The 144,179-nt window shown below is 37.3% G+C and overlaps 3 protein-coding genes and 1 long non-coding RNA gene across 4 annotated transcripts in view; 3 read left to right on the plus strand and 1 right to left on the minus strand.

The window, feature by feature from the left end:
* Positions 1-29,156: 29,156 nt before the first annotated feature.
* LOC140227057 (uncharacterized protein CXorf65 homolog) lies at positions 29,157-35,447 on the plus strand. Its single transcript, XM_072307490.1, has 4 exons — positions 29,157-29,239; positions 33,055-33,177; positions 33,837-33,914; positions 34,932-35,447. Exons 1-4 carry the CDS (start codon positions 29,224-29,226, stop codon positions 35,075-35,077), a joined length of 363 nt encoding a protein of 120 aa, XP_072163591.1. The 5' UTR covers positions 29,157-29,223; the 3' UTR covers positions 35,078-35,447.
* Positions 35,448-45,577: 10,130 nt separating this feature from the next.
* LOC140227769 (mitochondrial sodium/calcium exchanger protein-like) lies at positions 45,578-113,365 on the minus strand. Its single transcript, XM_072308166.1, has 17 exons — positions 113,069-113,365; positions 111,697-111,849; positions 74,938-74,990; positions 72,439-72,496; positions 64,259-64,370; positions 63,455-63,622; positions 61,033-61,218; positions 57,833-57,952; positions 56,147-56,263; positions 54,197-54,333; positions 52,925-53,057; positions 50,999-51,120; positions 49,504-49,581; positions 48,221-48,296; positions 47,429-47,509; positions 46,542-46,606; positions 45,578-45,763 (listed from the first exon to the last, which is right to left on the minus strand). The coding sequence occupies exons 1-17, from the start codon at positions 113,363-113,365 to the stop codon at positions 45,578-45,580; spliced, it is 2,142 nt and encodes a 713-aa protein (XP_072164267.1).
* On the plus strand, positions 81,111-85,009 carry LOC140227241 (uncharacterized). The gene is made up of 3 exons (XR_011901028.1): positions 81,111-81,278; positions 84,307-84,404; positions 84,865-85,009. It is a non-coding gene; the product is annotated as an uncharacterized lncRNA (long non-coding RNA).
* An 11,749-nt stretch (positions 113,366-125,114) lies between the features above and the next one.
* The window catches only part of LOC140227059 (membrane-associated transporter protein-like), a 42,229-nt gene continuing 23,164 nt past the window's right edge, over positions 125,115-144,179 (plus strand). The window contains exons 1-2 of the mRNA XM_072307492.1: positions 125,115-126,400; positions 128,386-129,140. Coding sequence (XP_072163593.1) covers positions 125,466-126,400; positions 128,386-129,140 — 1,690 coding nt within the window. The 5' untranslated portion in view covers positions 125,115-125,465. The remainder of the gene's footprint in view (positions 126,401-128,385; positions 129,141-144,179) is intronic.

Raw genomic sequence — 144,179 nt, forward strand, 5'->3', positions numbered from 1 at the left:
CATTTGTCAATTCATACCACAAATAATCTCACTTCAACATAGATAACTCGATTATAGACCAACCCTACTAACAATCTCTTCACGAGAAAGTTTTGACATGTAGGGCCCGACCAAATCTATATTCCTTGAATATATTGGTTTGGATCATGTAACACCTTCTTACTTACAAGGGCATAAAAAAAAAAACACAAATACATTACACGAATGTAGAATGAAATCAGTCATAAAAAACCCGACCACCCCCTCCCCTCCTCATCCGAAACTTGATAGGGCCTACATCTATCCTAAATATTAAATCCTACCAACATCTGTCATACCATTTATAACTATCCTTCTTCAAATCCAATCCCCAACCCACCAACCCCTGATTAAACAAAACCTAAATCATCCCACACCCACATTCACCAACCCAAATACATACACACACACACACACACACACACACACGAAGGTTCCGTTATTCCGAAGTTTCGTTTTTTTCCGAGGCTTCATTTTAATATCCGAAACACACAATTCCCTATACCTAGAGGTTCGTTGATCCAAAAATGAAATTCGAAATAACGAACCTTCGGAATAATGAGCCTTCGGACGAATGAGCCTTCGGACGAATGAGCCTTCAGAGTAACAAACTTTTGCAATAACGAAATGTAACCCCCCTCCCACATACCGACGCACACCCGAACCGATACCACATTCCTTCCTGATGAAACGATTTCCCAATGTTGATAAATAAGACATAATGGACCGTGTGCAGAAAAGCAGCATCTGCCCGCACGCAAGCTCCACTCCGAATTCATAATTACACAAATCTGCCAAACAAACTAATCAAATTCAAAGCTGCTGATAAAATCAATATCAACGTTTATGCCAGCAACAGCTTACTAGTTATCCCTCCCCACGCGCAGCTAGAAAACATAATAAACACATTCTTCCATCACACACACACACACACGCACAAACGGACACTAAATTATCATGTGCACGCGCACATACACACTTCCTTGAAACCTCACCATGACTTTTTACATGGCATGTTTGCATGGATGTAGCCATGTAAGTTATGTGTTAGTATTTAAATGATTATGTCCAGAACGATATTACCCAGCAAAATGTGCTTCGAGGGCGGGCGACAATCCGTGTAGGGGGCGACAATCCGTGCCGTCAACGCCCGTCACGGATTGTCGCCCCGAGCAGGAGGCGACAATCCGTGTCGCAACACAGACTTTTTAACTTGTCCATGAAATTTTACCAACTTAGAAAGGAACGTAACAAAATTACCCAAGTACTGGTAAGAAATACCCAGGCTTAACGTGCAAAATAATGTTGGTAAAAGGCGAATTTCTCCCCAAGTATCAGTTGCCCGAAAAAACTTACCCAACACGCAAAGGGAATGCGTCACTTACACAACAGCGGGGCAAAAAGTACCCAACTCTCCATTACCAATTCTGTTGGTAAATATTCGCCCAATATTTAAGTCAAAATAATTGCCCAATGTGGGTTTAATCACCTAAAAGCTCAATGGGGCGATAATTGCCAGGATGTTTTTTTTTTTTTTAACCAACCAACAATTACCCAACTAAAAAATGCCCAATATCTTAAGAGTGTATCTTAACATGACGCTAAGACAGTCCTCATCCAATACACTGTTATAATCATGTAGGTATAATATCTTCAAATGTGGATATTTGGGAATTGTTTATAATGCAGGTTTGTAGTGTAGATATAGTGAGCATTTTCTTCTTTTTCTCTGTTGCATACCTATTTAGTATTTCCAGTCATGAGACATGTGATGTGTTCTTATTGGAATAATAGTGTATTACCACTATTTATTGGGTTACGTTGTTTAAATAAGATAACAAAAATAAGTGTAAAAACAAAATGATTGGATAAATAAACATTTTAATAAAAGCATATCAACATAAGAATAGAAAAACAAAAACGTGTATATAGATTAACTTTTTATAAAATAAAAATATCAATATTTGCAAGTCATTCGTATTATGTTAATGTAATCTAATACATATGTCATTATTTTGTGCACACATGCCACACACATACACACACACACACACACACACAAATCACAAACAATGCAATCCGCCTCACAATGCAGAATCAGTCCATCTTGATGTCTTTTTTGAGAAAATTCTTGAAGATTATTGCCTTGTGCAGTATGCCATGCAAATAAGAAACCGACCTTTTGAATCCTATTCATGCAACCATGGAATAGCTATTCAAACAAAGACCTGTACTCGTCATTTTGGTGAAGTGCGATCCCCCAAACCGGAAACCCTCCCCCCCCCCCCCCCCCGGCCCAAAGAGAGAGAGAGAGAGAGAAATGAAGAGAGAGAGAGAGAGAGAGAGAGAGAGGAGAGAGAGGAGAGAGAGGGGAAGAGAGAGAGAGAGGGGGAAAGAGAGAGATCTAAGAGAATATTCCTTGCAGCTATTGTTGATGTATCATTTCAATTGTCATTTTTTGTTTCTAATGGGTTTAAAGCCCCGCCCCCATTCCTGCAGTCATGCAAACATATTTACAATGACCTGAAATCAATCATATTTGTGTGTATTATTTCTTAAAATTCCTCACTTCATTATTCAACAATAGAGAAGCAAATGTCTATTTTTAAACGCAACTTTTGGAGGGAGAGAGACAGGCGGACTTTTTTTTTTTCATTAATTAGTGTGGAAGTGTGCCTGGATATAAATACTGCTCAGTCCCATAGTGTCACTCAAAGTCTCGGTACCGTTGCTCCTGATCACATCTGCCATCCGATAGATATTATACTACAGTAGGCTACATTTCGGCGAAGAGTAAATTGCATCATGGACTTAGCTGAAAACTCTATTGGAAAGGTAATATTTTCTTAGTTATTGATTTGGTATATTGCATAGTTTCCCCATAAAGCGCCATCCACCATATTTTTGTCATTTGTCTGCGGTTTGACATGTTATGTCTTTGATTGTTTTTGATTTTTTTTTATGTGCGTGTGTGTGCGAGCGTTTGTGTGTTTTCTTAAGATACTTTAGTTGGAGATAATTAATATTTTGCTTTACTCTTATGGTTGTTTTCATCTCCCATTTACATATCTTTATCTCTATTAACATCGTCATTGTGTGAATTTACAATCTTCATTTGATCATCATACAACTTTCTGAATTTCATCCCATAAAAAAAATCCATCGTATTTTGTATGTGATGCATTGCCCCAGTAGGTTTGGCAGAGCAGTTCCGAGAGAGCTAAAAGGGCTACCCTGCTAAAAGAAAACGAAATTAAGTATAGGTTTTCCCGGCCAGTTTCGCACTTTTGTCAGTCCAATTCCTTATTGCTGCATTCAATTCAGCAAATTTTAGGGTATATGACATTTTTGGTAGTTCTATTTTATGATCTCTTCATTCAAATTCATTTTGGAGCATTCAAATTACTTTCAACCTCATTCTAATTAACACTTGAAGAGTTTGTTCGCAAAAAAAAACGATAAGTCCATTTTTGAAGATTTGGAAGTACTGTCTCTGTCATAAAGTACAAAATAATACCTTTTAAATGATATATTGGTCACTACAAAGGTACATTCTTGAAGTTATGGTCAAAAGAAGCAAAAATGTTCTTATTATTCTCTTTATTTTTCTTGACCTTTAATCGCAAATATCTCCATTTGGCAAATATGGACTTATCGGTTTTTGCGAACAAACTCTTCACTTTTTCAATTGAAATTCATAAAACAGGCATTAAACAGGCGTTATTCGTTCATTCGATTTAGAATTATATAGTCAAGTGATCACGTATTATGCTGCGTGCGTTCATTCGAATTCATTTTTGAGCGTGCAGTTTTACATCTTTTGCAGTCAAAATAGCACACATGTTTATGCCCTGGTTCTTTCTTTATTTCTTTAACATAGTAATTGTTTTCTAAGCATCATTATATTTCATACTTTCGTTTTCATTTAAGAGATTTTTGCAAGATTTTTCTTCTTTTTTTTTTTCAATGAAGATCGCACTATGGATCACCAGTCCAGGAAAATGTAAAATACAATCATAAGACAAATTAGTGGATTAAAATAATATCATTCTTAGTTGCTGTCCAAATGTGTAATAATATCTCTTGAAAAAAAGGTAATTATCATTCTACGGAAAAAGGAACTGCAAGGCTGAATGGATATTGAGATCATTATCAAATGGCAAACTGCTAAATTTTGTCCTCCATGATGACAGTGTCTAAAATATATATGAAGAGTTTGTTTGCAAAAACCGATAAGTCCATATTTGTCAAATGGAGATATTTGCGATTAAAGGTCAAGAAAAATAAAGAGAATAATAAGAAAATTTTTGCTTCTTTTGACCATAACTTCAAAAATATACCTTTATATGTAGTGACCAATATATCATTTAAAAGGTATTATTTTGTACTTTATGACAGAGACCGTACTTCAAAATCTTCAAGAATGGACTGATCGGTTTTTGCAAACAAACTATTCATATCTTAATAACACGAGATGGCATCAGCTATACGCAGTACCCTATGTCATGACGGTACCCCGTGGTTCCAATTCGTACATCATATTGTTATAACTCATGTCTTAATAAATCATGTGAAAGTTATCTTTTTTACTATGATTGTAAATATAATCAGTTATCAATTTTGTAATAATGATGATTATTATTTGGAAATCCCCCCCCCAAAAAAAAAAAAAAATTAATAAGAAGAATATGAATTTAATCTATCGTCACATTCTGATCAAGAGATTGGATTTAGGACTACCTGACAGTGGACTGCTTTATTTTTCAATCCCCTTTATTCTGATATATCGAGCATTTTGTGTGTGCTTCTTTTTTCTCCTACAATGTATGTAACAAGACACAGCCACTGATTGAGTATTTTGTTGTTTCTTTCTTGTCATTCTCTTACTACATCTGCGTTTCTCATCATCGTTGTTATTTGTTTCTTAGTGTCATTAATATCAATACAGTTATGTAATCATCAGTACTTTTGATATTAATGTCATAAGTGTTCTTACCTCCAGTGAATTTACTTTACTATCTTCATAAACCATCATCCTCATAATCTACGGACTATCACAAAAAATTTCATAATTTCCGTTGTTACTTTGTTGTAGTGAATAATTCTTTTCACAATTTTCCATACCAGAAGGCAACACCTTCTCACAGTGAGACGGTAGTTGTGACACCAGCTATGAAAACTAGTCGCCTTGTTGCCGTCGGTGTCATGTGCGTTGTCATCGTTTCCGTGATTGGAGCGTTTGTTATTGGGACAGCGCTGATCGTTCAGCGCGATAACTGTCCCGTGAAGGACTGCTCTGAGGGGTTGAGCGAGGACATGACGAGCACAAAAATCATTGAGACTGATACTGTAAGTTCCTAAAGAAAACAAAACAAAAAGTAATTTAAAAGACAAGAAACAAAAGACGTTATCATTGCCAGTGCTAACTATCACGACCTCTACAACAGCAAATAGGTGTAATGAAGGTTAAAATAAAACGGGATGATAATAACAATCACCATATCAATTATTGTAATAGCGACGAAATAATGATAACAGTGATGATAGCTTACAATATATAAAGTCATAATAAAATTGCTGCTAATGACAATGATTTAAATGCAGAGTGCACAAAACCTCATGTGTAATATGCTTGTGTGTGTTCGTGTGTGTGTTTCTTTACGTGTGCTTCCTTTACTAACATTTTACACTCTTTTTCTTTTGTAAGTCAAATTCATTGAGTTGCGCTCGTTTCAAGCTTGTCTCAACGTTTGCCCCTCTTTCTCAACGATACTTAGTAGTTTCATAATGAATTGATTATGCAAATACTCTTTTTTGTCCTCAGCTTTACATGCAGTCGTATTATACATAATTGTTTCAAAAACAGTGATTCGTTGTATTTGCATTCTCAAAGACTCTGTGAAATTGGAAATAAGATTTGAATTAAATTGGACCTACATGAATTAGATTGAAGATGTAAAAAGGCAATCCTGGAAAAAAGAATAGTACATAAATAGTATACATAATAATGTAAAAGAATATAATACATATAATACATAAAATCATAACCCCAAAACAATCAGGAGAGGGTGAAACTTCGAAAAATACAATTCAATCAGTATGATGATGGTTCATATTATGAAGTATGTATTGTCTTGCCATTTAAACTTTGTGAGAAAATTTCCAAGTAAAATAACTGTATATTATATACGCATTAAAACTTCGATCTTTCGAATAGGTTCTTACATGCCACCAAAACAGAGCTACCAAGTCTCACGCATTCTGCGTGAGACTCAAGCGTCTCACGATCTCACGCATAGCATACATTTTTCTCATGCATCTTGCGAAGTCTTCAACTTAGGCCCTTAATAATGAACATAGCTCAAAAGATTAAAGTGATAATTGCAATTGAAGGTATAGGCCCCTATTTTCCTTTTGTCTTTCAAAATAAGTAAAAAATAATCACTTAAGTATGCACCTGATATTACCATTACGAGTTAAAGATTGAAAAAGCTCCCTATCGTGGAAGGCCACAGGGGGGGGGACCCCTCCCACACCCTCGCTCGCGCGCACATTCGCTCACCGAGATGCCGAGTCATGAAAATCTCACTCATAATTTTTTTTTTTTTTTTTTTTTAACTTGGCATCCCTGCAAACAGCAAAGAGACTTTGTTATTATTATAATCATTACAATGATACATGTATCAATGCTATCGGCGCTAACAAAGGCTCGGCTATATTTCATGTCCAGACCAAATAGCTAATGACTATGTAGATTCTGAAGAGGAAAAAGAAGAAGAGGAAGTGCTAACAAAAATATGAAAATGACTCATTATGAGAATAATAACTTGACGTTGTTAATAACAATAACGATAACAGCATAACTGATGTTTTAATTTTTTGATAAATGGATAGTATGATAATAAATAGTGATGACATTATCGTGGTAATTTCAATAATAACGATAATAATAAGCTGATGTATTTTTTTGTGTGTATGTGTGTGTGTGTGTGCAAAATATTCATTATATATTGTTGTCAAACGGTTACATTGAATACAAAGATTGCAGGGTCCATTGATACAGATAAGATTGACTAAAACACTAAATTGATAAGATTAGATTAGATTTGATTAGATGAGACACCGCTAGATTAGAGAAGATTAAATTTGATTAGGTTTGACTAGATTAAAGCAAACTGGTCAAACTGATGTTCTGAAGTGCAACTCTAAGCCCTAAGTGATTAACCGTGAAAGGAAGAGCGGAATTACGATATAAGTGACTGGTGTGTATGGTTAGCCTATACAAATTTATTTACTTTGCTTCAATCCTATTTAACTGCAATCTCTAACCAGTCCATGGAGGTAATGAAAATCGGAGACGACGGAGAAATGATGATGGAGACAATGGAATTCATGGCAGATTCTAACACGGCCCTCATCGAGACTCCGGGGAACTTCACCGGCTCCTCCCCCGCAACGTTCGCTGTCGACTTCGATCGAGTGAGTTATTCCACCGCCACGGCTCTTTGTTGTGGGTTTCTTGTGTATCACGCCAATGATATAAACTAAAGTTGCAGAAGGAGAAAGAGGGGGCAGAATGTTAATGCATCAAGTGAGATAGAAAATTTTGAGAGAGAAAGAGAGAGAGAGAGAGAGAGAGGATTTTTGAAAAGCCATCAACATTCAATCAATTGGAGGGACATAACACGAGAATGAAGATAAGCAAACAGTCTGAATATAATGATACAAAGAACTTTCATTAGCTCGGGATGATCATGCAATAGGAAGGTAAGGCTTCTGACAACCTTTAGTAGTTTTGCTGTAAAAATTTGCCTGTAAAAATTCCTCGAGCTAAATAGTTTCACCGTTTCTCTTGCCCCGTTTGTTTCCTGATCATCAGACTGAAGAGCGGGGATAAATTGTATCCTGAACCCGTAAAGAGAGGGTAATCTACTTTTTTTTTCTTTCTCTTACTGTGGCATCATTCCATCCGTGAAAAAGCCTTTGAAAAGACTTTTTTGATGCAAAAACAAAAATGAAAAAGTCCATTTAAATTAAGATAATCAGATTGTTTTTCTGACTATTTTTGCTGTTTTACGGGTATGTGTCCCGCCAAATTACAAAACAGTTATAAATAAAGTAAGAGGGGCATGTGCTGGGAAGTATAAATATTTTGAGTACATTCTGCTATGTACAATCAATCATGCAAGCAATAATTAATTATTGTTGTAGTGATAAGGGAAATTCATTCATCATTTCATTATCATTTTCTTGATCTTTTCACAGAATGTTGTCTTCGTGAACATTCACGATGTTAACTCGTGCGTTGGCTTCGCTCTGCGACAGGACTTTTCGACTTCCTTCAAATCTTTTCTTCGCGGTGACAGTAACGAGGTATTATTGGCATCATACTTTCCCACCATTATCTCCTTTTCGGATGCTTCGATTACTTTTTCCCCCTCCCCTTTGTTAATTTGGATGTTGTTATAGAATACGCTTCTATCGGAGTTTTTTTTTTTTTTTTTTTTTTTTTGGTATTAGTCCTACAACATGTGGTCAGTGCCGACAGTGACTATTCTGAGCAAAGTGTTTGTTAATACAGTCACTCCAACCTTTACTTCCCTTCCTTTATTACTATTTAAGGTTTGATTGCAGAAAGTGCTAATGGCTATTTATATTTCAAACATGCTCAAGTGAGTTAATCATCGGATAAAGCAAAATGAAAAAAGATCCCATTAAACAACAATTACTAAATAACAACGAACATTATGAAGGTTATGATTAATACTTTCCCATGTATTCGTGCATTATATTTGAGTCAGCTTAAATCAGACATATTTTAAATTTACAATACGAGAGTTGACTCAATTTCGATCAATCTCTTCATCTGTATTTTACAAATTTCTGATTAAGGACCCTGATTTAAAGGGATCGGTTTTGGTAGAGACCTTATTTCAGGTTTCTAAAATTGTTTGGTGAACTAATGAGAAACCTCTTATGAAATATGAAAGAGCATTCATAATTTATGAGGAATTCAACGTTTATTTGATGAAAATTGGTTTTGAAATGGCTAAGATATCCAAAAAAGAGCGATTCTGATGAAGTGTGTGACCCACCCTTAATTATTACGATCGTTTTGTTTTACATTGGGTGTTTCAGTCATTCCAAACCCGATTTTTATCAAATAAACTTTGAATTCCTCTTATAATTGTATATGCTCTGCACTATATCATTTTTTTTTAGTATCTCACAAAAAGTTAAAAGCCCAATTCTTAACTTCACCAATACTGTACCATCCCTTTCAAAGGAAGAGAAAACTAAATTAATATACAAATTAACATGGAACATTGTTTCAGTAGGGGAGCTTCTGCATTGAAGACACTGTTCCTTCATTGGATCAACCATTATTTTGTTTGTCAATATTTATCCATTCTGCAGGAAATTCTAACATTCCCATTATACACTGTTCTGCAGGTTTCCGTAGGGAAAGGTCTAACGCGCAAAATGATTCCTTTCCTCAACTCTGAGTTACAGAGGTGCTTAGAAAAAAAAAGTGTTAGTCTCTACATTGTTTTCCTTTTCCAAGGCTGTTATTTTTGATAAGTAATAAAATCAGTTAGGTTAAGTATTACTTCTTTGCTATAGCTTCATTTTGCTATCTTAGTATACAATAACAAAAGGCGAATCCCATAGTAAAGAGACACAATAGTACAAAAAGCATTCCGTTTCGCAGCTTCGGTTATATTTAACACTTTCTCACTTAACGACAACTTTAAGATTTTATGTGACATTAATTATGAAAAAAAAAATCCTATTTACATAGCCATGTATCCATTCTTAAAATAATTTTCTGTGCTTTGAATTGTAGTTTGACGATTTGGATACTCCATTATACGTTTGTGAGTGGTACCGGCGATGATGATGAATTATTTACATAATAAGAGTGCAGAAGATGAAAGGAAGGAAGACGAGAAAGGAATGGACATATAGGAACAATTACACGGTACCTTTTTATCATCAAAGTTACTGTACAGCATGAACACCTCAGCCACTCACTGGAATCAATTTGCCGCTCCGTGCCATCAGTTGTGCTGGGGGAATATGAAATACACTACAACATTACTACTATTGCCTGATCGCTTTCAAATTTTCAGTCGTAAATAAATAGGCCTAAATAAAATGTAATCATCATTACCATTAAACATGTAACTATAGCACACACACACGCACGCACAAACACACATACACACCTGTTAAAAAAACATCGCTAGAGTAAAAAAAAAAAAAAAATAAATGTCATGCTGCTCAAGGACACAGATTAGGGAGTTTCGCTACACAACGAGAAGACCTTTACGCGGAAGCAATCACCTGTGATAGTCCCCGTACTCTTACTCCCGACACCATTATCTAGGCAGTTTCGCTTTCATGGTAGGACGGAGGCGTGGGGACAAGATCGCTGATTGGCTGGCTGGCTGGCTGGCTCACACCTGCCCAGCTGCATCGGGACCGAACGCTATTTTGGCGAATACCGTCCTCGTTTTCCCCAGGACGGGACGTTTCTCGGATTTGATCATGCGCAGAAGCAAACTTTGCACACAGCACTCTCAAATAAAGGCTGCGTCGTACTTGCGAAAACTCCCTATAGTGTCGTGACATGGGGGCGAACCTATACCTTCTCAATGAAAGGCATGTAAACGAGAGAATTTTCTTCTCACATTATAGGTGACGATCGTCTCTTCCCAAGTTCTCACCGAGAAGTACATTAATGCTGGCAGGATTCCATCCCGGTACTTGCAAGCCGCGAATGGACCAATCATAAGTGGAATGTGCGCCGGAAGGGACACTGATTGGCTGGAATATGACGTCGAAGGAACACGCCGTCTTGCGAAGCGGGGCCCATACGTCAGTATTAGAGTCTGCGCGTGGTTTGTGTGTGTCATCATTATAGTAGCACTGTAGAAAAAGTGATGCATGACGTTTTACGCTTGTGGCGAAATTGTGTTGCTGAATTAAAAAAAAAAATAAAACCAACAGTTTAAAGTGTACCCACTTGCATATTCAGATTTTCACTTGCATAATCAGATTTTTGTTTTTACCTTTAATAATACTGAGTCTTCACGTAAGTTTCACGTAAGTTGTATTTTATCCGGGGGGGGGGGGAGGCGACCTTACTTATTTCGATCAATTTTCTACACTTATATGATTATGCAGGCTATACCTCAAGGATCGCGTTATATCAAGGATAAAAAAAAAAACCACAATAGACTTTGTTCAGGAACAGCAATGTTAAGAAATTAAATGAGTTAAACTCCTCCATGCCTTATCACAAACAAACAAAAATTGAATGGTTTTGGGACTTGCATTTGAACATTAAAGATCGGTTTCATTATCATATTGGGTACCAAAATTTCGGGATTTATATAAGATTTGGTTGAGCAGTAATGTTTTCAAAATTCGTAACAGATCACGATGAACAGGGATAACGACGTAGCAGCTTCACAAACGAATGCCTGATTGGGTGCTCAGTATTGAAAAGCAGAATAAACGAAGAAAGAATGCAAGGTGCATTTGGCTGGTAAAATGGTATGGGGATGGAATTACATTTCTACATCAGTAGAATATGTGAGCCCTATAAATTAACGACAACAATACACGCACATGATTAACTTTACAGGAATGGTTGCATGTATGCCACCATTCCTGTAAAATTAATCATGTGCGTGTATTGTTGTTGTTAATTTATTCGTGTTGGTTATTCTGCTCAATTATCACAATAAATTCCACTTAGCTATATATGACACTGCACCATTGATCTATGTACATGTAGGCCTAGTACATGATCAGAAATTATATAAATCGTCTGGCATGCCCCTATTATTCGTGCTGATACTCGTTTGTTCAAGATAAGCATAATAAATCCGCATGTGGTATAGACTGCACGGACTGCATTATGAAATCACGATACAGGTATTTGAATTAAGCTGCACTGAAACACAGACATTTGCTTTATATACTGTTATCGCACAAAGTATTTGCTCCTCCTGCTATATCGTACACGTAATAACAAGTAGGCCTACCTTGTACGAGAATCGCCAACTTGAAATACAGCTTTTCATTCTGTAAGGGATATAAATAAACAAGAAGCGGAAAAAAAAAGTTGAAATCGAGAACGTTCCAGCCCATTGCGTCTTAAATAAGGAGGAAAACTGTGTCGTTATTAAGGTGAAGGGTCACGACCAGTGTTATTTTTTTTTTTCATATAACCGGAGAGTCATCCTAAAGATACACAGAAACCTTGAATAAAAGGTTTGTAAGATACGTATACAGTACATAATAGTATAATTTGGAGGAAAATCCCGTCGAAAGTTATTATTATTATTTTCTTTTTCACAGTTTAGTGCCGCTACGAATAAATGAAAAGGTTTGTCAACTCAACATGGTTAGCTGCCCTTTCTGATAAACGATCAACATTGTATAACGTCATCACACCGCAGTCGACACCCCTCCGGGTCGACAACTCTTCCGTATCATAGGACTGTCCATTACGCTGGCCAGACGATTAAACCCATCAGCCAATCGCTGGCATTCATTGTTGTACATGCTAATAAATGGAAAATAAAGAGGAACATTACTGTACACAAAGTTGTGTTTTTTCTTGATTATGTATGTCTTGAGAGATGATAAAAGAGCGAGGAATCAATGATATTTATAATTTTGGATTTTATGAAGACCTATGAAGACCTAGTGATGTTAGTTCTAAGGCAACTCCACGTGAAGGTCTGCAATGACGTTTGTCTGCACATACTCGGATCTTAACAGTGAAATGTTCCCTTTACTGCTCTTCACATTATGCTCCCTTCCCTCCCCGCCCACACCAAGAAAAAAAGAAAAAAAAAAAGAAAAAGGGACCAGATCGAGCTCTTAGCCAGTCTTATTGATGAATTTAAGTCTTTGCTCTCAGCTATGAGATATTTCCCTCAGACTTGTGAATCCAAGTGCGTTTTCAAATTGGTGACCTCTGGCGTCGACTTTTGCGCCTTCGGTCTTGGATTTCTCTCTCTCTCTCTCTCTCTCTCTCTCTCTCTTTCTCTCTCTCGTTTCACCATGGATCTCATCTAAATCGAGTGTAAGGAATTGGCAGTTCTAAAATTCAAACATGTTAATTATAAGATTGGCCCTAGAATCTCTGCAACCTGATTGGTCAACTATTGTGCATTGATTAGTATTATCCACACGGAGCCATGCGTCCGGTAAAATCCAATGGGGGAACACTGATTCTGGTTGATGAACTTTCCCAGGAATTACGGGCCTATTTCATAGAACGAACGATGCAGAGTCATATTCCGCGGATCGGTGAGAATTATACCCTCGTTTAACTTTGGAAACAGTCGAAAACTTACTCGCTGCGCTCGTGGGTTGAGACAGTTCCAAAGTTAATGTTGAACATCTAATTCTCCTAGATCCACTCTGCCTAGGCATTGTATAGGCCAACATTTACCAAATCGTCCATTTGTCATCTATATACATTAATGATAGTGGACACTGCTGAAGTTGATTCATGGACATTTTATTTCGAAGCCCTATCCAAATTTTCATTGGAAAAGGATAATTCGAAACAATCTCTGATTATGGACTGCTTTTGACTAGAAACTATACAGAAGAGCACTCTGAGAGCGCAGACCTCCGTCAAGCAGCTAATATACACACAAGTACACACATCCTGAAAATCGTCCAATTTCCCAATATACAATTAAAGGTCCAGTTTACCTTTGGGAGCAGTGATTTCAAAAATGTTCAAGATATCACATTTGATGCATATGTGTAGGTCTGTTGTATCATAAAACATCCTACCATATGAAATATTTGCAATAAAACCTAAAATATAAGGAGATATCAGGGTTTTTCTCAGTAAACCGTAACTGTATACGGTTTAGTCTTGAAACATTTTTATTATAACTATTGTTCACATTTTGTGTATTTAACAACACTTGACATCGATTATACGGATTCAAATTTTGACAGTGGTTGTTTCTATCCCTAACTCACATTTTAGAACTATTTTAAAGCACTAATGCTTTCATCTGCAAATGGTAAATTATGCCTTTAAGCCTTTTGTTACTATATCAGCTTCCAGCTGCGCGATGCCTCGCCCAAGGAGCATGAGCGCGTACATGCAAACCAGTATTAGGGAGCTTTAGATTTTCGCGACGGGGACGTTCAGAGGGGAAAAAAATACACACCAAAAAACATACAAACAAACAAAAACAAACCAGCCCTGGTCTGAGCATGCGCAGAATCGCGCATATCAGACGCGATCCATTTATAGCTAGCGCACCTGAGTTTTCACCAAAGAGTATCTAGCTAGCGCTAAGAGGGCTTACTAGTATAACTCCCCAACGCCAATATGCCGAACTCTAGACTACTCAGACCACTGACTCAGACCCGCGATTTCGCTGAGTAGGCCCGGTCCTACGCTCATTGGCGAAATACGGGCGCCATTAGGGCGCCGATAGAGGGCGTATATTACGTGATCATAGCATGTAGCAGCGCCTAGAAGGCTCTTGATCATAGCTGTAATGTCATTATAATAGTGATTTCTGTCTCTCTTCCATTGTTTTCCCCCTTTTTAGGGGGGCATACAGGGAAATGTACCTCGTTTTGTCATACAGAAGTATCATTCCTGTCTAATCATGAAATGCAATTGAAGAAGTGCCCTTTATTTTCCAATATGCAGTCCAACAAATTTTGAGCTATTGTAGCCCGAGAGAGTTCTAAAGAGATAGACGGCGTTTGTCAGCTCAAATACAAACTTTGAGGAACTAGAGATAGAAAGTAAATGACATTATTTCAATTTTGTATCGACAGAAAATATGCTTCTGGTGATATTGTGAGCTCTGAAACACAGTTTTACCGTTGTGTGCCTCCTTAAAGATAATAAAAAGTTTTGGTACCTCAAAAGTTTCCCTGAATTTCCGTGTTTCAGGTTAAAGTACCTTTCAAATAACTAACACTGTGAGACTTACTCGCCCCAAAGTGCTCTCATTTCTTAGTAATCATGCAATTAACTGCGACCAGCAGCCCTATACCCATAGCGACCAGCAGCCCCATACGCATAGCGTAATGGGGCTTCGCATTGTAGCATTCAGGATCATGACAGATTTGGTATCGCGGGTAAATATCAACTTAAAATCCAAAAAAAAAAATTCTTCAATTTGAAGACTTACCAATTAAGGTGAAGTCTTGAAAACAGGCTTCCGGCAACGTTTGGTTCCGCCAATAGTCCCTTTCTGTTCGAATTGACGACTGAATATGACTCTGTCGAGAGGACCTTGGGAGAGCTACATACACTGATTACTACGGCCAGCGCATACGCACACATCACATGCGAACAAATTTCAAATCCACGAACGGATAAGATGTTTGTGTGCGCATGCGCTGGTTGTCAATTCAGTGTAGCTCTCCCAAGGTCCTCTCGACCGAGTCACATTCAGTCATCAATTCGAACAGAAAGGGACTATTGGCAGAACCAAACGTTGCCCGAAGCCTATTTTCAAGACTTCAACTTAATTGGTAAGTCTTCAAATTGAAGAATTTTTTGGATTTTAAGTTGATATTTACCAGCGATACTACATCTGTCATGATCCTGTAAGCTACAATGCGAAGCCCCATTTAGCTATGCGTATGGGCTGCTGGTCGCAGTTAGCTACTCAGTATGCGTATGGGGCTGCACGCTGCTGGTCGCAGTTACCATGCAATAATAGTCTGGGAGCTAGCGACCACTCAATTTACCCCATCAAGCCCAAAAGGTTTGACCCCTCAGAGTTGTTGGGGCCACCCTCCTCATTCACAAAATGCGCGTCAGCCTGATCCCTGAGGGTGGGTACGGCCCCCAGGGACCCCCCTAAAAGGGCCCTTGGCGGGTGTAATTTACCCCATGGAGCCCATGGACCAAACTTGCGGTAAAAGAATGTCCTATGGGTGTACATCATAAAAATATAAAAACTGACAAAATATCTGGTTGGGAAAGGGGTTGCCAGACCGCTAGTTTGCAGGCACAAACCCTTGTTGGTGGTGAATGAGTCTGCGCCAAGACTACACTTTCCCATAGGTCCTGTACTGTAGCGTCTCCCTACAGTCCGAGGGACAGTGCCAGTTTAGTGCATGTAGTAGTCTTGGCGCAGACCCCTATACTCCTAACAAGGGTTTGGCCTATATCCTGGAACCCAGGGTAGTTTGCAGGCACAAATTGACCAGGCACAAGAGAACACACACACACACACACACACACACATACACACACACACGCACATACGTTCACATATTTCTTCATGTACCTACATACCTTTACACAAAACACATCTCACAGGTTTCTACAGCCATGATACCTTGCACATGTACAATAAATGTCAGACCTATAGGAAATTCACTATTTTTGAATGTTTTACATGGATGCTATTAATGTACATTCAATCAGGAACACTTAAGAGAATTTAGAATTTGTGTGAAGTTGTATTATGTTATACTGGCCCTACCATCTATATTATGTATATGGTGTCATGAGACACCATAGCTTTTCAGAAAATGCTGAAATGAACCCTGTGTTGTGAGTAGAGACTTCAGTTTCAGACCAACCACAGAAGCACTAAAGACCAGTTATATAGCACATTGAAGTATATATGATATATACTTCATATATATATGATATATATGAAGTATATATGTATGTATATATGATATATACTTCACTACTTATATATATTCCTGATATTTGGAATTCACTCCCTCTCCACATAAAACAGTGCACATCTCTCTATTCCTTTAAGGCAAATACAAAGAAATATTTCTTGGCACAATATCATACGGTACAGTAATCATTAAACATGTACCTCTTATACTCAACAACAAGGCAATATTTGGTCCACCCCCTTTTCCTTTTCTTTTACTTTGCTGCTTGACCCTTCGCCCATATTATAACATATCCAATCATTTTCTTAGAAGTGCTGACCATCAACACTTTCGCGCTTCATCACCTGCACACGCACTCACAGGCACCACTCCTGTTTACCAAGTAATTGTATAGAACTGGATTTACACGCACTTTAACATGGCCCATCTGTATTAGTGTTCAAGTACTACAATAAAAAATGGTAATTTAACTCTGGCTGTCCGTCTGTTCAAGCACGGCTTATAACGGCGGCCCTCTGCATCATATGTATATATTATATATTGTACTGTGAATTAAGTCATTATTGGCCATATAAACATTTTGTATGTTATTTAACGTTTTATTTGTCTTTACATACAAAATATGACTTACTATGTAATATGTCAATAATTTTCAGAATTGTATTTGTGTAATTGAACCTGCCTCTGTTATTTTTGTTATTCTGAAAGAAAATATGAAATGCAGAAAATGAAATCTTTTCAATATATATCTTTTCAATAAGTAAACCATATTATCAACAGTGTTCAATATAACTTTTATAAAGTTCGTGTCAACAAAAGAAAGTCAGATACAGCTTGGAGTATTTTTTTTCTCATGATTTTATGTTTAAAATGCAAAAACCAACTCTCAATCCTTACATGATTTTTTTTTTTAAACCTCAAAAAAAAAAATTTGAGGTTTTGGCTAATGGATATCACGAAAAATGGCAAGGATTACAACATTTATGCCAGTATTTCCTTTATTTGATTTTAATAAATTCCAAATCATATGTATTCCTGAACTTCCTTGAAACATTAAATAACAAGGTTTACTATAGAACACTTATTTCAGCACTTCTGTCGACTTTTTGTTCCTGGAGATACTTTATAATGGAGATACATTATAACTTTATCTTTATGATAATTCTGGAGATACATTATAACTTTATAATAATTCCCAGCCCCAACACAAATGAAACTCAATTGTATCACATACTGCAAACTTCACTGCCATTGACCCTTAATAGCCAGTATTACACACAAAGTTGAAACACTGAATCATCACTTGAATGAAATGCTAAGCTCTATCATGCAGGTCTTGATGTGTTCTCTTTATATCAGCACTTTTGTCAACTCCTCATTTCTATAATCATCTTTAGTTTTCCATCCCCACACAAACAAAACTCAATCTATGGTGTCACATACTGCAACGATAGCATATGATTGTCATTAACCCTTGACATTACACATAAAATTGAAACATCAAACTACCAACTGAATGAAATGCTAGCTTGATTTCTTTAAAATATAGCATGCATGTTGAGAGCATCCACATGATTGTTCTTGTGTTCTCTTATTATATCAACATTTTTATCAACTCATTTGTGAGATACTTTGCCTCCACCACCCCCCCCCCCAAAAAAAAAATCAACTTTCAGGGTGTCACGAATAGTTATGCAGTTATAATGCAGTTCATGCGTATAATTTAGTTGTCATTGACCCTGGCATTTACAAATCAAGTCATGCATCATATTATATAGGGTAGACAACAAAGGGCTTGTTTCAGCATTTCCAAAAACTATTTGTGACATACATACTATGGAAACATAATGAAGGATAAGCAGGCTGCGTGGCCAGTAAAACATAGCAACTACATCTCGCTTGAGATCTTGCTTTCGAGTTCTTGCTTGAAGGTTCATTGATAGTATCCATGTAAAACATTCAAAAAGTATGAACATCTTTAATTAGGTCTGACCTGTATTATGTGCAGGTGCTGTGGCTGTAGAATTAGATTACCAATTCAAGTGACATATTTTGTGTACTTGTACAATGTATATACTTGGAGTCATGTGCGGAACATAAATGTGTGCGCGTGAGTTGTGTGTGTGTGTGTGTGTGTGTGTGTGTGCGTGTGTGTGCGTGTGTGTGTGTGTGTGTGTGTGTGTGTGTGTGTGTGTATGTGAGGGTGTGTGTGTTATATATATATATGCATGCATACATACAAAATACAATACTGTGAATAACAAATACGTGTTTGAAAGATGATATGAGAAAAGAGAGGGAAGAAATAAAATGTTTGACTCACTTTGATTACTTTTCGTACTCATAACCGAACAAACTATTTAGAATGATCGATGTTCTTGACATCATCAAGGAATAAAATTAAAAAGAGAATGAGGGATTAGTAATGTAAAAATAGAAGAGAAGAGATGTGCATGTGGATTGTGTATATGGATTGTGAAAAAAAAATATGTATCAGAGTGTATCAAAATGTATTAAGTTGAGTTTAAGTTTTGGTATAAATTTTGTATCCATTGACGAAAATGATTATGAAATTGGTCCAGAGAATTTTGTATAAATTTGTTTGTATATTATGTTTCCCATTGATGAAGAATAAAATATTCCTTAAAACAAAAACAAAAAATCATTGCATGTACCACCTTCTATCAACTAACGCCCCCACGTATGTCTTTTGATTGTTATGCTTTTTTTCAATAATCTGTATAATTTTATTGACACTCAATTCAATGCAAATATAATATCATCAGCTGACGCCGCTGTACAAACAGAAAAATCACACTCTTTGACGCAAATAACAACGGTGTTCTGCCGAGGAGGTACTACCTTTCTTGCATAAATAGTACTTTCTTAAAAATTGAAATTAAACTAAATATTTCAACACCTAGCCGGCATTCCAGTCATCAAAAATTGATCATTGAAAGGAAAGTGAGAGAGAGAAAAAAACACACACACACACACAATAGTATTGTATAGCTAAACAGAATGCCATCATCTTGTAAATTGCCCAAAGAAATCCACTCTCCCCGCAGCTCTTCGCAGTTGCCCCTCCTGACCCTGTAATCTTTTTTTAGTCCCCCCCCCCCCACACACACACGCACACACACATGCACACACATTTACGTGGACCTGTATAACGGGACTTTAAATGAGTCTGTGGGAGAACTGGCGATGGAGAGGACTATATTGTTAGAAACGTGGAGGGCGCTCGTGATGACATCACCCAATAACAAAGTAGGTAGAATGGTATTATACAGAAAAATGAACAGACAGCTAATCAATAAGGGTCAGCGAAGGATATGCTTGCTCCTGAATTATCCCTTTGGTTTGCTTTAAACAAATGGTCACTATGAAGGCATGTTTCAGACGATAATTTATTACTACAGGCCCCCCCCCCCCCTTAATCTTTACCACATTATCGTATTATGATGAAGTACATGCATGGTGTACAATGAGAATATAATGTTCGTGCATATCATGATCAAAAATGTGTTTGAAATAATCCATGCGTTTGTGTGCCTATTGTCTACAAACTAATCTTATTTCATGAAATTAAATTCTTCAAAGCCGTAACAAAGGATCTGACAGGACCAGCAAATTACCATTAAAAAAAAAGTGTTTCCTCTGTTGAATTATGATTATCAATTTAGCAATCAATTTCAAGTATAAAAGGTATCAAACTGGATCGATCCCAGCTGAGGTATTAGTATTCAGAACATATAAACTGTGTTCAAGCTACTGTTTGGCGAATATTCTTGCTCAAGTACCTTTCAAACTGCCAGTAATGATTGTATTATCGTGTCTGCAAATTTTTCTTTGACGATCTTTCTGTCTATACGTCTTCGCCTTTTTCCCTCTATCTATCTATCTATCTATTTATCGTTCTGTCTGACCTTCTATTCATCTTTCTGTCAGTTTGTTTGACTCCCCATTTTCTCTTTTCCCCAATCTTAGAAGTTTTATTGGCCTGACATCGAATCGAGAACATGATTACGTAAGTCTAAAGAATAGGATTAAAAGTAAATTTACAGCGATAAAATTGTACTTTTCTATAGCACAATTTACTGCATGCAGGTCATGAACGTTTCCATGACATTTGCTCCTGCGACAATATTATTGCTCACATAAAATATCTGCACGTTAAGCGAAACATAAAACCTACCCACAAATATAACCCTCACCCTAATCCTAATCCTCACATCGGAATAAACATAAATCCCTATCAAAACCCTAACCGTAACCCTGTAAGTCCTTGGAAAAAATGAAACCGGAGCAATTATCGCAGGAGCAAATGTCTTGTCACCGTCATTAACACACTGATTAACGGAAGGGTAATTTGATCGTTTCTGCAGAATAACTTCTGTAATCTTGAATTTGTAAAACGGCTTGACCAAGACTCATCAATATAACGGGGTTTGGGAACTGGGACAGTCGCTTCTTTTCCAGTGGACGCTGCGATCGACACCAGAACAATACGATAGTATCTTGAGTTGATGAGCTATTATTGGGTTCGTGAAAGGGCGCGCATTGTAACGAGTAGTCACACTACAACGTTTGATAACATTAATTCTTCAAGGCTTGAAGGATTAATGTTATCACTGAGTGACAAAGAACATGGATGAAATTTGAAGGAAAAAGTCATTATCATGATTAAACATTTGAATTCTCAAATATCTCTTTTACGTTTATTTATCACATTTTAAAACAAAGAGTCATAACGTGTTTAACACAGCGCCACGACATTTTGTTCGTCAGATGACAAATGGTCTTTCGAAGCAATTTTGACAACCAGTTTTCAAGACCATATACGTTTCTTTTTCAGCGATTTTAACGATTATAAAGCTGCCAATGCTTGTCAAGTTAAGCCTGACAGCCGTAGTCGGGCCTACATTCCTTCTTTCTTTGTCATTTTACAGCTCCCCTTCTTTAAATCAACAACATTATGGCTATGTAGATATTTTACCATTCATAAATAACTTGATGCGAAAAAGTACTATTAGTAAATTAAAGATCATGCAATTTCGTGTCGAAGCTAAGAACGCTGGGCTTTTTATAACTTTCGAGATTGTGCTTGGAGATCGCTTGAGGAATTGAATGTTAACATTCTATTGATCAACTCATTGCTCAAAGGAAAGTGCAATCATCCATAGAAATGCGATTCAGCGGTGATGTCAGTTCCTTTTCTTTAGACCAATCTTCTTTTCTTTTCGTCACTCCCGCTCTAAAAGGATTTAACCGGGCTGACATAAAGTGATGGGCATATATTAATCTCCTCTTAATGGCTGTCTACAACTTGTAGAAACCTTTGTCTGAAGCACAGATATCGATTCCTGTGCTTAAAAGCCTAAATTTTATCTGACCGTTTAGACACAGATGTATACAGACGAAGTTAACAATAGGGTGGAACAGCGATCGCCAATAAGAATAGATCGGTCGCCTGAAAGACACAACGACCCTAGCGACGGCCCGGGAGCAAAGGTTAGTTTAATATACTCTCCTGCGTAGCTCTCCGCTTTCCCATGGCGCGCGACTTCCGAAGATACAGCAGCAACCTCGTATAGTTTTCTGTGTTTTGTCGATACTAACCAACATATCTGACCTGCTGCATGTGGAGACTTGGTGTATATATGACAACTAAAGGAATCCGTAGCATTTCATCCGGACGAGCATGAGACTGGCGAACTTCTTATTTTACGACGTGGACACACTAACAAGAAATCGTGTCGTCTGCCAGTTGTATCCAAACAGTGAGGTCGGAGTGAGCTTCGCGCATTGGTGAAAAGTCGTCTGTACACGAACGGGGTAAACATTTGCAACTCTAGATGTTTGACATTTTCTTCCATTTCGGCCTCCTTAGACGCCATAAAACGGAGTTGTGCTTCCATGGGGACAATTTCCTCTGTTAACAGCAAAGATTGGAACCTGTAAAGTCTGTTGCACCTGGGTTATGTACATTTCGAAGACAATCATGAAGTGAGGAAGAGTAGAATAAAAGTTACTTATAGGAATACTTCTTTAGTGGGATCGAAACTGATGAAGCCGCTTTTACTGCTTTTACTGTTCGACATAGACTGAAGGATCGGACTGCACTTTGTTGGTATCGTTGAACGGAGCGTCTGCTAACAAACTTACGAGTCCAGAGGAAAATGCATATACATTTTCAATCTGCTTTTGAGTATAGACTAACTGCTACATAGTCATTGAGACATCAGACATCAGACATCAGAGCTGTGCCTTGGATCATAGACCGTGTCCTATTCATTCTGTTCCTCTGGAAAAACGGAGAATAGGCCTATCAACCAGTCATGGTATTCATTACAGTGAAATATGGAGGTAAGTCAAGATCTCGACCAAGGTGCAAGCAGAGTATGTTGGATAGGGACTCACACGCATTTCGTGATTATGAAAAAATATATATTTTTTTTCTAACAGCCAAAGTTTGTTCTCGGCTATCACCCCTACCCCGCCCCCCCCCCCCCCCCCCCCATCATCATTTTCTGAAACATGTGATGTGCATAAAACACTCTCTGAGCCTTACTTAGGAGTACGTAAAATATTTTTGAAAAATACTTGGAAGTTATAAATGTATGAATAATTCAACGTAGACCGACAGCAAACACCTTATTTGGTTTGTTGCATTAGGTGTGTTGCATTAAGTGCAATGGGTATTTCGATCTGTTACAGACGATAATTAACCCCTTCCCATTTCGTAATTACGAAACAGTTACACGAAGTGCATATGTACACACTGTCACGTACAATGAAGATCTATCAGACGTGGGATATTTGTTCAAATTATGTTCAACAAGGTAATTGACTGGGCCTTATCGAAGTATGTACTTAGCCCCTTATTTGCATTGCGTAGTTATTTGCGCGACTTCCTTGCTCCACGTAAGGGGCTGAGTGAGTGCATGTAGAGTAATCATCATTCGGTGTTATCGCTGTAATCATATTAGTCATTACATTCTCATCTCTATTGTTTGCATCATTCAAATCCTTATGTTATAATGAATCATTTTATGTCTTCCATGTGACGTATAGGTCTTATCTACATTGTATTTAAAGGCTCGACACTGGTACATAATTGACAGCACTAATCAAATAAATAGTATATATAGGTGATACATTTTCGGAGCTTGTTTCCGATGAAGAGTGACTCTGTCTTTTGAACGTGTATAATTTTGCTGATCTGATTCGATAGTAAGTAAACAGATTCCCAGCACAGCAAGAACAAATTATGTATAGTGTGGTCAATGAATACATTGACCACATCACTTTTGATGTGTGAAGCTTGTAGTTGGTTCTCCCTCTCAATATCAACCATTTTTAGGACGATATCTGCATGGAATAAGAATAAAAAGGGACAAAGCTAAATAGTTCAAATTTCAAATGCTTTTGGCTCTAATATCTAATGATAATAGCGTATATATATATATATATATATATATTGTTTTCATTCTTTAGAGAGAAGTGTCTTTCGGTTTGAAGGTCTACAAAAAGGGGTATACGATTTGACTTTGACCATGAACGGGACACTTATCTATACGTCAGTCACAGTTGCTGAGGCTATAAGCTCTGTGCCCATATCTGAATGATTATGAACCCATACGAATAGCGCCCACGACATTTTGCACGTTGAGAATGGGGATTTACAACTTTGAGCACAGGTTAAACACTTCACGTGCTGGACAATTGCTGAAAGTATTACAGTAAACAACTTCAGACATAGGGATTGCTGTGTCAATAAAGGTAATATCATGGTTAATGCACGACATGTGTATTAACTGAATTCCACTGCACTGTGGGCCAGAAAAGGGAGGAGAAGATGCACAGTCGCCTATGTAGCCTATATTATGTACACTCAGTATTCAAAGCTCACTTCTTTCAGCATAGCATGCACTATCATTGATTGACAATACAGTACACTACCGGCGTTGAAGAGTTCCTTTGACACTGATTCTATCGATCAGGTAAAGCCGTGGTTAAGACACGTCCCCTTTTATCGCCGCAACATTTGGATGGGATCGATGCAGATCGAATACCTGCTTGTCCGACATAACACGTGACACGGTTAAGAAGGCAGTGCAAACAAAATGCGTAAATAATACCAGTTGTGTGAAGATAGACCTATACATTGTGGTTATAACGGAGATACAGTGTAGATATAATATAGACCGACACTTAATAGAGAAATATACAAAATTACTCCTACGAGAATAGCCAATTTCGAAATCCTGCAATGTTACTATTTATTCTGAATTTTAGCTATGTACTTATAACTCCAATCACATCTCTCATATGATGCGAGTATGCAGTCCCTTTATTTTTTTTTTCACCGGATGATTCTTTCTTTAATTTTTCTGGTTGTTTCTTTTACTTCTGTCTATCACTGCATTAAATATTGTTATTGATTACGACACCCCTCCTAAAAAAGAATCCCTAGTATAGGAGAATATTCCCGATAAGTACCGCATTTCTCATAGATTCTATCTCCTATTCCGCATCCTGTCTCAGTCTCTCCCTGTGTTCCACTGAATGCCAAGACAATGGAATCTTATCGCGGCTTTATTTCTGTTATGCACACTAGCATTGTATTATGTCCCTATCTCTCTATTGTGCTCATATTATTGTGCTAATATCATCATAATTCTAACTTTCAACGCGATGAATGAACAACTGAACATATTTAGAGATTTCTACTAATGCTTGTATAATAAGCATAGTTATATAATTACTCATAGAAACTTACAGGTGATTCCGATTATGATAGGGAACAGAAAAAAAAACGATTCTGAAATTGATGTTGATATACATCTGGAAGAAATAGAAGGAGGAGGGAGAATAGATGATGGAGAATGAGAATATTGAAAATACGTTGAATGTAGTCAAGCAATACTATTCTTTTTTATCTTTGTCGTCACTGCATAGATAGATAAGGAAAAGTAAAAACCAGTTGGTTAGCGTGGTGTTTGCAAGTACAGGTGACCTTAAAGGGACTGTACAGTACTGGTTGAGGTGGGGATTCATGTTTTGAACATTCCTAAGTGAGATAATGAGAAACCTCTTATGATATGAATGAGCATGTAATTTTAGGGATTCAACGTTTATTTGATGACAATTGGTTTTCAAATGGCTGAGATATCCAAAAAAGTGATAATAACAAAATGCGACAAGCCACGCCTTTTATTAGGATCTCTTTGTTTTACCTTGTTTTTGGATATCTCAGCCATTTCAAAACCGATTTTCATCAAACAAACTTTTGATACCCCTTAGAATTGCATGCTCTTTGACATCTCATAGAGTGGTTTCTGAATATCTCGCAAAACGTTAAAAGCTAAATCCTCACCTCGACCAGACCTGTACACACCCTTTAAGGTCACGAAATTGACTTAGCTGTATTTCACAAGGAATTGAAGTTGATCTTAAAGGGAAGATAAACCCCAAGAGCAATGTGGATTGAGTGAAAGCAGCAACATTAGTAGAACACATCAGTGAAAGTTTGAAGAAAATCGGACAATTGATGCAAAAGTTATGAATTTTTTAAGTTTTGGTGTTGAAACCGCTGGATGAGGAGACTACTAGAGGTTATGACGTATGAGTGGACAACAATACCAAGAAAATATAAAGAAAATTCTACAAAAATCCATTTTTCATGAAAATTACAAATTCCATCAACTTGATATTGACATATGTTAAGGGTAGCATTTATTCCCCCTGCTTTCTGAAAGAGGTTGGTCCATTGCTCTTTCATGATTCTAGAAAAGTGAATTTTTGTTGAATTTCCTTTATATTTTCTTTGTATTGTTGTCCACTCATACGTCATATCCTCTAGTAGTCTCCTCATCCAGCGGTTCCAACACCAAAACTTTAAAAATTCATAACTTTTGCATCGATTGTCCGATTTTCCTCAAACTTTCACTGATGTGTTCTACTAATGTTGCTGCTTTCACTCAATCCACATTGCTCTTGGGGTTTATCTTCCCTTTAAAAGTTATAGAAGATCAACTTAAAATTATGTAATGACATTAGTTTCCCTGTTCAGATATACTTAATGTTTTCAAAATCCACTTCAAAAATCATCTCGTCCTTTAATCTATTTTATATACATAATTTAATGGCTGCATGAAAAAGTCTCCACACTTTTGACGTACGTTTGGATGTTTGAATATCGTTGAAGACACACGCAGCATTAATACCACAGAAATCTTACGTTGATCTTAACTTTTCAAATCGACTTGAATTCTTTGTGAACCTTGCAACCAAAAGGGATTCTCCTCATGTCCTTACCCAATGACGTATTTCTATTCCCTTGAGAGGGACGTCTTACTCCAAATTGCCAATGAAAGAACATTGTTATTATAGACTAGCTCACGGGTAGCTCGTGTTTGACGCGAAGTCTGAAACAAACAGCTGTGCCTTTACGTGCAAGAATAGCAACAATAGTTATTCGATAGTCTTTTCTGCTGGAAACAAAAACCAAATCAATATCCTTTGTTTTGTCGATTTCACGATGATTGCATTCTCTTCGATATTCTCCAGGACGATGGTATTGATCCCTCTTTTGTTCTTTGAATAGGGCGCATTTTTTTATACATTTTTTTTTACGTAAATCAAGTCTCATGTAGATCACTCTGTGCGATAAATCGGCCATACAATAGCTAGTGTTTTCGAATTAATGGTATCCTTGGTCCAAAGTCTAATATTCAGCCATTCTTAGCCACCCTGTTACACTTTTGGGAATAACTGTTAGACTTAATTCACATGACCTCAACTTTAGTTGTTGAAAGGTGGAGCTCTTTTTAGAGTTAAGAAGTCCTCTGTAACCAGTATGTAACAGGATGCGAGAGATAGGCAAGAATTTTATCCTCTAATTCTCACGCAAAACTCAGCCCAATCAACAAAGTTCGAGGTGAAAAGGGAAGGTTCTGGTGACACATGTTCACTTCTCATAACACAAGGCCACTCAGCAGTATAGTGTAAAGTTTGACGAGAGATATTCTATAATCTCATTTTCAACCTTCAGGTATAAAAGCGTAAGTTGAGATGGTTTGGAAAATGATGCCATTGACCTCTAAACTCGCAATCAGAAATCATCAAAACTTGGGACAGTCGAGAAATGCACACATTATAGAACGCCACGATCGTGACAAACTTCAACAACTCACTTAAGCAGTCTATACACAGAGGTGTGTTGTTGCCTCTTGCAAACAGAAGGAACGTGCCTTGTTATTCAGCAGTACAGAGTCAAATACAGCATTTTGTTTGATGAAACAATGTAAGAAACAATGGTTTATTATATTGAAGAAACTCTATAGAAGTCTTCTTGTGATCAGGTCGAAAAGTGCGTCTCACATTGTTAGGCCCAATTTGAATGAGTCCATCTCCCCTCCTCTTCGTCGTATATTATTCATCGAATATATTTCTGGATGTGGAAATCAGGGACTACACGGTTATAAAGCTTCTAGTTTGGAACTTGTTTGTAGACAAACATATAACCTGATTGACACATTGCAGAACATGTAGAAGGTCATTATATTTCACTTCAAGATAATTGAAATAGATCTTGAGAATGAAACGGAGATAAAGAGACAAACCAAAATTGACAGGGAAATTTGGCACACGGCAAGTTAAAAGGTCCCCCTCAAATTTCTTCAAAAACTTCTGATTCAGAATAAGTCAGACCCTGGCCTTATACTTATGAAGTTTCGATGTCATTTCTCCTTTTGAAGAGAGTATTAGAACACACCATTTACTCACATTAAACTACTCGACAACCACGTTGTATACCACAAAATCGCTTTGAGACAGAAAACGTAATCGTTGAGATATTGACGATTGCAAGTGGTAACAAAGTTTTTGTGGTAACTTTCTGGACGTGCAGGGTCTGTTCATGTAATAATATTGAATAGGGCCTACTACAAAAAATGTTGAAGGTGAATGCTATGCGACGTCATATTGCAGTGTGTGATATACCGTAATGTTGGTTACAGCTCGTTATTCCGAAGGTTCGTTATTCCGAAGGCTCTTCAGTCCGAAGATTCGTTATTCCGAAGGTTCGTTTTTCCGAATTTCATTTTCGGATTAACAAATCTTCGGAATAACGAACCTTCGGAATAACGGCACAAATGTTCGGATTAACGAACCCTTTTTCATTTTCGGATTGACGAACCTCTATAGGTATAGGGAATTTGTGTGTTTCGGATTAACGAACCTTCGGAATAACAAACCTTCGGAATATCGAACCTTCGGAATAACGAACAGCACCCGTAATGTTCATACAATATCAAGGCGCACTCAAAATTCTTGTGCTGGTCGACTGGGTTTTTACCTTGAAATGACATAAAAGTGTGTGTGGTATTATAAAGAACATTGTCGAACAACAGTATAACCTCTCATGGTGTTTCTTTCTTGTGTGTTTTTCTATCCACAGACAACCAACAGCGGTTATTCAACCCTTTCTGTACCAGCCGAAACTTGCTGGAATGCATACGAAGGCAGTGTCATATGACAGAAGATAAAGGTATTTGGAAATAGAATTGGAAAGAAAAATCTTTGACCTCTGTTTGGCAACCAAAAGAACATAAAGTATAAAAGATGAGAGAAAAGAAAGATAAGGAATATGAACATAGACTCAGAACGCATATACACACAAGCCATAAATAACAATATTGTGAATGTCATATATACACATACATATTACGTAAATATATTACAAATAAATATATACATGTACATATTATAAGTATAAAGTGCATTTATACATACATGATAAACGTTTGTTCGATAGTATGGTCCGGCAGTTCTTCAACTGCTTTTATTGTAAACAAGAATAGGTGTTGTTAGGTTGATGTTTCTACGAGCTAGGGCATTTCCACTTTCCCACTTTTTGAAGCTTCGTTATCCAAGATAGATTTTTATATTCCTGCCCAGGATAAAATGTCACGTTTTACATTGGCTTGAATCATATGAATGCCTTTCTGAATTTAGTCTCTTCCACACATTGTGATGAACGTTGCCAACGATCGAGAATACACTGTAAGGTCAGTGACGCTGGATTTGGAGAAAGTTTTGCATTCTGGTCGATGATTGTTTGGCGATTGTTACACGCTACGCTGATTTCGTTAAAATCGAGAACAGAGAATGCTTCGCTCTAGCGGACGAAATAATCTCGAGCCTGATACAAAAACCTTTTCAGCAGGCGAACGTCAAGCTAATCAAAACGTTATCCTGAATCAATGCCGTGAGAGACAGATAAGCAGCTGCGCGAAAAATTCGGTTCGATCCTGTTTCCATGACAACCATGAATTGCTGAGTTTCTCATGACAGGAGTTTTCAGGTGTTCCTTTTTTTTTTTATATATATACCGTTTCTTTACTTGTTATTGATAATCAGATTTTGCAACTGTGAGAATTGACGCTTACAGGCGATGTAGCTATGCAGTATAGGCACGACGTCACCTTGTTCGGACATTGTTTTACTTGTGTAGATGGTCATCTCAACAATGACATCTCAATTTGCGACGCAGGTTGAAATCTCAACGGCACAATACAGTTATATGCTAACCTAATCATTAATAATTAAAGTTTGTAAGGCCGGTCACTTTCCTATGGCATGTATGGGGAAGCGTTTGGCATGATTTATGGCTACGTTTCGTTAAGATAGATAGGCCTATACGTACCTACTCGCATCGTCATATTCCTCTATCAGGTTTTGAGTTAGATACATTCAACAGGCTTTTTATGCCCATCTAATGCCTTCATTTCAGTTCACGTTATAACGAAATGTTATCAAGTCAGCTCAGGAAACATTGTCAATTTCTATAAAACTCTCTCCGCTTTATCACGCACGTGTGTAAAGATTGCAGACATATGCCCGTGGGGAAACATTGGCGTATACATCGAATGAAAGATTTATTGAATGATAAGTCAGCACAACTAGTGACGTCACAAATGAAAGGCTTCTGACGCAACAGAGGAAAGGCGAGCGATTGAAATGGTAGCAGCAGTCAGTTAAATATTCAGCAGGTACATTCAGCGCGTTCAGGATGCATAATTTTCTTTCATTCCAGCGAGGAACCCTATAGTGTGCCACAGGTGATTCGAGCATTCTTTTGACCACGGCGAACGATGCAAGCGGAAAAAAAAAAAAAAAAAAAATCTTGACTCCCGCAGAACAGAACCGCCGGCTTTTTCCAGGTCTCTGTAATTCATATCTTTTCTATCGAAGTGCGGAATAAATCATTCACGACTGTCAAATGGCAAACTTTTCAAATATGATCGTTCATCATGATCCAGCAAGTAAATTAATATTCACGCTTATCTAAGTATATGGATACACTTCTATGTCTGTTGCAAAATTAAACGAGAATGCATACAAATTTATATATTGTATTTTTTTTTATCTATCCAGTCGTCAAAATAAGATTACTATAATGAAGGCTATTCAACAAATATGTTGACATCCCCTGTACGATGATAACTTACGATAATGATAAATCATGTAATTTTGTCATTACCGATAGTTACATGTTCAAGAGTTACTACTTCTCATAATCATGATAGAAATAGCGGCAGAATGGATAGCGGTGTAATATATATCATATTACCGCCAGACACTATGAGATTGGCAGTTGTTTAACATCTTTTTTTTTTTAAATCTCGACTCTGATCTTCAGTGCTATTGTAGGTACATGTATATTGCCGTGTTATAGGGAACATGTCAAACCCTTTACAAAGTCTGTCGGGTTGCCAGAATCTTGAATGGAACCAGTCGAGCCATATATATCATACAGAGTCTGTCGGGATTTTAAAACTTCGGAGGAAACTGTCAAACCCTTTACAAAGTCTGTCGGGCTTTTTGAATCTCGTAGGGAACCAGTCAAGCCATTTACCGTGTTTACAAAGTTTGTCGGGATTAGAATAATTAGGAGGGAACCTGTAAATTCCATTACAAAATCTGTCGGGATTTCAAAATCCCGGAGGGAACAAATAAAGCTCTATGTACAAAGTCTGTCGAAGGGAATCAGTCAATCCTTTATCTGTGTTTACAAAGCTTGTCGGGATTAGAATAATTAGGAGGGAACCTGTAAATTCCATTACAAAATCTGTCTGGATTTCAGAATCCCGGCGGGGAACAAGTCAAACCCATTACAAAGTCTGTCGAAGTTTCAAATCTTGGAAGAAACTAGTCGAGATCTATGTACAAAGTTTGTCGGGATTTCAGAATCTCGGAGTGGACCAGCTAAGCTATATGATGTATACGAAGTCTGTCGAAGGGAATCAGTAAAGTCCTTTACAAAGTCTTTGGGATTTCAGAAACTCGGAGGGGGAACAAGTCAAACCCGATACAAAGTCTGTCGAAGTTTCAAAATCTTAAAGGGAACCAGTCGAGCTCTATGTACAAACTTAAGTGTCGGAATCTTTCAGAATCAAGCTCTATGTACAAAGTCTGTCGGGATTTTAGAATCTCGGAAGGAATCAGTGAAATCCTTTACAAAGTCTGTCGAGATTTCAGAATCTCGGAGGGGCAGCAAGACTAGTCCAACCATTACAAAGTCTGTCGAGATTTGAAAATCTTGGAGGGAACCAGTCAAGCCCCATGTACAGATTTCAGAATCTCTATGTCCTATGTCGAAAACAACGGAAGTAAATAATTCGTGTTTAGCATAATTATAGGCCTATACATATCGCTATATATTTATGTGACCTTCTGAAACACGATATTGAACTGAAGTGAAGGAAGGCTATGAAAATGTTGATTTCCATTGTCAGAGTAAAGTGATTGTGAGCTTGCTATACCCTTCAGAGAGACTGGTTTACTGCACTCACAGCTTTTATTTCGTAGCTCCACCTCGCTTCTTCAGGAGAATACTGGTGCAGGTGATTCGAGATTGATTATTTCGCATGCCATGCACGCAATGTTTTCTGTATATTAGCAGTATATCGATCCTTGGGAGTTAATTATTAAAAACGAACCCTATGGAAATGACTTGTGTTTACTCCCGTGTAGAAAACAAATCTGGGCCCTGCTGCTTTAAAGCTGAGATCAACCGTAAGTGAAAATACCAAACGTAAGTCTCTGAATACTCACTTATGACTGACTGATACATGACTTATTCTTGATTTAAACTTTTATGCAACAGGAGCCTGGACACTTGCTGACTGTATAGGAGATTGGATTTACCCTGTGCGTTTGAATTTTATTTGCGGACATGACGTCATGAATATATAAATCCTCAAATATTTGTGTGTGTTCACTATTAAGTAACTTGTATAGTAAAAGCAATGTGCTGACGTAAGCCACTTTTATTCACCGTGTTTTTCATTTCTGAACCAGTCACCTTGGATTTGTCGGATGGTGCTGGGAACGTGAAGAACTTACATTCGGCGGACAACCAGCAATCCTACGCCAACAGCTTCCTACAGGGGCGTGAGACGTACTGGCTTATCAAGGTCGAAAGTAAGCGGCTACCATGGCAATAAACTTTCAGCCAATCACGACACTGAACATAGATTAAATAGTCGGAAGCGTTATAACTTAACGCTACGGATAATTGGATGGTCAATTAAAGGAACTATCAGTTCATTGATAATGACATGTTCGTTCTTATAACAGGTGAAGTATACTATTTGTTTAAGATTTGTACTCTACGAAGTCCATTAATGCACTCCAGTGATTCAAGCTGACATTGCAACTATTGATCTCTTTGTTTTAAGGCTTTGGATGTTGATCTAACCAGATCTAAAAGGTTTATCCCCCCAAATGAAAGTGTAACCAAATATGATGTTCATCTCTTTTACCTCTACAGGAAAAAAATGCACTGAGTAATCAAATATTACTAATCTATAATTATGTTAGCAACAACATCCCGTTTTAGATATATAAAAGAGAGCAAAACAAAGGGTAGACAATAATGATTCTTGTATGACTGCAGCCGTGCATTCAGTGCCCATAATAAAAAAAAGAAGAATACAAGAAACCAGAGAACACTGCTCATGATGAATGCCTAGCATTTTGATGTGAACTTCACTCAAAATAACCGATTATAAAATATTCATATTCATAGGCCCTTTAACCTGTGGACATCACTCGCTTATCTCATCATTGTTTTATTTCAGAGGGAGCCACGGACCGTGACCCAACGAAATATTCTCTACTGATTGATAACCCCGAAGAAACGTGCCCAGAGCTACTCAGTAAGTCATGAAAAGATCCTGTGAATACAATGAATAACACAAGTGCATATATTTTTATATGTTTAAGACGGTCCTGAAAACGTATTTATTATTAAAAAAAAAACATTTTGAATGAGTTATGTTTGCATTTGACAGTATCTTACTGTCCTATTTTTTTCTCTTTAAAGCGCAGAGAGATGCAAACATAATTGCAGTGATGTGCTTTATGAAGTATCGTATCGTTATTAAAATGGAAAAAATATGGGGAAAAGTGATAATTATTAAAATATCGAAATATAGGAAGAGTATAGTAATGTAATAGATATATCAACGGTAGGGGAAAAAAGAAAAGGAAGAAGAAAAATAAAGAAGGTGATACATTAAGAGAATGAGAGAGTGTTAAGATTTTAGCAATATATGGGATTCTGTAATGCGGTATCATCAGGAACTAATAGGGAGCTTTAGATTTTAGACGCGCGGACGTTCAAAGGGGAAAAAAACATGGTCTGAGCGTGAGCAGTAGCACACGTCAAGCTACTGCGCACGCTCAGACCATGTTTTTTGCCCTTTGAACGTCCGCGCGTCTAAAATTTAAAGCTCCCTAATGATAGAAGAAGATAACGTAAAAAACAAACGGCATATAGGACATAGTGTACGTTATGGAAGGGCGATACTAGGCTGTATACCAGTCGTATGCACTATAAAACTAATAACGTCTTTCTTCTCCCTATACCCTCAAATCCTTTCTCTTCCCTCCATGTTCACCTCTTCGTCTCCTTCATCGTCAGCTAAACATTTCACCCTCATAGTCTTCCGCACAATTTTTTCTTCACCTTCTTCATTCTCCCTATAATCTTCCTTTCCTGATGATTAAATCTCCTCTCATTCCTTCTCCTACAATTGCTATCAAATAGATTTGTAGACGGAAATTCCCATGCTATACCCTCCAAAATTCCCATCATTGCCGTCATTGTATTGACTGCCACGATGTAATCTGCCCATTATTAGTTTTCGCCTTTCATTTTCATTCCTTATCAGATCGCCTTCAGGATCTATCGCGCCCTCAAGCGGTACTAAAGGGCAAAGACTCGTGGGTCAACGTCCGAAAGAAGCTGAACAAGACGAAGTCGAGCCTGAGTATCGGCCGATCACCTCGGGGCTCGTCGGGCAAGGGAAAAAGATGATGTCACGTGGGTAGAGAGAGAGAAAAAAAAAATCATAGGGCGCGGAACTATGTCTTTTTCATCATCGGTAAAATTTGGTACAGCGAGATGCCGACATTAAGTGAACGCTAACAAGAAAGGGATGCTTTTGAAAATTACTCGAGTATACACGAAGACTGTGGCAGGACACAACAGAAAGAAGACCGAATGAACAATAAAACACAATGGAATCCCTATGTGAGGGAATTATTGATGACTTGTGGTGCACGGAGTGGCGAAAGTTGAACTGTATGCTTAGTGGAAATTGGCAAAGGTATGGATAAACAATGAAGGTATGACAATGAACGCAAAACCAGTAGAAATTGTGAATATTCACGTGCAAATTATTTTATGTGTGTGTTAGAGCATTTTTTTCCATTTTTCAAATCAATGCACAACTTCAACGTTAAAGACTCATTGTGAAGGATTGTGTATCAATTATGAATACGTATACTGATCATGTAGTATTTGCCCTTTTGCTGGGTTGCACACTGAGCATTTCATGATCACATTGCTTGCGTATGATAACAATCGTGTAGATGTTAGGTTATAGAGGAAATGAAATGTCATTTTGTGTGCAATTTCCTCTTGTTGAGAAACAGACGTAAAGTGTTAAAGTAAGATTTTTTTCCATTTTTGAATGAAATGGGACTGATACGCACTGCCTTACTCCCAAAAAAAGAGAACAGAAACACGACACATTGTAGAAAAATCAGAGTTTCTGTTTAATCCCCCATCGCATCAAAAGGTTACAGCTCGTTATTCCGAAGGTGCGTTATTCCGAAGGTTCGTCAATCCGAAAATGAAACAAGGTTCGTTGTTCCGAAAGTTCGTTAACCACAAAATGAAATACCATACGTTTCGTAAGTCCGAAGATTCGTTAGTACGCAGCGTAATTTCGTTTTCGGATGAATGAACCTTCGGAACAATGAACCTTATTTCATTTTTGCATTAACGAACCTTCGGAATAACGCCACAAAAGTTCGGATTAACGAACCCTATTTCATATTCAGATAAGCGAACGTCTAGGTATAGGGAATATGTGTGTTTATGATTTTTTTTTTCATATCTTTCTTTTTGCCAAATACTTGAAAATGTTACTGTTATATGTGGAAAACAGTTCATTTGCATATTATACTTTCAAAGCATCGAACAATCGTTTTTTAACTGCAATATTTGTTTTCATACCTTACATTTTTACAAAATATCTAAAACAATTGTAAGACTTTTTAGAGGGCCACGCAGCTCAAAAATGTCACAAATCTGGAAACATTGTTAAGAAATGCTCTTTTAAATGTTGCTGATATAATGTGGAAAACAGTTTATTTGAATATTATACTTTCAAAGCATTGAACAATCGTTTTTAACTGGTATATATATATTTTTTTCATATCTTCATTTTTTACAAAATATTTCAAACAATTGTTGTAAGACTTTCTAGAAGGCCACGCAGGTCAAAAAGAAATTTATGTCACAAACCGGAAACATTAAGAAAATAACGCTCTTTTAAAATGTTACTGGTAGATGTGGAAAACAGTGGTCCTCAGGGGAGTCAGTCCACATTGATTGCCAACATTAGATACTCTGATATACAGGACAGGTGGTACTATTTCAGCCAAACCTTTGGTGAACTTTTGATGCTGCTATGGGGAACCTTTGGGAGGGAGCAATGTGCAGAATTTCATGGCAAGGAACTCCGATTAAGTACGGTGTACTTGTAAGTTGTGTAATTATGTATTATGACATTTGATCTTATCATTATTATAGTAATTAGAATATTAGAATATTATGCATGACATTGCATATTATGACAGGGTTATTGCTATATTCATGTCTATGCAATGTACATTATACATTATGTACCAGTAATTGATATGTTTATTGTGACACTACATATCAATTTCATCATAGCTGATTAAATAGAAAAAAAAAAAAAAAACCCAAAGAAACATATCAGTGATATTCTTTTCAGTTAATCATTTTTCAATACCAGACTCATCAGGAATTCATGCTTATCCAATACGATCACACATACACCACTCACACAACCACTTATATACATGTGTGCATACATACGTATATACATACAAATGGTTCATAATTATATTTATATATAATATATAACACAATAATAATCATAAAAATTAATATTATATATATATATATATATATATATATATATATATATATATATATATATATATATATATATATATATATGTATATATATTTATGAACCTCAAATATAAAAAAACAATTGGGCTGCAGAGAACACCACAAAATGCAAAGTGGCATGGCAACATTGTAATTGTGACCACATGAGAAACATTTATTCAACTATTTTGAGCTGATACTTTTATGAAAATATGCAATACCTTTTCTTTTAATACATTTTATATGTCATCTCTGAAAGTCACACACAAAACCTTGGTATGTCCTGGGAGGTGGGAACCTCCCTGATATGTCATACAATTGCTACTCTGTCAAACAATTGATATTCTGACATGCAAAAAGACACATTTTTACCACATTTCTCAGAGACTCCAACCCTAAGCACCTTCTGATCTGGAGATTCTCCCGCCTGAAACCCCTACCAAATGGGAGACTCCAACTTGATGTGCGCGAAGTGCACATCACGAGCGCAAAGTTTCTTGCGGCCGGGGTCCAGAACCCGCTTGGGCCCTATAGAAGCTCTAATAATTAGGGTTCTTGATGCTCTCTCGAGCTATCTAAAGGCTTATTTTTCAACATACAAAGACAAAAAGTAAGAAATCATTTCAAACGGGAGACACAGAGCCAGTGCGGGAGAAATTAAATCTCAAACGGGAGAACGGGAGATTTTGCAAAAGTGGGCTTTCGGCGGGAGATCTCCCGTCGAAAGTGGGAGAGTTGGAGTCTCTGATTTCTCTTAAACAATGCTGCACTTGAATCACACACATACACACACACACACACACACACACACACACACACACACACACACACACACACACACACACAAACTATATGTGGAATACATTTTAGCATTGGCCCTCTGTTCTTTCAAATATCACAGATTAAGAGTAACATTTCATCATTTTGATACAAATTGTCTCCCACAAAACAATACTCTCAACTGGGTAAATCCATCCAACACCACCAATATCATCTTTCTATTTTCCCCTGGTCTCTACAATAGAGATATAACACAGCTGAAATGTAGTGCTGGAAGATGCATGGTTAATGACTTAATATCATGCTACAGCTGTAGTCTTTTTACAATCACTATTTAGAATAAGTTAACAATGATTGTTGAATATGATTTCCACCTTCCGATTTTGCATATAGCACAGCATGACTCTAGTGTTAATGTAGTGCCATTTCATCAGCAGTTACAAAGTACTGTATAAACACACCAATAACACATACAAAGAAACATATTATCAGATCTCCCAAGGAATTATCAAATACATGTACATGTAGATTTGGCACTCATGGAAAAAAAAAATGTGCAGAATTAGAAACTGGAACAGATATTTCTTCAGAAGTTATTGAAACTGCCATGCTTCTCAAGTAATAAGTCCAGATGTTGTCACTGAATTCACAAATTCTGGTAATAACGAGGGAAGGAGGAGATGTCATATTTTTAAAAAGCATGAATGCATTAACGTCAACCATGAAGAATGAAATAATTATTCACAGTACACCTATACACACCCAGCCACATGTCACTGCACATGATCATGTAAGAACATATGAAGAGTTTGTTCGCAAAAACTGATAAGTCCATATTTGCCAAATGGAGATATTTGCGATTAAAGGTCAAGAAAAATAAAGAGAATAAGAAAATTTTTGCTTCTTTTGACCATAACTTCAAAAATGTACCTTTATATGTAGTGACCAATATATCATTTAAAAGGTATTATTTTGTACTTTATGACAGAGACCATACAAAAATGGACTTATCAGTTTTTGCAAACAAACTCTTCATATAGACCTTCAAATAGAAATACTGCAAAACTATTTTGCAGATATTAAGTACCACTGAGATTTGGAAGGACCACACACAGCGAGTCATATTAGTGATCAATGTGTTTTTAGTTGCTGATCAAACGTACTGTGAATGTCGGACAACGACTGGAAACATAAAGCAGGATTTGACAGAACTCACTGACGATGTGTATTATCCTGATATCTAGAGATATGATGCACTTTCCATCTTTTCAAAACAATCAGTGTTCAGATTAAAATAAAGAGAATAAAAGTGACATGGTGGAGGTGGTGGTAGTTGGGAATACTTACCCACACCCTCCGATTAAACAGTGCTTTATTATTGTTGAATACACAGCAATGAGATATCCTCAAAACTGGGAGATAACTTCAGTTTTTCACGATGCGGATCACAGTACTAAACAATGAGTGAAGGTAGACAGAGATTCACATATTGGATACAGAACATCATACAAAACTAAACACACACACATTAAAAAATATAAATTAAAATCCTCTGTTACATGAATGAACTCGAAAACACAATGATATAATGGCATTAAAATGGTAGTACTTGCATATTGTGCATCATACAACTCTGCTATAAATAATAAATTCAATGTCAACAAATAACAGAAACCATCTTGAGCTGAATGGCATTGAATTTAGCATTATTGATGATGGACACACTCTACATATGATGTACATATACCTATAAGTCACAGAAAATCTACAATCCCCCCATTGCAGGCAAATATGAGCAAAGATGAGGGCACCACCTTATCAAACTTTAATCCATGACAGATACATGTCTGTTGGTGGTTTCACAAATCAGGAAATCTATAACATGCAGAAACTGCGGGATTTCACCCACCAACTGCAACTTGGTTGTTGGTCATAAGTGAGGAGCAAAGGGTGTGTGTCAACACTGATAACTTTTATTCTCTTTAGTGGAAATAATTTGAAATGGGGAGTACACCAGCATGTTACTATGATTTGGATTGGTTGATGAAATTGTAAAAAAAAAAAAAAAGAAGGCAAAAGTTGCCCTGTCACTTAAATCCTGTAAGGAGAAAACTATAGAAGTCTTCCAATAAATCATATTGAAATAGGGAAATATATTTAAAAAGCCCAACTTCCTATTAAAAGAATGTGACAGACCAGCTGTGATACTTTTTTCCTTATACACACATACATACACATACAGGCATACATAAAATCTGCTGCATTTAAAGTGCAAACATGATAATGCATTGGAAGATCCAGAGGTGGGGGGCACCGGGCGCGCGCCCCCTGTTTATTTGTTGTTAAAACAAAAGAAATAAAATGAAATCAAACCCGGAAGAGGCACCAGAAATATTTCTTGGCCCCCCCCCCCCCCCTTTATGGAATTCCTGGATCCGCCCCTGTAATGTGTGATACAGAATTATATACATATACAAGGCTTGCCTGGTAGCCCAGGGCCACCAAACTTCCTAAAAGGCTATCTTTTTGTGGCTCAATCAGGCAGTTAATATCCAAAATCATTCTTCCACAATGTATTCTCTTTCATTTCAGGCAACCATATTTTTTCATTCCAGGCAACCATATTTTTTCATTTCAGGCCACCAAAATTTAAATTTATGGATTTCAGTGGCCTATATGTATCAAGCCTTGCCATATGTATACTGGCAAACATCAATATTTTTGCATGATTAATCTATGGCACTGGGTGGCTCAAAAACATACTCGCGGGTTCTTGAATTCGTGCTGTGCAATTGACAACCCATGAAAACGTGCAGATAAAATTGTGAATATATTCTTGCCGGATTGTAGATTTGTCAGAAAATCTTTTTCTGGCACTTGTCAATACTAGTGAAGGAAAAGTTGAGAAAGAGGCTCTGAGAAAAATAATGGACATCTTTGTGCAAATCAAAAAAAAAAAAAAAAAGAAATATTCAAGGCTTTAATACAGTACGAAGTGTGAGGTGACAATAGGGTGGGCAGGATGAATTCTGGCTAAAGTAATAGTAGCAGTAGTAGTAATAATAATAACACTGATGGTGATGATTATAGTGTTACTACTGCCACTACTACTATACGTACTACTGCTACTATAACCAAGGAGGTACTAGTTACCTCCCTGTTATAACTAGTGGCATTCCTCATAACTGTTATAAAAATAATGATGTTAATAATATCTATAATTGATGTATGACAAAACAATGCAAAATAAAAGCAAGCAATTTTCTTTTTGCCTGCTATATCTAATATCATTCTATATCTCTGATCTCATGGTACATATAGGGGAGGGGTTTAAATGTTATGTCTTTTGTAGTTTCTTTCATGTTCCCTAGTTGTGTAGCTCGAGTAAATTTCTTGTCGCAATGCGAGCCAGTTACCAGTTACCATAGTGTGTGCTGTGAAAGCTGTGAACTGTTTACAGCAGCAGTGAGCTCCTTGTCGTGCTCACTCTACTAATCGTAAGTTTTTGCCAAACAAAGAAACACAGGAAACTCATCCTATTCAACTGAGCATAAAAAACTGCTTGCACAAAAATGTTTGCTTATATTAGTCTTAGCCCACTGAAAAAAAAGTGACTAATTGCACTTGGGGATTCACAAGAGAAACAAAGTCAGCTACTACATCTCATGAGCGAACATATCATAGTAATAAAGATGAAAGACATAAAACCTAGAGAGAGTTTAATATCTTTGGTCCACGACTGTCACCATGTAAATATAATCATTTATATCATATGTTGCATACATTTCTACACCTAGCACTCTCTTATATCTGTGGTAATTTCTCTCTTCTGAGATTTACAAACATCACAATATCAGCATTCAGAGAAGAGTTTTTTTATCAGAGCTTTAATTCAAAGGAGAGAAAGAAAGCCATTGCAAAGTTTTAGTAATATAAGAGACATTTGTTGAGAGTTGTGACCATCAAGAGGTCTAAAGGTCTTTTGTATTGCTTCAGAAGCTTTTGTGTGATATGCACAGAGTTTGGCACAAGTGCTGTGCAAACAATGCAATGCACATGACACCTATGGTTGTTGTTGTTGTTGTTGTTGTTGTTCATTTTCCATCTGTGAAGATGGCTGGATAGCCCATATTCAGCTACACTAAGCTGGTCTTCCATGGGGTCCAGTTGGATGTGGGGTAGGACCACTTCACCGGGTTAGGCACCCTGCTCTTTGCGATGAATGAATGAAGCGGGATCTTTTACGTGCATGAGCTGTGACTCTCTCATACACGGGACCTCCATTTTATGTCCTATCCGAGGGACAGAGTGTTTTGCCTCTTGCTAGAGGGGACGGTATGTTTACACACAAAATTGCTCAGTCCAGACTCGGGTTCGAACCCGGGCCGCGTGATCGTGAGGCAGACGTGCTACCGACTGAGCCAACTCACCGCCCTAAATATGAGAAACACATGTCTACCTTGACATCTGGCCTCGTGAAATCATCATACTATAATTCGAGCAACGTTTGTCTGTCTGTTTGTTCCTCTACTCCTCCCAGGTCCTTGGTCCGATCTCCATCAAACTTAGTGGGTGGATGCAGGTTGACCGCTAAATTGCCCTTGAGGGGTTCATTTTTTGGAAAGGTCAAGGTCACTGGGGGTCAAAGGTCAAAGAACTTCTAATCTCCGTCAGCTGCAATAATCAGACACCCGATAGAGGGCGCTATATATGGGGATTCCCCCAGAAATATCCTCGATGGGGATTTCCACGTTGTAGGCCTACTTATGCTTCCAGCAAGTTTGGCCAAGATCGGACCAGTAGCGCAAAACAGTTATTTGACCTCTGTTGACCCAGTGACCTTGACCATTTCTGGGGGAATCCCCATAGAGGATTTGTGGGCACTGGCTGAAGCCAAACAAGCATGATACATGTACTTCATCATAGCCCCCCCCCCCCCCCCCCATGCCCCACTTCGGCTGATTCAGCACTCTACGGGTACATTGACTAGTTCTATAAAAGTGTATACTGATAATTAATCCTAGTTTGTTAGATTTTTATACACGAGCCTCACAGAAGACACTTAGATCTTTATGGTTTTATTCAAACATTCATTTTTAAAAGGGTGAATACTCTGCCTTATCTGATATTGTGTGCACTTACAAGTACCAAAACACTCTAACTGATAACTTCTCACATCAGAGCATACCTAGGAAATAACATTAAATTGCAACATAATACACAAAAATAAATTTGCAGTCAAATTGCACAATAAAAAGTAATAAATTTGCAGTCAAATTGCACAATAAAAAGTCGATAAATTCCTTCTAAGCAAATTGTTAATGGAATTGAATGTCCAATCATATGTGAAACTAGAGATGTCGCTATGGCGACTGATGCCTCCGCCATAATGCATGATTGTCCCAATAGGCGTATAGTACAATGTCTTCACAATGTGTGATCCATGACAGTTTCACATAACTGGCAAAATATTGAAATGACAGGTTTGTCAGAAATGTCTTGAACTGGGTTTGCTATAATTTTCTAAGAGTGCAGGTACACATATTTGGGGAATTTTGGGAAAGTTTATGCAATTAGTAATTTCCAAGGTACGAAGAAAGAGTGTGATGACGGTACAAAATAGATTTTTTTTTTTTTTTTTTTTTTTTTGGGGGGGGGGCATTGAAACCTGGCCTTTGACCCTTAACCTTTGACCTTCTGGCTGGAAATTTCCCGGAGAATCTCCATTAGGTAATGCATGTATTAAGTTTTGAAACTAATAATGCAAGCATTGCATATACTAGTATATGAGGGAAATAGTAAAATTTTGAGGAGTTGACCTTGACCTTTGACCCCTGACTATTGACCCATGACCCCTAAATTCCCTAGATAATCCCTGCCAGACAGTACATGCATATGTACCAAGTTCCACGAAGATACATTGAAGCATTTGAGAGAAAAGTAATATTGCAACATTTTCACCTAACCTTTGACCTTTTGACCTTTCACCTTATGACATGAAACTCTCTCTGGAGAATCTTTACGCAGTAGTACATGTCCACACCAAGTTTCAAGAAAATACCTTCGGGCATTGCATAGATATGGGGGAAATTGCCACATTTGTAGCATTTGACCTTGACCTTTTGACCTTTGACCTCTTGCCAATGTCACTAAAATCTACTCAACTAATTGTCCCATCATACATCATCCTTGGACCAAGTTTGGTGAAAGCTGCTTCATCCAGTTTTGAGTTATCACGTAAACAGATAAATTTTAGGATTTGACCTTGATCTTTGACCTTTGACCTCTGTCCGATTTCACTGAAAAACTAATCAAGTAATTGTCCCATCATACATCATCCTCCAACAAAGTTTGGTGAAATTTGCTCCATCCAGTCTTGAGTTATCGCGTAAACGGATACAATTTCATGATTTGACCTTGACCTTTGACCTTTGACCTTCAGCCGATTTCACCCAAAATCTAATCAAATAATTGCCCCATCATACTTCATACTTGGACCAAGTTTGGTAAAATTCCAGTAAATATTACTCAAGTTATCGCGTAAACGAAAGCGGACGGACGTACGTACGGACGTACGGACGTACAGACGTACGGACGTACGGACGTACGGACGGACGGACGGATGGACGGACGGACAACCCGAAAACATAATGCCTCCGGCACCACTTCGTGGCGGAGGCATAAAAACAGATGTTTACATCATGTAAACGGGTAAAGCTTATTTAACAAGGTAGACTTTACGAAAATATAACTATTCATCTCTCAAAAGTACAAATATGATACACATCTTCATGCTACTATAGTACTAACATTGTGAGATGGAATGCACATTGCACATATCATTTGCTGCAACCTCATCAAGTCATATCTGATGCTTTGAGGAGCAGGCTACCATCCCTGGCATTTACAGATTATTTTTGCAGTCACATCGAAAGAGATATCTCAAGATGCATTAAAGTGAAAAGAATTTCAGTAAAATTGTGAAGCTCACTTGAATACATATGCTGGAAAGTGGATCATACTCTCAGCATGTGACAAAAAGCCTATCAAATCATCTGTATGTATACCTCCACATATATAATAATAATTCTGAAACAATAAACATTAATCTCTGAATTGACATAGAAAAATCGGCTATGTAATAGACTGCAGTATACTTAAAAAGAAACTCATCTCAATATTCTTGTTGACTTTATAGAATAGATTGACATCAAACAGACAGACTAATACAAAAGATTTCATTAGAATCGGGGCTAAATAAAAAAAAAAAATTCTGAAAATTTAACATCTCATCCATTTGCAAATGACAAAGAGGTTGGTCACAATTATGTTATGCAAATTAGTCAAGATGGTGGTGACGTCATCATCCGCCACGTCTTGCATTGACCTGTGTGAATTAACTTGACCGATAACTGTAAAGGAATTTTCACTGCTTGTTTGACTCTCTCTTAAAGTCACCATGAATACCGAATGGAATTTACCCCAGGGTCAAGCACCTTTTTGTGGCCTTGTCAACAATCACATACTGGATTCATCCCGGTCTGCTGGTTAAAGCTTTATCACGCCACGTAGTACCAAGCTCGCCACGATGAGGACGACGGCATACAGGCAGTAGAGGTAAATCCCGTAGAACCGGTTGGCCCGAAACCGCATCACCACCATGAGGATCATGGAGGAGAGGAGACTGACAGCCAGTCCCGCGGCCAGCACGTACTGGACGTCGTTGGTCACCAGCTGTAGCCACGACAGAGGGTTTACGTTGGGGGATAAACAACAAATTGATGACCACAAACTATTGACGATACAGGAGTACATGATAAAAGCAAGTTATAGAACCAAAGAACGATTTCCTTTTTGCAACAAAAAAAAAATAAATAAATAAGATAATAATAAATAAACATTTGGCAACTTTGATTTTCCTTATAATGTAATTTGAAAGAAAACTTTGTAAAGCAAGTGAGTAAGCAAGATGAGAACTGGGCCCTGTTGCAAAAAGAGATGCAATCAAATATAAGTCAGGTATCAGCCAATCAGAATTGAGTATTCAGAGACTTATGTTTGATTTTCTGACTTATGTTTGATTACAACTTTGATTCAACAGGGCCCAGATGTAGGATAGATTTTGACGTTTTGATGGAATAAAATCTTGCACCAGCTTCAAGTACATCTGATAGATTGGAGATACACTTGTAGCAGGAGAAAGCCATGCAACCTTCAGTATTTCACTCCATTGTATGGGTCTAAGATAAAATGATATTTGATTTGATTAAATGATATGCAATTCCTAGGAGGCAAAAAAAAAATTATAATCATGCAACGAACTTGAAGTACAGAGTAGTTTTATCAACTGTGTCGGATTCTATACTTCTGAAACCATTACTTTAGAGATTTAAACTTCTTGAGGGTCCACTAAACTTCTACTGTCGTGTTTGAAATAAAAGATATTGCACAATATGACTTGTGATTAACTTTAGGAAGAGCAACAGCCATACTTCCTTATGGAATCACTCACCTTAAATGAACCCTTGTCTCGGATAGTGGTGATAGTACATGATATACCGATGCCCAACAACATGTCTGACACACAGAGGGTTAAGGGCAAATGGGAACTGTACATGAGAAATGGCTCAAAAAGAGTCCAAGAAAATAAAACTTTACAAGATGTTTTCATCTGAGGCTGATTAGCTTTAGGCTGATTCAAAACCTGGCACAAATGAAGGTATACTGTAAAAGTGGATATTTTCACGTGACTAATTTTTCGCGCTCGGCGGGGTAAGAAGAGTTTCGCGTGTTTTTAATTCCGTGGAATCAAGACATCCACTACTGGAATATATGGGAAGCAAAGATTTTTGCGTGCTTTTGTTTTTGTGCTAGTTTTGGGTTGCGCGAAATGCACGAAAATTTTAACACCGGCAAATTGTTCCACTTTTACAGTAGTATGCAAAACGAGTCCAATGAGAGAGATATATTCAAATCTATGATACTTGCATCAAGATTTTTATTGCAACTGGTTAACAAATTGCTCTTCATCAACATAAATAAAAACTGATTATTTTTTGTTTTTACAGTAGCCATTATAAGAAATTATGGGCATTCATACTCAGGTTGAATTCAATCCATTACCCTCCTGATTGCTAAACAGGTGTCATAGTATTTATGCGCATATACATTTCACTTTGATTGTGTGTTTGCGTACATTTACTTTTGCAAGGTGTTAATGCTGCAATTCATGATTACTATAACCATGTACTGCACCATTTATTGAATCAGTCTTGCCTGTGATTGAGGACTGTCAAGTAAAACATTAGATCTAAAACACACATTTTGAGACACACATACACATCCAAGAACCCAGGAATATTAAGGAGGTGATACAACCATGTGAAGGTGAAAGGATACTGAACATCGGTCCCCCAAAGCAGGCTGACATTCCCATGGTGGGGAATCCCTGCTTGGCCATAGTGATGTCTGCTATCAGATCTACTCAGGACAAACAACACGGGAATACATCAAACATTTAAAACTCGATTTTCCAGATATTTTGCAAGGCGTTAACATGTTTTGTTGATTTCACTCGACATTCTACAATATCCAAAATAAATAACCTTCCAAAAAAAAAAAAAAAATTGCCTCACATAAGAGAAATACAATGCATAACATTTCAAAGGTGGGAAATTGCTCACTTTTCTCTACTAACAGCGATATAGCTCATTCTGTCACTATGGTCTCCGGTCATAATATCCACCAATCGCAAAGTAATCTTACAAGTCATGATTGGTGAGATATTATGCTCGCAAAATATACGGCATAGGTGGTACTCGAGAAGAGCAGTATCTTTTTTTCCCCCACAGAGACCAAGTAAACATGCAAAGATGTGTTTTGTTGTAGCTCTCCCAAAGTAAGATCAGTGTATGAACTGCCCTATGAAAGACCCAACTGAAAAACAGGGAACCAGTCTGGATAATGAACCCATCACCTACTGCTATGTCCTGTATACATTAAAATGATTCACTACAAAATGACACTGGAAACTATTCAGTATCAAAACTTTGAACTTTTCACCATAAATGTTTTCAGCTGTTTCTGTGGGTTTGTTACACTGTCACTAAATGCACGTTTGAAAGAAAGAATATCTGCAGTTGCAGGGTGATTTGAACATAAATCTACTGTTCACAGACAGTTTATTCTCACCTCCTATGCTGTTGCCCCATGCCAGCACAGTCAATCCAAGAACAGCATCATCAATATTGAACTCGATTCCAAACATCTGTGCAGTAGAATGAAACACCAGACATTTACATTATGCGCAGCTCAGTTAAGTGCAGTTCAGTCACATCTCCAGCAACAACTGGTCTCACCTCAAAATGACCCCTTCCCATTAAAACTGACATAGACAGATGATTTGTACAAGGCAAGACCTACTGTAAAAGCTGGAGTGTTAGTTGCTTGCATATGAGCTGACAATTAATGTCAATTAATCTAGACAAGAGTGCTTCAGCTATTGCTCTTGCCAAGACAATAGCATATTGACACTTACATAGTGGCTTAAGCAATCGACTATGATATATAGGGAAGTATAATGTGTTCAACTGTGCTTTATGTACTGTGGTTGCCAAATATGAACTGTGGCCATAAGGTTTAGAATAATCGCACAAAAGTATGTCCAATTTAACAACACAATATGCCAGGCAAAGCAGTGACACCGTTACACCAGAAGGAATCAGGTCCTTGCCTCTAACTTGTTCAAGGAGAAGTTACCCCATGGGAAACTGTTTAAAATGGGTTTCAAAACAATGGCCAAAAGAACTAATTTTATTATCACCACAAGCAGAATTACTATTCAGCCTTGCAGCTTGTTCTAATTGCTGAATGACAGGCAAAAAAAAAAAAAAGAAAGAAAAAGAAAAAGTGCTGTGGATATATCCTTTCCTCCAATCAAACAAACACAATATTTGATGTTAGAGGTGCACTAATGCCCATATGATCATTTACAGGGCTGCTAACATTCACGCATCGAACTCAGGGAGGTTCCAAAGAGCTATCAGGAAGATACAGTGAAATGACATTTTGCTCCTGTGACTTTTGTTTCGGTCTTTTTTTTTCCAAGGACTATAAGGTTAGGGTTAGTTGTGTTAGGGTTTTAGGTTTAGGTTGATGTGAGGATTAAGATTATGGTTAGGGTTATGTTTATGGGTACAATTTATGTTTGGCTTTAATAATGGGGAAATATTTCATGGGAGCAATTGTAGGAGGAGCAAATGTCATGGAACTGGAAGATATATGTGTGTTACATGGATCCCAATGGGCAAAAATGAGTACTAAATCAGGGAGACTTCGATATTCTCTTGGCTGGACACGAAGGGAATAAATATCAAAGCATTCAGGGAACCTTCCACACAATCAGGCAGACTTGGCAGCTCAGTTACTTTTTCTTCTCCCGACTATAATGACAGCTAGTATGAAGGAAATCTCACCTGTAAGATGTTCACGATTTCGTTGGCCAAGGAGTAGATCCACAAGACTGCCACCACAAAACCAATGTAGGAAAATGCCTGGTAGAAAAGCCGAACGAAATGTGGTGCAGGAAAGAGTAACAGAAGGTGGTGATGCATTCCACTTGAAACTATAGAAACATGATAATTCTAAACAACAGTTGTCATGTAAAATTGAATATTTAAAAAATTGGCCTAAAATTGGGCTTTGAAGAACAACAAAGCTACTGCAGAGAGCCAGAATGGCTCAGGGCTGTCTGCTTGTTGCTATGGCAACAACAGTGATTGGACAGTGTCAGTGTTTGTCAGTCTCTTATGAAACATGAATTTTAAAAAAATGAACAAAAATAAATGGTATGCCTCCACCATAATGCATGATTCTCAGGAGGTCTATAGTACATGTGGACAATGTGTGATTACATTTTCACAAAATTGGCAAAATATTAAAATGACATGGTTGTCACAAATGTGTTGAATGTTCACCTTCCATGACCTAGGTTTAATTGGATGAATAGGAGAGCATGTATTTGGGGATTTAAGGACTTTAACTTGACTTTGACCTTTTCATAAATTTATGCATTGAGTAATTTTCAATGTATAGAGAAAAAGTGCAATTTCTGTATTGAATAGTAAATTGCTACCATTCTCATCTGGCCTTTGACCCTAAATTCATAAGAGGATCACTGTCATTCATAACATGCATAAATATGTACTGAGTCTTAAGATAACTTGAGCCACTTTCGAGACATGGAAGAAGAAGTATGTTCAGCATTTTCACTTCATCTTTGACCTTTGAACTTACCAGAGAATGTCTATTGGGTTATACATGCATACACCAAGTTTAAAAAAAAAAATCCTGGTGGCATTGCATAAATATGAGGGGAATAGTAACATTTTGAAGTGTTGCCCTTGACCTTTGACCCTGACCTTTGACCCCATGAACCCCAATTCCCTAGATAATCACTGCCAGTCAGTACATGCACTATGTTCCATGAAGATACCTTGAACAATTTCCAAGATACGGAGAAAAAAGTGAAATCTTAACATTTTTACTTGACCTTTTGACCTTTGACCTCATGACCCAAACTTTCACCAGAGAATTTTGATTGGGTAATACATGTATACAGTAAGTTTCAAGAAAATATCTTCAGCCATTGCATAGATATGGGGGAAATAGTGAAATTTTAAGCATTTGAACTTGACCTTTTGACCTTTGACCTTGAGCATGTGCACCCAAAAGGTGATAGGCACAACTTCACCCCCTAATATACATACATGTCAAGTTTCATTAGGATACCTCAAAAGGTTTTTTAGTTACGCTGTCCACAAAATTCATTACGGACGAACGAAAGGACGGACGGATGGAAGGATGGATGGACAGACGGACGGACGGACGGACGGAAGGACGGACAACCCGAAAACATGATGCCTCCAGCACCACTTCGTGGCGGAGGCAAAAAAACTCCACGGTGCTTACAGAGTGATAGACTGGATGTTTCTCTGGCTTGGAAGTGAAGAATACAAGAGCAGCGAGTAGGACGGAGATTGCAAGGACCAGATGCCAGACCAGGAACCCACCTGTGATTGGCTTCGTTAATCCTAGGCAAACAGGAAGTACAATGACCCGAGGGAAGAGGGGAGAGTTAGGTACAAACCTGCATATTAACTGTAGTGAGGGTGGAAGCAAACTAGGGTTTATCTTGACATGAATTAGATAAAATATATAAAGAGAGAGAGAAAAAAAAAAGAGGTGGGGGGGGGGGTTGCAAATCAAATTGACACTAGTTGAAGTAGGGGAAAGAGAACAGCAACCAATACTGTAAAAGTGGATATTTTCGCATGAGTAATTTTTCACGCTCAGCAAAGTAGAATGAATTTCACATGTTTTTATGCCAGGTTTAAGTGTGTGCGTGTGTGTCACACAAAAATGCACTGCTATAGCTTCTGACCATCCAAGCATTGAGAATTAAGGGTTTCTGAGACAAACGCTGAACTAAGGCTTTCTATAGCTCAGTCAGTAGAGCACCGGGCTAGCAATTCGGAGGTCTCAGGTTCGAATCCCGATGGAATCCCATTTTCTTTGCTCATTTTTCCACTAATAATGTTTTTGATATCACAGAATCAGGACTTTAATTACTGGAACATGTGGTATGCAAAAATATTTGCGTGCCTTCACTTTCCGACTAGCTTCTGGCTGCACAAAATGAGCAAAAATTTCCACTTTTACAGTAATTGAAGGTTTGAAAGTAATGCTAGCATTTGTTCATATAAATGCACATGATATCAGTGATATACAAGAACATGTGCAAGTTAAAAATACATATTATGTTACCTTGAGTCTCCAATACATAGACAAATGAGAAATCAGGAAATGACTACATGTCTATAAAGAGACTAAAATAAATAGATAGATAGATAGATAGACAGATAGATAGATAGATAGATAGATAGATAGATACATAGATAGATAGATAGATAGATAGATAGATACATAGATACATAGATACATAGATAAATAGATAGATACATAGATAGATACATAGATAGATAGATAGATACATAGATAGATAGATAGATACATAGATAGATAAATAGATAGATAGATAAACAGACAGATAAATACATATATGCAGTGTGCAGTAGATGTCATAAAGGGTTATGAGCTGCTGTGCATCAGTTAAAGGGAAAACTTAACATTTCAGAAAAGCCTATCACACACACAAAAAAAGCCCTTCAAAGCTCAAAAGATATTCAGGTCAGGTCTTACCATGATATGTGGCAACACAATTTTTCAAATTGGCACTTTTCCCCCCCCCCCCCATTTTTTGTAACATAGAGCACAATAATTTTAAACCCATTCCATCTAATCATTCCATGATGTAAGATATGTCGTGGAATTCAGAAGTTGCCAGTTTGAATAATGACAAAATAATGATTGCTGCAGTAAAATTCTCCCAGGATTGGATGGGTTTATCGCTATTGTGCTGCACTGAGTATATCAGAAACAACTTTGATAATTTCAAAGAGGAAAGAAGCAGACTGTCATAAAACATGCTGGAAACCAAGAATTTTGAAACACTGAGATGACCAAAAAGAAAGATGAAAAGATGCGCTACAGTCCTCAATCCATCGAAAAAAAAAATGCAATCAAAATATATCAAAAATACTTTTAACATTTGTGAATGAAATGGCAAATCAACTTTGAACATTCATATGAATGAAAAGAAAAGGGGGTATAACTATAAATGCCAATTTTACACCCGAATTAGTATTTAGAATGCAAAGAAAGAGAATGCCGGATAAATTAGGTGTGTTATATAGTCTACACATATTTTATGAATAAATGCACCCACTGCTGGTGCTAGCGACATAGGATGTTACGTAATGTTCACCATCCACTCACCTTTTGTGACAAACGTACAAAAAGTTGGGGCAAGAAGCAGGTTGAGAACGTTGAGCATTCTATTCCAGCGATTTTTGGGCTCGTTGTAGTCTACGACAGGTATGGTTATCGTCAGTAGAAATATCAGCGGGCTCTGGGAAGAATGACATGAAGAACAATTTTTGAATATTACAGCGATCCTCACTAGTATAAAACCACTCTCTGGGAGGCACAGTTTTGAATTTTGGGGATTTGATAGATTCAGCTGAAAAGATAATGGGAGTCCAACCAAATGCATTGTGAAGAGAGATGATGACTTTACCCATCCTATTACAGATGTGTCTTACTTTCTTGATGGCACCTACGCAGAAAAGTACACACTGGACTGCAAATCAAAAGATGCCTAGTATCATACACAGTCAGTGGCACTGGAACCATTTTGCTACTCAATTACTTTCCCCATTGAAGGAATTACTGTATACTCTTAAATTTTCATAGTGGTTTTATTTTTGCTAATTTTGTTAATAGGCTCACGATCTTAACCCATTGAGGATGAGTCCCGAGTATACTCGGGCAAGGGTCTATGGGAAATGCGTTTTGTAACAAAATCAGCCCGTCCTCAATGGGTTAAAGATAATGCATGGAAATAAGGACAAAAATGAAAAAACAAAACAAATCACAATTTGCCCAAAGTGCACTGTCCCAGGTCAGCACACTAGCATTGCAATATATTGTGACTAGCAGTAATAGAGCCCCAATCCAATGCCATCAGGGCCCCTGCTCAAATCCTTGACATTTAGTACTTTTTTTTTCCTGAGATTTGATCTTATTTCAAGCAATGTTTTAACAAAAAGGTTTATTTGAGAAGTCACACTTTCTTCTGAATGTTTGTGGCATCTTTCTTTGCAACTGTCATAATGTCAAGACCTCAAAGCGCAAAATTAACAACTTGCAAAGAATATCCAATTAACTGTCATTTACAAAAATATCTGTGTGTAAACAGCATGTACGGTATTACATTCATGTGTTAATCAACTTGTTAAGACTCTACAACTGCACAGAGTCAGAGCCTGAGAAAGTTCACACAGAAAGTTAATAAATCGTACTTAGGAACATATGTTATGTAATATCTGTAAGAAAAGAGTTTTAACTCAAGTTGTTGTTGTTGTTGCTGTGTTTTTTCTCTACAGGTATATAGCTGAATTGTCTTTTGTCTTTTTAAAATCCATCATTTGATATTCAAAGGCTTTGCAGGAGTTTCTAGCATAATCTGTGCAAGCTTATTAAACTTACTTTTATAATTTCCCACACTTTTGAGTACCACTTCTTCTCTGACCACTCCTTGATATCAATGGGACATATTCCAATGAAAAATTCCTTCATCTGGCTTGTCCTCGTTTCTCCATTCTCCCTACCCAGCAGAGGGGCATCTACAAAACAAACAAACAAACAAACAAACAAATCACACATTATTCAAATTCATGAAATTCTTGCGTTGAGATGTTTTCCACTGCATGCTATAAGGATTAGAACGAACACTTGCGGTCGGGCGAAAGCTCGGTGGTCTAGTGGAGATGACGCCTGTCCGGTGATCAGGAGGTCGTGGGTTCGAATCCTACTCGAGTATGTACACCCATGATTTTTTTATCATGGCTACTACTAAAACACTGATCAATTCAGTGCTTATTTACGTCGAGTGAGGGCAATTTGTCAATCAGTTGCAATGAAAACATCTCGACGCAAGAATTTCTTGAATTTGAATAATTACGCAGTACCCGCTGCATGCTATAAGGATTAGAACCAACACTTGCTGTCGGGCGAAAGCTTGGTGGTCTAGTGGAGATGACGCCTGTCCGGTGATCAGGAGATCGTGGGTTCGAATCCTACTCGAGCATGTACATCCATGATGTTTTTATCATGGCTACTACTAAAACACTGATCATTTCAGTGCTTATTTACGTCGAGTGAGGGCAATTTGTCAATCAGTTGCAAATCACACATTGCGATGAGTACTGATAAAGACAATCTATGACAACAAACAACAATGATAACAGGATAAATTTTGAACACTCTAATCCTTGGCATGTTTGACACAAGTTAAAATATGGGGGGGGGGGAGACCATAACATCCATATTCAGTAAATCTATCATCCACATCGATAGCTGGGAAAGTGGTATTGCCACAAATTAATTGCTACAATCAGAAACTACACTCCTGAAATCCCTATTCATTGTATGATCCCCTTTCGTTGCCATTACAGTTGTTGTTCTTTTTACTCTTACATCATCATATCACATGACTATCATAATGAATATCACTTTTCATTTCTCCAGAAGAGATCACATACTTTTGGAAGAGAACCAGAAATGTACAATCATCATATATTCTGATGGCGATTTTTGCCAAGAGAAACAGTCAAAATATTTCACATCCATAAATTCAACGGGGTGATGCCACACCTAAATCTAGCCTGAATTCCCTTTTTGTACATGAAATAATAAGGAAAACAACTTTATAGCACTCTCTTTATAACAGCTTGTACAGTCAATGAGACTGTAATAAGTGCTTGATACTTGATACTTGATACTTGATGTAATAATCCCTTGTGGAAACTCTTATGTGAAGCTATTCTAGGAAGATGAACTTAGGCTGTGCGCCATATGGAGATGCTATTTCGTGCAGTAATGTACAACAGTCTCACATATCATACAGTGTTGAAGTGACAATAGCTTGAAGCCTACAGAAAGAACAATCTTAGACTTTCATACACAGGCTCCCTCCCTCTCTCTCTCTCTCTCTCTCTCTCTCTCTATCTATCTATCTATCTATCTATCTTTCATATCAAGATTTGAGTAAACCTTTGGTTTGTCTGTTTGATTTTTATTCTATCTGACAAATTCAATATGAACATAGTGTGGAATTCTAGAGCGTCAAGCACCATTGTCTTGTACAAAAGGGAGCCATACGGGCAAAAAATGTGCCATGTTTTAGCTCTAGAAAAGTACTAACTGCATGACTACCAAACAACTTGTTCTTGCTTTAATGTGATTCTCTAAGAATAACATTTTGAGTCATCATCCTTGTCATTTCTCATAGACGATAGTTAACAAAAAGAGAGAATTACAGAAAAATATAAATTGACAAATCAAAAACACGCACAACGGTATCCTACAAGTGAAAACAGATAAACAAGCAAACAAATACTGGCTAGTTATGAGAACAAGATTATCTTAGTTTGTTACCTTCACCCTCATCATCTGACTGTGCATTGAGAGAGCGTGGTGTTAAACTGCGCGCAATGTTTCCATCCACACCAAGCATGCTGGCTACCGCGAGTCGCTCGGTAACCGTCAGGTGGCCTGGGTAGGAGAGACACATGGATATTAGACATTAGCACACAAAATGCACATGGATTATGATTAGAAACCTCAATAAGTCCTCACTTTAAGAAGATTGAACAAGTATGTTAAAGGCCCTGTTTATCTTTGGTGATTTAAAAAATGTTCAAGATGTCACATTTGATGCATACCGTGTAGATCAGGTGTATCACAAAACATCCTACCATATAAACATTTTTGCAATAAAGCCTGAAATATACGGAGATATCATTATTTTTTTGCATTAAACCATAACTGTAGATGGTTTAGTCTGGAAACATTTTTATTATAACTATTGTTCACATTTGTATATTTAACAATACTTAACATCGATTATACTAGTTCAAATTTTTACATTGGTTTTTCTATCCCTAACTCACATTTTAGAACTACTATGTATTTTGAAGCACTAATGCTGGGTTTTTGTTTCATCTGCAAATGATAAAATTATGCCTTTAAGGGTCAGTTCATGCTAACTTGCACCATCTCAGATATATATCTACATTTTGAAATAATGGTGCGTACAGTGAAAAACAGGGACATAAGTGTTCCCTTCATGGCTGTGTTATTTTTCATAAGTTCCACATATGAATAGGGGTGTATGTATATCTCTGTCTGAGTGAATATAATATTCTCCTCATGCATTATCTTAATAACAAGGGACACTTTTAGAATATAGTGACTGCTTTTTGCCTTAAATTCTTTCAGTCATGATGTGCTTGAAACCCAACTCAAATTGTAAAGCAAGAGAGATTAACAGCCTTCTTCCATGCAGTGACCAATTGAAGATAATGATGCACCAAATCACCTACAAAAATTTCATCCAGTGCAAATATGCTTTCATTCTAAAATTTGACAATTGTGCACGTATACTAAAATACATTTGCAATGAAAATTCCTAACAAAAATCAAATTTCCTATTAAAAAAAAATAGAAAAAATATATAAACAGAGAGAGAGAGAGAGAGAGAGAGAGAGAGCTAAGTATGATGAGATTTCTAATGAGAAAGGAACTAAACACGAGATATGACTGAGAGAGAATGTGGTAAATCACTGCAACAAACACATAGTAATGCATGAATACCAGGTAAGACAATAAATCATACGCAAAAAGTAATGACTTCTCTAGTGCCTATACAGGAATATTTAAAATTTTAGCTTATCATAAAAACAAAATATATCATATCAAGCATTCTGGGATCTAAATGCTTGCAATGTGGAAATGATACTGTTGATATTTACACCAATGAATGAGAAAAGGCTGGCTAAGCAGTGTAATTCTGATCATGCCATCTTGGTCTATCTGTGATTGCATTGATTATTCACAGTAATGGTCAGCATGTCAAGATCATTGTGACTATCTACATCATTATACACTTTCATGGTAGAGTTTTACTAACCAGTGAAAGGCATATGATATTAGGCTAAACTGCATTTTTTGCAGCATACGCTGTTTGATTTTTTTTTTTTTTTATTTCTCCTCAAAGATGTTATGTCAAAACTTTTTAAATGTCCTTTCTTTGGGAGCATGTAGGCATGCGTTTCTACTAACCTCGTTCGTGCAGATTCGCCAATGTGCCATAGTCAACAGTGACCATGTCACTACCATGGCTGTTGATGCTAGGCACGCCATGGGCAGAATTAATACGGGTGCCGTGAAAATGACTGGGCTCTGTGAGAGAACATGGATGGGCATGGGCAGAAAGGATGCGGATGGAAGAAAACGAACTGAATGAAACACGACAAAGCAATGTATGCAGTGACTGCACATTTGTGTTTTCTCGCACAAACGTAAACTGTCACCACAGGACCCTGATAAAGTCCCAGACATTAAAGTCAAGAAAATGACAAGAAAAGTGTTTTTCTTGCTAAACAAGAATTCTATACTCATGCTTTATGTGCTCAAAAGTTGGAATACTTGATGTCTCAACCATCTCCTGTGCAAAGTTCAGGAGCAATGTTTAAAATTTCATGCTCTTTCATTTCTTATAAAGAATGTTTCCATGGTGGTTGAGCGGGCCTATCATGTTTAAATTCCTTAATTTAACAGTATCTCAAATTCAAAACTGATTATCTCCTTTTTTTTCTAAATCATATTTATCTGTATTTACAACACTACTTTGTAGTGGATTAACCCGTTGAGGACGAGTCCCAAGTATACTCAGGCAAGCATCTATGGGAAATGCGTGTTGTAGCAAAATCAAACCGTCCTCAACGGGTTAAGAGAATTTTACTGTTGGAAAGCTATGTGCCTGAAGAATTTAGTAACATAAGCAATTCTACAAAATTGATGGGCAAGTTTGCCAGGTTTCTGCAGTGACAGTTCACAATTGCATTCATATCGGCGAGGACATAGCTGAAAAGGAAATAAATAAACTCTAGGCTTTTATCAACTGAGAGCTGTCTGTGCCTGCTTAGAAAAATCACATGTAAACAATCATGGTGATGGCAAGTGAATTTTTATGTCGGTCCTTTTCAACCAAAACATGGTGAAAGCTCATGCACAAACAACATCACTATCAAAGGTGTTTTCTATTTGCATGCTTCCCAAATGGACTGCTGCAGGATTACATGGTATGAACAAATGGCAAATGGTTCTGTTCTTTAGCATGTCGAAAACAAGAACATGTCCCTGCAGGCATCCAATATGCTTGCCTGCCAACACTTTTCGAATGAACTATGAGGAATAGCGTTCTTCTGACACAATAGTCATGTGTTTATGTACTGATTTTTCAGTAATCGCTACGATGGATAGTGAGAGTCTATCAGACTGAAGCGTGGATGAATGAGAGCTGACAAGGTCATGTGACCAGTCACATGCTGAGTCATGTGATCTGCTTGTCTATTTGTATCATTTTACCGTGCAATGAGAGTGGATCATAAACACAGAAAATGATGAATGTTCTGGTCGTGAATGAGCATGCATGCAACTCAAGGATTTCTTCTGAATACATTATACACAAGATACTGGTCTCTTTATAATTACTACATAGTGACTGACTGAAAGACAGATGGATAGATAGATATAGATAGATAGATAGATAGATAGATAGATAGATAGATAGATAGATAGATAGATAGATAGATAGATAGATAGATAGATAGATAGATAGATAGATAGATAGATAGATAGATACAGATAGATAGATAGATAGATAGACAGACAGACAGATAGATAGATAGACAGATAAACAGACAGATAGATAGATAGATAGATAGATTGATAGATAGATAGATACTTGAGTATGTGTCACATTTTGCAAACATAATATCATGTGCATGTTCACATGATCACAGTCTCAACATTAGTTTGCTACATGGTTAAGGCAGGAGAATCTCCAGGCTTGGGAGTTTGGAGTCTCTGACAAAGTTCCAATTGCACACTGCTGTGCATCATTTGTTGTAGTGTAATGAAGCTCCCGGCAACACATCAAAAAAAAAAAAAAAGACTCAAGAAAGCTTGGACATGGTTTCATAAATTATTAAACGTTCCCAGGTGGGCTTGAGGAGCTTGCTCAGGCAGGTGATGCTGCTCTGGACTGGATCCACAGCTTGGATATCAACCTACAAGGCTAAAACCCCCCACCCCGTTGTACATTGCATCACACAACAATCTAAGAAGAAGACAATTTAATAATGTTGACACAAGTCCCTATGGGCCTACATCTTTTTCTTGATGTGGCTACATCATGCCTTGAAATTTATTTCAAATCTTTTTTGTTAGCAGAACAAAAAAACCCACTGAACAAATTTCCCCGAGTTTCTTGGTCTCATTTTTTATTTATTTATTTTTTTTTTTACTAAAAGAGTTAATCTGTCCACAATAAATTGACTTCCAGTAATTGTCTGGTGATGATATATCAAAGCAGTGCCTTAAAAAATTGTATATTAGAATGCAAAGTTTTCTCTAATTTATTGCACAAACTTCAGTTCAACTGTTCCACAAAACAACAGTAGATTCTGCAGTCAGCTTGATAAAGGGCAATTTGAAGTTCTGATGCAAAAATCTGACTATCTCGCTCAAAATTGCCATAACATATCTGTCAATTAGTGCCATCATGCACCATTATGTCCTTTCAATTATCACTCAACCCACTGACTAAATAAAAATGTGCCATACACTTTGTGTCTCATTTCGATTTAAAGGGCCAAGAAGATCTGTGACGAAAATGATGGGAAGCTCTGAGTGACTGCTGCAGGGTAGGTGATGAGCCATTGAATGACTGAATATATCCACATGAGTCTTGCCTATAAATTGTCACTGTCCAATATCAGTGGTATTACAGACGAGCACTGATGATGAGAATGAATGAGAAAAAAATGTAATTCACAGCAAAAATGGAAACTTAGTTGGCTACCAACAAAGATTGTCCCTCACGTCTCAATCAACAAAAATTTTCACATGCAGAGTCCCAATGTGTAAAGAAATTTCATGTGAAGTAAAATTTTTCATTGTTGGTCAAGTCAAGCACATTTAGAGTGTAAGGAGAACAAATAACAAAAACTTTGAGCCATGACATCCCTCCCCGCAAGCCTTTAAGTTGAATAAGCTGATGAAATACACTTTACGTTAAAATGAGTTTATATGGATTTTCTTCCGTGTTCTGCAAACTAAAAAAGGAATGTATTAAATTCAATTGAATTGAAGTTGATAAATATGCCCCACTTTATTGGAATGAAAAGAAAAAAAAAATGTGCATAGCTGAGCATATTCATGATAAAAGTGATTATTGTGAACCTATGTGTCTGTACCTTGTAATAACGTGCTCGCTGAACCATCAACTCCGAGCACATCGGGAACAGGCACGCTAATTATAGCTTTTGGTGACGCACCGTTGGTTGTCACCTCTTGGGGCTGCATCCTACGCCTGTGTTTCTGGTAGATCTTTCGACCCACAAACACAACAACCACGTAGAGTCCATAGAGAGCTATGTAGCCTGCAAAAATAACACACATACACAGGTACAAAAAAAAAATGAAAGATTGCACAACTACTGTAGAGGGAACAACAAAACAATGCCCTGAGAACACATGCATAAAAACAAGACACAAGATTTTGGAATAGTGTAGTGTATGCTTTTGCTGTGGCAGGGGGAAAAAGACCTTGTAAACACCAAGAAAAAACTATTTGATTAAAAAAAAAAAAAAAAATGTGACTGGACTTTGCACACACTAGTGAATTATGGCATACACACTGGTGAATTATGGCATTCACATCTACAAGATATCAACAAGAAAAAGGGTAGGCTGCAAATGGTTGCTATGATGATATTTTCTGTACCTATGAGGTAAACTCAACTGAGTGAGATCAACATGATGAGGTGTGTTTTCATGTCTTTACCTTTTTGACTCAGCATGCCCTGTTTGTTGCTCAAGACAACATTAAATGATGCTTAAACTTGAATAGAAAACCAAATCAGGTACAGCTGGTACAGATTTGTATCGAATCGGCGACACAGATCATATCAGGCATATCAGCTGCATTACTTCCCAGAAAGGGGCTAGGTCTTTGATTTCAACTTGTCTTGTTGTCCCACTTTGAAGAGGGCACTTGTTGCAATGTTCATTAAAATTGGCCCTAGATGGAGATTTCTATTGCAGTCCCAGTGGTTCTGTAACAACTCTGCAGCATTTTACTGTGTGAGTATTTTGCCACTGCAAGGCCCGGTTCATGCAGTATGCAGAAATCAAGGACAGTACACACATGTTAATACTTGACTTGAATGGCAGGTAACACCAGTGCAGTGCTGTAGTTCAGATATTAGGGTCCTAATCTAGACTGAAGCATAAGAGCTTTGCCGTTTACATTTTGTTGGAAGCAAACTATATGTATTCAAAACCATGGCAGTTTTGCTATGCAACATTCAGCATGATAGCATGGAATCTAATGGGTAATTTTGAGAACAGGCTGCATGATTAACATTACTCCTACTCCTGGTAATCATGGCAAATGATTTCCAATTCTGACTGAATCTAAATGAGCAGTGCTACTACCCTTACATGCACATACATCAAGTCAAGATGGCCTGCATGTCTTTCATAAAAACTAATGTTTGTACATTATCACTATTTTGTATGCCCCTGCATGTGCCAATGTAGCCATGTGAATCTTAGAACTCAATATTCTCATTTGTGCTCCAACTCTGATGGAACCCCTACAATTGTTTTTCTACCGTAATTTCATTTATCTATTTGTTTTGCTTGGTTTCACTCGTTTCATTACAGGAGAAGGAAACCCATTTTAATGTTAATTGAGTGAATGCAGCAACATTAATAGGACACATCAGTGTAAGTTTCAATCTCACTATTGGTCATAGTTTCATGACATTGTTTGTAGTGCTGGTCACATACATGCATACATCTGTTGAGGCAATGATTTTCTCCTTTAAAATGAAAACATAGTTCCGGTAAGGGTTTGGGAACCTGTATGGCACCATTTCATATTTACTTGCAAAATATCCAAAGAGTCTACCAAGAAACTTAATTACCTGGCTGACGCAATTTGGCAGGATAATGAGTTGTTTTGGAGTATTTTGAGATCAAAAGTGTGGTCGGTATACCAACTGTTATTCCAGAAGGATCCAGACTAATGCGGTCTCAGTGAAAACTCGGCCCTATTTCAGACAATTTACACGCAGTTCGCGATCGCCATATTCTATACATAGGCACTTGATAGTCGCACATTAATTTTGCATGCGCGCCAAAGAGGTTCTTTGATGCACACGTTGTATCAACTCGACCCATAACTGCGACCAGCCAGAACAAGAAGTGCTAGCATAGTACAACACTGTATAATCCAGAGGGACAACTCGGCCCCGCCATCAAAGCGAGGCCGAGTGGTCCCCTAGTCTGAGTTAGCCTGACCCCGATCTGGTATAGTTCTGAGATTGAGACTCCGGCCAACCTTTTTGGATAATATTTCGCATTTTCGTCTTTACCCAAAGAATATTTTGTTATTGCAGCATTATTCCACAGTCACATTTCTTAGGCATACATGTACATTTGGGAGCAAAATTCGACAATTTTTGCAGGAGTACCAGAACTATGTTTTGGCTTTAACAGTTTTCCCATGACAAGGTACATAATGTACTTGAAATGTTTTACAAAAGAAATTTTATCATCAAATTAATTGCAGTTACAAGTATAACAACTTATCATGGAGTGGCACCTCACCGACTGCTTCTTGGAGTAAAATGTTTCCTTTGTAGAGAATGTAGAAGGTCCAGAAGGCTGCTGCCAAGTAGAAAATTGAGTCTCGCAAAAATGGTCTCTCCACCATCTTGAAGGGCCGAGTGATGGCAATGGAGCCAGCAACGATGGTCGTCACAAAGATGCCAGCACCTGCAGGGTAACCATGGAGATTAAGGAATGGATATCCCACAGAGATATGGGGATAATAAAGCAAAGATGACTTCTCATTTATCCCTTGTATCCTTCAAAACCCTTTTTTTTTTTCAAAATACTTGCTGTACCATGCCTTGCTTGCTGTAAATTGTCAATGTGGGTGACTTTGTCAAAAATGGAAGTACTACCAAACTGATTTATGTATTATACTTCCTCCTAGAAAGCTACATGTTAATCCTTCAAAAGACTGCTCTATCTGCAAGTCTGGACACTGTCAAACCAGAAACATTCGCAGCATGAATCTTTTGCAAATTGGTGCTGGCAGCCTTTTTTTTTTTGCAGCATGAAACTTTTGCGAAATTACCAATCATGAAAAAATTACAAGCAGGACCTTATGCTACACGTATTGAATCGTGGCTTCTCTTGAAGTGTGCACAATCCGTTATGAAACTTTCAGGTTTTACAGCACTTTGCACACCTGCCAGTACTTTCTCATCAAAGGCTACCTGTAGATAGATAGGAGAGTATCACACTGGAAAAATAATTACCTACAATTCAGCATATAATTATGTCAAGTTACTTTCTTCTTCTTCTTTTTTTTTTTGTCTAATTTGTGTTGGTAGTAAAACTTACCAAAAAGAGCTCCTATTGCCAGACCAGCTTCACCATTTCTTGCGTTGGTCACTGCTGCTATAGCACTGAAGATGTCTGGAGCACCATTGCCGAATGCAAGGAGTGTCACTCCGTGAATTAGCAGATCACTCGTCAAGGAAATTCTCAACCACTGCAGAAGCATTGCAACACATCAACACAGAATTCTGCTTCGTGTCTGGACTTTAAACACCAATTAGTAGTCTATTCCACAACATTGTAATCCCTGTGTTTGACTGGGAGATGGATTTGCTTCCTAAAAAAAAAAAGAAAAAAAAAATGATATCCAAACTCTGTCAACACCTGTCAATTACACACACATTGAAAGACTTGCTACTCAGCACTTGCTTTAAAGTATGGCCAATACTTTCACAAAAGAGTGAGTTGAATTTACGCAAATGAGACAAAGCAAAACTTCACAATTCTCAAATAACTACACAACTAACAGTCCCTTCATCATTCCTAAGTCATTACAAAGCTACTGCCGATGATATGCTTAATAGGATATAATTCTCCCTTATGTTATCAATTTTTGTTGGTCATTACACGGTATACACAAAGAGACACTAGCCTTTGATATGACACACATTTCAATAACCTGTCCTCATTGGTATTCACATAAATCGAAATGATGGATATATTTCGGTATGGAATTTCAGAGGCAGAGATATAAGAGGCAAAAGTGTTGGAGGTGAAATATTATGATAAGCAAAAACGGAAAAAAAAAAATGTGAAAAAAAAATCTCTTTCTTACATGCGACATTTCATCTGGCACTGTTGAAAGTGGAGAGCATTCAAGCATTCTATATACTTCCTGTATTTCATATATTTGTCAACATCACGCAGAGAGATCTTAAGTCATAAGAAGAAACATATTGTCATGTGGTGCTTCAGTCATAACATTATCTTTGGCAGGTGATATGCTGCAATAGGTCCCAAACTTGATGATCAAGTTTCATCACTGTCGTAATCATGACACCATACAGTCTACTTATCATCAAAAACAACTGGGTCATGTTGCATAAAAAAAGAAAATGTAATCAAGCATAAGTCAGATATCAGCCAATCAGAAGTGAATATTCATAAACTTATGTTTGATTTTTCTGACTAATGTCTGATCTCAACTTTTATGCAACAGCGCCCAAAATGAATATTTTGATGTGCTCCCAAAGGCGGGGCATTACAGAGAAGATAATATTTTCCAGAATTACATGTAGGCACAGTTGTACATAGTAGTTAAAAGTATAGTACTTCACACCAATATTCTTCAGAAGTTGATGATAAAAGGATTGGTCAGAAAGTGGTGTACCTAAAGGAAGGAGACAATAGACTCTAATGTGTTCCAAACTGGGTTGAGGCATCGTCCTCTTATTCGTAACCTTGATACTTTATTCTACTTCTCAAATATGCTCCAGAAATATATATATATATATTTTTTTTCTTTTTTTTTTTTTTTTTTGGGGGGGGGGGGGGAGGTTATTACAATTATGAAAACATTTTTGTGACTGAGGTGATATACAGTACTTAAAAGATAGCTCCCCCAAGCCAATCTTAAGAAATTTCAACACTATAGCTAGATAATAACAAAACTATTAGTATATACTAAACAAAGGGCAATAGGCACAAGTAATGTGTATTCTGTGTTTATGTGTATAATTACATGCAGTGTATACAGTGCATACAATTGTATACAGTGTCATACTATGGGACAGGTAACTTAACAGCAACATGCAAAGAAGCCGAATCTATTAAAAGGGGAAAGTCCAGATGGTTTTCATAATTTCACATCATGTAGTACATAAACTGACAGCTCCACGTAGAGACTTGGGGAAATTATTGTGGTTTCTTGAGCAGAGAAACCAATACTCTGAAAAAAAAAAAATGCATGCAAACAATTTACACTGAACAAGGATGATGCCAAAAGAGTCTCACGTTTCTTTTTCTCTTTTTTTTTCTTTTCTTTTTTTTTTAGATAAATGTAGCAATGTAACCATTACAATACTGAGCTTGCTTAAAAAGTTCACCTGTGTAGAATTTATGCATGCCTTCTTCTTTTGTTCTGCTCCCTTGAGCCCCCACTCATGCATTCTACAACTCTGTACCTGGTACACAGTACAACCAATTCATAGTTGTTCAAATGTAAAATTCTCCTTTAACATGACATGAATTGATAGGAGACAATTCAGACACATATACAAAAAACACAAAACAAAAACACCAACAAGTCCTTTGGATATCTGTATTAATTGTACTGAGTGATCCTCAAAACATAGTTGTAATTATATGTGGAATATTCACACTTTTTTGTATGCAAGCATTTTGAACACTATTTGATTCAATTATTGCAGAAGTGAGGAGCTCAGATGTGTTGTTCAGCAACAATGTGTGCTGTAATTCTCCTCAAAATTCAATAACACTGTAAACACTTCACGAAGCGTAAAAAAAAAATACAGCTGCCTTTTTAAGTTGGAAATCACTTGAATTTATGCAATTTTTGTGACGTGCACTCAATGGATCAGGACATGGAAAATTTGTATTGATTTTGTAACTCTAGTTCAACTTGAGGATGACCAAAATCTAGACAAGAATTGGCAAAGGACCCTTAAACCCTTCTTCAGAGGCCCTTGGCAATGCAATGCTACCCATGAGTATAGAAAGCTCTCAAAGATTTCACCTACTCCTTGTTTTGTCTTAGTGACTGTCAAGTTTATGAGATTCTGTTGTCATATTCACATCCATGTCTGTTTCAGAACATTCAAACAAACTCAGTCAAGAGCTTTACAGTTTTTTCACTCTATACCCTTTGGCTATTTACTTCTCTGTAGCCAAAATACAATGATTCCACTGGGGGCCTCATGGTTATGGCAATGTAAACATTTTTCCTCCCCTACCAAACCTGATAAACCAACATTCCTGCCACTGAATTTATACCCTTATAGCCACCTTATGAGGTCCCTGTCTGCAGTCCCAGTAGGATAGAACTCAATCTATGAACTTTTTTTTTTAGTATTATATGAGATGATTTTTTTTCTTCAAATTTTCATTCATTTCCCTTGGTTATAAGCTTTGCACAAGATATCATACACTAGATGTCATTGAGGGTAGTTCTTTTTTTTTCAGACTGCATACTTATTATACCTCGATTATAAAAAAAAAAAAAAAAAAAAAACTTCCAAAGAAGAAGAAGGAAAAAAAAAATAAACCCTCATGTGCCATTTTGCATCCATAACGCATCACCATACATAAAGCTGGCAGTGAAAAAGCGTGCTGCATAATGACTGTTATGCAACTTCCTTAAATGTGACTGAATATTGCCAGGACGATTAACATGCAAATGGAAGATAATAATAAGCTTCACAATTTGTTTCACTGCCACAGAATTTCTCCCCCTCATCTTTTCTGAAAGAAGTGGAGTTATCTTTTGGTCTTTCACCTTTCACTTTGTCATTTCACACTAACATCTATACTGCATAGGCCTGTACATGTATTTTACAGCACAGATCCTACTGGCCTGCTGAAAGCCTAAGTTCTTGATCATCTGCTTTAAAAGAGACAGACAGATGTGAAACTGTAGAAATGATAGAACTGCACAATAAAGCATTGTGATTGGATCCCAAGTAGCTATTATGCTACACATCGAGGTCTGCACCAATCCAACAGTATGTGTGCTAGGCTCATGACGATCCAAACAAGAGCAATGCAGAGTGTGTTTGAACCAGATAAAGAGTGTTATCAATCTGGAGATAAGTCTACTTAGATTGGGCCAGCAAATCTTGAGTCACGTGCAAAGTCACAGCTCATGTTCGTTACTGCCCCTCCTCAAGGGTCAAAGTTCAAAAGATCTGTGATACTCCTTTAATCCTGCTAACAATCACAGTTAGGGCAAAAGAACTCATAAGTAAACATACTCAAAAACAGAAATCATGCTGTGGCCCGTCCCTGTGATTCTCCAGTGGCCGTGGATCGACCCCGTAATTTTGACACAGCCGTTATGTAATAATCAATGTGACGGGCCCATGAAGGAAACCCCTAACACAAGGTCCAATCTGCCTTTTGTTTATTGTACACAACATACACAATAATATCTACTATTTTGAGGTAAATATTTGGAATATTCTGAGCAGGTTGTACAAAATAAGACAGCCATCACCGTCTCTGAATGACTTTGATGATCTCAGGACTATTAAAGGTGTAAATAAATTTTGACCAATGGTAGGTATTCCAAGATAGAAACCCATGCTGTTCAAGTTCTCCTAAGCTCGCACTTGCAGTGGGCTCCCATGAGTGATAGATGTGACCCTTTGATCATAAAAAGGGTATATATATCACGTGAATCGTGCAAGCCAACATTGGTCAGATATATATTTAAAAACTTGGCACACCACAGACACCACTGATCTTCAAACTGGCAAACATTACGGAGTGATGACTCTACTCCATCTTGGGAGGTAGACTATTCCCAAGATGGATAGGATTTACGAAGGAGGTTCTAGAGAATGGAGTCACAACCGTCTTATTTCCTTTGCTAGATGTTCGAAGCCGCCGCTCAAAAATATTTGAAGCATGTGCAAAACAGGATCTGCCGCGCAGATAGGAAGACAATTGACTTGTGTCTCATTGCATAATCACTAGCCACTTTCAAAGGAAGATATTTCTTTGTGATGGTAATTACTTTTCGCTATCCCTTCTTATAAAAGGAAGGTGGTACAGACATGAGGATGCGCGAATAGAAATTGAGCAAAAAATGCTGAAATGAAGATGAAAATTACTCGACTGGGCATATGCGGGCAATAATCTGATATATCTATCAATAAAGAATTGTACTTGAAGATTATTCCATATTAGTTTCATTTGTGGAAACTAAGCGGAAAAGTGATAAAACCAGCTTTCCAGGATGGTATAGTTTAAACATTTTCACATGATGCAGCTCAGATTTACACTTTTGCGCAAATTTCTGGACGGAAATGTCTTTTGTTTTACATGCTTTATCATTGATTGAAATTTCATTTCATTTAATAAATAGATAAGCAAAATATGGCCAAAATTATGATAATGTTCAAAATTAATCTTCAGAATGCTGAGCAAGATGGCGGCAAGGAACATTCATCATCAAAGGCACAAGTGCACCTGTGGAATTCCTTTGTACATCAATAGAAATCTGACAACTGTTTGAATAATCACAGCCAGTTGGCACTCCAATGTATAAAACCTCCTTGGATTTACGGAGCCTTACAGTTCGTTATTCCAATGGTTCATTAATCCAAAGATCTGCTATTCTGAAAGTTCATTAATCCGAAGGTTTGTAATTTCTGAAATGAAATGAGGTTCGATATTCTGAAGGTTCGTTACTCCAAGCATGAGAAAAGATTTGTTATTCCGAGAGAAGTTAATCCAAAAATGACATTGAAGGTTCATTCATTACTTCAAAGGTCTGTAAATCTGAAAATGAAATAAGGCTTGTTATTCCAAAGGTTCAATAGCCTGAAAATGAAACAAGGTTTGTTAATCTGAAAATGAAAACAATGTGTGTACTAACAAATCTTCAAAACTATGAACCTTATTTTGTTTACAGATTAATGGACCTTCAGAATAACAAATCTTTTTTCATTTATGGATTAACAAACCTTTAGAATAACAAACCTTGTTTCATTTTCAGAATTACAAACCTTTGACATAATGCTACAGATGTCCAGATTAACAAACCCTATCTCATTTTTGGATAAATGAACATCTATGTAAACAGAATTTGTGTGTTTTAAAATCCCCAACCTTCAGAATTACTAAACCTTATTTTATTTTTGGAGTAACACCTTTGGAATACTAAACATCACATCACAGATGGATCCCTACTAACAAGAGCATACTTAGTCTGGATTTGACGATGGAGAATTTTTACCTAACAGTATGTGTAAGAGAAACAGGGGGTTGGACACTCAGTGTACCCATGAGGTGATTGTTTTATTGACAGGATTAAGTCAATACACAGAGAAAACAACAATATTGTATGTCCCACCCCCCCCCCAAAAAAAATACAATTGGAATTTCTGCCATAACTTCAAAAATGGTGAATCAATAAAAATGCAATTTCAAGGTGTTAAACTATGTAGATTTTACAGAAAACCCCACTCAATTTGCTTCAGTGGTCACAGAGAAATTGGGATTTTTGTAGAGCATGTCAGGAATCCCTTCCCCTCAAAGGTTTGTCCATTGTGCTCACACCTCACAAAATGCCGAGAACATCCATTGCTAAACTTGGAAGAACAGACCCATGACATGCTTTACAACAATCCACAATTTCTCTGTGACCACTTCACCAAATTGAATGGGGTTTTCCGCAAAATGTAGGTAAGAAGATCCAGTCTCATACCCTGAAACAGCATTCAGATGGTTTCATCATTTTGAAAGTTATCAAGATGAATGCAAAAATGCGACTGTAATTTCTTTTTTTCTTTTTTTTTTTGAGGGAGGCATACTGAAATTCATGCTTATCTGTCATTATCATGCTCCTTCTTCAAGATTTTTTTTTTCAATGAATCATATCAAAACAAAAAAAGCAGTGCTTTTCATTTTGATGAAATAGTCCCACTCCGGTCTCCTGAGTGAAACAAGGCCTTCGTAGTGGGTAGGCCTTATCAACCCCGCGTTCACATTGGTCCCCGCGACGCGGGGACAGCCACGAGAGACCTTATCTTTTTTACGACTGACCGTTCACATTGGTATCTCATCTGTCCCCGAGCTGTGGGGGCATTTTGGGGCTTGGAGCGAGCTCTGCCACTTGAATCCAGGCATAGCGCATGCGCACATTTGATAACCACAGCTGGACGCTATCAATTGCGCCCCAAGGTCACTCTCCCCTCCAAATCTTGTCCCCGTACCCGACTTGCTTCGCGGGGACGAGGGGACAAGTCCCAGCGAGCGTTCATATTATGGTTTTTGAGGAGAAAGTCCCACAGCTCGGGACTTTCCCCGCGTCGCGGGGACCAATGTGAACGCGGGGCAAGAAGCATTTTCAGGAGCTGCACAGAAGCAACACTGCACACAGGCACTGGTCCGATGGTCCCTGACCAGTAAAAGTCACTGTTGGAAAAGTAACTTTTTCAAGAATGGACCAGTAAAACTTGAGAAAACTAAGTGCCTACTGGTCTGACAGACAGGTCGGACCAGTAGAAAAAATGGGTCAGTGTGCAGCTTGAGAACAGTGATCTGTAGACAATAGAAACTTGCAGGTTTTTCAGTAATGAAAGGGAATTGTGCAACATGAGCCAAAGACGACAAGAAAGAGGACACTTTGAAGGAAACCGAAAGTCGCTATAATAGGAAGGATTCAGGAAATACTGGCTGACAGCAGAGAGAAATCAATCAATATTTTCAGCAAACTGCAGACACATGATTGGTGTACTTTCCTCTTTGTGACAATCCAGTTCGAGTCAAACAATTAACTCCCAGCCTCCTGGAACCAACTGGGTGCTGTAAGAAGTCTATCATAGGGATTTTAGAATCTTGTTGGGAATGGGTTAACATTTTGAAAGGAACTCCCAACAATGGGCTCAGATCAAGGGTCCATCAGCTCCCTGGGCTGAGTTCTGTAGGGTCCAGTACAATGATTCATGAGGGTTGGCCAAGTGCACTGGTTTCATTGCCTACTACACAGCAATACAGATGTGGATATTGTCCAAACAAACGGTACTGGGAATGTTCGGATAAAAGAAGAGGTTAAACACTTGCCAAAACTGCTTGAAGAACAGATTTTACTGTGGGAAAATATTCCACGAAACTTCCGGGTTTTCGGAATGGCAAATTCCATTGTGAAGGCAGTACGATCATACTGATATCAATAGCAAAAAAAAAAAAAAATGTATCCTTCAGGGATACTTTGAGGGTTCAGTGGGCTGTGCCAATGCAACAATCATTTTCTTGTTTTGATTTGTTTTGGGGATTTTTTTTTTTGAGGGGGGTGTAAGGCCTTAATTACCCTGTCTCACTGAACACGATATGGATCTAGATACACTGCATCTTTAATATCAACACATCAAGTCTGACCCAATTCATCAAGTATGAATGGTTCTAACTATTTCTTAGTTTCTACACAAGCAAGAGATTAAAAAAAGAAAAAGAAAAAAATGTCAAGAGTAACAATTTCTTTTGAAGTTGGAAAAGGATATTGCAATGTTCTGGCTCATCTTCAGGGTGCGTGACATGACATCTAGATTTGGACAAAAGCTGAAAAGATATACAAATTGTAATGTGCGATTGTTAGGTACATTTCAGACTTTGGTCATAGAAACACATGGATACATAACTTTACACACAATAGTTTTATGTGACTAACTGAAGATCATATAGCACCAGCCATGGGGTCCCAGCAGTGCGGTGGACTCATTTGGAACATGCTTCAAGGGAAGGTGATGAATACATATATAATGCACAATGCAATGTCACATGACCTAAGCAGGCCTAGCATGCTCCACTCCTGCGCTTATACACCACCTAGGCCGCAGTATTGTGTAACGACGTATTCATATTTGCTACCATACTGGAGGTGCACTCCAAACGAGGTACACTGTACTTGTATGTGCTGCACAGTCAACATCACTACTCTTCTTGATGATCCAGGGAGGTTTATCGCTGAACAAGACAATACCTTGCTTTGTCAGTCAAAGATTTCAAAAATGCAAGAAAACATATTGACAATGTACACTCAGAACACTTTTTGGGAGTAACGGAAGATATGCGTGCTTGCTTCAAAGAAATAGAAGGTGGACTACAAATAAGCATATAATCTATTCATTACATGATCAAAAGATCTAAAGACAAGACCTTAGAAGCAATGACATTCAACATTACACTGTAACTTGCACTGACTTACACTGATGATAACATTACACAAATAGATAACAATAATATTAGTGACATAAATAACTAGAGAAGCACTCTGAGAGTGCAGACGTCCACCAAGCAGCTCATTTCCACCACTGATCTTGTTCTTCAGTAGAGTATCCATATGTATGCATGCATGCTGAAAATCGTCCAATTTCCCAATAATATAGAAACCTTTTGTTACGTCATCAATGCCAGCTGCGCAGCGCGCCTCGCCCTGGAAAAGAAACCAGAGCACGCACTCTAATGCGCGTATGAAAACCTCAAAAATATGCAGCTTGAACTCCCAAGTTCATTGACCCTAACTGCCAAAATATGGAAAATCCTTCATAAAATCCATAGAAATTCCCGGATCACTACCAAAGCTTAATCATCTATTCCTTGTGTCATTCTCAACCCGTCCTGCAAGTTTCATCCAAATCTATTCTCAACTTTTTGAGTTATTTTGCACACAGACAAACAAACAGCAATGAAAACATAACCTCCTCCCTTGGTGGAGGTAATAATTGTTATAATTCCTATTGTGTAACAGCATTTTGTTGTTCTTGTTGTTATCACTAATATCATAAGAATTCATACATATGACAAAAAGTAAGAAGAGTGACCATAGTACAGCAACCCTTACTATCTACAGCCGAGACTTTAAACCAAAATTTGCATTAGAAACAATGTCACTGAGCACTGTATGGTGTTCAATGTTCATTGCAAGGGAGATAATTGGCTCTTTCATTCCTAGCCATTAGTACTGCACTTTACATGGTGAATAATATGATCACTGGTTGCGACATTTCAAATGCCTTGTGACATAAAAACAGACTTGAAATCTAACACGAATAGCTCATTTTCACTTCCCTGTACTCATTAAAAATCAAATTAATGCAATTTCACTTTTAAAGGGAGCATACAGTTTTGGTTGAGACCTAACTTCAGGTTTCTAATATTTTTTGGTGAGATAATGAGAAACTTCTCATAAAATATGAAAAGAGCATGTAATTTCACAAGGGATTCGACGTTCATTTGATGAAAATCCATTTTAAAATGGCTGAGATATCCAAAAAACAAGCATTCCTGATAAAAGGTGGGACCCACCATTTATTAGGATCACTTTGTTTTACTTTGTTTTTTAATGTCTTAGCGATTCCAAAACCAGTTTTCATGTAATTAGCTTTGAATTCCTCTTAAAGGTCCTGTTTACCTTTGGGAGTAGTGATTTTTAAAAAATGTTCAAGATATCACTTTTGATTCATATGTGTAGGTCAGTTGTATCACAAAACATCCTACCATATCAAACTTTTGCAATAAAGCCTTAAATATAAGGCGATATCATTATTTTTTTCATTAAACCATAACTGTAGACGGTTTAATCTGGAAAATTTTTTATAATGACCATTGTCCACATTTTACTTAACATCGATTATACTGGTTCAAATTTTTACATTTGTTGTGTCTATCCCCAACTCACAGCTGCACAGGCAAATGCTCTGTCTCCCAATGTTACTTTTGTTTTATACGTGTTGGAATTTGTAAGAGAAGAGTGTCCTTGAAACTGCGCAGATTATGAGTATGTCTATGAGATTTAAATACTAATAATTCAGATATGTAACTGGGGGCTTGACCGATGAGTGACTTATATACAATCAACAAAATCTTAAACATGACTTGTAGTTCTTACAAATTGTAATTCAATATAATCCACCAACTGTATACTAAAAATATTCAATTAACTTTTATTTGATGTACAAATTAAGTATAACTGAAATGAAATTGAAATTTCCATCACTCACAATTCTTCAGCTGTCACTCCGAGGGCTATGATGAGGTACACCAGCCAGAGAGCCTGGGAGGAAATTATAGAGAGAGCTGAGGCTATTGACGGAAAAATGATAGCCATGTTGATAGAGCACTGTCACATCATTATCACTGCAAGCTGAAATTGCACCTATAATGCGTTGTCCACAAGGTATTTTATATTTAAGGGCCCTGTTTCATAAAGCTGTTCGTAAAGTTACGAACAACTTACGAGCGACTGGTGATCAGTTCTTATGCTGAATGATGGAAATTCTGATAAGTAGAGCACATCAGAACTGATCACCAGTCGGTCGGAAGTTGTTCGTAACTTCACAAACAGCTTTATGAAACAGGGCCAAGATGCATCGTTGATGATAAGACTTGCATTTTAGCTTTCAATGACCTGCAAATTGCTGATAGGTTAGGAGTATAGTGCACCACATTCCATGACCCCCATTTCATGCGTACATGTACCACTTTGTGCAAAACCTCCCTGGTACATTGTAATAGTGTGCACGCAATTTAAAGCATTTAGCTAAAATAAGAAGTAATATTATTTAGCACTCATAGCAGTCCAGCTTAACCACAAGCTTGTTACTAGCTGTGTTTCCACTGGTGCGCTCCGTACTATGATGCTCAATGAGGGGTGTCCTTCACAATGCGCCATGCGCGATCTTAAAGGAAACGAAAACCCAAAGAGAAATGTGGATTGAGTGAAAGCAGCAACATTATAGTAGAACACATTAGCGAAAGTTTGAGGAAAATCGGACAATTGATGCAAAAGTTATGCATTTTTAAAGTTTTGGTGTTGGAACAGCTGGATGAGGAGACTACTTATGTTTATGACATACGTGTGGACAACAATTATAAAGAAAATATAAAGAAAATTCAACATGCTTTCACTTTTCTAGCATAATGAAAGAGCACTTGACTAACCGCTTTCAGAAAGCAGGGGGAATAATTACTACCCTTAACATATGTCAGTATCAAATTGATGGAATGTGTAATTTTCATTAAAAAATGAATTTTTGTGGAATTCCCTTTATATCTTCTTTATATTATTGTTCACACATATACGTCATAACCTGTAGCAGTCTCCTCATCCAGCAGTTCCAACACCAATGCGTAACTTTTGCATCGATTGTCCGATTTTCCTCAAACTTCCAGTGCTACGTTCTACTAATGTTGCTGCTTTCACTCAATCTACATTTCTCTTTGGGTTTGGGCTTCCTTTAATGATAACAACAACATAAAATACATTGTATGAAGAACAAGAAGAAAGAGAAGTAAAATGAAGAAGAGAAAAGAAGAGCACAATGTACAAAATGAAGATGATGATGGAGAAGAAAAGAAAATGAAGAATCCATTCAGATTTATTATCTATTATTTAGTTACTTTAAGTTGCTTGAAATCATTTTTATCATTGAACATAATAAGGAATTTCTGTTCACTCTTTACTGTAAAATTCACACAAAGTATAGCTATGGGAACGAAGTCAAACACAGAAAAACACACACTCAGACACACACACACACACTAAACGTATATGCCAGTGTGTAGACTTGTCCCTCATCCTCACCATCCATTTCTTTCTTTTTCTCCTTTTCTTGTATCAATGTAAAACATTACTACAATCGTATCATACGTGTAAATCAATGTTATTGTTGTTGCTGCTGCTGCTGTTGTTGTTGTTACTATTATCATTGCTACAATTAATTAACATAAAAAGGTATTTGAAAGCTGGCATGCTCCCCAATGCACCATTTTGGAAAAGGGGGGGGGGGGGGCTTTGGGTGAAAGGTGGGGTTCCAGTCAATGTAATGCTACTACCACCCCCTTGGTACAATTCATGTTTTCAAGGTCCTGTTTACCTTTGGGAGCAGTGATTTAAAAAAATTTTCAAGATACCATATTCGATGCAGATGTGTAGGTCTGTTGTATCACAAAACATCTTGCCAACTAAAATTTTCGGAATAAAGCCTGAAATATAAGGAGATATCAGTATTTTTCTCAATAAACCATAACTGTAGACAGTTTAGTCTGGAAACATTTTTATTATAACTATTGTTCGCATTTTGTGTATTTAACATTACTTAGCATCGATTATACGGATTCAAATTTTACAGTGGTTGTTTCTATCCCTAACTCACATTTTAGAAAGTTCTATTTTAAAGCACTAATGCTGGGTTTTTGTTTCATCTGCATGCAAATGGTAAATTATGCCTTTAACCCAGAGCTACAAGATACGGCACTGATTGTAAACATCACATGTGTCACTTCAAGTACGAGCTATAGGTACTTTATGATAAGATACAGCAACAAACTATGTGTGTAGTATTAAACATTTCTACACAGCCAGAGTCTGAGATATTCTTGACCCCAATATTTGTTTGCTTTGGCATGTGTATCAACTCATACTTCTTATATGCAATCATCACATGTCAAGGCTACAGGTAAATGTAAATATGCAAACATATCACTCAAACAACATGACTATTGTTAAATTCTGTCACTTAATAATGTCAAGGAGCTGACGAAACAATTCTCAACAAGGTCAGTAATGATTCTCACGACAAGGGGCCAGCCAACAGTTATTGTATACGTAATTCATAGGTGTTGCAAAGTTTCCCCAAATATATGTGAGGATTGAGTGAGTGCAGCAATATCAGTAGAACAATTAATTTAGGTTTGAGGAAAATCATACAATCTGCCATGAATTGCTGAAATTTTGGTGCGCCCATCACTAGATTAGAAGACTTACAGAATCATGACGTCCCTGCAGATCAACAATATACATTTTGTAAAGAAAATTTACAGAGAAATCCTCAAAGTCTCATTCTGTATGAAAAGTACACCTTTATTTGACTGGTAACTGACCTACATTATGGGTTATTTCCCCCTGCTTTCTGAGAAAGGACAGTTAATTGCTCTTTCATTTAGCAAGAAAAATTAGATTTAGAGAATTTTCTTTATATTTACTTTATAAATATCATTGTCCTACAGTGACATCATGAACTGTAGTAGTCTTCTCATCCAATGATAGCAGCAACAAAATTTCAAAGATTCATAATGATCGAACACATTGTCTGATTTTCCTCAACCTTCGTTGATTTGTTCGAATAATATTGCTGCATTCTCCTAATCCACATATGACAAAACTCATTCCCTTTAAATTGATAAGAGTTCAGAGTGAAAATAAGATATCCTTGGCATGACTCATTCTAGCATTGTAATGATTTACCAGTGATAACAATTTAAAATATGGGGGTTGTTCTTCGTCAAGTAGTTGCAATTACAGTTGATGATAAACTGTCTTTTGGTTAAAAGAAGAAGAAGAAGAAAAAGATTGAAGTACCTTGACATGAGAAAACTTTTAATGGGAGAAGGATATCATTGCCTCATCAAATTTTTAGACACATGTGACTGGCACTAACAACAATGATGTTGTGTGAAAATATGACCATTCATGTGATTTAATTTTCATCCTTCTTTTTCCTCTTCAACAAAATTTATTTGTTCTTATTGTTTGACTTTGAACTTTTATCATGACTTTAAGTTTCATTTAATAGGCAAAACATATGTAACATGATACTAGTAACAGCTTTTGAGAGAATAACCGCTCAGCTCAAAACCCCCCAAAATTGCTGATTAGGATGCTCTATAATGGACCTAGATATGTCATCTTTGTTGATGAACTCAAAGATTTAAAGTTTGTCTTTCCTGTTAAAATCTTTTTTCTCATTACTCTCAAAATTTGGTGGTCAGAAACAAAGCAGAAATCAAGATATCAAAAGTTTTTCTAAATCATATATATATATATATATATATATATATATATATATATATATATTTTTTTTTTTTTTTTTTTTTTTACAGATGTGCTCAGCTGCTTTCACTGTGAAGAATATACAGAACATCTTTTCATTGACACTCCTGCACAGCTCCTCGGAATGACCCTAAACGTTAATTCCTCCTTTTTCTCTTCTCTATGAAACTGCATCTCCTAACTCTCTCTTTTGTCAATCACTTTTTGAATGGGTTTATAGAATGGACAAATTATGTAAACATTGTTTAACAAATTAAACAAGTTTAGAGCAGTTTTGACACATATGTATGCTCTCCATGTGACTGAAAAAATCATGTGAAATGCTTTTAACTTCCTATTTTCTGTGTGATTCAATAATATGTTCAACTTTGCACTTCTTAATGACCTTCAGGGGAGTTTCAATTAAGACCTGGACATAACATCCTAAGAGCTTTTGAAAGGATGGGTTCTTCACATGACTAATAGGGGAGTTTCAATTAAGACCTGGACATAACAGCCTAAAGGGCTTTTTACACTTGTGTTTCTTAACCCCGGACTTTCTCTGACCCAGGACTATCGTTAGTCCCGTACCAATTTTTTCAGCTTTTTACACTCGCCAATTAGTCCCGTACTATCTCTTGTCCGGGGCTAAGGAGAAAACTGACCTTTTTACACTCGTATTTCTTAGCCCCGGACTTTCCAAACCACATGAATATTCATAATTACGCTGTGTACTGTACACGTACACGCACGCACCGGCAGCACTTGATTACCTCGTTTCTGATTGGTCATTGAGGGTCGGACTTCGTCTCCGTCGCTTAGCCCAGGATTATTTTTTCGTTCTGTTTACACTCACTTGCTTGGCACCGCAATTGCGGTGCTAACCCCTGCTATTTTGCAGGGCCAGATAGTACCGTACTATCGGTGGGGCTAGCCCACTTTGGCAAAAACAAGTGTAAACAGAAAGTGGGCTAAGGATAGTCCCGTACCAACGGTGGGGCTAAGGCCCCCCCTTAGCCCCACCGTTGGTCCGGGGCTAAGCAAAATTTTACAAGTGTAAAAAGCCCTTAAGAGCTTTTGAAAGGATGGGTTCTTCACATGACTAATGGCAGTCACATGAAAATGTGACAAAGTTTGCAATTCCTTTCATTTTTATATTATTATTTGCTTGATTGAATGAATGAAACTTTCAATTTGTTCTGTTTGTTTGATTTGAATTTTTGACTGACAGCCAAGTTCAATGTACAACACCATAACAGCTTCTTAGAGAATGCCATATTATCCATGGGACTAAAATCAGTCATGTGAAAACAAAAGAAACCTTAAAATTCAATTAATAGTTCTTTATTTCCTATTTGATTCATTAAAATTCAGGCTTCCTGTTTTATTCAACATGTGCCAACTTGAATGTGACATCATACCAGCTTCTTAGAGTTAATGCCTTATTCACATGACTGATGTGATTTGTTCAAATAATATTGCTGCATTCTCCTAATCCACGTATGATAAAACTCATTCCCCCTTATCTCCCTTTAAATTAATAAGAGTTCAGAGTGAAAATAAGATATCCTTGGCATGACTCATTCTAGCATTGTAATGATTTACCAGTGATGACAATTTAAAATATGGGGGTTGTTATTCATCAAGTAGTTGCAATTACAGTTGATGATAAACTGTCTTTTGGTTAAAAGAAGAAGAAGAAGAAGAAGAAGAAGAAGATCGAAGTACCTTGACATGAGAAAACTATTAATGGAAGAAGGATATCATTTTGTTCTTATTGTCTGACTTTCAACTTTTATCATGACTTTTAAGTTTCACTTAATAGGTAAAACATATGTAACATGATAACAGCTTTTGAGAGAATAATTTATGTGACCATAATCGCTCAGCTCAACCCCCTCAAAAAAAAAAAAAAAAAATGCTGATTAGGATGCTCTGTAATGGACCTAGATATGTCATCTTTGTTGATGAACTCAAAGATTTAAAGTTTGTCTTTCCTGTTAAAAATCTTTTTTCTCATTACTGTCAAAATTTGGTGGTTAGAAACAAAGCAGAAATCAAGATATCAAAAAGTTTGTCTAAATCATTTTTTTTTTTTACAGATCGTCGGTGTTTTCACGAACTGACGCTATTTCGATTTTGGTCAAAATTTTCAAAATCGAGATATTGGTACCAAATGAAAGTGCTTTCAAAACTCTACCGAATCCCAAAATTTTAGATCACAAAGTTAATTATTCTTAATTTTATCAAAGAAAGAAAAAAACGACGGTACTCGAAATATCGAGAAATTGAGAAAAAGGAGTTTCACGAACCGACGCACGAAAGATACGCCGGTTCGTAAAACCCGAATTGCTACGGTGAAGAGCAATGCGGGTTTTACGAACCGTCGCAGTTGCATTACTTTGAGCTTTGTTCAACTTACTGGCCTAGAATTAGGTTTTGGCCCTAATCCAGATCTCAGAGTGAGAACCAAACCTTCTGAAAGATGAATGACGGCCTAAGCCAGCCCACTGTCCACGAGTGAAGTGAATGGTAAGCTATAATCCTATTAAAATCATGCTCAAAATAACAGTTTCAGTTGGACTACCATAACCATTAATTGCGGTAGTGTGTAGTCCCATGTATTCAATCGCGTGATGCTTATGAAGCCTAGTCTGTAAACGCCATACAATTTCAAATTAGATCCCAAATCATATTATTTATTGTTTCTTTTCAACTTATGTCGTTACTTCTGAGACTACTGAGTACTGTAGTCGTAACGTCTGTGTGCAAGACATGCAGATTGCAAGATTTCAAAGTCTCGAAGACACTAAAAGCCTTGACTTTTGAGTTGAAAATGAAATCATGAGATTGACAAAGTAGGCGTACTAAACAAAAAAAAAATAAAAGGTCTAACAGTAAAACTCAAAGGAAGAGTATAGAATAAAGTTAGACATGTTAGACTTTTACTTTCAAGTCTAACTATTAAGTCTAAGTTAAGACTTTACTTGTAATACCAGTTACTAAAACTAAGATCAGCTGAAGTTTAAGACCAAGTCAAATTAACACAGTTCAGAGCCATACCGGTAGTCTAGCTCTAGATCTACATCTAGACTAGTGGTAATAGTAGGTAGAGTCCACCCATTTTTTCCCCCAATTTTTACTGGTCCATTCCTGAAAAAGTTACTGGTCAGTGTCCAACAGTGATTTTTCCTGGTCAGGGACCGTCGGACCAGTACCAGTGTGCAGCGTTGGTGTAGATGTCATCTATGCAGGGAGGTGTTAAGAGATGGAGTGGCAACTCTTCGTAATTCATGCAAACACATGTTTAGGTTCAAGGCGTTACAATGGAATGTCTAGCATTCCATTACGCTTTGAAGTCATGCTCGGCACCGCTCTAGTTGCAAGACGAAGTTCGAAGACGAAGAACGCATTTCACCTTTCGTTGAATTACAAGCTTTATTTCACCGCAAAATTTTAAATGAAATACTCGAATTGATTTAGAATAGTTTAGGAAAGAATTCAATATTATTAACATGTATTTCTAGTTTCTTCGTAATTCGCAAATCGACAGGGAATGAAAATTAGGCCGTCTTAAAAACCTAATTTTTTCTATAATGCGCACATTTCCGCATGTTAATTTTCTATCTGTTAATAAGGGAATATTTTGATCTTTCAAATAAAGTACTCCGTTAAAGCGTGTTCCAGCGTGTTTTTAAACTATTTGCTGTTAAAATTGTGAGTTTTACACTGCATTTTGATTCGCTGCTCCAATTCAAGGTACACAAATTCATTGTTGCCATCACATTGAAAGAGAGAGCGAATTGCAGTAGGAGCAAATATTTCTAGATGTGAGAGCGCTAGTCCCGATTATTGATGCTCGCTTTTGTCAAAGCACATGGGTAAACACCTGTAGTTGAACGCATAACTTCTCGGCGGTGCCGAGCATGACTTCAAAGGAGAGCACTAGTTGCCTCTCCTTCTCTAGCACCTCCCTGATCTATGACAGTGTGTGGTCTAGTGATACTACCTAAACACTACAAGTACTCTACAGGTTAGGTGGCTTTCCTGTACAGTGTAGTGATAAAGTATACTTGTGAATTCAGCCCTAGTACCGTACTGTGTGTAGTGTATGTCTAACGTTAGTTCGAGTGGAGTACCTAAGCACAGCGGTGGGGCTTTTCTCCCCTAAAACTTGTGAATGTGGCCCAACCAAATGGCGTTTATATATTTACGCTTGATTGATAGTGATACAGTGGCGCTGTCGATTTCCACAGCAGCCATACATAATCTTTTGTCCTTTCTTCTTTCCTTTTTTCCCTTTGTTCTTTCACCCTTTTTATTCTTGGAATCGAAGGACTTCCTAAGAAATGTCCCTCGACTGATTTAACCAGGACTCTTGAGTCCTGGTAAACCTAACCTTACCGAGTAACCGTTAACGTTTGTTAGGCCTAACATAACAGTAACACTGACTTAGCCCTGTATTGACTTTGTCTTTGGCCGACTTACTGAGATGGCGAGTCTCACTCTTTAGCGTTAGTCTAAACGTAGTCGCTAGATCTGTCAGTGTCAGTGTCACCGGTTATTGTATATGGTGCCATCTCTAACGTAATTTAACAAGTTGATGTTAGTTATCTATGTCAACTTACTGATTTAGTAATAGTGGTACTGTCATCCTGCTGGACATCGCTGAAATATCATCCGTGACGTGTTAATTTCGTGTCACAAAGACAAAAGTTGCCAAGATCTAATAGTATTAGATGTCTAGATTTAGATGTAGTCTAGATCTAAGTAATATGAAATCTGTGTAACTTAAAAGTGAAAGGTCTAGACTTCACTTAGTCTATAATTAGACCAGACATTCATGAGGCAAAGGCCTATTTAGTAGATCTATTCTTATTCTATTTTAATGTCAATTCCTGCTAACTCGCCACGTGTTATTCCTAAGGCCAAGGACTTCCGGGTTAGTGATTTTTTTTTTTGGATAAATACCAAACAGCAGACGTGTTTCATTTGCATTCTTGCACAGACTTCATGTAAATATGTGCAGTATCAAAGAAATATGATGCACATGACAATGCCACTGTTTTATAGGTGAATGGTTAATACCTTTAAAAGCTGAATGATAATGTAGAGTCTAGGTCTAATTAAGATGATACAGTCTCTGATAAGAAACAGGTTTGATTGTCGTAGACTGTTTCCCAAATGCAGGTAGTAATATTCAGCTACTTCAATGCAATGCCTTGTTTACAAGTACATGTAGATTTATATTCATGTGAATGATAATTCAATTTCTACATGAGACTTACTAAGTGCTAGACATAAGATCTTGCATCATTAAAATGTGTACAAATGACGAGACAATTTGAATATGGATCAAAGACGAACAGCAGTATATTTTGACATTCTTTGATCCTGCATAGGCCTACCATTTTGTTTTATGTTTAATATAAATAGAGCAAAATAATTTCAACTTCAGTTTTGTTGGCCGATTTTTTTTTCTTCTCAAAATTACAGTTGTATCTTGTACCATGATGTTTGATTTTAATCAAGAGTTCTTAATTTCTTTCTTTTCTTTCAGATGACTGGTGCCATGTAGTAGCGAAGAACTGGACTGTCTCAGAAAAGAAAAGAAAAAGTACAGGGTCGTGTACATCATCAACGGATGTGAATACAATGGTAATTAGAGTCTAGGTCTAATCAAGATGTTAAAGTCTCTGATAATAAAGAAGTTTGATTGTCGTAGACCGTTTCCCAAATGCAGTTAGTAATATTCACCTTTTTCAAAGCAATGCCTTATTTACAAGGACATGTAGATTTATTCATGTGAATGATAATTTAATTTCTACATGAGACTTACTAAGTGCTAGACATAAGATCTTGCATCATTAAAATATGTAAAAGGCGAGACAATTTGAATATGCATCAAAGACGAACAGCAGTATTTTTTGACATTCTTTGATCCTGTATACCATTTTGTTTTATGTTTAAAATAAATAGAGCAAAATGATTTCAACTACAGCTTAGTTGGCTGATTTCTTTTTCTCAAAATGAAAGTTGTATCTTGTATCATGATGTTTGATTTTAATCGAAAGTTCTTAATTTCTGTCTTTTCTTTCACATGACTGATGCCATGTAGTAGCGAAGAGCTGGACTGTTTCAGAGAAGAAAAAAAGTACAGCATCGTGCTTATCATCAAGGAATGTGAATACAATGGCTTAGGAAAGAAGACAATCTACAGATAGGATAGAAGGGAGAACTTGGGATGAAGGGCGACAACATAAGGACGGTATATATACATTAAAATGTGATTGTAAAGTGGAAACATGAAAGAAGATTCTAAGATTGAAGGTGAAAACATGCATTCCATTCTGTGATGTCGTAATTACAATTTTGCTACACTTTAATAACACTACTGAGAGACATTTATATCAAGGCAAGTTTCATGTGGATATGGAATGTTAGGTTTTCTTTAAGTGTTCATTGGTATGTATTTCATGATAATAAATCTTGAAGGTTTTGTGTGGTAATCATAACCTTGTGATACATCTTGATAAATTTCTAAGTGCACATTGGCAATATTCAGATGATGCTGTAATCAGATGAAGTTAGATGGTTGAATAATCATTGCATAGTTGTAATAGTTATCGACTGAGGATTAACATGCCCTTCACTGATTTATTTTTTGTAAACGGTGATAATTGCGAGAGTCAATCTAAATTGTCAGGGGCATAACCAAATGTGTCACACTGTCAAAATGTGTATATCAGAAACTTTTAGCTCGCTGTACGAATTTTCACAGAAAACAGATTTATGAGAGTCACAAATGGTAGCTTAGACCCATTAACAAAAAGTTCCAGCTTCATCTTCAACCATGTTCATGATACATGTTCATCTACATTTTGCAAACATTCTGAATGTTGATTGAGACATGTTATACGTGTATGTATTTTTATGAAATTAATGCAACAAATAATCAAATATGCGTCTCTGCTAGATGATAATATTAATCCAGTTAATGACATGCCAAACTCACCTCAAACTGTAATTCATTCTATTCTCCTTTATTCTTTTATCTATTGTTTTTTTGTCTTCAACCCACTTTGAATGTGTTACGTATGATTCTTATAAACATGGGAAATGCACTCCATATAACTGATAGAACAAATTGACATAATCATTCAACCATCACTAGACAGTTCTGTTATGAGATGTTCTTTATTTAACTAAAATTGTAAATTATGATACGTGTATGCTCCCATGCAAACTCACAACAAAATACAGAAATATGATTTCTTTTAATAATAATTCATTATGTCTCTAAATGTACAATTAAAGAAAGTGATTACAAAAAGGATGTCAAACATTGTATATTAAAATAATAGATTATTCATTTGTCTCCATCCGTAGTAACACATGCAACTGCAGTGTGCAGTTTGTGGGCTGCTGTGAAAAAAAAAAATCACAGTCAGCCCAAGCGGGATTCGAACCCGCGACCTCCGGATTACTAGACCAGCGCCATAACCACTAGACCACCGGGATGCCCTAGCACTACCTTTAGACATGAATGATTAAATATAGAAGGGCTTGGGGGGCGCTTCGAAGTTAACTGCTCTTATTAAATATGCACATGTCATTTGCAACTCGACTAAAGATGATTAAACGCACTGAAATTCTTACTTTAAAGAATATTCATAATCTGTTTTTTTTTTCTTTAATAGCTTGGGATGTACACTTCATACACTGTATCGGTCTACATTTCGCCTACAATATGGAATTCTTTACTTCGAGACATTTGTTTTTTACAAAAGAAAATTAAGAGTCCTTTAAAGGTGCTGTAAAACAGTGGCGTGTTTTTTTTTTTGGGGGGGGGGAGGGGAGTCAAATTAGCCTTGGCCCCTCTCCACCGTCCTTTTTTTTTTCCCCCCTTTGGCTGCATTTTTTTTTTTTTAGTCGTCACATGAAAATTCGTCTGCATCCACCCCGTAGTTTTGCTGATGACCTTTCTTTTTAATTATCTTAACCACACACAATTTTGGCCGAATTTCCCCACCCCTCTTGTGAATTTGCTAGCACATGTGTTTAAAGTACTGGTGGATTAAGGATTCGGAGGGGGGGGGGGTCGGCCAAAATTTCTCTTTTCTCATATGTAACAAGCCTACGGGGCGAAAGGCTGATATTATGGGCTTTCTACACACATTTTTAGATGCTAATTATTGGTTAATATGAGCACGATCATTTATGTTGTGATTAATTTGTTTCCTTTTCATATATGTATGACTTCTATTAGAGACTTAATTGGCTTGGCACTCCTTACATCGACCTATTTTAGACACCCATTTCCTTCTCTCTCTCTTGCTTTTTCTCTACTGTCCTGTGAATAGTGTAACTACATGTACATGCAGTACCTCTTCTCTTTTGTATGATATACATCAAGTTTCCATCTGAGCATAATGTGTGTTGCAGCACTCTCAAGCTTCATGCATATGCAGCAACATCTTTTTATGTTCATATACATAATTATGCTTGATATATTAATTTGAGAATGTTATTCTTTCTTTTGTATATGTTCCGTCCGCACTCTATAGATGTAAATGTACATTGTAAGATTTGGTGCGCATGTTCGAACTGTGTTTCTCTTTTTGTGAACACACAAGAACTGATGTAATAATGAACTTGAATTACGCAAATTCTTTAATATTGATTCCATCTCCATTTGCCATTAGATATTTATTGATTTATGGAGCTCTTCCACAATTGTTATCCTTCCCATTGTCATTACTCATCTCTGAATAATTCAAATTTGATACTTTATTGAGAACCTATGTTTCTTCGATTACATAATGTACCTCTTCAATATATTGCTGCAAAAGGCATAATAAAACATGACCATTGTTATATATTTAAAATGAAGCTTGAAATTCTGATAATTTTGATATTTATGTATTTTTAGGAGTTTATCAGTTTCGAAGAGTGCATGCAGGATGAGTTTTATGTTTTTATATGATCAAATGCAGCTATCAAAGAATCTGTTGAGCAGGAAAGAGAAAGATGGAAAATGAGGAATTATGAGTGAATTCGCATGCAAGCCAAATGACAATAAAGACACCGATAAAAATTGTGACAAAGTAAAAGTCACAAATAATGTGGAATAATAAGAAATAAAGAAATTAATAGATTATTTCAGAGAAAGAAATAACAGAGTGCATGAGTATGAAAGATGAGTAAAATATGCAAGTAATCATTACTGACTGGCACATCTTTTTCCCTATATTTAGCGGTATCCTTCATCTTAGAACAAACATTCATAATTATTATGAAAGAAGTGAACTGAATTTGAATTAAAAATTATGTGAAAAATAAAGAAAGTAAGTTAAAAAAGTAAAAAAAAAAAACAGCAAAAAGTAAAAAAAAAAAATATGAAACACAGTATACCGAGTACATATTAATTACCAAATGATAAATGTCCACATGCAAAAGTGTTGAATAATATATCCACACAAAAAAGGAGGGGGGAGGGCAAAGAAATCTTTGGAGCGATCAACGACAGCTCTAATATCAATGCTAAATGAAGATGAAAACAAGGACAACATGCTTTTTAGAACAATTAAGAGAAACTGGCTTGTATTATCATCTTAATTATCACCTAATGTATTATAATCATCACAATAATCATTACATGACAATTAATTTCAATTAATAAGGTTATTGTTGATAAACAGGTATAGCCCTAATAGTATTTGTATGTAAACACATACGAAAATGAAATAGCGACGGTTCGTAAATACACGCGTATTGCACGTTACCTATTGTGCAGGCCCTACAGCGCGGGTCTCACGAACCGGCGTAATACAACTTACGTCGGTTCGTGAGACCCGCGCTTAAGTACATAACCTATGGTGCGCGCAAGAAACGATGGATTTACGAACCGACGCAGTGAGTTTGAAGACAGAAATATCGTAATTCTTTTGAATTCACACTAAAATTACACTATGGATAGGAAGAACAACTTCCACTCTCATCACCCTGTCAAAATTTTCACACACAAGACAGGAAAAGTCATTGAAAACGTTGTCTAAAACTTGTGAGATCTTTAAACGCGATTTTCTCAGAATTGCATTTTCGCTCAAAAACGAAATAGCGTCGGTTCGTGGTAACACCGACGAGATGTGCTCAGCTGCTTTAACTGTGATATATACAGAACATGTTTTCATTGACACTCCTGCACAGCTCCTTGGAATGACCCTAATCGTTAATTCCTCCTTTTTCTCTTCTCTATGAAACTGCATCTCCTAACTCTCTCTTTTGTCAATCACTTTTTGAATGGGTTTTAGAATGGACATATCATGTAAACATTATTTAACAAATTAAACAAGTTTAGAGCAGTTTTAACACATATGTATGCTCTTCATGTGACTGAAAAAATCATGTGAAATGCTTTTAACTTCCTATTTTCTGTGTGATTCAATAATATGTTCAACTTTGCACTTCTTAATGACCTTCAGGGGAGTTTCAATTAAGACCTGGACATAACATCCTAAGAGCTTTTGAAAGGATGGGTTCTTCACATGACTAATGGCAGTCACATGAAAATGTGACAAAGTTTGCAATTCCTTTCATTTTTATATTATTATTTGCTTGATTGAATGAATGAAACATTCAGTTTGTTCTGTTTGTTTGATTTGAACTTTTAACTGACAGCCAAGTTCAATGTACAACACCATAACAGCTTCTTAGAGAATGCCATATTATCCATGTGACTAAAATCAGTCATGTGAAAACAAAAGAAACCTTAAAATTCAATTAATAGTTCTTTATTTCCTATTTGATTCATTAAAATTCAGGCTTCCTGTTTTATTCAACATGTGCCAACTTGAATGTGACATCATACCAGCTTTTTAGAGTTAATGCCTTATTCACATGACTGATTTGATTTGTTCAAATAATATTGCTGCATTCTCCTAATCCACATACATCGTATGATAAAACTCATTCCCCCTTATATCTCCCTTTAAATTAATAAGAGTTCATAGTGAAAATAAGATATCCTTGGCATGACTCATTCTAGCATTGTAATGATTTACCAGTGATGACAATTTAAAATATGGCGGTTGTTATTCATCAAGTAGTTGCAATTACAGTTGATGATAAACTGTCTTTTGGTTAAAAGAAGAAGAAGAAGAAGAAGAAGAAGAAGAAAAAGATCGAAGTACCTTGACATGAGAAAACTATTAATGGAAGAAGGATATCATTTTGTTCTTATTGTCTGACTTTCAACTTTTATCATGACTTTAAGTTTCATTTAATAGGCAAAACATATGTAACATGATAACAGCTTTTGATAAATGATTTATGTGACCATAATCGCTCAGCTCAACCCCCCCCCCCAAAAAAAAAAAAATGCTGATTAGGATGCTCTGTAATTGACCTAGATATGTCATCTTGGTTAATGAACTCAAAGATTTCAAGTTTGTCTTTCCTGTTCAAAATCTTTTTCTCATTACTGTCAAAATTTGGTGGTTAGAAACAAAGCAGAAATCAAGATATCAAAAGTTTTTCTAAATCATTTTTTTTTTTAACAGATGTGCTCAGCTGCTTTCACTGTGATATATACAGAACATGTTTTCATTGACACTCCTGCACAGCTCCTCGGAATGACCCTAAACGTTAATTCCTCCTTTTTCTCTTCTCTATGAAACTGCATCTCCTAACTCTCTCTTTTGTCAATCACTTTTTGAATGGGTTTATAGGATGGACAAATCATGTAAATATTGTTTAACAAATTAAACAAGTTTAGAGCAGTTTTGACACATATGTATGCTCTTCATGTGACTGAAAAAATCAGGTGAAATGCTTTTAACTTCCTATTTTCTGTGTGATTCAATAATATGTTCAACTTTGCACTTCTTAATGACCTTCAGGGGAGTTTCAATTAAGACCTGGACATAACACCCTACAAGCTTTTGAAAGGATGGGTTCTTCACATGACTAATAGGGGAGTTTCAATTAAGACCTGGACATAACATCCTAAGAGCTTTTGAATGGATGGGTTCTTCACATGACTAATGGCAGTCACATGAAAATGTGACAAAGTTTGCAATTCCTTTCATTTTTATATTATTATTTGCTTGATTGAATGAATGAAACTTTCAGATTGTTCTGTTTGTTTGATTTGAACTTTTAACTGACAGCCAAGTTCAATGTACAACCCCATAACAGCTTCTTAGAGAATGCCATATTAGCCATGGGACTAAAATCAGTCATGTGAAAACAAAATAAACCTTAAAATTCAATTAATAGTTCTTTATTTCCTATTTGATTCATTAAAATTCAGGCTTCCTGTTTTATTCAACATGTGCCAACTTGAATGTGACATCATACCAGCTTCTTAGAGTTAATGCCTTATTCACATGACTGATGTGATTTGTTCAAATAATATTGCTGCATTCTCCTAATCCACGTATGATAAAACTCATTCCCCCTTATCTCCCTTTAAATTAATAAGAGTTCAGAGTGAAAATAAGATATCCTTGGCATGACTCATTCTAGCATTGTAATGATTTACCAGTGATGACAATTTAAAATATGGCGGTTGTTATTCATCAAGTAATTGCAATTACAGTTGATGATAAACTGTCTTTTGGTTAAAAGAAGAAGAAGAAGAAGAAGAAGAAGAAGAAAAAGATCGAAGTACCTTGACATGAGAAAACTATTAATGGAAGAAGGATATCATTTTGTTCTTATTGTCTGATTTTCAACTTTTATCATGACTTTAAGTTTCATTTAATAGGCAAAACATATGTAACATGATAACAGCTTTTGAGAGAATCATTTATGTGACCATAATCGCTCAGCTCAAAACCCCCCAAAATTGCTGATTAGGATGCTCTGTAATGGAACTAGATATGTCATCTTTGTTGATGAACTCAAAGATTTAAAGTTTGTCTTTCCTGTTAAAATCTTTTTTCTCATTACTGTCAAAATTTGGTGGTCAGAAACAAAGCAGAAATCAAGATATCAAAAGTTTTTCTAAATCATTTTTTTTTACAGATGTGCTCAGCTGCTTTCACTGTGATATATACAGAATATGTTATCATTGACACTCCTGCACAGCTCCTCAGAATGACCCTAATCATTAATTCCTCCTTTTTCTCTTCTCTATGAAACTGCATCTCCTAACTCTCTCTTTTGTCAATCACTTTTGAATGGGTTTATAGAATGGACAAATCATTTAAACATTGTTCAACAAATTAAACAAGTTTAGAGCAGTTTTGACACATATGTATGCTCTTCATGTGACTGAAAAAATCATGTGAAATGCTTTTAACTTCCTATTTTCTGTGGGATTCAATAATATGTTCAACTTTGCACTTCTTAATGACCTTCAGGGGAGTTTCAATTAAGACCTGGACATAACATCCTAAGAGCTTTTGAAAGGATGGGTTCTTCACATGACTAATAGGGGAGTTTCAATTAAGAAACAATATCGAAAAGTATTGGTGTTCTGTACAAATTACAATTTCTTCCACAGAATATTTTAAAGATGCTGTATTATTCGTTTGTTTCAGTTCACATAAAATATTGTAGTATTGTTTGGGGTTTTACTACAAAGAAAAATATTGATCGTATTCATAAATTACAGAAACGCAGTATCCGTTTGATAACCAACTCTTCATATTTAGCTCCCAGTAAGCCATTATTTCTTAAGATGAAAATTCTACCTGTTCAAGAATTTATCTCTTTGGAAAGTATGATTTTTATGTTTAAAGTTTCCAACAATGTTCTTTCTGAAGTATTTCACAACCATTTCATTTTGAATTGTTCTATACACAATTATAATACCAGGAATGCAAAAAATATTCACACACCATTAAACCGGATTTCAAAAACTCAATCCTCCATTTTCTACCATGGCCCTATTCTTTGGAATACTCTTCCTCCAACACTCAAGAGTAGCAAGACCTTACGTCAATTTAAAAGGCTTTATAAAAAACATATTTTTGATGAAATGTATCTGAAACTGTAAGTATAAGTATGCATTGTTTCCACCTCTGCCTCTTTTCTTCTCTTTTCATTGTATCTTTGACATTTGTTTTATCAAATGAATTTGTATGATAATTGTTTACTTGAAATGTATTGATAATTGTTTGTAGGGGATCATTTCCAACAAGCCTCTTGTGTGCTTTCTATGATCCCTCCATTCAAAATGTATAAATGTTCTAAGGCAATTGTATTTTGATATTTGTAGATGTTTATGTTTTGATATGGAAATAAATGAATGAATGAAAGACCTGGACATAACACCCTACGAGCTTTTGAAAGGATGGGTTCTTCACATGACTAATGGCAGTCACATGAAAATGTGACAAAGTTTGCAATTCCTTTCATTTTTATATTATTATTTGCTTGATTGAATGAATGAAACATTCAGTTTGTTCTGTTTGTTTGATTTGAACTTTTAACTGACAGCCAAGTTCAATGTACAACACCATAACAGCTTCTTAGAGAATGCCATATTATCCATGGGACTAAAATCAGTCATGTGAAAACAAAAGAAACCTTACAATTCAATTAATAGTTCTTTATTTCCTATTTGATTCATTAAAATTCAGGCTTCCTGTTTTATTCAACATGTGCCAACTTGAATGTGACATCATACCAGCTTCTTAGAGTTAATGCCTCATTCACATGACTGATTTGATTTGTTCAAATAATATTGCTGCATTCTCCTAATCCATGTATGATAAAACTCATTCCCCCTTATCTCCCTTTAATTTATAAGAGTTCAGAGTGAAAATAAGATATCCTTGGCATGACTCATTCTAGCATTGTAATGATTTACCAGTGATGACAATTTAAAATATGGGGGTTGTTATTCATCAAGCAGTTGCGATTACAGTTGATGATAAACTGTCTTTTGGTTAAAAGAAGAAGAAGATCGAAGTACCTTGACATGAGAAAACTATTAATGGAAGAAGGATATCATTTTGTTCTTATTGTCTGACTTTCAACTTTTATCATGACTTTTAAGTTTCATTTAATAGGTAAAACATATGTAACATGATAACAGCTTTTGAGAGAATAATTTATGTGACCATAATCGCTCAGCTCAACCCCCTCAAAAAAAAAAAAAAAATGCTGATTAGGATGCTCTGTAATGGACCTAGATATGTCATCTTTGTTGATGAACTCAAAGATTTAAAGTTTGTCTTTCCCGTTAAAAATCTTTTTTCTCATTACTGTCAAAATTTGGTGGTTAGAAACAAAGCAGAAATCAAGATATCAAAAAGTTTTTCTAAATCATTTTTTTTTTTTACAGATCGTCGGTGTTTTCACGAACTGACGCTATTTCGATTTTGGTCAAAATTTTCAAAATCGAGATATTGGTACCAAATGAAAGTGCTTTCAAAACTCTACCGAATCCCAAAATTTTAGATCACAAAGTTAATTATTCTTAATTTTATCAAAGAAAGAAAAAAACGACGGTACTCGAAATATCGAGAAATTGAGAAAAAGGAGTTTCACGAACCGACGCACGAAAGATACGCCGGTTCGTAAAACCCGAATTGCTACGGTGAAGAGCAATGCGGGTTTTACGAACCGTCGCAGTTGCATTACTTTGAGCTTTGTTCAACTTACTGGCCTAGAATTAGGTTTTGGCCCTAATCCAGATCTCAGAGTGAGAACCAAACCTTCTGAAAGATGAATGACGGCCTAAGCCAGCCCACTGTCCACGAGTGAAGTGAATGGTAAGCTATAATCCTATTAAAATCATGCTCAAAATAACAGTTTCAGTTGGACTACCATAACCATTAATTGCGGTAGTGTGTAGTCCCATGTATTCAATCGCGTGATGCTTATGAAGCCTAGTCTGTAAACGCCATACAATTTCAAATTAGATCCCAAATCATATTATTTATTGTTTCTTTTCAACTTATGTCGTTACTTCTGAGACTACTGAGTACTGTAGTCGTAACGTCTGTGTGCAAGACATGCAGATTGCAAGATTTCAAAGTCTCGAAGACACTAAAAGCCTTGACTTTTGAGTTGAAAATGAAATCATGAGATTGACAAAGTAGGCGTACTAAACAAAAAAAAAATAAAAGGTCTAACAGTAAAACTCAAAGGAAGAGTATAGAATAAAGTTAGACATGTTAGACTTTTACTTTCAAGTCTAACTATTAAGTCTAAGTTAAGACTTTACTTGTAATACCAGTTACTAAAACTAAGATCAGCTGAAGTTTAAGACCAAGTCAAATTAACACAGTTCAGAGCCATACCGGTAGTCTAGCTCTAGATCTACATCTAGACTAGTGGTAATAGTAGGTAGAGTCCACCCATTTTTTCCCCCAATTTTTACTGGTCCATTCCTGAAAAAGTTACTGGTCAGTGTCCAACAGTGATTTTTCCTGGTCAGGGACCGTCGGACCAGTACCAGTGTGCAGCGTTGGTGTAGATGTCATCTATGACAGTGTGTGGTCTAGTGATACTACCTAAACACTACAAGTACTCTACAGGTTAGGTGGCTTTCCTGTACAGTGCAGTGATAAAGTATACTTGTGAATTCAGCCCTAGTACCGTACTGTGTGTAGTGTATGTCTAACGTTAGTTCGAGTGGAGTACCTAAGCACAGCGGTGGGGCTTTTCTCCCCTAAAACTTGTGAATGTGGCCCAACCAAATGGCGTTTATATATTTACGCTTGATTGATAGTGATACAGTGGCGCTGTCGATTTCCACAGCAGCCATACATAATCTTTTGTCCTTTCTTCTTTCCTTTTTTCCCTTTGTTCTTTCACCCTTTTTATTCTTGGAATCGAAGGACTTCCTAAGAAATGTCCCTCGACTGATTTAACCAGGACTCTTGAGTCCTGGTTAACCTAACCTTACCGAGTAACCGTTAACATTTGTTAGGCCTAACATAACAGTAACACTGACTTAGCCCTGTATTGACTTTGTCTTTGGCCGACTTACTGAGATGGCGAGTCTCACTCTTTAACGTTAGTCTAAACGTAGTCGCTAGATCTGTCAGTGTCAGTGTCACCGGTTATTGTATATGGTGCCATCTCTAACGTACTTTAACAAGTTGATGTTAGTTATCTATGTCAACTTACTGATTTAGTAATAGTGGTACTGTCATCCTGCTGGACATCGCCGAAATATCATCCGTGACGTGTTAATTTCGTGCCACAAAGACAAAAGTTGCCAAGATCTAATAGTATTAGATGTCTAGATTTAGATGTAGTCTAGATCTAAGTAATATGAAATCTGTGTAACTTAAAAGTGAAAGGTCTAGACTTCACTTAGTCTATAATTAGACCAGACATTCATGAGGCAAAGGCCTATTTAGTAGATCTATTCTTATTCTATTTTAATGTCAATTCCTGCTAACTCGCCACGTGTTATTCCTAAGGCCAAGGACTTCCGGGTTAGTGATTTTTTTTTTTGGATAAATACCAAACAGCAGACGTGTTTCATTTGCATTCTTGCACAGACTTCATGAAAATATGTGCAGTATCAAAGAAATATGATGCACATGACAATGCCACTGTTTTATAGGTGAATGGTTAATACCTTTAAAAGCTGAATGATAATGTAGAGTCTAGGTCTAATTAAGATGATACAGTCTCTGATAAGAAACAGGTTTGATTGTCGTAGACTGTTTCCCAAATGCAGGTAGTAATATTCAGCTACTTCAATGCAATGCCTTGTTTACAAGTACATGTAGATTTATATTCATGTGAATGATAATTCAATTTCTACATGAGACTTACTAAGTGCTAGACATAAGATCTTGCATCATTAAAATGTGTACAAATGACGAGACAATTTGAATATGGATCAAAGACGAACAGCAGTATATTTTGACATTCTTTGATCCTGCATAGGCCTACCATTTTGTTTTATGTTTAATATAAATAGAGCAAAATAATTTCAACTTCAGTTTTGTTGGCCGATTTTTTTTTCTTCTCAAAATTAAAGTTGTATCTTGTACCATGATGTTTGATTTTAATCAAGAGTTCTTAATTTCTTTCTTTTCTTTCAGATGACTGGTGCCATGTAGTAGCGAAGAACTGGACTGTCTCAGAAAAGAAAAGAAAAAGTACAGGGTCGTGTACATAATCAACGGATGTGAATACAATGGTAATTAGAGTCTAGGTCTAATCAAGATGTTAAAGTCTCTGATAATAAAGAAGTTTGATTGTCGTAGACCGTTTCCCAAATGCAGTTAGTAATATTCACCTTTTTCAAAGCAATGCCTTATTTACAAGGACATGTAGATTTATTCATGTGAATGATAATTTAATTTCTACATGAGACTTACTAAGTGCTAGACATAAGATCTTGCATCATTAAAATATGTAAAAGGCGAGACAATTTGAATATGCATCAAAGACGAACAGCAGTATTTTTTGACATTCTTTGATCCTGTATACCATTTTGTTTTATGTTTAAAATAAATAGAGCAAAATGATTTCAACTACAGCTTAGTTGGCTGATTTCTTTTTCTCAAAATGAAAGTTGTATCTTGTATCATGATGTTTGATTTTAATCGAAAGTTCTTAATTTCTGTCTTTTCTTTCACATGACTGATGCCATGTAGTAGCGAAGAGCTGGACTGTTTCAGAGAAGAAAAAAAGTACAGCATCGTGCTTATCATCAAGGAATGTGAATACAATGGCTAAGGAAAGAAGACAATCTACAGATAGGATAGAAGGGAGAACTTGGGATGAAGGGCGACAACATAAGGACGGTATATATACATTAAAATGTGATTGTAAAGTGGAAACATGAAAGAAGATTCTAAGATTGAAGGTGAAAACATGCATTCCATTCTGTGATGTCGTAATTACAATTTTGCTACACTTTAATAACACTACTGAGAGACATTTATATCAAGGCAAGTTTCATGTGGATATGGAATGTTAGGTTTTCTTTAAGTGTTCATTGGTATGTATTTCATGATAATAAATCTTGAAGGTTTTGTGTGGTAATCATAACCTTGTGATACATCTTGATAAATTTCTAAGTGCACATTGGCAATATTCAGATGATGCTGTAATCAGATGAAGTTAGATGGTTGAATAATCATTGCATAGTTGTAATAGTTATCGACTGAGGATTAACATGCCCTTCACTGATTTATTTTTTGTAAACGGTGATAATTGCGAGAGTCAATCTAAATTGTCGGGGGCATAACCAAATGTGTCACACTGTCAAAATGTGTATATCAGAAACTTTTAGCTCGCTGTACGAATTTTCACAGAAAACAGATTTATGAGAGTCACAAATGGTAGCTTAGACCCATTAACAAAAAGTTCCAGCTTCATCTTCAACCATGTTCATGATACATGTTCATCTACATTTTGCAAACATTCTGAATGTTGATTGAGACATGTTATACGTGTATGTATTTTTATGAAATTAATGCAACAAATAATCAAATATGCATCTCTGCTAGATGATAATATTAATCCAGTTAATGACATGCCAAACTCACCTCAAACTGTAATTCATTCTATTCTCCTTTATTCTTTTATCTATTGTTTTGTTGTCTTCAACCCACTTTGAATGTGTTACATATGATTCTTATAAACATGGGAAATGCACTCCATATAACTGATAGGACTTATAACAAATTGACATAATCATTCAACCATCACTAGACAGTTCTGTTATGAGATGTTCTTTATTTAACTAAAATTGTAAATTATGATACGTGTATGCTCCCATGCAAACTCACAACAAAATACAGAAATATGATTTCTTTTAATAATAATTCATTATGTCTCTAAATGTACAATTAAAGAAAGTGATTACAAAAAGGATGTCAAACATTGTATATTAGTCCAGGCTAGAAGGCACCCAACCTTGTTTTTTGATATATACAATGTTTTTTTATGGTTTCTTGTCAATTCGAGGGTGCTGATTCCAAATCCGATTGATGCCACTCGCGTAACCTTGAGCATTTTCGGCAAAATGCAAAAATCCAAAATGGCCGCCAGATATGCTAATTCGGCCGTGATAAACATAATAATGTGCATTATATCACAAATTATTCCACCAAACTTTGTACATTTCTGTTCCTAGAGTTACTCCATCTGCATTTGCAAGACAACTTTCATTTCATATAGGTTCATTTAGTATTTAAAGCTCAGTTTTTATTCAAAATGGCCGCCATTCCTATTCTTATGTACTATATGAATGGCAAAACATAATGCATGGAATATAGAACATATTTACTGTATTTCCAGTCCCGTACCTACTGTACGCTGTCATAAAGTGTTGCATATGTTTATGTTGGGTGTCACATACAATATTGAGGGCCTACATGTATATTTGAGCATTTAATATTCATAAACCTCACTATGTTTAACACAATTTCTTGTCTATTTCATTTTGTCTCAACAACGAATATAAGTTCACCAAACGTCTCGCAAGAAATCAATATACCATCATAATCTACAGGCAGGTTGAATATAAAAATGTAATACTAACACAATATATTAAGAAGCCTAGATGCATGGTATTTATCAAATAATGTTGAAAATGGAGGGGAGGCTAGAAAGCAAAGCTTCTAATATTCATTCCCCTAAAACCATATTAACAAAGTACAGAAAAATCATATACAGAAAGTGCAGAGATACATAGTTGCAGACAAAAACATACATGACATTAATGACACAACTAAAAACCCTTTACATTGTAGATTTTTTTTCCAGCAAGGAGTTGGGGGGGGGGGGGGTCGACGAGTTTGAAATGGATCATAACCTCCATCACTTTGATATGGTATAATTTAGAAGTATCGCCTTGATGTTATAGAGCAAACTTGATTTTTCTTTTTGAATTAAAACAACGACAAAAACTGGTGAAGGCATAAACGAAACTGTCTAAACGCAATACCGTACAAACTATTCATTTTATAAACATCAACCAAGGAGCAATGTGAGATACGTCTTACAGTTCTCTCACAGTTCACAGGTGTTGATAATATCATACACTTTGGCATCATGATATCATTCAGTCTTGTCTTAAAACTAAAACTGTCATTTTTATTGTCTTTAAAGAACCCTTTAATTGGATGTTTGGCAGCAGGTGACATCAACCCCAAATTTGCAGAATTCTCAGGCTAAAGATGCATATTAGTCCTGCAATTCCTTTAATTGCAACCACATCTAGTGATGTTCAGCACTTCCTCAGGGGTCAGAGGGCAATTATTTGCCATAGAAACATAATGAAGACATGAAGACTTGCTTGATCACCACCAGTTGAAGCCCTATGGCTTTGTTACCAGGCCAGAGGCAGTGTTGCAGGTAACTTAGATGGTGTCAGCGATGACATCAGACCAGCATCTTCACCAACCGGTTTTTGGGTCAAAGCTTTCAAGTTACGGGAAGGAAATCTATAGGCTTGTGGGATTTCAGACGCATGGATGGCAGATTGTTCAAGGGGCATTTCATGAAGCGTTTTGTCAGATCTTTTCTTTTTGACTAACTGTTATAAGCTACTAAAATCATTGCATCTGATTGGCTGAGAGCAAATTTGTCAAATTTGTCAGACAAAACGCTTCATAAAATGCCCCCATTCTATCGCGTTTGGAAGGTCAGGGTATGCGTTGACAGCACTGGTGACACTTGCCATCCTTTCCTTCCAGCGTGAGGGAGAGTGATCGAGTTCCAGTGGAGGATAGACTTCCTTAGCCTATGCTTGGAAGGCTTGCCACAGAGGGTTACCTTGAACATAGCATTGGCAAGGTGGTTACTAAGATGGAAGGCATGGGTCGGATTATAATCTTATAAAGGTAGGGGCAAAGTCTCCAGAGCGTGAAGAACTCCTCTATTGTCTTGAGATGGGTCAGTACTCGGCTCATGCCATCCAATGACATTCTATGAGACGCAAAGGCGAGATCATCTGAAAACTTCCTACGTGAAGGGAATGTTATGTCACCATGTATATGGTAAAAAGAGCATAGTGGAGTTAGTTTACAGCCACCATTAAGGAGGCCATAATTCAGAGTCCTAACACTGCTGGTCTGGTTACCTAGAGCAATCCTGAATCTGCAAGTGCTGAGAAACTCCAACCTCAAGAACCTTCTAATCTGGAGATTCTCCCGCCTGAAACCCCTAGCAACGGGAGACTCCAACTTGATGGGCGCAAAGTTCCCTGCGGCCGCGGGGTCCAGGGCCCGCTTGAGCTCTGGAATCTCTAATAGGGTTCTTAATGTTCTCTTGTGCTATCTAAGGCTTATTTTTCAACATACGAACACACAAAGTAAGAAATCATTTCAAGTGGGAGACACAGATCCAGGGCAGGAGAAATTAAATCTCAAGCGGGAGAACGGGAGATTTTGCAAAATGGGGGCGAAAGATCTCCCGTCGAAAGCTGGAGAGTAGGAGTCTCTGAGTGCTGAAGATTAAAGACAAGCAGTGTGAAGTTGTTATAACACTGCTTTCAGAATGAGGCAGCACTGTACAGATCTCAGAGTCTCTCTTGACATCATATACGCAAACACATTCACTCAGAAAAAAAAATGGTGGTAGAATTCATGTACCATATATAGTTCATCTGGGTTAACATGAAAAACTTTTGGGCATTGTGTTCATTTCAGAGATTTGACAACAGGAAGTGAGGTGGTCCCTTTTTCCACTTTCCCTTGCCTCATGTTCTCTCTCGGGTGAGGGGACTGCAAAGTTTGTATAAAATCGCTTTTAGATAATGTAGAACAGGACAGGTAATTGGAAGTTACATTGTGTCATCATCTAGGATTTAAAATTAGGCTTTTAATTCAGTAAACCAGCGTGAATATTATGATGTTGAACGTCTCAAGGCAAGTAAGTATCAAATTGTTCATGTCTAATAATTCCAGATAAACGATCTTGATGTTGACGTCAATTCAAACTTTGGTGGGTTTTTCCAGATTTCTTGGGAAAAATTCAGATTGAGGTAGCAAATCTGGATGTTCGCATCAAAGAATAAAACAGCTTTTGTTAGTAACAATCCTCTAATTTATAATCAGCACACAAATTGATGTACAGTGTACCTGAGTGACAGAAAAAAAAAAACATTGTTTTTTCCATATACACTTTGCCGTTCATATTGTGCAGGGGTATATGAGTAGTTTCTATTTTGAAGTTTTGTATTAAGAATAATATAACAAGCCTAAAAACAATGCATTTTCTGTTTGTTTGCTTGTTTGTTTGCTTGTTTTGCTAGTGGAACTCATCAAATTTGCATGGCACGTGCAAAATTTGATAAAAGCGTAGGTATGTGACTGAAAATTCGTCTTCCATTTCTATGCATATTTTTTGCCATGCATATAGTACATTAGTATAGGAGTGGCGGCCATTTTGGATTGAAAATAAGCTTAAAATACTAAATGTACCTCTTCAAATGAAAAATTTCATGCAAGTGCAAGTAGAATTACTCAAGGAACAAAAATTAAAAAAATTTGATGGAATAATTGGTCATAAAATTGACATAACTTGGATTATCATGGCCAAATTAGCATATCTGGCGGCCATTTTGGATTTTTGCATTTTGCCGAAAATGCTCAAGGTTACGCGAGTGGCATCAATCGGATTTGGAATCAGCACCCTCGAATTGACAAGAAACAATCAAAAAACATTGTATATATCAAAAAACAAGGTTTAGGTGCACTTTCTATGGAGCCTAGCCTGGACTATATTAAAATAATAGATTATTCATTTGTCTCCATCCGTAGTAACACATGCAACTGCAGTGTGCAGTTTGTGGGCTGCTGTGAAAAAAAAAAAATCACAGTCAGCCCAAGCGGGATTCGAACCCGCGACCTCCGGATTACTAGACCAGCGCCATAACCACTAGACCACCGGGATGCCCTAGCACTACCTTTAGACATGAATGATTAAATATAGAAGGGCTTGGGGGGCGCTTCGAAGTTAACTGCTCTTATTAAATATGCACATGTCATTTGCAACTCGACTAAAGATGATTAAACGCACTGAAATTCTTACTTTAAATAATATTCATAATCTGTTTTTTTTTTTCTTTAATATCTTGGGATGTACACTTCATACACTGTATCGGTCTACATTTCGCCTACAATATGGAATTCTTTACTTCGAGACGTTTGTTTTTTACAAAAGAAAATTAAGAGTCCTTTAAAGGTGCTGTAAAACAGTGGCATGTTTTTTTTTTTTTGGGGGGGGGGGGAGGGGAGTCAAATTAGCCTTGGCCCCTCTCCACCGTCCTTTTTTTTTCCCCCCCTTTGGCTACATTTTTTTTTTTTAGTCGTCACATGAAAATTCGTCTGCATCCACCCCATAGTTTTGCTGATGACCTTTCTTTTTAATTATCTTAACCACACACAATTTTGGCCGAATTTCCCCACCCCTCTTGTGAATTTGCTAGCACATGTGTTTAAAGTACTGGTGGATTAAGGATTCGGAGGGGGGGGGGGGGTCGGCCAAAATTTCTCTTTTCTCATATGTAACAAGCCTACGGGGCGAAAGGCTGATATTATGGGCTTTCTACACACATTTTTAGATGCTAATTCTTGGTTAATATGAGCACGATCATTTATGTTGTGATTAATTTGTTTCCTTTTCATATATGTATGACTTCTATTAGAGACTTAATTGGCTTGGCACTCCTTACATCGACCTATTTTAGACACCCATTTCCTTCTCTCTCTCTTGCTTTTTCTCTACTGTCCTGTGAATAGTGTAACTACATGTACATGCAGTACCTCTTCTCTTTTGTATGATATACATCAAGTTTCCATCTGAGCATAATGTGTGTTGCAGCACTCTCAAGCTTCATGCATATGCAGCAACATCTTTTTATGTTCATATACATAATTATGCTTGATATATTAATTTGAGAATGTTATTCTTTCTTTTGTATATGTTCCGTCCGCACTCTATAGATGTAAATGTACATTGTAAGATTTGGTGCGCATGTTCGAACTGTGTTTCTCTTTTTGTGAACACACAAGAACTGATGTAATAATGAACTTGAATTACGCAAATTCTTTAATATTGATTCCATCTCCATTTGCCATTAGATATTTATTGATTTATGGAGCTCTTCCACAATTGTTATCCTTCCCATTGTCATTACTCATCTCTGAATAATTCAAATTTGATACTTTATTGAGAACCTATGTTTCTTCGATTACATAATGTACCTCTTCAATATATTGCTGCAAAAGGCATAATAAAACATGACCATTGTTATATATTTAAAATGAAGCTTGAAATTCTGATAATTTTGATATTTATGTATTTTTAGGAGTTTATCAGTTTCGAAGAGTGCATGCAGGATGAGTTTTATGTTTTTATATGATCAAATGCAGCTATCAAAGAATCTGTTGAGCAGGAAAGAGAAAGATGGAAAATGAGGAATTATGAGTGAATTCGCATGCAAGCCAAATGACAATAAAGACACCGATAAAAATTGTGACAAAGTAAAAGTCACAAATAATGTGGAATAATAAGAAATAAAGAAACTAATAGATTATTTCAGAGAAAGAAATAACAGAGTGCATGAGTATGAAAGATGAGTAAATTCACTATGCAAGTAATCATTACTGACTGGCACATCTTTTTCCCTATATTTAGCGGTATCCTTCATCTTAGAACAAACATTCATAATTATTATGAAAGAAGTGAACTGAATTTGAATTAAAAATTATGTGAAAAATAAAGAAAGTAAGTTAAAAAAGTAAAAAAAACAGTAAAAAGTAAAAAAAAAAAATATGAAACACAGTATACCGAGTACATATTAATTACCAAATGATAAATGTCCACATGCAAAAGTGTTGAATAATATATCCACACAAAAAAGGAGGGGGGAGGGCAAAGAAATCTTTGGAGCGATCAACGACAGCTCTAATATCAATGCTAAATGAAGATGAAAACAAGGACAACATGCTTTTTAGAACAATTAAGAGAAACTGGCTTGTATTATCATCTTAATTATCACCTAATGTATTATAATCATCACAATAATCATTACATGACAATTAATTTCAATTAATAAGGTTATTGTTGATAAACAGGTATAGCCCTAATAGTATTTGTATGTAAACACATACGAAAATGAAATAGCGACGGTTCGTAAATACACGCGTATTGCACGTTACCTATTGTGCAGGCCCTACAGCGCGGGTCTCACGAACCGGCGTAATACAACTTACGTCGGTTCGTGAGACCCGCGCTTAAGTACATAACCTATGGTGCGCGCAAGAAACGATGGATTTACGAACCGACGCAGTGAGTTTGAAGACAGAAATATCGTAATTCTTTTGAATTCACACTAAAATTACACTATGGATAGGAAGAACAACTTCCACTCTCATCACCCTGTCAAAATTTTCACACACAAGACAGGAAAAGTCATTGAAAACGTTGTCTAAAACTTGTGAGATCTTTAAACGCGATTTTCTCAGAATTGCATTTTCGCTCAAAAACGAAATAGCATCGGTTCGTGGTAACACCGACGAGATGTGCTCAGCTGCTTTCACTGTGATATATACAGAACATGTTTTCATTGACACTCCTGCACAGCTCCTCGGAATCACCCTAATCGTTAATTCCTCCTTTTTCTCTTCTCTATGAAACTGCATCTCCTAACTCTCTCTTTTGTCAATCACTTTTTGAATGGGTTTATAGAATGGACAAATCATGTAAACATTGTTTAACAAATTAAACAAGTTTAGAGCAGTTTTAACACATATGTATGCTCTTCATGTGACTGAAAAAATCATGTGAAATGCTTTTAACTTCCTATTTTCTGTGTGATTCAATAATATGTTCAACTTTGCACTTCTTAATGACCTTCAGGGGAGTTTCAATTAAGACCTGGACATAATCTCCTAAGAGCTTTTGAAAGGATGGGTTCTTCACATGACTAATAGGGGAGTTTCAATCAAGACCTGGACATAACACCCTACGAGCTTTTGAAAGGATGGGTTCTTCACATGACTAATGGCAGTCACATGAAAATGTGACAAAGTTTGCAATTCCTTTCATTTTTATATTATTATTTGCTTGATTGAATGAATGAAACATTCAGATTGTTCTGTTTGTTTGATTTGAACTTTTAACTGACAGCCAAGTTCAATGTACAACACCATAACAGCTTCTTAGAGAATGCCATATTATCCATGGGACTAAAATCAGTCATGTGAAAACAAAAGAAACCTTACAATTCAATTAATAGTTCTTTATTTCCTATTTGATTCATTAAAATTCAGGCTTCCTGTTTTATTCAACATGTGCCAACTTGAACGTGACATCATACCAGCTTCTTAGAGTTAATGCCTTATTCACATGACTAAAATCAGTCATGTGAAAACATTGTGACAAACACTGAAATTCTATTGGCTTCTTGTTCGTTTGTTTGCTTGTTCGGTTTGCTTGATTCAATGCAACTTTAAGTTTGTTATGTATGTCACTTCACACTTTTCAATGAAAATGCCCATTTCAGGAAAATGACAGAAAAATATTTCCTCATCATGAATAAGAAACTTGCCAAGGGACAAAAATTGTATACCTTGTAAGTTGGTCAGTCAAAGCTATAAGCACAGTCACATTTTGTTATCATTTTGACAAAGTCCATGCAATTTTCTGTAAATGGGTGAAATACCTCTTACTGGCAATAAGCATCATTTCATGTGCATTTAGTAGTATATGCACCTGTACTTGTTGAATACAGTATTGGTGAATGGGAGTATGACATAGTTCTGAAACACCGATTTCATATGAGAATCATCAAAATACACTTCAGACATTTCCTAGGCTTTTCTGTTGATTTTTTAGGTGATACGCTATCAGCGTATCACCTATTGTGTTTGTCAAAATCTTCCTTTATTAGGTGATATGCTATCAATCGATTTCGACCAAGGACAAAGCAATGCACTTGCGTCAAAGTTGAAATTCTGCGTGCGCGTCTGTGCAAATATAGTAAAAATTATTCATTTCGCCATAACTCCTCAAAATGAAAGGGAACCCCCTCTTTTTGTTACATATTCCCAAAGGATATGAGTTGTAAATAACATTTAAAGTATCCATATATCAGACAAATTAGCTGATGTCATCATATCATTATCTGAAATAAAAAAAGTGGAATTTAATTTTTTGATGTACTGTTTCTGACATTCATTTGCGCGTATCTCGGTAATTTTTCCCCAATATTATCCAATATTCGGATATGTTGTACTTTGGACAATAGTCTTCTAAGTTAATGTCATTGTTTTGCAATTTGTTGATGTCATCATATTGAAAATTGTGATTAAAGACAAAGTATCAAAATCAGCCAAGTTTACGTGTTATCTCTATGGGACATGATTTTTTTTTCAGATTCTGAATTGACATGACAATCTTCTCACAGTTGTATCTCAGCTGTTTGAACTTTCTTTCCTCTGAAATTTTAATAGTTTGTAGCTGAAATTACAAACTGCGATAAGTATATAATTCGGTCTGGTTATATGCATGTACCATGGTGAAATTTTCAAGAAAGAAGCCATTTTGCGTATTACATTCCATCTATTGATGATCTCCATTTATATAATGTATCTATTTTGAGCGTTTTGTTGCCGGAGTATTTGCGTGGATGTTTCATGGCCGAGTGGTTAGAGTATCGGTTTCGCGTGCATGATTTTGACAGATTGATGCTCGGAGCAGATCTTTTTTTTTTTTTGGTTTGTTTTTCTTTTTGCTCTTTTTAAATAACATTTCATATTCAATTCTAACTATCTGTTAAAAAAAAATGATTTGTCGCATTGCTAAATGTTAAACTTTATTAGAATTCAATTTATTTAAAAAGGGAAGACCAACTTTATATTAAAATGCTCTGTATCACAATCTGTAGGCCTACCGGTACTCCTTTATTTCAGAATGTTTCACATTTTGTGAATTGTTGCAGTTGTAAATCTTGTTTGCAGAGTTTATGGGGAATTAAATCTGCATGTGAAACGAAATAAAAACAGGAAACCTATTGGAAATAAGTAATAAAATCTGTGGTTGTGCTGTATCTTGTACACGAGTGTCCTCAAAATATTGATGGTTTACTGAATTGCTGACATCAAAATTGTGCGCTCATAGTCTATGCTGAAATATTTTGGCATTATCATTACTTTTTTCACTACCTTTTCATGGTCGCTAATTCTCCTTCATATTGCCTAATGTATTCGGATCCATACAGTCTTGGTTGTACACCTGTTGCCAGTTGGAGCACTGTACATTCAAAACTACAAGCATGTCCATTCGTATGTGAATGAGTAAACCCCTCGCATTTCTCTTCCCTTTTCTCTGAGTTTGTTCTTTTTTGTTCTTTTCTAATAGGATAGTGGTATGCGTATATTTGCATAACCCGACTTGCCTACGCATTGGAAATGAATTAATTGAATGTAGGTCACATGTAGCATTCCGATCATCTCCTTGAAATTTCAGTTTGTTTTTGTTCAACCCACTGAGGGAGTTGGAGTGGAAGGTATACACTGTATTAATAATTTAGAGCTTTTTCACGCCATACTCTGGCGAGTATAGTGTGTATGAAGAGGTTCTTTGTCGTTCCTCCTTGGAAAAGTCCAAGCTTTTATTTTCATCACGGTTGTTGCACTAGTAGCTGTGGGTAATGTGTATTGTTGCCATCTGAGCAGTATAGAACATGCCGTAATCACCCTGAGTCACAAGGTAAGTGTTCAATTTGATTTATCTTTCTTCTTTATAAAGTCAATCACTGTTGATCAATCACTGTTATGATGCGTTTCACTGGAAGCTTACAAAGTGAAGTTAATGCACAATGCAAGCACTGGTACATGACTGTGACCATTGATTTCAGAGGCGAAATCGATGTATGCCTATATAACATGTGATGGTGTCCTTGCTTTTTAATTAATGAGACAATACTGAGTACTGCTTCAACTTCTAACTGTCCCCTTAGAAGATGTGTCGATCACGGGCGACCGTTATGATTTATCTTTCCCCAAGAAGCTTATGTTCCACACTATTGGTTCTTGGAAACATATAGCTACATGGTTAAAGGCACTGTCTCTTTTGCCGGGGACGTACTGTGCCCCCTACCAGATTTTAATTTGCCACTCCTTCACCCTTAATCCAATTTCAACCAAATTTGGTGACTTTTCCTAAAAACTTCATGCAAACATTTTGATATATAATTTAGCTACATTTCGTCTGTTGAGAATGAGAAGGGCTTTAAGTTGTCTCGAACACTATGGGTTTTGTGGTCACTTAACGCCCTTATCATTCTCAACTGACGATTTGATATTGCTGGTTGCCATGGCAACCATAAACTGACAACCATGTCAGTCAGATATTGCATCTTTTTTCTGTTCCAATTTCAATTAACAATATTAGAATGTACGAAATTGGTGTTTCCTAGCTGAAATTTGCTGAAGAAGCAAAATGTGAAGTAATTATGGTCCTGGAATGTTTTTCTTATTATTCACTTTGTTTTTATGTGACAAAGGCATAAAAACAATATATACAGAGATAAAGAGATAATTGAAAACAACAGTACAGACAAACCTGCCTTAGCAGCCACCTGTCTATAGCGACCACTGAAAAATCCCCAAAGAGAAAAGCCCTGTTCAAGACCCTGTGTATAGCGGCCACCTGTCTAACGCGGCCAGCGGCCACAAATTTTGTGTCCGCAGTAGATTTTAACCTGTCTATAGCAGCCACAGACCCGATGGAGCCGTAGGCGAGCCGATAATTCAACACGTTTTTCTGCTTTGTAGTCATGCCAGTCATTCCTGGGCAATGCTATCATCTGTAAGGGATTTACCCCAACCTACCAATATAACATTATTGGTACTAAAAAATTTGGGTCGACACTAAGGGTGCGTTCAAGTGCTCTAAAGCGAACTAAAGTGAACTGAACCAAAGCATACCGTACCGAACTGTGCCAGATTTGAAGCGTTCGAGTGCTCTGTCGAGAAAGCGTACCTCACAAGTTATTTTTTAAAAAGTTCACGCATTTTTTAGGAAGAATGTCATCCACCTGGCGCTTGAACTACTTACAGCTGTCCCGAACAAAGAGAATGATGTTTTTGCATTGTGACGTATACGCGTGATATGCGCATGCTTTACGGCGAACTTTTGGTACGCTTTTGGAGCACCTCGGGAGGTGGTCCACTTTTGGCTCGGTACAGTACGGTATGGTACACTTTAGGAGCGTTCGAGCGCTCCTCTGGCGTGGGTATGGTACGGTACAGTTCGCTTTAGGAGAGCGCTCGAACGCACCCTAAGAGTAGAACACATATATTCCCAATCTTATGGGAAACCAGCCATTTCAGGAACTCTATTTACAGTTATAACATTTTTAGTGGGATCTTTTCATATGCACTGCAGGGAAAATTATCATGCAAGTAAACTTTTTAATGCAGGGCTCGACATTTGCAGGAGGGCGGGGGGTCTGTGGCCTAGGGCCACTAAAAACTGATGTTGGGCTACCAAACTTCCAAAAGGGTTAGTTTTTGGTGGGTAAATAAGGAATCTAAAATCTTAACTGATTTTTTGTATTTCCTTTTACTTTGGTCCACCAAAATTTCAAATTCAACAATTTTTTGGCCCGAATGGACCACCACAGGAAAAAAAAAATAGTGTCAAGCCCTGTATGTCTGGCATAAACCAATGAAAGATGAAATGACAGAAAAACTTCTTCAGTGATATTCTTGCTGTGATGGTCAATGATGGGCCATCAATATCTGATTAAGGATCTATAGATAATTGTTTACTCCAAGCAATTACAAATCTATAGGCCAATATTCTATCTGAAATAAAAGAAAAATATATACATTCTCTGTAGCTTTTCATAGTGAATTGCTCAGTAAATAACTAGACGTTACGATGTTACACATAACATTTCACTTCCAATACTCAGCAAACAAAATGGAGGTTTATATGCTACATGATATCATGTGATATCCATGTGTATTTTTTTCAAGCTGATTTACACATTATTTGAATAATGATTGAGAAGAGAAAAGGGAGGGAAAAAAATTACTACTTGTAAATATTCATGGTAAATCTTAGCCTTTGGTATTCTTGTGTATTTTTCAAACTGATTCACATATTATTTGCATAAAGATTTAGAAGAGGGAAGGTAGAAAAACTAATTTACCACTTGTAAAAAAAAAAAATCATGGTAAATCTGTGTGCATCACTGTGCACTGCCCGCTCACTGATAAACACAGTGAGAAAACTTGACATAACATCAAAATTTTTGGAGAAGCGCTTACTCCTTCTAGGATATGCAATTACACATGTCAGTAAAAGAACAATGCAGCCAAGGTCTGCATAGCCAGGCAAAAGACTGAGCAAAACTTGTACTTTCATTTCTTTTTTAATGGTTCATTTAAAGCTTTTAGTAGGACAGAAAGCATACACTTGTTTTGAGAATACAGTGTCAGTGGATACACTTTTAATGTCCTGAGAAGTCTATCATGAATTACATTGACACCAGTATTCTTAAACACACTGATCACCACACCCCCCCCCCAAAAAAAAAACAAACAAACAAACAAACAAACAAACAAACAAACAAACAAACAAACAAACATTTATTTCAATTTGTTGAAAATCTTTTTGGCCTGTAGCATTGGAATTGATAGGTGTATGGGACACAATAGTATAATATCTAAATCTTTAATTTATTTATCTTTTTTTTTTTGGGGGGGGGGGGAGAGTGGCTGTAGGATTTGTGGTTATCAAAAGCCTGGCTTAAATCACTAGGGCAGTTTTCCTCATCAAAATCAATTAGCTTATTATGAGATGTTTAATAGAGCTCTGCTTATATGAAGTCTTACGACCTTAGTAACAAAATGATTTTAAAGAAACACATTTTTTTTTAAACCTCAAAATGGCATACAAAATAATGTCAAAGATATAATATCAAATTTAAAAGCTACACATTTTGCAGTGACAGTTTCTTAAATGACACTCTTACTTTTAAAAAGGAACTCACCAGAAGGATGAAGCCGAGGACTCGTAGGTCAGGAAAGACGCAGTATATGACTTGGAGGTAGTTGATGAACCCATCATCATTTGCACATTCCTTCTGGCTCTTTATGAAGGCACACTTTGCTTCAGATGAGTTCAGATCATGATAGTGACCACACTAAAGGGAAAATACAAAAATTCAAATGACACAGTGCGAATGAAAATAAATTCAAACTTCAAAGCCTGGGATGATCTCATTCAATTCATTCAGTACTTCCCTACACTTTTTAGAGATGGAAAATCATGCAAAATATTTCCCTACAGGACATTTAATATTTAAAGTTGTAAGTTGACACCCAAAACACAAATTTTATCATCTTGGGCTTTGCTTTCAAGAACTTTCAAAAATGGGAATGCCCAGTAAAACTAAGGCCTTGAAATCCTGGGAAGTCAGTGACAGAAAGCAATTTCCTAAATACTTGAATTGTCAAAATTTGAACAGGAGTAAAGTTTGGTGGGTATAAAGTCCGCGGGAATTTTGTTAAAGAAGTGAGAATAATAACGTTGATAGTCTCGAGTCTGGGGTCTTTTCTTTTCACAGTGCATGTGGCTTGTGTCACTAAAAGAGAGTTTCCAAGCAGGATGATTATATGTTTACATCCAACAACACACCACTCAAAAATCTGTTGAAATGTTATGCTCCAAATTGACACCATTCAATTTACTTCACAGATGACAGCTGACAAATTATTCTGAGAATTGGAAGAACGTGATCGACAGAGCTTACTAGATCCTTTTACTTGGCTCAAGTGAGCTGAAGTTTCAAAATAGAAAGAGTATCCAAAGTCAAAAAAGACAAATGCCCGGTTATGAATATGCCAGCTCCTGTGATGGCTTTAGATACTCAAACATGTATGAGATCACATTGAAGATGTCATTTACATTCATGGCGCAGTTTAAGTAGAGCAAAATAGTATCAGTTTCAACCACAAAATAATACATGCCATGATAACTGACTTCCATGATTAAGGGTGAGACAATGAATGGCATAAAGGTCCAGGGTATTAACTGTACACTATGAAACAACATTCACACTGCATTGGATTACACTTACAATTCAGATTTCCAGCAGCATAATGTAAACTTGTCCAAGAAAAAGAATGATAGCCTTCTGCATTTTCTCTTCATATCACATGAATTTGATTAGACCCTACATCCTACATCAAAACAAAATAAAAACAAATTAGCAAACTGCAGACAAAACTAATATAAGCGGGCATGCAGAATATTCGAATTGTTAGAGTCTTTCTTTTAAAATAATGTTGTTTGTTACTGTCAGTGTCCTCGTTTACATACCCTGGTCCCTGACCACACTCAATCATTTATTCATAATTTACCCGAGTTTGAAACACTGGTGTTGTCAGCGAGATATTAGTAGTGGAAGCATCGAAAGGAGTGGTCGTTCTTTCGGCGTCACGGAGTAGAATTTTCTCTTTCTCATCATGTCCAGAAAACAGAAGTTTAATTGCAGAGTTCTGCCGAGGCCGAGGTGGTGCTTGCACACCGTTATCTGTCGTCCGGCTGCCGGAGAGGTCCCCCGAAGCTGCGGCAGCGACTCCATTGTTGATCGCTGCAGCCGCCACATACGCGCCAAGAACCCAACAAAGCGACCATGCTGAAGAAGGCACATTCATGGTGCTTGCAACAAACATCGATGGAGTTGCTCAGCTGAATGTTGGGCAACGTTATTTCCCTGCCATTTTTATTGTTCGGCGTGACAAGGCGGGGAAAGAGCTAATGTCGTTCTCATTCACATCGTTCCAAGTCTGCTAACTGTTAGATGTAGTCCTCATAAGCAGCTTACGTCACCCGGCGCTCCTTTACGACACGCCTCCCGCTACCGCTGCGGACCTGGGGCGCCAGTACAGTACAAGGGCCTCATAGGGTACGCTGTATACGCTCACTCCGATCACGTTTTTCTAGCTTTCAGGCGAGCTGAACGCGAGCTCGTGACAACACATGAGCAATCGACCTTTGTTGTGTTTGGCCAGAGTGTTTGGCTGTCTGCTGCCCCCCTTTGCCCCCCCACTGGTGAGTGGCAGGCGAGCGCTCGTGAGGTCCATTTTTTTTTTTTTTTTTTAGGTGATCCGAGTATCTTTTTTTTTTTTTTTTTTTTTTTTGGGGGGGGGGGAGGGGGGGCAAGCAAAAGAAGCAATCATTCAACTCAACAATGCACATAACTTATTTTTACATCTACCCTTGTCTTTTTTTTTCTAGTTGCTCCTAAACAGGGATTTTTATAAACATCAACTTTTTTGTTTTTTGTTTTTTGGTGGCCCGCTTGGTTGAATTTGAAATTTTGATAGCCCGAAATGATAGGTAAAATGAAAATATGGGATTTTGATTTTTAAAGCTACCCGATCGGGCCACCAAAAAATAAAAAATAAAAAATGGAGCCCGACATCAATTTCTAGTGACCCCGGGCCGGGTCATCGCTAATGTAGAATTAACTGTTTACTTTCGGCACTATTCACTCTTGAGCTGTCATTTGCCACGCAGGAGGGGGGGGGGGGGGGGGGGGGAGAGGCTCTATGGCACAAGGTCCCACCACACGGTTAACGAAGGTGAATAAGATTCCGGTGGTATTAACAGCTACTCAACCATCAGCTACTCAATGTACGGTAATTGACACTAATGTAAATTCTTCTCATTCATCCAGTCGAAACGTCGCAACAAAAAAAAAAAAAAAAAGAAAAAGAAAAAAGAAAGAGTTTCTTTCCAGGTTTGTTTGTTGGTTTTTTTGTTTGTTTGTTTTTTTTTCATTCAAGTAATTTACATTTTTATTGCTGCAAGTGCGATGCCTCGGCCACTGATGGGCCATGTTTTAGCTGACTTTCAACACAGTACTGTATAAGTATCAGTCGAAGAGAATGAGAGGTTTCATCGAGATCACACCAGATAATAGCGAAGTTACCACATGTTCACATTAGGGGCCTCATCAGTAAATTATCACTCAATATTCGAATATTCCAAGGGTGATGATATCTATAAATCGGATCTTCACGAAACTTTACACCTTTTTTTTCACACTAAATCAATTTATAAGCTACGTATCATTGCATCAAATTCATGTATAATCCTGTTACAGCCATGTAACGATGATTGCAAAACATTAACTAACACATTACGTTGATTACATTTCAATAGTTTTGACGTCATCGCCTCTTCACATTCGCATTTATTCGACGAAATCACACTTTGTATGCTTAATGATGGATTTTCTGATTTACCTTGTGTTATGTTTTGTTGGAAGAAAAATGAGAATGAAATAAAAGAATTGAATTGAATTGAATTGAATCGAATTGAATTTTGAAATACCTGACTACTATAGTCATGTTTGTGTCCAAGTTTGAGAAAATTTGATATCATTATGTTCTTTTGAATCTATTCCATTTATCTAGGTCAGCTTGAACATCTTGTGAAATTGCAATAAATAGATACATAAATAATATGTAAATAACCAAATACATACATAGATAGGCGTACACAGGTAAATCAACCAATCAATAAAATCGAACAAATAAATAATTTCATTACAATACTTTGTAGCTGCCCTTACATCAGAGGGAAGCGTGAAGATGTTAAGACAAAACAATCATTCCATCAGCCAGGATGTACGACCAGCGTACATTACTCTAGAAAGGAGCATTGCAAGTTGGAGGATACTGCACCAAGTAAAAGGCCATTGTGTATTGAGCGGGTGAAGGGTCATAGCGCCATCTATCTTCCTTGCTACATGAAAGAATGTCGCTGAAAGCTGCGGAATTCTATCAACACAGTTGCATATCGTTGAGCTTTTCTTTCAGTGTTTTGCTTTCTAGCAGACAGAGTTATAATAATAGGCTATGAACAATTATTTTGATGTTTGTTTGGTTGTTTGTTTGTTTGTTGGTTTGTTGGTTGGTTGGTTGGTGTTTTGGCTGGTTGATTATTGTTTCGATTTTGAGCTGTTTTATGAGAGGAATACGGATCGCGTCATGCACAGACTAACTTGTCAAGCGACAGGCAAGGTGTCATCACTGGGTCATCCGCCAAGACATAAAAAGCAAAGAAAATTTGAAAAAAAAAATTACATCAGATCATTATGAATATGTCTGCTGATACTGAACCCATTTTCTTCGTTAATGACTTCAATGAAAATGTGACCTTGTCTAACCCAAGAACAGTCATATTCATGTTAATCATGTGACAGAGGATGACTGAACATCATAAAAATAGTAGTTTGTTTGTTGGTTTGTTGGTTGGTTGGTTGGTGTTTTGGCTGGTTAATTATTGTTTCGATTTTGAGCTGTTTTATGAGAAGAATACGGATCGCGTCATGCACAGACTAACTTGTCAAGCGACAGGCAAGGTGTCATCACTGGGTCATCCGCCAAGACATAAAAAGCAAAGAAAATTTGAAAAAAAAAAAATTACATCAGATCATTATGAATATGTCTGCTAATACTGAACCCATTTTCTTCGTTAATGACGTCAATATGTGACCTTGTCCAACCCAAGAACAGTCATATTCATGTCACAATCATGTGACAGAGGATGATTGAACATCATGAAAATAGTACGTTTACAAAGCATGCGGGTAAACAGTCGCTAGATCGTAAACAGGGCACCATATGACAGGTTACTGATAAGGCTAACTGTGCTGGGCTGATTATTATTCAAAGGGAAGAATGAAATCACATTTTATGAGACTATAAAATGAGGGCGCTATTTCATGTGGGGCTTGTTTTGAGAGTACCAAGAGACATCAATCAATGCAACCACACAAGTCTGGTTGAATCAGATATCAGATGTGAATTTTATGTGCTGCCAGAAATGACACCTCTTCACTTTTGATTTATACTACCTGTCCGTTCAATGCCAACGGAATGTTTGTCATGGGAGGAAATCATATTTGGAAAAAAAAACGATATAAATTTCATGAGAACCATAAAGGAGTAAGTGAAACTGAAAAAAAAAAGTATGTTTAGAGTGAAATCTCTACGATATAATTGAAATAAGACGCTTGGACACTAAGTTATACGCTGATGTATTTTGGTAGCGGAACTCTGTTCTATCCCAAAAGAATGACGATCTTTAGAAATACATTTAATATTGTATCCCTATCAAACTCTAGTCCAAGTAGCCATGTTCGTAGATTTAAAGTACCTGTTTATTCTGATAATAATAACTATAATGTATACAAATGTATGCGTGCATACATGGAAAGAAAATAACGTGTCGTCAATCTAAAACATGTATTGTTGGAATACTCTTTCTGAACCTTAAGGCACCAGCATTTATTTTGAATTTAAATGACCTGCAGTCTACTTATCCGTCCTTACTCTTTTATTCCCCAATGTTCCCCAATGTTGTAGAGTTTTGTGTAGCCATTTGTATTGTATCATGATAAGATTATCAAGTCCTTTCTTTTCTCATACTGTAGTATTTTTTTATGTTGTTGTTGTTTTAAAGAACGAAAGAAGAGAGAGAGAAAAATGGGGCCCTATACAAGTAATTTGCCCCAGACAGCACTTAACATAAAACAAACATTATAAATCTTAGAAAACTGTTTACCACTGTAAAATGTGGTTCCCTCAAACAAAAATTATGTCATCATGAATTATAAAAAAAAATAAGTCTAAGATTTATTTTTTTTTATATTTCATGATGACGTAATTTTTGTAAGAGGGAACCACAGTTTACAAGTATTTCTTAATGACGAGTATCTTCATTTTCCTAGAACGTTGTAAATTATAGTTTATTAGACGTATATATACGAACCCATGAATGAAAATTCATCTCATTTCCTTACATACATATACGTTTTAGTTAGTTTTTATGTTATTGCAGTTCAGCTAGAAATGAACGACAGACACTGTGTTAATTTCTAAACTTATCAATTCGTACGTAATGAGTGAAATGAATGGTATTTTGGTAGTAAGATTCCATCAAATGATAGGATAAAAGTAAGAAGAAAGTTAGGATACCATACCGTATTTGCATATCATTAGATATCAAAGATTTAGTTTCAAGACAGTTGAAATTTGGCAGATTCCAATTTCATTGACATTTCCTAGAAGTAACTGACTTGACAGTTGTCGAAATCAAGATGGCTTGTACTGTGTACTTTCAGTGTTATTGGTCATTCATGCCGCGCACGTTAAACTCATTGTCTGCCACAATCAGTGCGTCTATTTGGTTAAATTGTATACCTGTATATCAGGTGTAAAGACTCTCAAGAGATTTAAGTGCTTAAGTTGTTGAAATGGAAACAAGCGTTCTTTGAGATATTGCTTAGTCTATTAATAATCTCTCGGTTAAGCTATTACCTTTGTTATCTGTTCCTTTATGACAGCTATCAACACAACTGGTTGCTCCTTTTCTATTATCAAATTCAGCGAACTAAACATCTGCCTGGATAAGTTTCTTTTTTTAAACTCTTGTATTATAACCTCAAAGTTCTTCCCTAAATTTTTGTTTCAGGTCATGAGAAATGAGGGAATTTGAGAAAGCCGTTGTGATATAGCTTATAGGAAAAAGTAAGGTGGGGGGGGGGGGGGAGGGAAGACTAAAAATTGAATTGCCTTGACGTCGTTACGATCACGAAGAAATGTATCAGAGTGCGCTGGACTGTAAACATGTACGAGCGTCTGGGGAAATTTCGTAAAGTGAAATATTCCACTTTCGCTCTTTCTTTTTCTATTTTGTCGTCTGCGCTAAATTATTCATAGGCTGTTAGGATATAATAATGGCGGGAATTTGAGAATGAAAATGAAAGGGACTCCTTGATGTGAGTTGATAGGTCCCTTAAAACGTGTGATGGTGATGATGATGTTCTAGGATTTCCAACGAGTGTGATTGCCCTATTAAATTTTATCTATTTTACCTATTAAAATTATCTAAAGATTGTTTATGGAGTCAGTGGAATGGTCACACCAAGTATCATATGATGGTATAGCTAGTTACCCGCACTAAGTGACCTTTCGTTCACACCAAGGCACCTTCTGTTGGAAGCAATGCATAGTGCTGATTATTTTTTTTTTCAACGAGGCAGGTCGCTTTGTATACTCTATATACAGGTATTATTATGTTTCATCAATTTATCACAAATTCATCCTGATTTACACCATAATATAAATGTCAACAAATCGTGCTGGTAAACGATAAACTGCACCGTAGAAAGCTACCGGTTCCGCCACTTGATATACATCATTTCAATAAACAATTGATAAATTCAGATTATTAACAGTTAAAAGTAAACTTGCGTATAACAATATGTGATATTATGTTTATTGAGCTAGAAATAAACAAGTAACAACAGAAACGGAATGACTTAAAAGAACAGCTTTTGTTTGAGAGCTTCAGTTTCTTTCATTGCAAAAAAATGACGCAGAACTCGGTTTACCACGTCATTCAAAATCCAATTCATTAAAAAAAAAAAAAAAATGTGCTGAATTGTAAGCGTAACAAGTTGGGAAAAAAAAAACAGGAAAGGATAGTCGTTCATAAAGTGCGTAAAATTCTTTACGCAGAGGAACGAAAACAGATTTAAGTCAATTAATGAAAAAAAATAATTGTTGCTTTTTCTTTCAGCCTCGCAGTGTGAGACGCATAGTTATATTATGATGAGCTCAATTGTGAATATATTAAGTGTATAGTGTGTTATTTGGTTGTGACAAATCTATAAATAATTGTGGGAAAAATGATTATGACAATGAACAAAGAAGGTTTAATAGTTAAAAGTATTTAACTTCTACTTCTATTCAAGAATTTCCAGTCACCTTCTATTTCATTCTTGATGCATATTATTCCAGAAAGGAGGGTTTGTCCGTGTTTAGTCGGATGACTTTAGAAAAGCATAATGACTATTATGATCTTGGGGAAATAGTAGCATATTACTATTCCATGCTACCTCTTGACCTCAACTTGATTCAAGGTCCTCTCTTCTTCTTCTGTCTTGCTATTTTTCTGCATAAAATCCATACTATTACACAAAAGAAAAATATCGGCTTGTAAAAATTTTTCTTCAAATTTTGAAACTCATCTCACTCGTATCCGAAATGTATATTACTTCTTCTTACTTCTTTATTTTCTTTCTTTTCATTGCTTTATTTGATCCAAGAGAATGGCGAATCTCACTCTGAGATATATGCATGCAGGGTACGATATGCAGGTGTAACCCTTAACCTCTTTGTATAACCCGTTGGCCCGGAAGTTACGGCCAGACAGATAACCAGAATTCGCTATACATGAGATGATCCAGATAAGCCAGCTTCGAGCACCATGCAACCATTCAATTTCCTGGCGACACACTTTCCCGCCCATTGTCATTTGCTGTCATCCCAATTTTCTCCCCCTCTCCTTCCTTCACCTCCGCAGCTCCGTTCTTTTATATCGCTCGTATTATGTAAAATGTCCTTCTACGGGACTCAACGCGTGCACCTGTGCTCGACCTACATCGGTCATTAAATAGATCGGCATCTTTTCGCGAAGTCCCGGCCGACAGAACGGAATCTTCAATTACACCTTTGAAAACCAGTGATAACTTTATGATAAAGCGCCACCAGCGATGTCGGGCCGAATACACATTTTGTTTTGTTGTTGTTGTTTTTTGTAGATTTTTTTTTTTGCTCGTTTGTTTACTCGTTTGTTTGTATTTTTGTATGTTTGTTTAAATTGTTTATTTCCTTCTAAAGCTTTGTCACATCAACATTTGGGATAACTTCTTTTTACAAGCTGTGTTTTACTGGATTGCTAATTTTCCATCGTAAGAATGTAGACTTTCAAATAGAACCTACAAATCAGGCCAGTAGAGCACAGTTTGTCGATTCATTCCATGATAACGTGTCAAATTCTATTTATTGCCTTATGTTAACTTCTTGAATTTGCATTGGCTTGTTTTTACTATGCAGAGTTCTTGTAATTCCTGGTACATTTTTATCTCTTCAGTGTCTTTCCTCCTTTTTTCAGATTTATCAATTTTTGCCCCATTTTTTCATGACAAATGGATGCGCAAAGTACACAGTATTGTCAGTCATATTAAGTGGTAGAAAGAACATCACACAAACACACAGACACATACACGCACACGTCTGTACGCACACACACACATACACACACACGCGCGCACGAACACACACACACACACACACACACGCACGCACGCACACACACGCACACACACACACACACACGGAAGGGGGCATTTTAAAGGGCAATCGTTATCTCCCTGCACTGAACTTAACGGCAACCAACCGAGTACTACCAACATTATACCACTCATGTGTATTCATACGTGCCACAGTCGGAGTGACGAATAGCGCGTCTTTCCATTAAAACACGCCTCTAATGAGGGTAGGAATTTGCCGCTTTCAAAATGGGTTAATTAGAAGCAGTAAATGGAGGGTTTCGGGCACCTTTTTTTATTCAGTTTGATTCTGCGTAGCTTAGATTTTGGCCATCAATTCAAGGCACATCAAAGGCGATATTCTCAAGATAAATATTATGTGTATTTCATTTTCTATACGTGGCACATTATCAATCTAATGTCGGTAATAACGAGCCAGTTTTAGTAGCAGCAGTAATACTAGCAGTATAGAGTGGCGGTAGAATGTAGTAACCTGCAGTCTTAGTGTAATATTTGGCGCAGCAGTAGAAGTGGCGGTAGATGCAGAAATCACAATAGTCACGTGTATCTATTATGGATATGCATCGCACGGAAAGTCAGCGCTCATAATAGCATTTTGTCATAATTACTATATCCACAAAAATTAGAAATAAACACTTTTGAGATCATATCAATTACAGAGATGTGGCAATGCTTCATAGAAGATAATTATAGCATTTTATTTCTTTTAATTGCTGCTACTACTCCTTTATTGCCCTTACTTAAATCTCTTTCAAGAAATGCTACATACTCAATTTTTTATTCTAATATGATTAATCCTATATACTCCCCTTTCTAACAATACTATCATTATAATAATTATCGTCATCAATGTTGTTAACATTATTGTTACCAGCTATAAGTAGCACATCAAGGTATCATATTTACTCCTACATTGTTCAGATATGATGTACCCGATATCTATCAAAAATAGGAAGAGAAAGAGAAAAAAATAAAAAACAAAAACCAAAAGGGGAAATCAAATCTAAAGGAGTAGTGGTAGAGATGGTGGTGTGTATTCCAAAAATAAATGAATAGAGTGGGGTGAAATGGGGAGGATTAAATGGTGTCAAAACAGGCGTGACTAATGGGCAAGGATTCCAGTAAGTCGGCATCTACTGCTGATGAGCAAGGCTTAGCCCCAGGCATGATTCACACTTCTGGACATGACAGTCCAGAGGAAAAACGATTTCCGTTAGAATTCATAGGCGGGAGGGAAGAAGACAAAAATAGAATAAAGAAGAATAGTTCAACACAAAAACCCGCCCCCCCCCCAAAAAAAAAAAAAAAAGAAAGAAGACAGAAAGAAAGAAAACTCAGAGTGGCGAGATTTCCCTTGCAATTTGAAATCGCGTTATGTATAGGTGAGATAAGTCTTTCGTGACCATCGGCAACAAGTTTGTGTACAATGTCAACGGAATTTTGTTACGACGTTTCTAACAGAGTTAGTTAAATGAGCCCGCATGATGAGATGCCAAATGGAACAATATTACTTTGTACGTCGCAATCCTCACTAAGTCCTGAGAGCTAACTGCGTAGTAACTCTCCCAAAATTCGCAGCAGGCTTTAGACATGGGCTATTTTTTGCCAGTACAATGTACCTTTCTTTGCAGTGTTGTAATTTGAAGATACATGTTCTAGGCACTAAACAGTGTTAATTAGCATGACAATAATGTTGTTCGTGTTGATATTGATACGCATGTCTGCCACTATTTCCTTTATTTCTGCTCCTTTCGTTATTTCCAGTATGAGAATGGCTACACAAACTTTTATATTTGTTGCAGTTGTTTATTGATGTACGTTTTTATTTCAGTGAATATCTTTACCATCCTCATCATCATTGGATTCATCAGCGTTAAAACAAAAATGAATGAAGGAATGAATGAATTATTACAATCATTATCATAGTCGTCGTATGTAACTGTTGAGATTACTGATTACTATATTTTTTGTTTAATACCATGACTGCGACGAAAACGCCAATACATCATTATATATATATACATACATATATATATATATATATATATATATATATATATATATATATATATATATATATACATATACCTATGTATGTATATACAGTACTCTCTTGCATTACACAAACCTCATATCATATGAGACCATGTTTGTAATACATTTAGCTATATACAACGCGAAAGTTCTAAGTTTCCACAAAATATTGTCAACGGTATTGTAATAATCTATAGTCGAGTGTGAGTATAATTGCAAGGCAAATTATTGATGGCTGGTTAAATGCTGTCTTGTTTGAGTGTCTTGACGTTTAATCTTCGTCAGTCCGAAGATCAAACGTCTACAATCATAATTATGACATATCAAAGTTTAATACTGAAAGCTCTTTGAAATGGTGTGATGTATAAAGGGACTTGTCTTCAGTGCATGTCCACAAAAAAGGATCTGTTTCTGTTTGAGATAACCGACGATTGTTTACAAACGGTTACTGCAACTCTCTAGATATGACGAAGGAACACAATTTCTTAAAGCTATCGCATTTATCGCGTGGTGAACTATACGCCGTTGAAGTTATTACGTCGTCTGTTTGCAGAAGATGTTATCACACGGAAAAGATTTTTTTTTTTAAGTATTCAGGAGGACTCTGCTGATCTCTACCAGTCTGAAGGTGCATACTATAGAAGCTTCAATTCGATGATGGCTATATTGTATGTATTACTACAGTGCATGAATAAGTGCATCCATGTATTATGTATGTATGTACATAATAGGTCTATGGCAGCGTGTTCGTGTTTTGTAATTGCTTTGTTGTGAATATACAGTTATACAAACAAGCGCCCGCATTCGCACACACACACACACATAATAAATATGTACAGGTTCTATATGTTTATTTATATATACATTATAAAAATACATTTGTCAACCAAAGCCTTGAAGAAGAGGGAGCCTCCCGAAAATTCGGCAATGAAAATAATTTGTTGGCAAAAATGCATTAACCGTTTTCCTCTTGACAATTATATCATGTATATTATACATTACATATACACATACTTGATATACTCTGAGTATATGTTTATTTACAAAATACATTCTGGGATGTGTATGTTCTATAAACCAAGTGTTCTTTTTTTTCCCCAGCTCCATTCAGGCTGCATGGTTCACGTGCGTTCAAGGAAGATTACGCTTCCAGACGTCTTGTCCCTACGGCAAGGTCAGTATTATCACCAGTGCAGTGGACGAACAACAGAAGTTATTCGTTTTTAAGTCGATTGGTAGGCATGGTGATGTACATAATGAGTGCTGCGAAAGGAAAATAATGGCAAGAAATTGCTGCAACTCCGCCCTCACAGAATTTGCCGATTCACTGAAATATTTGCGAAGAGAGAGAGAGAGTGTTTGAATCAAAGCCTTGTGAACGGCGAGTACAATGCCAATCCTCCGGTAGTGAGGGAAATGAATTTGCTTTAAACGAATCAAAACGGAAATGAATACAGGTGTTTTCGCGTTGCATGACGTCATTGCCGACAATGTGAGGAAGTGAGGGAAGTCTTGATGGGAGAAAAGACAGAGAGACAGATAGACAGAAAAAAAAAAAACAGAGGGAGAGAACAGTGTGTAGGAAAATGCTGGCGAGGTGTGAAAACGAGAGAACAGAATTACCCGGGAGTGTGTTTAATTACCCCGAGGGTTAGTGTAATGGATGTTGTACCAGCCAGATTCCTGATGTAATAAATATTGAGAGTCTTACTCGAGGCTTGCGTGGAAGGAGGGGGAAAATGGGGCATCTCTGCACGACATTATTTTGCCTTCTCAGCGACTCTGCGTGAATTGGCGGAAAGTAGAGTTAGTGGCAGCTGCTCCACGTAAAATGGCTGATGAGATTTTCGTGCGGGCGCGCTCGATCGCACAATATTTCTGTCTGTGTTCAAGCCGCTGTATCCCGTAAGGCATTTCGAGCGTGCGCCGCACGCGCGGATGCTGTCTCCATCCGCCCGTTCTCTTTTGGTGACATTTTATTAGTTCCTCTTCAAGCAAGGTCGAGAGCTTGCAGTCTGTAAATTGATGGTGCTTTTAATGGGATGGGGGAGCAATGCACGTCGCGAGGCTGGTGCTGTCTGAGAGACACACGGCGGGGAATTGGCGGCGTCTGAGTGTTTTGGTATCACGACAGTCAGAATGATTTGGACGTCTGTTTGAAAAGAGCGAATTGTGACGGGATAGAAATTATTGCTTTCCTCACAGGAAATGGAGAAAGAGAAGAGAGTGACTAACCTTCCTGTTTTATCACTGTCATCCAGTCGGAATTGAATATATAAATAATAGTTTCGTCGATTAGTTTGGTTCATTTTTATGCATTGAATTCACCATTTTCAATTACACTTAGCATATGTTTTTACAAGGGACCGTGTACTAAACCAACCAGCCAGCGCTTGTTCTTAACTTTTAGATGAGTTTCATTTCACTACAGATACATCGATTATTATCAAGTCGATTCTGCACAGAAAAACTGCAGCACTGATTCCGCATCTCTGGGGAGCATCTCCGAAGTTGGCTTCGAGTGATTGTCTGCTTCTTCTACCTATGAAAGTTGGCCCCAGGTCCCAAGCATGGATCCTCGCATTGGCCTAATCGTCGACGGCATCATCGGGGCTTGTCGCGCTGGATGGCGACGTCTGGTAGGACATCGTGACGCCGACACGATTCCGATCATAAGCTGTGACGGTGGTCGCGACGTTGACGACCACACGGCGAGCGATGGCGTTAGCACCCAGAGGAAGAATTTCTTTCGACTGGCGCGGCTCAGCGGAACGGTGTGCGGCATCGAGTTCTGCTACGCCGCCGAAACGGCATTCGTGACTCCGGTCCTGCTCCGCATCGGCATCCCCCAGCGGTTTATGACCATGATCTGGTGCTTGAGTCCCCTGGTCGGATTCTTCGTCATGCCCCTCCTGGGGTCGGCCAGCGACAGGTGCGCGTCAAGTCTCGGGCGACGACGCCCTTTCATCTTACTCTTGTCGGCCATCATATTTGTAGGACTGCTCTTGGTTCCTAACGGATACAGATTCGGTCTAACCGTCTGTGGGCACGAATCTTCCAGCACGGAGAACTACGTGGAGGACTCAACTGGTATGACTGATTACCTAACGACCACACCCGAAGATGAAACTTCAGCCACAGAAACATCCTACTTTTATCCGGCCTATGATAACTCATCATATCAGGATGAGGCAATGACGGAAAATAATCTCAATTCGTCTTGGGAAACTACCACGTCATGGTCGGAGACCGTGCACATCGTTTCCGGGCACGCGTGTGGCGTCATTTTCACCATCATAGGCGTGGTCTTTCTGGATTTTAGTTGCGACGCTTGTCAGTCCCCCAGCCGCGCCTATCTGATCGACGTGACACACCCTTCTGACCACGCACGAGGCTTGGCTACCTTCAGTTTCATGGCTGGCTTTGGAGGAGCGGCCGGTTACCTCATCGGGGGAATTCCCTGGGGCCATGGGTCAGGGACAGCCGTGGTTGGTGCTCATGTCAGGTTAGAACACACTCACACATATTTTTGAAAATACACTCAAAATCTTGTGTTTCAAATAACTTAGCATTTGACCTTTGGTTATAAAGTACTTTATGATCTACAAAACAAATCACTGTTATCGGTGTATTCTGAATACTTTCAAGCTTTATTTTTTAAGAAATGATATTATACCTTCCCCATACTTTCTTAGATCTCTTTCACACATTCATCATTGTCGATGATGAGTAATGTGCCGAGTGATAATTTTACCAGAGTCGAGTGGCTGCAGACATTCTGATTTTGTTTATTATTTTTCTATTTTTGTTGGATTACAGCCTGGGAACACCAAAGCGTAATAATGAGAAATCTCTGAGGTCAATGCGCCCTTCCTTCTCGTAGGTTTAGTAAAACGTATTTGTTTAATTCATTCAAATTTATTCAAGACCTGTGATATGAAGTACTAACAAATGTGACCTCTAGCAGTAATATTGTCTTGCGTCATACGCTGTAATTCACAGTCACACTATCGCCGTGCAAACACAAACAGACACCAAAACACACCCAACAAACTAAATTTTACCTACAAATCACCTACAAATCACTGTCTATACCGAGTCTTGTAGCTGTCTTATTTCTCGGGGCAAATTGTAAAATAACATTGTTTTTATTTGAAAAAAAAAAATGTATATATATGAAGAGGTCGAGAGCTTCTTAATGGTGCCGTTGCTTTGGGTCTCCCCACCCCCCCCCCCCGCCCCACCCACCAAGATCGAGCAAGTCTCTGGAATATCAAATATGAGATGTTATTTATCTCTCGCACTCTACGAAGATTTGGTACTGTACGAGACTGTATTACCCTCGAAGAACAAAAGCCGCCGGTGCCCTTCAACATCTAGAGACTTGCACTTTCTCCATTATCTTCTAACTCTTTTCATCCTCTCTACATTCCCTTTGCCAAGACAACATCTGGGTTTTGATTTCTCTCTCTCTCTCTCTCTCTGCAACGCCATTTCCTCTTGTTTTCTGCTGATACTCAAGTTTAGAGTGACATGAATTTTCATGGATACTTTTTACTTGGAACGAAGTTATTCCTGCCTTGTCGTTTACAAAATAAAGAAGAAGAGAAAGTGGATTTAGGCAAGGGGTGATGGAGTGGTGTACCACCATATCATTGCCAACAGATGCCGGCAAAGTTTCAAGAACTTTAGTAATCTTTTGTAATGTATAAAACGGCGTCTATGTCATGCTCATAGCTCTCTCTCTCTCTCTCTCTCTCTCTCTCGAAGAAAAAGGAAGATCGAGTGTGTTAAGCCTCTAGCTTTCTCAAGAAGTTGAAACAGAACTCTCGTGAAGGACCATTGCCCTTAGACTGATCAGAGTGTAGAGGATTGTGATCAGAATTTGGAAAAGAGCGACATTCGTAGTCTCCTCACAAGCTGGTCACTTATTATAAGAGAAGCATGACAACTGTAGCCTTGTCTGAGAGAGACGACACGATGGATCATAAATCGATCAGGGAGGTGTCTCTCTCCCAAATCCTTGAGGAAAGAATGCATTAGGGGGAGGGTAAGGGTGTTGGTACCGACGAAAGGGGGTTACAATGGTCTCGAAAAGCGAGTCAAGTGGGATGAGGAACTGTTGATACCAGCTCTGGGCCACTTTTTCGAGAGGTTTGCAATCATTGTGGGTTGCAAAGGTAGAAGTCAATCAAGTGTAAGCATTTGCTGTAGTGGCTATACTAGTAATTATTACATCGTTTACAACAGTCGTTAACATTTCTGTAATATTAACTCCTGGGCCCTGTTTCATAAAGCTGTTCGTAAAGTTACGAACAACTTACGAGCAACTGGTGATCAGGTCTGAAGTGCTATACTTATCAGAATTTCAATAATTCAGCACAAGAACTGATCACCAATCGCTCGTAAGTCGTTCGTAACTTTACGAACAGCTTTATGTAAACACCCCCTGGTCCTCATGTTATTGCATCATTCCTTTCCCCCAACCAGGTACGTCTTTGGTTTGATAACCATTATCTTCGTAGTCGCCGTCCTCCTGACCGTCACTGCCGAGCGAGAGAAGACGCTTTCTGAGATCAATCCCATCGAGACCAAGCGACGTCGGAAGCGAGAAGGAACCTACGGAGGCATGGACGATGGCGACGAGGAGCTCGAACTCGGCGTCATCGAGCAGAAGAAGAAGAAACAGAAGAACTACGGCTCTGGAGAAACAGAGATCATCAGCAACTCGGCTCCGTCTCCTGCAGGGCCAGAGGGAGTGACGACAGGACCGGAAACGGGTAGCTCGCATCCGGGAGCAGGTGGTGACGGAGTGCCGAATGGAATAAACGGTACGAAAAAGGCAGCGATGAAAGGTGAGGGTGGAGACGACGAAAGCGACGGGAAAATGCTCGGGATGTACCAGAGCCTTCCCGGCGACTCCACTCAGATGGAGAGCGTGGAGGAACCCAAGGAGACTGCTACCATGGGAACCTACCTCCTCTCCATCGTCTTCATGCCTCCGTCTCTACGCATCCTGTGCTTCACCCATCTCATGGGCTGGATGTCCCTGCTCTGCTACTCCCTCTACTTTACGGACTTCATGGGACAGGAGGTGTACGGTGGTAACCCCATCGCGCCCCCGGGTTCAGAGGCCCGGCGAGTGTATTCCGACGGGGTCAGGCTGGGATCCTACGCTATGGCGCTTTACTCTATCACATGTTCTATATGCTCTCTCTTCACGGAGACACTCATCAGCAAATTAGGTAAGAAAATTTCCGCCTAATGTTTTATTGTATCACATATGACCCACTGCCTACGGAAACCTGGGCCCTGTTTCACCCCTCTTGAAACTATATCGATCCAAGCAATGAACCCACAGTTAGGACAGATTCAGATCGGATCTAGTTGATGTGAAGGATACATACCCATTCAAGAGATATTCTAAAATGTTCCGAGGTGGGTGCGAGATATTGTTTCCCAAATGGCGTAGTGAAACAGTTCCTTATTTCTGAGGACTGATTGATCCCAAAATTTTTCCTAAGGTCAGGTGCATTGAACGTAGAATTGATTTTTTTTTTTTTTTAGCTTAGTGAAACAGTCCCTGGCGTGTCCAGTACAAAGGTGTTCAAGATATATTCTAGAATGTTAGAAGGTGGTAGTTGTCCAGTACAAGTGTAAGGAAAAGGTTTAGGGATCTAATACTGTGAATAGAAAAAAGTTGTACTCTTGTCCTGCCTCCACCGCGGTACGTGATGGCACAGTCTCAAGACCGGTATCTTCGATTTGATAAAGAGCACATTTAAATCAACAGGGCGAACAAAAGCAAAACATATGTTAAATTGATAGAGGGAGCTGGAGGAGGCTTACTGCATCAGTGATCGCCAACGGGCAGTGACGTCCATGGCAGAACACAGAGAGAGAGAGAGGTTAAATTGAAACCTCGGCCAAAAGGGTCACTCAAGTCATAGAAAAGTTCAGAGATCCTCTAAAACAAAATCCTGGATCGTGATCCAGATCACCCATTTCTGTTACCACAGGGAACTTATCCTGAAAATTTCGTAAAATCCATTCACTTGTGTAAAATTGCTTACAATCAAACAAACAAAACAAACGTCGGTAAGCGCATAACCTCTATGGAGGATGTAAAAATAACATGAAAAGTATGTCTATTGGAGCTTCAGTGTATATTCAGTGATGGTGACACTTCTGTCACGTGACTTAAGCGCTTGTGAGATATCTGTATATTGTTGAATGGATGATTTACACAATACGCCATGTTCACGTGGTTGTTGTTTTGTACCTATTTGTTTTAGCGTGGTTCACTTTCAGTTGTCCAACTTCCATCAAGTGTTCGCTCTACTTAAGCTCTTTTTTTTTTTTTCACAGCTCCCATGTAATGTACCTCTCCCTTCGGGGTGAACTCGCTACTCAGACGATATTTTAAAGACCGTTTTTTTTTCACAGCTCCCATGTAATGTACCTCTCCCTTCGGGGTGAACTCGCTACTCAGACGATATTTTAAAGACCGTTCTATCACTGACATATAGTCCTCGAAGTCACATATGTCAAGACACGCAAAATAACTGCAGTATGATTTAAACACCCCATCTGCCCTGCCCCCCCCCCCCCCACCGAAAATCTCCAATCACTTAACATGTGCACTGGCAAGATGCTATTTTGGAACAATAGTCGAAACATGATATCATCCGCCGTTGCCATGGTAACTCCTCACCGAGAGAGGAGTGACGTAAATTTGCAGTGGAATGGCAGAAGTCGCGCGAAACGCTCTTTCCTCACTAACAATCGGCTCGCGCCCCTATTTTTTCTGTGCTAATTTACCCTCTTCGGGGGAAATTTATGCGCCTAATCTCCCTGGTGACGCACTGTCACTTTTTTCCCCAGCTTTTAACTAATAACATGCAGCGGCCGGCATCAGGGTTCACAAGTTGATAAACCGGGAATGAATGGCTAATTAGTCTGTATGGCGTGGTTCATCTAGTAGCAATGAATTGGGCCGAATTTGTGACGAGGATTTGGCGTGTATATGGGGAGATCCACTCTTTTAGATTGAACGTCCAGTGTTCCCAGTTGCTTCCAAACCACGCCTCGATGCTTCAGAGCGCACGGGGGTCGTTCAAACGCGCACATAGTATGCGTTGTCATCACAACGGTTGTCATTAGCACTCGGATTCGCTCCGTCTATACGAAAAGTCGTCGCTTCCACACAGTGGAGGCATGATACGAACCTTGACCTGGGTATGATTGATCATGAAATTTTACCCTCGAGGCAATGCATGATCTCTTTCAGTGAATCAGCACAGACTGTGGAGATAATTATTAAGAAACCATCTCAAAATATAATATATCTGTTTGAAGAACAAAGACGCTATTGCAATTGCAGTGTGTACTTAGAGGAAATCTCCGGATGATTTTCAGACTTTTACATTTGAACAACTATATAAATTATTTATACTGAGCATAGGGTTTCAAAGTCTATAGTGACTGGGATGAGGAATAAGAATGTTTTCAAAATTTACAACAAATTGCAATGACCAATAAGGATGATGACATGGCAGCCCCACCATAAGAATGAATAAATTGGGGCTCACGGAAGCAGACAAAAGAAGAACGGCATGCATAGATTCTACACATAGGTGAACTTGTTAAGCAAGCGGTGTTGCAACTGAATTACACTGCTACATTTATGAAATATGTGGGGCTCCTACGTAATCAACATTGTTCAATGTATTTGTTTGAGATTTTTCAGAGTATTGGCTTCTCTGCTCAAGAACCACAATAGATTCCACTAATGGCTACTAGTAAAGTATGGAGCTGTCGATTTACGTATACTACATGATGTGAAATTATGAAAATCGTCTGGAATGCCCATTTAAATGCCGTTCATGGCTGTTTAAGCGTCATTATTCATGCTTGTTCACAGTCGACCATTCAAGCAAACAGGAAGACCTCCTCTCTCTCTCCCACCGAGTTATACTGTGAAAGTCACGCGTACATATGTAATATGTACCGACAGACAAGCACACACTCATTCAGCTCTACGAAAATTTAGACAAGCATGATTATTGTAACCAATATGCAAACCTGGTCAATATTTGCTTTGCCTTATTTGCCTTGATAGATTGCAAACTATGTTAGAATGTTTGTTTCTGCTTTTAAACGCTGCTTTTTAAAGTTGTAGGAGATTTATATACCAAATGGCGCACTCATTACTTATAACGATAATGGCTTTCATGATTTCATGTGATGAATCAACAACTGTGTAAAGGTCAGATCCTCAAGCCGCAGTTGAATTGAACGTGCGCGGGACGTCATTTACAACTATTAACCCTTTCTGTGCCACACATTAGTCAATTATGTGCACAAATTTCACACACATCCCTATGGACAGGAAGCTAGCGTGGCGCGCTAAGGATTATAACTGTTATATTTTTATGTTCGAGTGATATCATTTAATTCATTTTGATAGTGAGGCAGTTATCTCCAGGTGACTTCTTTCATATCTTTTACCCTTCCATATCTAATGGGTGAAAGATAACATGGCGTGTTTGAAACATATTAATTCAATCAGTTTGTTCTCCTCCTGGCTCTTTTTTTTTTTTGAAAGACGGGAGGAAACTATACACATTCAAAGTAAGGAAGACCAGAATTAAGAAATCAAATATCATCTCTCGCTGTGTTTTATTCATGCTACCCCCTCCCCCCCCCCTCTCTCTCTCTCTCTCCTTGTACCAAAAAAAAAAGGCAAAAACTTGTCACTTTTCAGTTAGTGGTTATTCTACGACAACTTTTTAATAATGCTACATTAAGCGGTTACACAGTATACAAGAATAAAAGTGAAACTTTGTAACACTGATACCTTGTACTGAGTATGCAATACTGCAGTGATCAGTATGAAGTAAACACTCTTGATTTCTTTCGCATACAGAAGAGCATAGACCCGTCCAAGATGACAAGAGACGATTTTATTAGTAAATTCTTGGCTGACAAGTTATTTTCAAAACCGCAGCTTTTTCTAAGTTTTTTTTTTTCTATTATATTGTTCCACGTTTCTAACCATCTAAGCTCTATAACAGTCCTCAATGATCCTCTTCATGATATCGAAAATATGTGAAAGTTGCGGCTGGGGAAAATATCTTAGTTAGATATGAACATGCACAGAGAGAAATATGCGTGTATGTGTGTCTGCGTTTGCGTGTGTACGTGTTTGAAAGATTTTTGACAATACGCAGGAGAAAAAAAAAGAATTCATCTATTTTGTTTTACATTATTAAATTGATGATATATGTTATATTCATCATATATCAAGAATATTTATTTGCACATTCGTTCTAACAGTTTCGAATTACAGGTTACAGAGCAGTAGAATGACAATCATTGTATTACCATCACGTACGATTGTATCCAAACTGTCTCAAACGTGACTACTATTTCCAGACAGAACAAACTTCGATATCTCGCACACGCGGATACTCGGAAGAGAGAGAAAGTGCAATATTTCTATCTGCCTGTCGGGCTGTCAGCCGCAGGGAAAAAGTGCAATTATGTTGCGCCCCAGATGACATGGGAGCGTCATGTCAGCTATCCAGAAAGCCCTTACAGTGTACTTTCAGGCCAACGGACATGTCATTGGGAGATGAGCCGAAGCGATATCTACGACGGTTGGCACCAGGTCAATTCTTTGTTGTATAAGATGGAGATATCTAGTCATTATATTGACTTATTAAGCCAGGTAGTCTCTGGATATACAATGTTAGCAAAGCTCTCCCTGTCAGTATTATTGTCGTTATCATTTGCAGGTACTCATTAATACATCTGGTTCAAGCGAGAGACATTGTGGGAAAACACTAGTCAATTGCTGTATTGCAGGGTTCCAATCAAAGATATCTTGTTAAGAATATCAAAGCATTACCATCTATACCCCTGTGCTAACGACTTTATGATAAGGAAAAGATTTTCTTGTAAGAATTTCTTGCAAGTATCGTCCCTTTTTATCATCACTATCCAAAAGGCCATGTGTGTACTTTTTTGCGTCATCAAATCATATATTTTGATGAAAATAATGACGATAAGGAAGATGATGATGATGACGATGATGATAACACTTAGCATTTCCTTTGGTTGGGATTTTTTGCAAGTATCGTTCTTTTTTATCATCACTATCCCAAAAGCAATACGTGTACTTTTTGCAACAAAATTCCTGATTATAATGATGATGATGATGATGATGATGATGATGATGATGATGAGGCGATGATGAGGCGATGATGACGATGATGATGATGATGATGATATCAATACTATTATAATGATAGTATGGGGTCCTCCCTCGGTGAAGAATGATCATGTATAATATGCTATAGTTGCTGTCAGCTCGGGTGGAGCAACATCATATATATTTTTTCTAACTGGACTTGATGACAAGTATTATTAAAACAGTATTGTCAATAACGATTCGCATGTCTGTGGTGAATATAAAATGTAATTACTTGATATCTATCAAGGTTTGGTAAAATGACGTTTATAGAAAAAGGGAGAGAAAGAAGGAAGTGAAAATAGAGAAAGCAGGGAAATAAACAAACATACAGACCGCGGGGAAGAACGATATTGAAAGGGTGGTGAAAGACAGACGGACAGATCGATAAGTAGAATGCCATTTAGGGGAAGATAGTATCGTTCGACATTAAGTCAGAAGGAGCATGAGGAGTGACCGATCGGCAAATCAAATGACAACATCGTAAATCACAAAGCACCATCTCCCCGATCGCATCAATCTTAGGACGCATAAGCTTCTTTTCTCATAATCGACCTCCCTCTTCCTCCCCATCCCCCCCCCCACCCTCCCATCCTCCCTTTGCTCCCTGTGCGATGCTGATCTTCAGTTGGGATGGATAGAGTGGGGATGACATTCTAGACATATTAACATCCTGTTGTAAAACTCCTCTTTCATTTGCTCTCCGGTGGGGATGGGTAAAAAGGGATCCGGAGATAGGGGATGAGAGAGCGAAAGAGAGACAGAAGGGGTAGGGAGGAGGAGGGAGAGAGGAAGGAGATATACTGTGACGGGGAGAACGACAAGCACAATGATACCATCTGTATTGAGATGGTATCATATGATTTAACGTCCGAACCACTGGCTAATGAAAAGACGTCCGATATGTCATCCTGGAGCAGTTTCCATGGCATTAATCTCCGGCAGCCAAATTATCCTCTCTCTCTCATAGTTTTCTCATCCACTAAGCCCCACGCTATCCTCCTCCATGCTTCCGTGTAGTCACGTGCAGAGTATCATTATATAGATGGACGGATTTAAAAAGAATGTAAAACATGAAAATAAAACCACTTTTATTGAAAACTCCTTTCTCATTCGGTTCTGGGGTTTGGGTTGGATGAGATGATGCCGAGCTTAAGAACAAGTCGTCAGACTGATCGACATTCAGACAGACAGATAGATAAGACATACGGACCGACCAGGAAATAATACAGATGCCATCTGTATTGATATGACATCGTAAATGATCTAATTCAAGGCCACATTCAGTAGCCGATTTGATGATCATGATCAGGATGACGTTGTGGTCCCTGAACTTCGGTGGAAATCAGTCTCCATCAGCGGGAGGACAGTTTCTCATGATCGCCTCACTCACCCCTCACCAATTCCTGCATCTCTGAAAATGTCACTTTGGAATGGAGAGGGAGAGGGAGCAAGATGATGTATTAACGTCTCATTGAGGAAACCACCAACTCATCTCACTCTCCGTCCGGACTAGGTAATATGGCGCCCGGAAAAAGGAAGAGGACCCCACGTAGATAGACAGACAAAAATAGACATACATACATACATTATACACACACATACATAGATAGATACATATATACATATACACACACTTCCACACATGCATACGCACATACGCACATGATACATGTATGCATACAGACTGACATTCACACACACAGACAGACAGACAGACAGACAGACAGACAGACAGAGATATTGAGGGATCAGGAAAAAACAACAACACACAGATGCCACCTGCACGCATATCACGGCACATAAATTCAAAGCAAGGACCAGCGAACAGACAGCTGACCAAAATAATGGATGACGTCAAATCTCATCCTTGTGTCTGTTCCAATGGCATTAATGTCAGTCGACGTTTAAGTACAGCCTTCTAAGACCGCCTCACCCTATCCATGCTATCCTATCCCATCATTCATGTCATTCCTGCATGCATAAGCGTGCTAAGTTGGTTTGGATGTTGAAGAAGAGGACTTCTTCACACCTCTATTCTCTCAATTTGGCTCCTGGTCGCTGTTTCATGAAATAGCGCCCTTTAAGAGAAGAGAACAACAGGCAGACAGACAAAGACAGACAGACAGACAGACAGACGGATGGACGGAGAGATCAGAAAAACGCAGAAGCCACCTGTATGGAGATCAGAATGCATGACTGGAGGCAAGGGTCAGTCGCCATTCAGCAGATAATAATAATAATAATAATAATAATAATAATAATAATAATAATAATAATAATAATAATAATAATATTAATAATAATAATAATAATAATAATAATAATAATAATAATGATAATAATAATACTAATAATGATAAGGTCTTATTTATCCAGGGTAGCCTCTTCAGTGTTGCCACTGCTCTACCAGAGGGCCCTGCAATTATTACTACCCCAGCGTTGCCAGGTACCCATTTATACACCTGGGTCGAGAGGGACACTGTGGGTAAAAACACCTTGTCCAAGGACGTAAGCACTGGGCGGAATTCGAACTCGGGTCCTCCGATTGGGAGTCGAGAGTCTTATCCACTATGCCACAGCGCCCCTACAGATCATAGAGATCATATTTATGCCACAGACCCCCCCCCCCCCCCCCCCCCGCAGATCATAGGGACGACGTCTTGTATCTTCCCTGGTGTATTCCATCCCATAAGTTTCAGTCAGTCTTACAATATCCCACTTTCTGCGTGCAGTGTCTGCTCAGACACTTATTTTTATGCTATATGATTTATAATTTATGTTATATGATGTTCTGAGTCATGACAGTTCGTTGCTTGTTTGTCGAAGTGCTTTGGTGTTATGATAGAAATAGTGAGAGGTATATTTGTTTCGATTAATATTGTATAGGTTTTCCCGGCCAATTTCGCACTTTTGTCAGTCCATTTGATAAAACGTTCATTTTTAGCGAAAATCCTCGTCACTGCACATTCTGTCATTCAAAATTGCAACTTGTTCGCTCAATTTAGCATTTCGGTCAATAAAATTCGCACATGTGCCTTTCGAATTCGTAAAACGGGCATTCAAATTGGCACGTGCTCTTCAGTCATTCAATATGAATATATAGATGAACATAACGCTATAACGTCTCTCGAGAAGGAAACTTACCACCTCACGTCGCTCTTGGTTCAGATTGGTCAAAATGGCGCCCCGGATTAGAAGAAGAAGAGAGACGAAAAGAAAAAACAAAACAAAATAGACACACAGACAGGACCATCAGACAAACGGACTGAGAGGGGGAAGGGTTACAACAGACAGACAGACAGACAGACAGATAGACAGACAGATCGGGGTCCCGTTTCATAAAACCTTTTATTAGTAACAACTACTATACAACATTTCTGTGACAAATTTGTTCTCAGCCAATCAGATGCAAGGATTTCAGTAGCTTATAACAAATGCAGTAACTTGTTACTGTAACAGGTTTTATGAAACGGGACCCAGGAGAAGAAGCCATCTTTATGTATATCATTATTGTATGATTTTATGGCCAGAGCCAGAAGCCGATTAGTTAGTGAAAGAGTACGACGCCGTGGTACACCAACCCCGATGGACTACTTGTTCCATCGCATCAATTTTAGTCCGTCGGAGTAACGTCTTTCATGATCACCTCACTCCACAGTATCCGCTTCCTGCATTAAGGCCAAGTAGCACTTTGGACTGGAGGAAGATGAAGAGAGGTATCAACATCCTCTTGTGGAAACCACATCTCGTTTACGATCCCTTGGGATTGGATTAGAAAAAAGGGGGGCAAGAGAAACAGCTAAAATATAAGAGAGAGAAGGATAGGAGGTCCAGACAGATACACGTACATTACTTGCCAGTGAGAAACATACAAGCAACAAGGAACGAAGTGGTATAGGAACAAGCGGTGGAAATGAAAGGAAAATGGGATATGAGATAGATAGATAGATAGATAGATAGATAGATAGATAGATAGATAGATAGATAGATAGAAAGATAGATAGAAAGAAAGATAGACAGATAGATAGATAGATAGATAGATAGATAAATAGATAAATAAATAGATAGATAGATAGATAGATAGATAGATAGATAGATAGATAGATAGATAGATAGATGAAGGAGAGATAGAGAGAGGGGGAGAGAGAGGTGACAAAAGTAAAGAAACAATTGAATACCAATGATCTGATCAAGACCATTGAATCTCCTAAATCATCTAGTGTTTACGTGATCATCTTTGTCTAGGCTTTAATTCCAGATGTAAGACTATAGACTTCTATGAGAAGACAGTAAAAACCAGCAGCACTGGTATCCCTCCTTCTGGAGTCAGACCTTGGTCAGAGCTTTACGTCTGTTTCAATATGCAACTCACGAGCACGACAATTATGCGCGGGTCTACTTCAGCCAAAGTGAGAGTAGACTATCGACAACGCACTGTTTGCGCACTCGCACGGAGGGGGAATATGAATATGTTCTTTTCAAGAGGAATATATGAGAATATATTTCTACGATATGTTTGGTCGATATACACCATTGATATTTACCCGTTCTCTCTCATTTAAGTTTCCATAGTCCATTCTCAAAATTCATGCCGTTGAATTCTGCATTTATCTCTATCTCAGTTTAGGTGTACATAACACGTGATCCATTAGTCTTTTATTGAGTGATTCAACAAAAAATCAAAACATTCAACTACATGGAGAGCTAAGTTCCTCGATCTCTTTGTATTTTGAAAGACAGATTTCTTAATGCATATCAAGTCATGTGTCATCCCAAGTCAGGAAGTATTTAAATGGTTTTCAAAATATCACATTTCACGTTCGTAGTAAAGAAGGAATTTAATTATGAAATATTACCAATATATAAGACAAAAAGAGGGACACAAATTGAAGAAAACTCATATCTCAATCTTCACCCCTCTGCTTAATAGTCTCTTGCTTTCATTTGATACATTAAGACAGCCATAAAGAAATAACTGACTGACAGTCAACATAATGGGTGTAACAATTTAGTGATCTGCTCTCATTCAGTGTAATTTCTGCAAAATCGTTACAGATCAAAAATCCTGTAACAGAGTTGCACAATATTCACATGAAGGTATATTTATTTCCTGCATTCGTTAATTATTGTTCAATATCACTTTTTTTTCCAGTGACTCCTTCAAAGAGGATATAACTGTGCTGCCTCTATACACTGTAAAAAGAGCAGTGTTAGATTTAACGCCATGGGTGTTAAATCTGACACCGATCAAGTGTCAATAGAGGACCACACCCACAGGTGTAGAAAGTACGTTTTGATCATAGTGTTGAAAAGTGTTCACCTGGCCCTTCCTGGTGTTAATTTGACACTGTCGACTGTAGCTGGTGATATTTTGACAATGCGCTGGTGTTAATTCAACAATGACACTACTTGGTGTTGATTTGATATTGCTTGTGTTAATGCCGATGGTATAACACCAGTCCAGCTTCAATAGGAGACCACACCAACTGGTGTTACTGTGGTGTAAATGTGTTTACAATTTTTTTTTTTCAAAAATCAAATACTTTATCGGAAAGTTCTTGTTCGTCTTATTGTAGTTCAAAATCCACACGAAAAACAGTACTGCAACCAATTACCTATCTAGAAATCAGTTTTATATTTTTAACACCACAAATGAACACCAGAAGATTAACACCAGCTCGGTGTTTCATATTTAACACCCGATTTTTTTTTTTTTTTTTTTGGAAGAACATACTCTATATCCTCACTGGGATGTAAATTTAATCCGGCAAACACCATTGTACCGCATACGTGAGACCATAGATACGTTAACAGTGAAGGCAGACACAAACAAGAATAATGAAAGGAATAATATTCTCGAAAAGCTTCTAGAAAAAACATTAGGCATGCTGTACTGGATATCTTAACCAGAATCCCTTCTTATCTAAGACAAATCTCCTTCCATCGGAAAAAATATTTTTCTCTCCGACCAATCCAAAGTGCTTTACGATCATGACTTTTATTTTTGTCCATATATCCATAATACCAAAATAATCATGCCGTCCGTCCCATTTTCAGAAGATCTCAATTTGCTGATCCATTCTCCAATCTGAAATGCATTAGCGGCTCTAGGAGGGATGCGAGTGGTGGGCTCTCTCCGTTCTATTCATCCCGGGTGATGTTCCTTATACTTGATACTCAATAACATGCGTGCTGGATCTCCGATGAGAGCTTTCCCAATACGCACAGTGCCCTATCCGGAGATTGCCGTTTGCATCACAATAGCCCCTGATTCTGCATGCGCTGGTGTTTAGAGCAAATTATTTTATGACTCCCCTCCCCCCCCCCCCAAAAAAAAAAAAAAAAAAAAAAATATATATATATATATATATATATATATATATATATATATATATATATTGAGGCATTCAGAAAGGTTTCGTGGTATTTTTATTTGATATCATCTTCTGTTATTTATCTCAGATTTTCTCAATTCCTACTGAAGAAAGTGGTTTGCTGTGGATGCAAATCTACAGAGATGTGTCATACCGCGGAGGTAACGGATTCACTATTGCAGATATTTAAATCTTCAGATCTTTTGTGTAGCCAGAAGCATACGTTCATTCGATGATGTAACTTTCTTTCCACATTGATTGGGGAAAAGTAAAAAAAAAAAAGAAGCAAAAACAAAACAACAACAAACCCCCCCCCAAAAAAAAAAAAAAAAAATATGTTCACTCGATTATTTTTTTTCCACATAAATTGGGGAAACGTTGCGTCCCTGTAGACACTGTGGCTGAGTACTCAGCAAAGACACTTTAAGACCATACAAAGAATGAGGAACACGGGACGTTCGACTAGGGTATTTCGTTTCATGCACTTTTCCAATGTATTTCGAAAGCACACTGAAATCGTTCAGATTCTTTTAGGAACTGTCGAGACTGCACTGGTAGTATATCTCTACAGCGGTCACGTTTAGTTGATCAGATATGAAAATAGCCATTCACTAGGACATCCTAGCTTTAGAATATCGTTCTCTTTCTCTTCGCATTCATCATTTCTACTTTGGCACTCACTTTGACAGTGGAAAATGTGAGTATCACCTGTTCTTTTGGACGCCTTCAGTTGCCATTCAATGCACATTTTGTAAATTAAGAAATAGACACCACACCATTACCGTGATAGCATCGACCGATACATGAGCGCAACGAAAAATCTGAAAGCACCAAATCCTACATAAAAGTCGAGCTCCATATCAAATTGCTGTCAAACATTTCATTTGTCAAGCTTAGATGTCAGCCAAGCTTCTTTACTCAGGTCAAAGCCCTAGTAAAATTAGAAAAGCCATCAGCAATGATATGGTCACGTTTCTTTTCTTTTTTTTTTCTTCAAATTTGCTGAACTTTATCATTCATTTTGCTGGTTTGTTTGTTTGTTTGTTTCAGAAGGATTGGACGCGCGTTACATTTTATAGGTTTACAGATTGAATTCACGTCCAGAAGAAATTCTGCCAAACTCTGTACAGGCATCATCTGTTGGAAACGCAATAAGCGATTTTTCTATTGCGTTTGTATAGGGCAGGTTTAGATATACATGTATCTGCAATTATAATAATAATAATAATTATTATTATTATTATTATTATTATTATTATTATTATTATTATTATTATTATTATTATTGTTATTATTATTATTATTATTATTATTGTTGTTATTATTATTATTATTATTATTATTATTATTATTATTATTATTATTATTATTGTTGTTATCATTTGCTAGTGTGAAGTTATTTATGTCAGCAGATTTTTTTTTCTCAGAAAATCTAAAATGTGTTAGAAATGACATGATTATACATTTCATTTTTTTTTTCCTCTGGAAATGTCTCTCCATCACCTCACTAATCTGAAGCTTTAAAGTCCATTTTTACTGAACGTCGTGGATGGGGTGGAACAAAAATAGGCTCCATTGCTGTAGCTATAAATATGACAGCTTCACATCCACGGTAGGTCAAGAATTGACGTTTACATGATAACGCTTATGATGTAATAAGCACGTTTTTAGTGGTCGGGTACAAAATGGAAACTCATAAAATCAAAGGAAACATGCAGAGTTCTTATAAACAGTATGTTCTAATGGTAAACTATGACACCTGCAAAATAATGTATGCTTCTGATTACATGACTTGTGATATAACGACTCAGCAATCCAGAATTGTAAGAGGTCTCCTACTTCATGTTTGGGTGAATAGGTCCGGACTACACTGACAGACGCTAGATATCTTGTAATATCATCGCATGCAAAATTTGGATTCATAAAAGGGCGAAATGATGACACGAGAAAATTGTGATTCTTTCCCACAGTAAAGTTGGTGTAAGCAGACAGCCATCCGAATCACGTATACTCAATCACACTGAGCGAGGACAAAAAAAAAAAAAATAAAAAAAAGGAGGGAAAAACGAACGGAAACACTTTGTCCATTGAGGCAGGACATAAAGCAATATATTTGCGTCGCTTTCACAGACACTGACACCTCATCGAGACGCAGCCGTTAATATCGACTGCAGAGATGATACTCAACGGCGTCCAGAATGTCCAGTATAAAAAGAGTCCGAATAATGAAAAGAATGGAGCATGGGAGATATAGAGTGAGAGAGGGTGATGGAAAGAGAGAGGAAGAGAGGGCAAGATAGCAGAAGAAGGGTCTCACAGACAAAAATTACTTTGAAGACTTCGAAGGTGCACCAGAATTCACTATTATACGTCATGAGGTCGATCCACGTCTTGCCCGTCTCCCGTTCCCATGGAAACAAAATGACATTTTCCGACATACCCTCCTCGACGGACAGCGGCCGCGGATGGAGGATGTTCAGATGTAGGAATGCTGTTGAACTTTACGTTAAGTCTTATAAAGACTTCTACAATTTGAGCTATTCTGTCCATTTGATTACACGGACTTAAGATTTGTATTTCCATAACATTCTGATAGACAGTGGCGTAACTACGGGGGGGCATGGGGGGGCACGTGCCCCCCCAATCCGCTTGTAAAAAAAAAAAAAAAAAAAAAAAGAAGAAAAAAAGAAGAAAAAAAGAAAAAAAAAAAGAAGAAAAAAAGAAGAAAAAAAGAAAAAAAAAACCTACCAAAATGGTAATTCAAGGGTTAGTAAACTGCTTTTGAAATCGACATGAAAGGATGATCAAGAAAAAAGATATTTTTCTAAGATTTCTTTTAACCATATAATTAAAGAGGTATTATAGTGAAACATTGTTCAAAAAGCCCGGAGACGACAAAAGATTGTGATTCAGTGTGATTCCTGGTTGGCATTTTGAATACAAGCAGGATGTGCGCAGTGTACTCAGAACATCGGAATGGCAAAAAGAGTCGCTGCAATGTTGCGCAATGTGATGTTTGATAGGTTGTACACATTTGCTATCAAAGCTTGATCATTGATTTTGCAGTGTTGCTTTTCATACTAGTCTATATTAAAATGCCTTGCATTGCCAATAATAAGACTTGACCTTGGCTATTTCCTAACTTTTCCATCTATATGAAACACACACACTCACAAACACAAAAAAATTAGGGGATGCTCTATACAAAGTGCAGATTTTGGACATCCTTCTCCCGCTTGGTCACTTCGACGCCCCCTCGCTGGTCATACCTCCCCCAATCATAAACATGAACCGACACCCTTGACTACCAGTGGCGGATCCAGGGGGCGCACCGGGCGCCCCCTCCCTCCAAAGCGAAAAAATATATAAGCTACAAACGACAGTTTTTGGACTGTGTTAATGTCAAAATTTTCAAGCTCGCTCGCTTCGCTCGCTCGCATTTAATCGTTATGCAATTCTCCTGATGCTGCTGTCAGTAATTGCCAGCAGTTGCGCCCGGTGCGTCCCCTCCCCTTAATTTCCAAAGCGAAAAAATATTGCTACAAACGGAAGTTTGGGGACTGTAAGATGTCAAAATTTTCAAGCTCGCTCGCTCGCATTTAATCGTTATGCAATTCTCCTGATGTTGCTGTAAGTAATTGCCAGCAGTTGCG

This window comes from Diadema setosum, chromosome 4, assembly GCF_964275005.1.
Source record: "Diadema setosum chromosome 4, eeDiaSeto1, whole genome shotgun sequence".
NCBI lineage: Eukaryota > Metazoa > Echinodermata > Echinoidea > Diadematoida > Diadematidae > Diadema > Diadema setosum.

What these genes read in the sequence shown, in the direction of transcription:
- LOC140227769 (XM_072308166.1), bottom strand. Translation starts at nt 113,365, where the DNA reads ATGAATGTGCCTTCTTCAGCATGGTCGCTTTGTTGGGTTCTTGGCGCG. An exon ending in GGCAATAGGAGCTCTTTTTG is followed by an intron (nt 63,623 to 64,258) that starts GTAAGTTTTACT and finishes GTTACCCTGCAG; the next exon opens with GTGCTGGCATCTTTGTGACG. An exon ending in GGCGAATCTGCACGAACGAG is followed by an intron (nt 56,264 to 57,832) that starts GTTAGTAGAAAC and finishes TCTCCTACCCAG; the next exon opens with GCCACCTGACGGTTACCGAG.
- LOC140227057 (XM_072307490.1), top strand. An exon ending in CTGGCTTATCAAGGTCGAAA is followed by an intron (nt 33,178 to 33,836) that starts GTAAGCGGCTAC and finishes GTTTTATTTCAG; the next exon opens with AGGGAGCCACGGACCGTGAC. An exon ending in AACGTGCCCAGAGCTACTCA is followed by an intron (nt 33,915 to 34,931) that starts GTAAGTCATGAA and finishes ATTCCTTATCAG; the next exon opens with ATCGCCTTCAGGATCTATCG.